The sequence below is a fragment of the Vulpes vulpes genome, chromosome 5 (assembly GCF_048418805.1).
Source record: "Vulpes vulpes isolate BD-2025 chromosome 5, VulVul3, whole genome shotgun sequence".
In the NCBI taxonomy this organism is placed as follows: Eukaryota; Metazoa; Chordata; class Mammalia; order Carnivora; family Canidae; genus Vulpes; species Vulpes vulpes.
This window is the reverse complement of record NC_132784.1, coordinates 62,814,125-62,924,046: the sequence shown is the minus strand read 5'-3', so window position 1 is coordinate 62,924,046 and position 109,922 is coordinate 62,814,125. Positions and strand designations below refer to the sequence as shown.

General features: G+C 39.3%; 2 protein-coding genes and 4 pseudogenes across 2 annotated transcripts; 3 read left to right on the top strand and 3 right to left on the bottom strand.

Annotated features, from left to right (window-relative positions):
* Positions 1 to 35,501: 35,501 nt before the first annotated feature.
* SLC22A10 (solute carrier family 22 member 10) lies at positions 35,502 to 67,035 on the bottom strand. Its single transcript, XM_026004626.2, has 10 exons — positions 66,331 to 67,035; positions 64,811 to 64,914; positions 46,981 to 47,135; positions 46,713 to 46,881; positions 45,211 to 45,334; positions 43,816 to 43,931; positions 40,038 to 40,252; positions 38,395 to 38,503; positions 37,480 to 37,683; positions 35,502 to 36,016 (listed from the first exon to the last, which is right to left on the bottom strand). The coding sequence occupies exons 1-10, from the start codon at positions 66,730 to 66,732 to the stop codon at positions 35,956 to 35,958; spliced, it is 1,659 nt and encodes a 552-aa protein (XP_025860411.1). The 5' UTR covers positions 66,733 to 67,035; the 3' UTR covers positions 35,502 to 35,955.
* Positions 41,499 to 42,482, bottom strand: LOC112924342 (zinc finger CCHC domain-containing protein 17 pseudogene; annotated as a pseudogene).
* LOC140599027 (MICOS complex subunit MIC26 pseudogene) lies at positions 48,598 to 51,617 on the bottom strand (annotated as a pseudogene).
* A 9,406-nt stretch (positions 67,036 to 76,441) lies between the features above and the next one.
* Positions 76,442 to 81,950, top strand: LOC112924041 (steroid transmembrane transporter SLC22A24-like). The gene is made up of 3 exons (XM_026003962.2): positions 76,442 to 76,469; positions 80,580 to 80,986; positions 81,843 to 81,950. The coding sequence occupies exons 1-3, from the start codon at positions 76,442 to 76,444 to the stop codon at positions 81,948 to 81,950; spliced, it is 543 nt and encodes a 180-aa protein (XP_025859747.1).
* Positions 81,951 to 86,177: 4,227 nt separating this feature from the next.
* LOC112923977 (protein lin-28 homolog A pseudogene) lies at positions 86,178 to 86,793 on the top strand (annotated as a pseudogene).
* A 13,839-nt stretch (positions 86,794 to 100,632) lies between these two features.
* Positions 100,633 to 105,578, top strand: LOC112924042 (vasodilator-stimulated phosphoprotein pseudogene; annotated as a pseudogene).
* The last annotated feature ends 4,344 nt before the right edge of the window (positions 105,579 to 109,922 follow it).

Sequence of the window (109,922 nt, the reverse complement as noted above, 5' to 3'; positions counted from 1 at the left end):
CACCTGCACCCCAATGTTTATAGCAGCAATGTCCACAATAGCCAGACTTGGTGCACTTTAAATTGAACAAAGCTATCCCATTGCTCTGTGGTACTGATAGCTTCTGTGTGGTAGACTGTGAATTTGAACCAGGGGATCTGGTTGTCATGAACCCACTGCCATGCCTTTTTTTCACACTACATGTCTTCTTTGGCTCAATGAAGTGTCATAACACTTCATAAGTTAATGTTGGTGAGTCAAGTGTTTCTCTGTGTCTTTAAACAGTTATTCTAGCTGAGTCATAAAGGCAAGAAAGAAAAAAAAAAGGCAAGAAAGAGAAATATTTAGCCAGAGTATGGGTTGATTCCAGTCAAGATGAATCACTGCCCTTTGATCTTGAAAGAGATCTAATGGGGATCCCTGGGTGGCTCAGTGGTTTAGAGCCTGTCTTCAGCCCAGAGCATGATTCTGGAGTCCTGGGATCAAGTCCTGCATCAGGCTCCTTGTATGGAGCCTGCTTCTCCCTCTGCCTGTGTCTCTGCCTCTTGCTCTCTCTGTGTCTCAAATAAATAAAATCTTTTTTAAAAATGGAAGACATCTAATATGACCAATTTGGTATCCATATTCTAATTGGTCTTCTTGAGAAATGGCATCATGTTGTTGATTCAGCATTGACAAGTCATTGACTCAGCATTTGGACACTTGGCAGTGGCAGTAGCTAATTTGGACTTAGTCAGCGGGAGCCTATGTTGTTGGGTTCATGCATAGCTTCTATCCTTACTGTTCTTTGTACTCAGTATTGGTACAGATTTTGGTACTGTAATATGGAGTTCTACTTCTGGGTAACAAATACCTAAAAGTATAGAAGTAAGTGGCCTTAAAAGTTGGTAATGGGTAGAGGCTAGAAGGGTTTTGAGGTGCACACTAGAAAATGCCTAGATTGCCTAGAAGAGACTGTTGGTAGAAATATATGTGTTAAACACAATTCTTTTGAGAGCTAAGGCAGAAAGAAAACTTTAGAAAAAGTTTTTATGATCTTTAAGAAGGCATACACCATCATGAATAGAGAATTGGTAGACACGTGTCCATTAAAGATGCTTCTGGTGAGGTTTCAGATGGACAGAACATGTTAATAGAAATTGGAGGAGAAAAAAAACTTATTATAAAATAGTAATGAATTTGATTGCATTGTGTTCTTATGTTTTGTGAAAAGTAGAACTAGTAAGTGATGAACTTGAATTATTTAACTGAGGAGGTTTCTAAGCAAAGTGTTAAAGGTATGACCTGGATTCTCCTTGCTTCTTACAGTAAGATGGAAGAGGACAGTGATACATAGAAGAAGCAGTAAGTAAACAGTAACCAGAACTTGAATATTTGGAAAACTCTTAGCATAAGCATATTGCACAAAATGAGAATGTTTTCTTTTTTAACATTTGTTTTTATTTAAGTTCAGTTTGCCAACATATAGTATAACACCCAGTGCTCATCCGAGAAAGGATGTTCTGGAGAGAACATCAGGAGTGTGACTGGGCTGTCACTTGCTAAAGTGATTTCAGATGTGACTCCTAAAATCAATCACCATCATTGCAGATGTCAGGGGAAAGATGTGGTTAACAAGGAAAGATATGGGTAGGACAGGTTGTCTAATGGCTTGGACTCCTGTAAATTGCTTGGGAAGCCAACACATTTTTGCAGAATTTTATGCTAGCAGAAACACTGCCAGCCTGGTTTGAAGATGCAATAAAGATGGAGGAAAGAAAGAATGCTGCTAGACTTCTGGGATTCTACAGGATTGGTCAATGAAACTGGCTGTGAATGTGCATTATCCTTAAAGAGAAGGGAGGAATACCCTGAACTCTGTTCAGAGATTGTTGGTGGATGTGTCTTCTGCTTGCTAATGCCTACAGAGTGAAATCCCCAGTAGGGAATAGACTTTGAGTATATTTCACAACTCCAAGCACAGCCAACTCTTAGGTAAGTTAACCATGATCTTCTCAAGGTCCTGTTGCATTAGATCATGGCTGGGCCATGTGAGTAGCAACCCAAGTCCAAGTTTGGGTTGCAGTATAAAGGTGCCAGGCAGTGTTATTAGAAAGAGGAAAGGAAGACCTCTCTTCTCTGACTGCATGTGTTGGTGGGCTGCACCAGGACTCCAAGTCCTGACCAGTACAGTAGGATCACCCTGGCTAGGGAAGGCATGGCTCCTCACAAAGGAAGTGCAGCCTGGTCTGCAGTTCCTGTTGCTGTATACCTTCCTGCTGTCACACCTTAGTCCCCATCCCAGCCCTTTGGGATATTGTGGGTCCCACCCCCCAGGGCATTGTGGTACAAGATCTAATGGTCCAAACCACGAATGGCTTGAACACCTGGTGCTGATACCTAAAACACTCAAGGAAGTTGGTATGCTCCCCACTAAATGTAAACCACCCACCTCACTGCAAAGGCTCAAAACCAACGGAAGACACTAGATGAGGCCCAACTCTTTCTCCATAAGATTGGTATGGTCCAATGGGTTTCTCATTTTTTTTGAACACAGCAACCCAGATGATCTGGATTTTATATCTAATGCTGAAAAGTCCCCAAATCGACCCCAAATCCAGAAAGTTCTTCTTATAGGGACCTGCCCCTGCCCACAATTACAAATCTAGACTCCTTTACTTCTCCTATACTATTCAGGAGTCCTGGAGGGAATATACATGGTGATCTGCCATGAAGGAGATACTCACCCAGACTCCCAGATTTTACAGTGCCTCAGCAGCCCACAACCCCAATGCCAACCCTTGGGTTCCAGGCCTTGAAACACTCCTTGTAGAATACTGTTCCCACTTCCTGGTCCCAGAGCCCCATGCTAATGCCATTGGAGACAAAACTTATGATTCTAAACAGCAGAACACCTTATACTGGCAGCTCCGACAATTGGGGTTTCTAAAGACCTTATATCTAGATGGTTCTGGTGCAAATTCCACCCCCTAAAACAGCAATTATCTCACTATAGAGCCCAATTTCAATGGCCTAAGGTCTCAAGGTCCCCTCTGCCTCAAATAACTTCTCCCACTGCAGCTTAGCAATCCTCAGAGCATTATCCTACAGGCTCCCCAGAGCTTGTCCCACCTCCTAGGGACAAACATCCACTTACAACTCTGGTGGTCCTATTAGACATAGGAGCTCAAGTCATGATAATTCCAGATAACTCTCCTCTATTCCCCAAGGGAACCTCACACAGTCTACAAAACATGGCAGGTAAAACTGCAAAGGGAATAAATATTAATCTGGATGTGTCTACTGGCACCATATTTCTAAAACAGTTGTCAGTGGTGGTTCCTCCAGCTCTCTTTTTTCTGTGAGAGGTACAAAGGCCCTTACTCAGTGACATGTCTGGGAACAAACCGAAATTCCTGGCTTTTCTCTTAGAGGAAGTTGACAAATGAGAACCCGCTCAGTTGTCTCCTCTAGTAAAAATGCTAAATACACCAAAATACTGGCTGAAGCAAAGTACAGAAAGCCTTTGACCCTTCATTAGAGGTATGCTTGACCTTGGGGTCATTAGGCCTACCATCTCACCCTTTAAGAGCCCTGGATACTGTTAAACCCCACCACTAATGAATGGAGACTGACATTTAATTATCTAAACTTAAATGCATAGGCTCCTGCCATTAAGGCCCCATTCCCAGTATCATAAAGATAATAGATGGTATGGAAAGGCTCAGAGCCTCTCTCTGCTGCCCTAGCTATAGCCACTGTGCTTTATTGGGTCCCAATTACCAAAGACTCAAAATCTTAATTTGCTTTTGAGGCCACCCAATATATCTTTCCTCAGCTGCCCATGGGCGTCTGAATAGCTCCCCATTGCCCATAGCCCCTGCAGACAAGATCCAAATCCACATAAACTAACCCACTGCCACCTTCTACATTATATAGATGGCATTCTACCACAGGGGCACTCTGAGAAAGCGGTGCAGGAAGACTGACATTTGGTAACACAACATTTATTTACAGCAGAGAGGATGTGCCATTGCCCTACGTAAACTCCGAGGACTGGCCACCTCTGTCAGGTTTCTGGGCCTAGTGTGGTCAGCTGAGGGCCATGGAGTCACTCTCTCTGGAAAACATCAACCCCTCACCATCAAAGTCACTGCTACACTTCAGCAGGCACAACACATGTGAGGTCTCTTCACCTTTGGGGGGCAACACATTTACCCATATCCATTCTACTTAGGCCTATTTATGCTGTTGCAAGCAAATAAGCCTCTTTCCACTGGGGAGAACCTTAATCAGCTGCCATACAGCAGGCCCCACCATTAGTCCCTCTGGGTTTAGACACTGGAGTTGAATTACTGGCAACACCTGATGATGCCTTGTGGAGTCGCTGGTCTAACTGTGGCTCTACCTGGTTGCCCGTGGGTTCTGCCTGGTAAGCACCACTTGAGCAGCAAATCTTGGCAGCCTGCTGGGCCCTTTTAAAGAAGCATTACTGTGCTCAGTGCTTCACACACAAGTCCTAGCCTGCTTTGGGTCAGAGATTCAGCCAGCGGAGGCTTGGCACAAACACTAAGGCCCCCACTGGTAAAAAGGAAATGGTATCTTCAGGAAAGGGCTAAACCTTATGTCAAGGGCCTTTCCAAATTACAGGAGGATGTGGCTTCCCCCCATGTCGAGCCCCTTGCCCATTGACACTGAGGTAGAGCTAGCACCATCCCCACTGCCCACCCCTCTAGCAGGCTGGGGATCCCACTGGAACCAACTGTCTGAAGTGGAAAGGGAATTGGTGTTTTTTGCTGGTAGCAACAACATCCTTATATGCAAGGCAGCCCATTGGAAGACTGCAGCATACCCTCCTGCTAGGGGCATACATCCAGTCAGGAAGGCTCTCCTGACTTAGTCCACCTAGCAGAGTCAGTAGCAGTATGCTTGGCTCTACATAGACCACAAAAATGAGATTCCCAAGAACCCTCATTTTTACTGACTTTTGGGCAGTAGCCAATGGTCTCATAGTCTGGCCTAGACAGTGGCAAAAGGATAATTTCATGATTTGGGGAAAGCCTATCTGGGGTGCCTCCATTTGGAGAGAAATAGCCAACTCACCCATGCAGATTATGGTCATTGGTGTCTGCACATACACACACCAACAGACAGCTGAAACATATTATAACTACATTGCAGATCCTTACCCAAAAGACATGCCTGTTTCAGAACCTCACATGAACGACCTCCAGAGTACCAGACATGGCCCCAGACACAACTATTCCTACAGAGATAGCATACCCATTAGTGGAGTGAACCCATATCATATCAGGCCACTGGGGAGTGACAGCCTTCACTGACTGGGTATAAAGTATGGCCTGTATGGAGCCCTCACCAGGTCCAGCCAAAGTGTAGATAATTACCTCCTCTGCTCCCAAACAAAATCCTGAGAGTCGTCCAGGTGGAAACTTGGACCCCAGGCTGACAGACTCTGCTAGGAATGGCAAATTTGTTTTATTGGGCCACTGCTGTCCTCTGCTGGAGCTCTTAGGTATGTACTCACCATCACTGATACCTTAGCTGGACTCCTGCCTGGCAGCTCTCTCCAGACACGCAGCCTCCCATCATGTAATCTCCTTCTTAACCAGATATATGTTCATCCTCTTTGACCCACCAGACATTATAGATTCATATCTATTCATATTCCTAGGTGCCCATTTTACCTCCCAACTGTTCAATCATGGGCTCTAGAACATGGGACCTCCTGCCTAGTTTATGGGCCCAACCACGGCCAGACAGAGAGACACAATGGCCTACTCAAAGACATACTCTTCAAGCTTTTATTTATTTAAAAAAAGATTTTTATTTATTTATTTATTTGAGAGAGAAAGAGTGCATGAGCAGAGGGAGGGCAGAGGGAGAGGAAGAAGCAGACTCCCCGCCAAGCAGGGAGCCTGACATGGAGCTCCATCCCAGGACCTTGGGATCATGACCTGAGCTGAAGGCAGATGCTTAATGGACTGAGCCACCCAAGAACCCCTACGATATTTTTCAAATAGGTTTTTATAAAAGAAAAGTATATAAGTCTAATAACTGAAGGTGACTTTTCAAATTGAAGAAGAAATCTTAGAAATTATGGCAAATTCTCCATCCTAATTGCCAAATTAGAGCTTTTTCCTACACAGGATTATGCAAAACCCCTTGAAAGGAAGCCATGTCAACAATCTACTGAGCAAAGTGGCTACAAATTTTTAATATTCATGACATTTAAAGCATGACTCTATTAATTATATGAAAAGAATTTCCTAGAATCTAGTCACAGGTTCCTAGAACAAAGTGATACATAAAAGAAGTATCACTAATTCATAAGCCAAAAGGTAATTTATAGCATGGCATGAAAGAGGCGCTCAGTAGTATGATCTCAGCAAGAGAGAGGAAGAGAAATTTTTCAAGACAATAGCCAGAGTCTTTGTAAACCCTAATCCAAGAATTGATGTCCCATCACTCCTGTCTTGTTCTATTTACTAGAAGCAAGTTAAGTCCAGAGAGCACATCCTGAGAGGGAGGGGATTTCACAAAGATGTGAACACCAAGAGGTGGAGATCATGGAAATCATTACTGGGGCCACCTACTAAAATATCCAAGTGGAGGTGTTGATTAGGGAGTCAGACAGACAAATCTGGATTCCAGTGTGTTAATTCAGCTTGAAAATGTAGGTTTATCATCAATCACTGAAGACACATATTTAATATGTGGATGAGAGCCCCTGGGAAATGACTGTAAATAGAGAAGAGATCCAAGTACTCAGCTAGCACAGAGATAAGAGGATGATGAATTTGTAGGAAGGAAGAGAAACAAAAAACCCAGAACCCTAATGAACAATTAAAGAAGAAGAAAACGTTTGTACAAAAAAGAACTAAATCAAGTAAGAGAAAAACTTTTGTTTCTGGGATACCTGGGTGGTTCATCGGTTGAGCACCTGCCTTTGGCTCAGGGCCTGATCCCGGGGTCCTGGGACCGAGTCCTGCATCAGGCTCCCTGCAGCGAGCCTGCTTCTCCCTTTGCCTGTGTCTCTGCCTTTCTCTCAGTGTACCTCGCATGAATAAATAAATAAAATATTTTTTAAAACTTTTGTTTCCTAGGAGTATTTTGGGGGGGTCAGCAGAGGAGTCTTAACAAGCTTTTTATATTTTCAGATGCTTAGTGATTCTTGAATAGAACTTATCTTTTACATCAGATTCTTGTTTCCATGCCTTGGATTGTCTTGTTTCCTGGAGAGAAAGGCATATATTCCAGAATGGAGAGGGAAGGCATATATTCCAGAATGAGAGCAGAGACAATTTCTATCCACTTTGCCAGGAAGGTTTGCCAGAAGCCTTGGTTTTCAGGGCAGCCTTTTTCCTTAAAGGAAGTTTCTCAACAGTTCACTGCACTGATTCTTTGTCCCCTCAGTGAACCTGTGTTTGAATACTGGCTTCATCTCCCACAATATTGGAGGATTTTGGAGGGAACCAAGAAATGGATGGGACAGGCAAAAGTCCTATTGTGGAACCCTAATCCAAGGAATCAAAACAGGTAGTTTTGATTGTTACACAACAAGGAGACTGCAGAGCATATCAGCATAGCATAATCAGAGCCAGCACCCCCAGAACCCAGATGTACAAAAGGCAGTGGAAACTGGCAGGAGATCATTCATGGTGAGAAAACAGGCATCTCCCACAGCTTCCATCCTGGGAATGAGACAGATAATCCTCATGGCACCTTCACAGCACTCTTCTCATACCCTCTTGACGCCATCATTACTTCGTTGAGTGGCTCTTGCTATAAGCTGAACGTTTGTCTTCCCCCTAAATTCTTATGTTGAAAACTAATCTCCAATATGATAGCATTTGAAAGTGGAGCCTTTGGGAGGTGACTAGCTTGCTAATGAGGACAGAGCCCTCATGTATAGGATTAGAGCTCACATAAAAGAAACCCCAGAAAGGTCCATGGCCTCTTTCCCACCTTGGGGGACACAGCAACAAGAGAACCATCTACAAACCAGGAAGCCGGCACTCAGCAGACACTGAAACTGCTAGTGCCTTGGTCTTGGACTTAAACTTCCAGAATTGTGGGTAGTAAATTTCCATTACTAGAAGCCATCCGGTCTGTGCTACTTTGTTATTACTGCAGCCCCAGTCAACTAAAATAGCTGTTTGTAAACCTGTACGTTTTCCTTCTATTCCCTTGTCTACCCTCTACCATATGCCTCATCTTCCACTGTGTGCAGAACTTTGAAATTTCTCCCAAAGTCCAAAATCTGTTTTTACCAAAAGAGCCTTTTTCTCTTCTTGTCCATTTTATTTACTTATTTTTGGTCTATGAAAATTTATTGTCATGTTTTTACCATCAGAGCTTAGGAGCTGGGTCTTTCCTTCTTGCTTTTGTCTACTGTTAAAAGAGAGCCATTGGCAACTTTGACAACTTTAAAGCAAACCCCGGATGTCACCAAAACATGACTTTTGAGGCCAAATGCAGCAACTAGAACCTCAGCATCAATAGAATTCAAACAACCACCATTGGGTGCAAAGCCTGTGATATTTATTTATTTATTTATTTATTTATTTATTTATTTATTTATGCCATTCTTGATCTACTGGACACTGATGCACTTCCTGGTGGCAGAATTGGCTCTTTGGCTTCAACTCCTACTTCTTCCAGCACAATTCCCTTTGCATGGGAAACACCTCCAATGGGCTTTCTTGCTAGTACTGTTCATGATGCCACTTCTGATCTCATCAGTGGGCTATGGAGCTTTCTGGCTGTACAAAGACTGCAACACTTGCCCATCCTGCTGGTGCCATGGGCTGCACCAAAGAGACTTGGCAGTTTCTTAAAATCTTCTCTTCTATAATCTCATGGATGTGCTAAAGTAAGTGTCCAGTAATGGCTTATCTGTTGTTCCAATATGTGCCCTGCTCCTTTACCATCATTATGTGTTATCCACCTTTCCAGAAACTCCCTTTCCCCACACTGTCACCCACCACTCCATTTTGTGAATCAGTCTTCACCATTCTGGTGCCCAGAGCACCTGCTCAGGAGAAAGTGATGTCACGAACACACACCTCTGTGTAACTTACTCAAAGCATTTGCTCCTCTCTTTCTCCCTTGTTGCTTCCTCGATTCTTCCATAGTACATTGGGCCTTTCTCTGTATATGTATCTTATAATATTGTCACATATCTGTCTTTTTCTCACTGATAATAAGACCTCCAAATGCCTTGTCTTCCACATTGCTGTATCCCTAGCACTAGCACAGAAAAGATTCTCAGTTGAAAATAGAGCTGCCCAAATATCAGGAAGGGAGACAGAACATAAAGACTTCTAACTCTGGGAAACGAACTAGGGGTGGGGGAAGGGGGGAGGAGGGCGGGTGTTGGAGGGGAATGGGTGACGGGCACTGAGGTGGACACTTGACGGGATGAGCACTGGGTGTTTTTCTGTATGTTGGTAAATTGAACACCAATAAAAATTAATTAAAAAACAAAAAGAAAGAAAATAGAGCTGCCCTACGACCCAGCAATTGCTCTACTGTGGATTTACCCCAAAGATACAGATGCAGTGAAAAACCGAGACACCTGCACCCCAATGTTTATAGCAGCAAGTCCACAATAGCCAAACTGGAAGGAGCCTTGGTGTCCATTGAAAGATGAATGAATAAAGAAGATGTGGTCTATATAGACAATGGGATATTATTCAGCCATCAGAAGAGACAAATACCCACCATTTGCTTCAATGGATGGAACTGGAGGGTATTATGCTGAGTGAAGTAAGTCAATCAGAGAAGGACAAACATATGGTTTCATTCATTCAGGGAATATAAAAAATAGTGAAAAGGAATAAAGGGGAAAGGAGAGAAAATGAGTGGGAAATATCAGTGAGGGTGACAGAACATGAGCGACTCCTAAAGTGTTCTTTTTTTTTTTTTAATTTTTATTTATTTATGATAGTCACACAGAGAGAGAGAGAGGCAGAGACACAGGCAGAGGGAGAAGCAGGCTCCATGCGCTGGGAGCCCGATGTGGGATTCGATCCCGGGTCTCCAGGATCGCGCCCTGGGCCAAAGGCAGGCGCCAAACCGCTGCGCCACCCAAGGATCCCCCATGAGCGACTCCTAACTCTGGGAAACGAACAAGGGATGGTGGAAAGGGAGGTGGGCGGGGGTGACTGGGTGATGAGGGGGGCACTTGACTGGATGAGCACTGGGTATTATACTATATGTTGGCAAGTTGAACTCCAATAAAAATATACAAAAAAATAAAAAAGAAAAGAAAAGATTCTCAAAAAAATGTTATATAAATGGGGGTACCTGGGTGGCTCAGTGGTTGAGCATCTGCCTTTGGCTCAGGTCATAATCCCAGGGTCCTGGGATCAAGTGCTGCACCAGGATCCCCGCAGGAAGCCTGCTTCTCCTTCTGCCTATGTTTCTGCCTCTCTCTCTCTCTCTGTCTCGAATAAATAAATAAAATCTAAAAAAAAAAAAGTTATACAAATGATCAGTACTCTGAGGAAAGAAAGTCCTATGTGAGTTTATAGCTTCTTTCCTCTTTGGCCATTCATCCCTGTCCCTCAATTCAAGGGACTGAGGTCATTGGAGGTTCTCTGTGTGATTAGGCCTAAGACAGAAGATAAGTTAGCAAAAATTAATGTTTACAGTGAAAAATCTACTTTTAAAAAATTTAGCCTAGGGCTGTTTTCATTAACTCTCTCTCTCTTCCCCCTCCTCTTGTTTTTTTTTGAGGATCAAAATCCAACTTCCTTTAATCACTTTATCACTTTTTTCAAGATGAAAAATTTTAGATTTATAGAAAAAAGTCCCCAGATAGTACAGGGTGTTTCCATAGACCGACTGCACACCCAATTTCCCTTATCATGAACACCCTACCCAAGTACAGCATATTCTCAAAATTAATAAACCAATATTGCTACATCGTAGTTAAAATCCAAATTTTAGTCCCCATTTCTTTTGCTTTCATTTTTTTCTGTTGCAAGATCCAATCCATAATACCACACTCTATTCAGTGGTTATGCCTCTTTAGGCTACTGTAGGCTGCAATGATTTTGCAGGCTTTTCTTGTTTTCTTGTTTTTGATGACCTTACCATTTTTTAGGAGTACTGATCAAGAATTTGTAGAATAGTGGAATTTATCTGGAACTCTTCTCATGATTGTACTCAAGCTATGATTTTTAAGTAGTAAAAAAACAGATAAAGCATTATTATCATTGCATTTCAGCAATGGTACAGACTACTAGTATGACCCTACATTTGCACATTCTCTTTCTCTGTCAGTCTAGCTAAATACGTGTCAATTGAATTATTCTTCTCAAAGAAACAGCCTTGGGTTTTGTTGATGCTCCCTGTTTTTCAGTTCTCTGTTTTATTTGACTCTACTCTAATATTTATTATTGCCTTAGCTAGCTTTGTGTTGTGTTTGGTTTTCTTCTTCTAGTTCTTCAAGGTGTAAATTTAGGTCTTTTTAAAAAATAACTTCTTGTTTTTTAATATAGACATTAATAGCAATTTCCTTCTGAGAATTGTCTTCACTGCACCTCATAAGTTTTGGTTATTTGTGTTTGGGTTTTTTTTTTTAATTCGTCTTTAAGTATTTCCTAATTTCCCTTGTGGTTTCTTTTTTGATTCCTTGGTTAACACTGTGTTGTTTAATTCTACACAAGTGTGATTCTTCCATTTTTCTTCTCTCTCTTTTTTAAAAAAGATTTTATTTATTTATTTGAGAGAGAGAAAGATAGCAAGACAGAGCATGAAGGGGTCAGGGGGAAAGAGCAGAGAGCCCAATGTGAGACTCAATTCCAGGACCCTGAGATCATGACCTGAGCTGAAGGTAGATGCTTTACCAAATGAGCCACATATGTGCCCCCGTTTTTCTTCTTTATTGATTTCTACAGCCTTCTTCCATGGTGGTCTCAGAAGACATTTTATATGATTTCAATATTTTAAAATTTATTGAGACTGTTTTATGGCCTAACATACGACCTATCTTAGAGAATATTCCAAGTGCACTTGAGAAACTGGAGTGTTCTGTGTATACCTGTTAGATCTAGTTGACACGTAGTGCTACTTAAGGTCTCCTATTGTCTTACAGACCTTCTGTCTAGAGATTCTATCTATTATTGAAAGACGGATATTAAGTTTCCAATTATTATTTAGAAATATTTATTTCTCCTTTCATTTCTGTTAATGTTGCTTCATATATTCTGGGTCTTCATTGTTTTGTGCCATATATGATTATAATTGCATCTTGTTACTGAATTGACAGTTTTATTAGTATGCAATGCTCTCCTCTGTCTCTTGTAACAGTTCTGATTTAAAGTCTATTTTGTCTGATATTAGTATTGTCATAAATATTTCCAGTATTTTTAAAATGAAAAAATTAGGGGATCCCTGGGTGGCTCGGTGGTTTGGCGCCTGCCTTTGGCCCAGGACGCGATCCTGGAGTCCCGGAATCGAGTCCTGCCTCGGGCTCCCTGCATGGAGCCTGCTTCTCCCTCTGCCTGTGTCTCTGCTTCTCTCTCTCTCTCTTTCTCTCTCTCTCTCTCTCATAAATAAATAAATAAATCTTAAAAAAAATAAAATGAAAAAATTATCCTCCATCTACTTGTACCCCTGATCCCTCCCAAAATAAGAAACAAATAAACTACCAAGTGACAGAGCAAATCTCAAGTGACAGAGCAAATCTCAAAAGCAGGAGTTTGACATAAAAACCCATGTACCTACCAATTGTTCTGTCAAAATAATAACAGTAAATTACATGTGTGCTTTTTGCCAACTTATTTTGGATTGTTGTTCATGCCCTACGGGAACAGCTGGAGTAATTAATTTAATGGCCAGTAGGGCCAGCACTGGCTCCCCTTTCCATAGACCAAATGATGTATTCTCCTCTTTTTCCCTGGATCATTTATGAAGTCTTTGAAATTTTTGAAATGAAGACATTAAAACTGATGCCAGTCAGAAAAGACACATAAGAGATTACTATGAACATTTATGTGCCAACAAACTGTATAAAAAGAAAAAATGGATAAATTCCTAGAAATACTATCAAGACTGATTTGAACAAACCAATAACAACCAAGGATACTAAATCAGTAATCAAAAGAATTCCAAAAAAGAAAAGCCCAAAATCAGGTTATTTCACTGATAAATTCTAGAAAACATTTCAAGAATAATTAATGCCAATTTTTCTTAAACTCTTTCAAAAAATTGAAGGGGAGGGAACAACCCCAAATTCATTTTATGAGGCTACCATTATCTTGATACCAAAGTTAAATAAGGATACTACAAGAAAAGAAAACTGCAGAGCAATATTCCTGATAAATATAAACGTAAAAATGCTCAGAAAAATACTAGTAAAGTGAACTCAAAAGCACATTAAAAGATCCTATATCATCATCACTGGGATTTATCACTGGGATTCAAAGATGATTAGATGTATGCAAATCAATAAATGTCATGCGTTATATCAAGAGAGTGAAAGCTAATCATATGATCATCTCAATAGATGCAGAAAAAACCCTTAACAAAATTCAACATCCTTTCATTATAGAAATGCTCAAAAGTAGATATAGAAAGAACATACCTTAACATAATAAAGGCCATATATAACAAACCAATAGCTAACATCATACTCAATGTGAAAGGTTGAAGTCTTTTTCTCTAAGTTACAACACAAGGTTGTTCATTCTTACCACTACCACTACCATTCAATATAGTACTGAATGTCCTAGCCAGGACAATCAGGCAAGAAGAGGTAATACAATACTTCAAAATCAGAAACAAAGAAATAAAAGTGTCCTTATTTGCAGATGACATGATCTTAAATATAGAAAATCCTAATAATTGAATAAAAAGCTGTTAAGAACTAATCAACAAATTCAGTAAAGTTCCTGGACACAAATTCAACACAGAGAAATCAGTTTCATTTCTATTCACTAACAAAATATCTGAAATAGATACAAAGAAAACTATTCCATTTATAATAGCATCAAAAAAAACCACAAAATACTTAGGAATAAAATTATCCAAGGAGGTGAGAAATCTGTACACTGAAAATTATAAGACTTGATAAATGAAAATGAAGAACATACAAACAAATGAAAAGATATACCATGTTTACAGATCAGAAAAATTAACATTAAAAAAATCATACTATTTGAAAGGATCTATAGATCAATGCAATCTTTATCAAAATTCCAAAGGCGTAGTTCACTGAGTTAGAAAAAACAACCCTAAAACTTATATGGAACCACAAAAGATCAGGAATAGTCAAAGCAATCCTGAGACAGAACAAAGACAGAAGAATCACTTCCTGATTGCAAATACTCTACAAACTATAGTAATTAAAACAGTATGGTATTGGCATAAAAATAGACACACAGACCAATAGAACAGAGTAGAGAGCCAGAAATAAGCCCCCATCTATACTGTCACAAAATATTGACAAGGGAGCCAAGAATACTTAATGGGGAAAGGACAACTTTCAATAAACAGTGTTGGGAAAACTGGAATTACCACACATAGAAGAATGAAATTGGACCCTAGCCCTACACTACTCAGAGAAATTAACTCAAAATGACATGAAGAAATGGAAAATCTGAATAGATGATGGCTAGTAAGGAGGTTGAAACAGTAATCAAAAACCTCCCAACAGGGATCCCTGGGTGGCGCAGCAGTTTAGCGCCTGCCTTTGGCCCAGGGCGCGATCCTGGAGACCTGGGATCGAATCCCACATCGGGCTCCTGGTGCATCGAGCCTGCTTCTGTCTCTCTCTCTCTCTCTCTCTCTCTCTCTCTCTGTGGTGACTATCATAAATAAATAAAAATTTAAAAAAAACCTCCCAACAAACAAAAGTGTCCTGGACCAGACAGCTTCACTGGCAAATTCTACCAGACATTCAAAGAAGATATAATACCTATCTATCTCAAAGTCTTCCAAAAATTGAAGAAAAAGGAAAACTTCTAAACATATTTTATGAGGCCAGCATTACTCTGATACCAAAACTAGACAAAGACAACACGCACAAAAATTACAGGCCTATATCCCTGATGAATATAAATGTAAAAATCCTCAATAGAATACTACCAAACAGATTCCAACAATACATCAAAAGAACCATACATCACCATCAACAGGGATTTATTCCAGGGTTCAACAATGTAAACCATCAATGTGATACAACAAATTAAGAAAATGAAAGATAAAAATCAAATGATCATCTCAATAGGTGTATAAAAAGCATTTGACAAAATTCCACATCAATTTATGATAAAAATTCTCAACAAAGTGGGTTTAGAGGGAATGTATCTCAATATAACAAAGGCCACACATGACAATCCTACAACTAATGTCATACTCAGTGGTGACATGGTACTATATATAGAAAATCCTAAAAATCTAGCAAAAAACTCTTAAAACCAATAAGCAAATTTCATGAAGTTGCAGGACACAAAATCAATATACAGAAATTTGTGGCATTTCTATATACTAATAACAAAGCACCAGAAAGAGAAATCAAGAAGACTCATTTATAATCTCATTTATAATTGCATCAAAAAGAATAAGGTATCTAGGAATAAATTTAAGCAAAGAAGTGAAAGACCTATATACTGAAAATTATAAGACACTGATGAAAGAAAATGAAGAAGCACAAATAAATGGAAAGATATTCCGTGCTTATGGATTGCAAGAATTAATATTATAATGTCCATACTACCTAAATGGAGCTACAAATTCAGTGTAACATTGTCAAAATTCCAATGGCATAATTCACAAAACTAGAAAAAAGTAATTCTAAAATTTTTATGGAACCACAAAAGATCCTGAATAGCCAAGCAACAAACGGTGTTGGGAAAACCTGGACAGCCATGTGCAAAAGAATGAAACCAGACCACCATCTTATCCCATACACAAAAATTAACTCAAAATTGATTGATGACTTGAATAGAATACCTGAGGCTATAAAATTCCTGGATGAAAACATAGGCAGTAAAAAGCCTCTTGATATCAGTCTTGGCAATGTCCTCATGGCTCTCACTCCAAAGGAAAGGGAAACAAAAGCAAAAATAAACAAATGGGACTAAGTCAAATTGAAAAATTTCTCCATAGCAAAGGAAATAATCAACAGAATGAAAAGGTATATATACTCTTTATCAGGGTGAAGAAGTTGCTTCTATTGCTTACTGAGCATTTTTATCCTGAAAGGATTTCAAATATTAAATTTTTTGTGTGTCTATTGACATGATTGTCTGGTTTTTAACATTCTTTCTATTAATATCCTATATTATATTACTTAAATGTATTGATTAAACCAATTTTGTACTTCTTGGATTAATAGCACTTAATTGTGATTTATAATCCTTCTGTATGCTGGTAGATTTAGTGTGCTAGTATTTTGCTGAAGATTTTTGCATCTACACTCCGAAAGGAAACTTCTCTGAAATAATCAACAAAATGAAAAGACAATCTATGGAACGGGAGAAAATATTAGCAAACCATACATCAGTCATGGAGTTAGTATCCAAAATATATAAAGAACTCAAACAACTCATAACAAAAAAAAAAAGGTGTCAATCCTATTTTAAAAAGAGCAGAGGAACTAGACAGACATTTTTCCAAAGAATTCATTCAAATGGCCAACAGATGCATGAAAATATGCTCAACGTCATTAATCATCAGGGAAATTTAAATCAAAACTACAATGAGATATCTCCTCATACTTGCAAGAATAGTTATCATCAAGAAAACAAAAGATAACAAGTGTTGGTGAGGATGAGGAGAAAAAGGAACACTTGTACACTATAGGTGGGAATAAAAATTGGTGCATTGACTATAGAAAACAGTATGAAGTTTCTTTCAAAAGTTAAAAATGGAATTACTATAGGATCCAGTAATCCAACTTCTGAGTTAGATATCTGAAGGAAATGGAAAATGTTGAAGAGATAAGTGCACCTCGATGTCTATTGCAGCATTATTCAAAATAGTCAAGATATGGAAAAACCTAAGTGTTCATCAGTGGATGAATGGGTATTGAAAATGTGGTGTGTGTGTGTGTGTGTGTGTGTGTGTGTGTGTGTGTGTGTGTGTAACAGACTAATAATGTTCAGGCATAAGAAAGAAAGAAATCCTGCCATTTGCAATAACATGCATGGACCTTGAGGACATTATGCTAAGTGAGATGAGAAAGAGAAAGACAAATACACTATGATATCACTTATATGTAGAATCTTAAAAAGCCAAACTCATAAAAACAGAGAGTAGAATGGTGATTGCCAAGGGCTGGGGTGGGAGTTGAGGGGATTAGATAAAAGTCATTTAAAGGCACAGACTTGCAATTAGTAGATAAGTCAGTTCTGAAGATCTAATGCAGAGCATAGTAATTAGTCAACTGGACCATAAATTTCAAAGTTGCTAAGAGACTAGATCTTAATTGTTTTCACCACAAAAAAGGAAGCATAATTATGTGACATAATAGAGGTGTTAGCTAACATTATACTGCAAATCACACTGCAATATACAATGTATCTAATCAACACATTGTACACCTTAAATTTACACAGTGTTATATGTCAATTTATACTTCAATTAAAGAAAAGAAAAAGAAATTGGTCTGTCTTAGTCCATTTGGGCTACTGTAACAGAATAACACATACTGGTATCATTTCCCAAAATCACCTCCCAAAGGTCCCAACTCCAAATATTGTCACATTGGAGATTAGGTTTCAACATGAATTTGAATGTTCAACAAACACTCAGTATATAGCATTCCACCCCTGACCCTTCAAAATTCATGTCTTTCTTCCATGTAAAATACATTCATTCCATCCAACAGCCCCAAAAGTCTTAACTCATTCCAACATCAATTTTAAAGTCCAAAGCCTCGGGATGCCTGAGTGGCTCAGCGGTTGGGCACCTACCTTTGGCTCAGGTTGTGATTCTGGGATCCAGGATTGAGTTCCGCATCAGGCTCCCTGCATGGAGCCTGCTTCTCCCTCTGCCTGTCTCTCTCTCTCTCTCTCTCTCTCTCTGTATCTCTCATGAATGAATAAATAAATCTTAAAAAAAAAAAAAGTCCAAAGCCTCAACTAAATATCATCTAAATCAGGTATGGGTGATACTCAAGATATGATTCATTCTGAGGCAAATTGCTCTCCAGAGGGACGCCTGGGTGGTTCAGCGGTTGAGCCTTTGGTTCAGGGCATGATCCCACAATCCCAGGATCAAGTCCCACATCGGGCTCCTTACAGGGAGCTTGCTTCTCCTGCTTGTGTCTCTGCCGCTCTCTCTCTGTGTCTCTCATGAATAAATAAATAAAATCTTAAAAAAAAATTGCTCTCCAGTTGTGGTCCTATGAAATCCACATGCATTGTGCTTCCAAAATATAATGATGGGACAAGCATAGGATAGACATTCCCAATGAAGAGAGAACTGGGAAAGAAGAAAGGAGTGATAGGCCCTGACTAAAGTTCAAAACCTAATAAGGCAAATTCCATTAGACTTTAAGATTCAAGAATAATTCTTGGGACACCTAGGTGGCTCAGCGGTTGAGCATCTGCCTTTGGCTCAGAAAGTGATCCTGGGATCTGGGATCAAGTCCCACATCGGGGTCCCTGTGAGGCGTCTGCATCTCCCTCTGCCTATGTCTCTGCTTCTCTCTTTCTCTCCCTCTCTCTCTCTCTCATGAATAAATTAATAAATCTTTTTTTTTTAAAGAATAATTCTTTGGCTCAATGCTTTGCCTTCTGGACCCACTGGGATAGTCCTACTCCTATAGTTTTGCTGGGCAGGGATTGGATCCCAAGCTGCAGGCAGCCCTTCCCTCATGGTTTTGGGCAATCCCTCCCCCACCGTAGCTCTGTTCTTGGGCCTCACCTCCATGGTAGTTCTCTGTGTGGGCTCTGCAGCTCTCCAGTTGTCTGGGGTTGAGTCATAAACCTATAGCTCTAACAGGAGGCTGCGACCTTTGAAATAAGGTGGAGACAGCCATACTCCTAGCCTAGGCCCCACCAGAGGCCATCAGAGCCATACCTGGCATGGCCAAGAAGCTCAGTGCTGGAATGCTAGGAGTTGAGTCCTCAATACCTGGTGGCATCAGGTACCAGCATATCCTGTATTAGGAGCAGCAGTTCTGATGATCTGGATCACCTTGAAGGTTGTCTTAGACAATAGCTTCTAGCGTCTGTTGAGATGGCTGACCCACATAACTCCTTATCAAACATTCACTTGGCCACACACCTATTCTCTTTCAATGGTGCACTCCCATTTTTAAAAAAAATACAGGCAGGCGAAGGATTTTCAGACCTTTAAGTTTTGCTTCTTTTCTGCTTAATGATCCTATATGTAAGTCTGTTCTCTTTTCCCACATTTTGCTATCAGCAGTCAGGAGAAGCCATGCCTCACCCTTACCCTCAATACTTTGCTTAGAAATAGCTTCAGCTCAATAGCCAACTTCATCACCCCCAAGTTCTACTTTCCAGAAAACACTACAACACAAACACCATTCAGCCAAGTTCTTTGAATGGCCTTTAAAGTAAGAATGGCCTTTCCTCCCATTTTTAATGACATGTTCTTCATATCCCCCTGAGGCCTCACCAGCATGCCCTGTACCATCCATACTTCTATCAACATTCTGTTCAGAATCACTTAGGTATTCTCTAAAATTGATATTTTCTCTAAGCTGTCCTCTTTTCTCATTAAAAATCTATTTGCAGCAATGTAGACTTCTGCTAGCTTGCCCCTCAAAACTCCTCCAGCCTCTCCCCATTACCCTGCTCCAAAGCCACATGCACATTTCTAGTATTTGTCACAGTGGCACCTCACTTCTCAGTAACAATTTCTGTTCTAATGCTGTAACAGAAGTACCATGGCTTATACACAGCAGAAATCTCTTTCTTACGGTTCTGGAGGCTGGGAAGTCTTCTAAATTGCCAGCTGATGCAGTGTCTGGTGAGACCCCATTCCTGGTTCATAGTCACTTTCTCTCTGTGTCTTCATGTAGAGAAAGGGGTGAGGGGGCTCTCTGGAGTCCCTTTTATAAGGGAACTAACCTTTTTCTTTAAAGATTTTATTTATTTATTTATTTATTCATTCATTCATTCATTCATTCAACACAGAGAGAGAGAGAACAAGCAGGGGGAGTGGCAGGCAGAGGCAGAAGGAGAGGGAGAAGCAGGCTTCTCAATAAGCAAGGAGCCCAAAGCAGAGCTCTATCTTAAGACCCTGAGATCAGCACCACAGCAGGAACCCAGAGTCAGTGGCTTAATGGACTGAGCCACTCAAGTGCCCCTGGGTTCATTTCTTTTTAAGTGTTTGGTGGAATTCCCCCCAGTCAAGCTCCATGGGCCTCAGCTTTTCTTTGTGAAAAGTTTTTAAATTACTATTTCAACACCTCTCCTTTTTTTTTTTTTTAAAGATTTTATTTATTTATTCATGAGAGACACACAGAGAGAGACAGAGACACAGGCAGAGAGAGAAGCAGGCTCCATGCAGGGAGCCCAATGCAGGACCCAATCCTGGGACCCTAGGATCTTGCCCTGGGCTGAAGGCAGATGTCCAACTGCTGCCCAGGAGTCCCAACGTCTTTCGTTTTCATAGGCTTATTGAAATTTTCTATTTCTTCTCTATGTCAGTTTTAGTAGATCTTCTCTTTTTAGGAATTTGCCCATTTCATCAGTGATCTTATTGCTTGGCATCCAGTTGTTCAGAGCATTTCCTCTCTCCTCACTTTTATTTATGATTTTAGATATTTGAGTCTTTTCTTGTTTTCCCTTCTATTTTATTCATCTTTTCAAAGACCTACTATGGTTTCATTGACTTTTCTCTATTGTTTTTCTATTTTGTCTTTTTTATTTTTGTATCAATATTTTTTATTTTGTTTTGTTTTTTATATGTATATTTTTTATTGGAGTTCAATTTGCCAACAAATATTTACGTATTCTGTCTAATATTTTCTGTGCACTTTCTGTAGGACATAAAACTATATAGAGATAATAAGTGAGGAGTTTATGACCTATGCCTTAAGCTGTTTAGAATCAAGTGTGAAGGGGTGCCTGGGAGGCTCAGCAGTTGAGCATCTGCCTTCAGCTCAGCATGTGATCCCAGTCCGGGATTGATTCCCTCATCGGGCTCCCTGCGAGGAGCTTGCTTCTCCCTGTGTCTGTGTCTCTTCCTCTCTCTGTGTGTCTGTCACGAATAAATGAATAAAATCTTGGGATTTTTTTGTTTTTTTGTATATTTTTTATTGGAGTTCGATTTGCCAACATACAGCATAACACCCAGTGCTCATCCCGTCAAGTGCCCCCCTCAGTGCCCGTCACCCAGTCACCCCATCCCCTTACCTACCTCCCCTTCCCCCACCCCTTGTTCGCTTCCCAGAGTTGGGAATCTCTCATGTTTTGTCACCCTCTCTGATTTTTCCCACTCATTTTCTTTCATGTACCCTGTAATGCCTTTCACTATTTTTATTATCTTCTTTCTGGTTGCTTTGGGTTGCACTTTCTCTTTGTTTTTTTAATTTCAAAGATTGAAGGTTAAGTTATTGATTTGCACTTTTTTTCAGCATAGTCATTCATTGCTATATATTTTCTCTGAGCACAGTTTTAGTGCATTTCATAAGTTTTAGTATGTTGTGCTCTCATTTTCATTAATTTCAAAGAATTTTCCAATTTCCTTGTTATTTCCCCTCTAGCTAATGGCTAAGCACATTTCTTAGCCTCCACGTATCTGTGAATCTCTCAAAATTTATTTTCTAATTTAATTCTGGTGGATTTCTAATTTAATTCTGTTGCAGTCAGAGAACATACTTTGTGTTATTTCAGTCCTTTACTATGTATAAAGGCTTCTTTAAATGGCTAATCTATAATCTATCCCAGAGAATGCTTCATGTGTTTTTGAGAATATTGTGATGTATCAGGGAAAGTGTTGTTATATTTGTTAGGTCTAGTGGGTTTATGGGATTAAGTTTTCTGTGCCCTTGCTGATATTTAGCCTAAGTGTCCTCTCTGTTACAGAAAGTGGGTTATGGAAGCTTCCAGCTATTATTGTTGCATTTTCTATTTCTCCCTTCCATGTTGTCAATTTTTCTTCGTGTGTTTTAGGGTTCTTCATGCCTTTTAGTCTCTGATTAATAATTATTATATCTTCCTAATGAATTGACCTGTTTATCATTCTAAAATGTCCCTCTTTTGCCTTATTTGTTGTCTTGAAGTCTATTTTTGTAATATTTGTACAGTCATATCACCTGTCTTGTAGCTGCTGTTTGAATGGTATGTCTTTTTTACATCTTGTTAATTCCCATCAATCTGTATCTTTCAATCAAAAGTATATTTTCTGTAAGACAGCATGTAGCTGGGTATTGTTTTTATCCATTTTGATTAAGTTATAAATGTTATTGATATGGTTGGAATCACATCAATTACTGTCCTTCTCTTTTCTTTTCTTTTCTTTTTTTTTATGTCTCCTGACTCTTCTGTTCCTCTGATTCCTCTTTCTAAATCACCTTTTGTTTTGAGCAAATATTTCTAGTGTATCAATAAATTAATTTAAGGAGTTTGAACCATTTTTTTTCCTCAGTGGTTTCTCAGAAGTAACTCTAGAGCTTACAGTACTTGTCATAACCTCTCAGAAATGATTTTATGTTTCTTACCATTGGGTTCCAATATGACATAGAAACTTCACTCTGCTGTAACTCTATTTCTTCCCTTAACCATATTTGTGCTATTGCTATTATTAGGCATACTCATATGGTTTTTTAATGATTTTATTTGTTTGTTTATTTGAAGGGGAGGGGCAATGAGAGGGAGAGAGAGAATCTCAAGCAGACTCCCCACTAAGCATGGATCCCAACCTGGAGCTCAATCTCACAACTCTGAGATCATGACCTGAGTTGAAATCAAGACTTGGATGCATAACCGACTGAGCCACCCAGATGCCCCGGGGCATACTAATATATTAATAGAATACACTTTTCACAGTCTAAAATTGTTACTCTGTGCCTTCTTTCCTATTTACAAGATACATTCAATTAAAGAGACTGGATGCAGTCCATCTCCCTCAGGATCAGAACCCTCTTCCTTTCTTAAGGAAAGCCCTGCACCAACACCCCAGCAAACTAGCAGTATCTGTAGGTGGTGTACCTATGAACGCCTTTTTAAAACTGTTTTCTCTCGGGATGCCTAGGTAGCTTAGAGGTTAAGCGCCTGGCTTTGGCCCAGGTGTGATCCTAGGATTGAGTTCCACATCAGGCTCCCTGCATGAAGTCTGCTACTCTCTCTGCCTATGTCTCTGCCTCTCTCTCTGTGTGTGTCTCATGAATAAGTAAATAAAATCTAAGAAAATAAAAAAAAACTATTTTCTGTCAATAAATAAGTTCCATAATTTAAAATGTTTAAATATAAAGAATGGAACAGGAGGGAGAATAAGAAGCAGAGTAACTCATTGAGTTTTGTAACAAAATAGAGAAAGGTGATGAAGGGGGAGAAATTAACAGGTACTCATGAGGGTCCAGTCTTTGAATAGACGTGAGGAAGTGACACCTTTTGTGAAAATGAAGGGGTTAGCTTTGGGCAGGAGAAGATCATGCTGTGCAATAGGAAAAATGACAGGGTTTGAGGATAAAGATAAAAGTAAGAAGTGAGGTTCTCCTCTGCTACTTTCCCCTCATTGACGTAAGTAACTGGGTTCCCAGCAGTGAGTACACACACAGAAGAGGCAGTGTTATAAGTTTGCGGAGAGAGGACTGGGTATGGAAACTGGTCCTCCTCTAAATTCAGAGTGTACATTTATCTGGAAGGATAGTAAGATTGCCAGTGATTTTCAAGGGTTCACTTGGTATTTCTAGTTTCACATCTACTGAGAAAATGAGCAACTACATTCACAGACTTGAGTCCAAAATACAAAATGAAGAAAAGTTACTTCAAACAGCATAGCCAAGTCCCCAGAGTTGTATTAGGTGGGACATGGCAGTTTCAAAAGGCATGGATGAGACAGGATTGGCATCCTGCTCAGTGTCCTCCCTGACCCCATGGAATTTCCAGTCTCACAGAGAAGAGCTTATACAAGTGAGGCCAGTCTACTCAGAATTTTTTTTCATTGTGGAGGGTGAGATTCAAGGAGCCTTTGAGTGATCCCCGGCCTTAGCTTTGGTATCCCTAGAGGGATACCTTGGTAGGTATGACAGCTTGATTCAAGGAGGGGTCTAATGAAGGCCTGAGGCAAGATGGATCAGGGCTAGGGGTACTCCACAAGCTGAAGTGAGAAGCCATTGGTAGGAATGGGCGCCTAGCCAGTTTGGCAGGATCTCCCTATGTGCTGGGGTTTGGGGATCCCAGCTTCAGCTTTATGGAGGTGGGTAAAATGGTAAAATGGAAGCTTTTCTAAGTCCCACAGCCCCAAAGCCCCTGCCATGGGAAACTACGTCTTTCCCGAAGGTCAAGGGCATTTGCAAATACATACAAATAATCCACCCCCCCCCCCCAGATAAAAAGTATAAAAGTGTACTTCATAAAAAAAAGTATAAAAGTGTACTTCATAAGAGCCCTCAGCAGTTGTAACACACGTAGATACTAATGTTATTTTGGTTAAATATCTAGACCTTTATTTTTCCCCATAAGAATAGTGTCCTATTAGTTTTGTCCTATTAGTGTCCATTTTAGTTTTGTCCTGCTTTCCTAACTTATGTTGTTTTCTCCCTCCTTTTCAATGCATACTGTCATTTTTATCCTTTCTATTGGTAGAAGTGGAAGCAGGCTGAGTGGATATAGCCTAACTTACTCAACCTAAAAACTAAGGTGGTTTCCAGTTTTTCTGAAACTTCTTTTTAATGGACAGCCTAATATATGCATCTTATTGCCTTTCATTATTTACTTCTTGAAGATCAAGTTCTTTCAGGTCAGTTTCTTTTTTAAAATTTATTTTGTGTGTGTGTGTATATATATATATATTTTTTATTGTAGTTTGATTTGCCAACAAATAGTACAACACCCAATGCTCATCTCATCATGTGCCCTCCTCAGTGCCCATCACTCAGTAACCCCATTCCCCCATCCACCTCCCCTTCTGCAGCCCTTTGTTTGTTTGTTTCCCAGAGTTAAAAGTCTCTCATGATTTGTCTTTCTTTCTAACTTTTCCCCACTCAGTTTCCCCACTCTTCCCTTATGGTACCTTTCTCTATTTCTTATATTCCACATATGAGTGAAACCATATAATTGTCTTTCTGTGATTGACTTATTTCACTCAGTGTACTACCCTCCAGTTCCATTCACATCGATGTAAATAGTAGGTATTCATCCTTTCTGATGGCTGAGTAATATTCCATTGTATAGATATATGTACAATATATACATATATATACATAATACATAATATATACAATATATACAAGGACATCATGGTTCCTTCTACAGTTTGGCTATTGTGGACATTGCTGCTATGAACATTGGGGTACAGATGTCCCATCATTTCACTAAATCTGTATCTTTGGGGTAAATACCCAGTGGTGTAGTTGCTGGGTCTTAGGATAGCTCTATTTTTAACTTCTTGAAGAACCTCTGCAATATTTTCCAGAGTGGATGCATCAGCTTGCATTCCCACCAACAGTGCAAGAGAGTTCCCCTTTCTCCATATTCCAGGTCAGTTCCTAAAGCAGAGATTATGACCTCTGAATTTGTTAAATTGTTTCATGAAGATTGTGCCTGTTGATGGCACAAGAAGCTCCAGAAAGATTGTTTTTCCACATCCTCTATAATACTACTACACTTTTGTTTACTGAACCTGTTAAGTTTTTTTTTTTTGAACCTGTTAAGTTTTAAGCGACAAAGTTTTTAAATTTTTAACTTTTTTTCTTTTTAATTTGAAAATATTTTCATATTTATTGGTGTCTTGTATTTTTCTCAGTAATTGTGCAGCCATGTTCCTTGTGCACTTTCTTTAATCCAGTGTGCTATTCTTGTTGCCTTGAAAGAGCTCATGATATTGGAACATTAGTAATAGTTTCTTACAAATGTTATAAGTAGCTTTCTCATTAATTTTTGGCTTTTAATTGTTAACACTCTTTTATTTCACAAAATATGTGTGCTTTAAAAAGTCACACAATTAAGAAAAATTGTTCAAGGAATGTTAAAAAAAAATACCCAAATATCCATGACACATAAATTAAAACTGGTATTTTTAAATAGTTTTATTTTAAGTTTTTATTTAAATTCCAGTGACTTAACATATAGCATAATAGTTTCAGGTGTACAGAGTAGTGATTCAACACTTCCACACAACATCCAGTTCTCATCACAAGTGTCTTTCACACTTTCCACCACCTGTTTCACCCATCCTCATACTTCCTTCCCTCTGGCAGCCATCACATTTTTCTCTGTAATCAAGAGTCTGTTTCTCAGTTTGCCTCTATCTCCTCTTTTTTGTCCCTTTGCTCATTTGTTTTGTTTCTTAAATTCCCCATATGAGTGAAATCATATGGTATTTGTCTGTTTATTCTTCCTAATTAATTTCTAAATAAGTATTTCCTCTTCAAAAATATTTAAATCTTAATGTGAGCAATTTATCTTTACATTGTTGATCACTTAAATTGCATTTATGATATGAAAACACTTCACATTCTAAAAATGATATTTATCTGTATTTTTATATAGTATTTTTATTACTTGCTCTTCTTTAAAATTTTAGCTCTTAATTAATTAGAATTTATTCTGATGTAATATAAAGCTGTACTTCCTCAAAAGACTTAAATATTTTTTCTAGAACTATACTTTCCTTCTTTCTAATTTCACCAATATCGTATTCATAAATTCTTCTATATATACCAGAGTTTTTTCTGAACAAAATTGTTCCATTAGATTTCTTAGAAACTATTTTGATTCTGAGATTTATAGAGACTCCACTGAGTATTCAGCAAAGGTCCCTCACAAGTACTCAGTTAAGTATTTGTGCATGTGAGAAAAATATCTAAGGATGGAGAGAGATCCACCCTAGATGATTAGAGGTAAAATTCCCTGGATTTCATACCAAGGTGGGAATAATGCCTGATCCCATCATCCAGAGTAAAAATACCTTATAGTTCACATGGGATTTTGGTAGCATTCTCAGGGTTTGATTCAGAAGTGGAAAAAATTAACCCTAAGCTAAATGCTTTTCTGGTGTCACCTAAAGATGTTTAAAAGCAAGACCCAACAAGATCAGTATTTTAAAGTAACTTAAGTATCTTTCATACAGTTCAATAATATTTTTAGGAATATAAAAATATCCAGCACCCAGCAAGATAAAGTCAGAGTGCTTGGCTTCCAATAAAGAATTACCAGGCAAGCAAAGAAATAAGAAAATAGGATCCATGGTAAGGGGGGAAAAAACACTCAAAAAGAAATAAATAAATTGAATAGCCCTATATCTAGTACAAGAAATAAGTTTATAGTTTAACATTGTCCTACAAATAAAACTACAGATATCTTCACTGAAATTTTCTACCAAATATTTAGTGAAATCTTACCATTTACATCGATGTGGATGGAACTGAAGGGTATTATGCTGAGCAAAATAAGTCAATTAAAGAAAGACATATGGTTTCACTCATTCGTGGAATTTAAGAAACAAAACAGAGGATCAAAGAGGAAGGGGGGGGAAAATAAAATAAGACTAAATTAAAGAGGGTGAAAAACCATAAGAGACTCTTAACTGTAGGAAACAAACTGAGGGTTACTGGAGGGGAAATGGGGTGGAGGTGGGGTAGCTGATTGATGGACATTAAAGAGGGCACATGATGTAATGAGCACTGCGTGTTATATGAAACTGATGAATTTTTGAACTTTACATCTGAAACTAATGATACACTATATGTTAACTAAACAAATTTAAATAAGTAAAAAAAGAAAGAAAGAAAGGAAGGAAGGAAGGAAGGAAGGAAGGAAGGAAGGAAGGAAGACGGCATAATTCTAATTGTAACCAAACTCCAGGGTAGAAGAGGAGAGAATATTCCCCAACATTCTATGTAGCCAGAATTATTCTGATATCCAAAGTTGGTGAAGATAGAAGAATAAAGCACAGACCAATAACTCTTTTTAACATGGTTGCAAACTTCTCACTAACATCTTAGCAAATCAAAGAAAATAGTACGTTTTTCTTTAAGTTTACTACATCCTGACCAAGTAGGTTTATCTTAGTGATTAGCTTAAAATTTAAAAATGTATCAGTGTAATTCACCACTTGAGACTAAGCAAGAAAATCCATATGTTCATCTCAATATCTTGTCTCAAAATCTACTTGGAAAGGTAAAGAATTATAAAACTGCAAAGTGAAGCTAGACAAAGGGTGCTTTTCTGGAGACCTAGGAATCTTTTTGAACAAATGAGTGAAAATTACTGACACCTTCTCTTTGTTCTCTGGCCTATAATTTTGGAGTTATATAGGGATGCTAGAATCTTGATACCTCAGATGGAGAGGTTTTGAAGTAACCTTCAAATCACTCTGGAATCCTGCCAACTTAAAGAGAGCTGAGCCTCCAAGTTAAAATCACACATACCTGTAGAACATCATAATATAACATCCCAATTGCATTTTGGACTCCCTGATATTTCTGGTTTTATGTTTTTTGTCTCACTGAATTTCTGTATCCACAGGAACAAGCCAAGTCCTTTGTAAGTTGTACATGCTCAACAAGCATTTGCTGAACTAAAAATTGAAATGCTGTTTTTAGCAGCTTTGTAGCATGTTTGTTTTTTTATTATAGCATGCTTTCACCTTTATGAATGCTCATTGCAGCATGCCCTCACTCGCAATGAGAATTATTAGCACTTTAAAATATGCTGTCATGAAAATGAAAGCTTGTACCAAAGTGTATTTGTCTTAAATTACTATTATATTTGGACAGCTATCCATATGAGCATTTACGTCATTTGGAATATAATTTTTTATTTTATAGTGATTTTATTAAATATATATTTTTTGAAATTTGCTTATCCTATTATTTACCCTTCAATTTTGATATTTTTATAATATCTAAACTGGCATATGGTAATTATTTAAGCTATGAAAAAGAAAAATTATAAAGAAAAAGTAATAATCACTTAAAATTCCACCATTGAAAGATCACCATGGTTTTCATTTTGATGATTGTTTTTCCAAAGGGCACAAAATCTTTCTATTTGCAGGGTTTTATGATGTCAAAAGTATCAAGACAAACACAAGTTGTCAACTCAACCCTAAATAATTTAAATGAGCTTATGTCAGAAGTAACACCAGTTTCTACTCCATAACAACAAGTATCAGGTATTAAATGCATATATATTGGTATCTGTTTCTGAATATCTTCTGATTTTTGGTTGTAGATACTACATTGTTCTAATTGTTGTAGATTTATTATGGAGTTTACCCTATGCTGCTCCATATACATTAGCCACCTACATCTTTTTTTAAATTCTTTTTTTATTAAATCTCCAAAGATACAATAGCTATAAGTAATTGAATCAACAAACTTTTTTCACCTATTTCACCCATCCTCCCAACTCGCTTCCCCTCCGGTAACCATTTGTTTGTCCTCTATAGTTAAGAGTCTGTTTCCTGGTTTTTCTCTCTTTTTTCTTTCTCTCATTTGTTTTGTTTCTTAAATTTCACATATGAGTGAAATCATATGGTATTTGTCTTTCTCTGTATGACTTAATTCACTTAGCATTATACTCTCCAGCTCCATCTATGTTGTTGCAAATGGCAAGATTCCATTCTTTTTAGGACTGAATAATATTCCATTGTGTATATATATTTCACATATATTCATATATATTCCATATATTTTTTCTAATATAAATAAATATTAGATAGATACAGAGATGATAGATAATAGATGATAGATAGATAGATAGATAGATAGATAGATAGATAGATAGACAGACATCACAGTTTTGTTATCCATTCATCTATCCATGGACACTTGGGCCGCTTCCCTAATTTGGCTATTACAAATAATGCTGCAATAAACATAAAGGAACACGTAACCCTTTGAATTAGTGTTTTTGAATTTGAGGGATAAATACCCAGTAGTGTGATTGCTGAATCATAGAACCACTGTTCTTTTTTTAGAAAGAGAAAGAAAGAGTGTATGGTGGGGGGGGGGGGGGAGAGAAAGAGAGAATCTTAAGCAGGCTACACACCCAGCATGGAGTGCAATGAGGGGCTTGATCTCACAACCCTGAGATCATGGCCTAAGCCAAAATCAAGAGTCAGATGCTTCTCATCATGCATTCCACATATGAGTGAAACCATATGATAATTGTCTTTCTCCAATTGCCTTATTTCACTCAGCATAATACCCTCCATGAGCACTGGGGGTTATACTGTATGTTCGCAAATTGAATTTAAATTAAAAATTTTTTAAAGAGTCAGATGCTTAACCAACTAAGCCACCCAGGGGCTCCTCTATTTTTAATTTTTTGAGGAACTTACATACTGTTTTCCAGAGTGGCTGCACCAGTTTGCATTCCCACCAAAAGTGCAAGAAGGTTCCCATTTCTCCACATCTGCACCAACACTTTTTTGTGTGTTTTTTATTTCAGCCATTCTGACATGTGTGAGGTGTTATCTCATTGTAGTTTTGATTTGTCTTTCCCTGATGATGAATGATGCTGAGCATCTTTTTATGTGTTTATTGGACATCTGGATGTCTTCTTTGGAGAATTGTCTATTCGTCCCTTCGAAAGCTCAGCTGGTAGAGCAGAGGACTGTAGCTGACTTCCTGGAGAATTGTCTATTCATGTCTTCTGCCCATTCTTTGATTAGATTATTTGGTTTTTTTGGGTGCTAACATATCACTTCTCTATGTATTTTGGACAGTAACCCTTTATAAAATATATCAGTTGTAAATATCCTCTCACATGTAGTAGTCTTTTAGTTTTGTCTATTGTTTTCTTTGCTGTGTAGAGGCTTTTTACTTTGATGTTATTTCAATAGGTTATTTTTGTTGTTATTTCCCCTGCCTCAGGAGACATATCTAGAAAAATATTGCTGCAACTGAGGCCAGAGAAATTACTGCCTCTTCAAGATATTTATAGCTTCAGGTCTCATATTTAGATCCTTAATCCATTTTCACTTTATTCTTATGTATGGTGAAAGAGAATGGTCCAGTTTCATTCTTTTACATGTAATTATCCAGTTTTCCCAACATCATTTTTGAAGAAAATATCTTTTTCCCATTGCATGTTCTTGCCTCCTTTGTCAAAGATTAATGACATAATGATTAATTATGGGTTTACTTCTGCGTTTTCTATTGTATTCCATGGATCTACGTGTCTAGTTTTAATGCCAGTACCACAATGTTTTAATACTACTGCTTTGTAGTATAACTTGATGTCTGGAATTGTGATGTCTCCAGCTTTGTTTTTCTTTTTCAAGATTACTTTGGCTAATCAGGGCCTTTTGTGCTCCCATACAAATTTTAGGATTGTTTGTTCTAGTTCTGTGAGGAATACTATTGGTATTTTGATAGACAGTTCATTATGTCTGTAGATTGCTTTGGGTATTATGGATATTTTAATATTTGTTCTTCCAACCAATGAACATGAAATATCTTTCCATTTCTTTATGTCATCTTGAATTTCTTTCATCAGTGTTTTACAGTTTTCAGAGTACAGGTCTTTCACCTCCTTAGTTAAGTTTATTCTTCAATATTTTATTTTTGTGGGTACAATTGTAAATGGGATGGTTTTCTTAATTTTACTTCATTATTAGTGTATGCAACATATGTATGTTGTACATATGTATGTACATTGATTTTGTATCCTGTGACTTTACTAAATTCATTTATCAGTTCTAGTAGTTTTTTAGTGGAGTTTTTGGGTTTTATATATAGAGAGTCATGTCATCCACAAATAGTGAGAATTTTACTCCTTCCTTGCTAATTTGGGTATCTTTTATTTCTTTTTGTTGTCTAATTGCTGTAGCGAGAATTTCCAGGACTATATTGAATAAAAGTGGTGAGAGTGGACATCCTTGTCTTGTTCAGACCCTAGGAGAAAAGCTCTCAATCCTTCACCACTGAAAAATTTTCACCATTGAGTATGATGTTGGCCATAGGTTTTTCACATAAGGCCTTTTTATGTTGAGGTATGTTCCCTTTAGACCTGCTTTGCAGAGGATTTTTATATAAATGGATGTTGTACTCTGTCAAATCCTTTTTCTGCATCTTTTGAAATGATCGTATGGTTTTCATTATTTTTCTTATTGATGTGGTGTATCATGTTGATTGTTTTGCAAATATTGAGCCACTTTTGCATTCTGGGAATAAATTCCACTTGATTGTGTTGTATAATTTTTAACATATTGTTGAAATTGATTTACTAATATTTTGTTCAGAATTTTTGCATCTATATTCATCAGATTAAATCTCTGGCTGTGATCTCTTCCTCTTCTTTCTTTTGGGGTGAATTCCTCCATCTTCTCATTTTGCCTAGGTCACTGAGTGTGTGTATATTAGGAAAGCCTATTATACTCCTGCTCCTAGAGTAATAGCTATATTAAGAGGTTCTGTATTGTCTTAAGCCTGGTGCTTCAGTATCCAAGGGATCCTCAGACCATGCTGTCCGCTCCCAGGCCTCCGCCCTCCTTCCCCACTGGAGCACCACTAAACCTGCCAGGCAGGATCATGGCAGTAATGTGGACTTCTAAAACTTCAGACTTTGAGCTCTGCTGCTTTTGAAGACTTCCAGTAGTCAGCTCCTTTCCTTTTTCCCATCAATGGCTTTGGGGAAGAATTTTTCTTGTACAATCCCCTGTGCATGCTCTCTCTCTTTCTCTCCCTCTCTCTCTCTCTCCTCTCATACTCCTCTCCATGATGAGGGCTCCTTCCCTCAGAGCACCCACAGTTCTTTTCTCCTTCAAATCAATTCTCCAGGGCTCCTACTTCCATGATTTGGCCCTTTTTCTCTTTCTAGCTGGGCAGTTGGTTCTCTCAGTCTTCAGATTGATCTCTTGGGACATTCAGAATGATTTGGTATTTATTTGGCTGTGTTTGAGGCATGAGGCAAGCACAAGATCCCCTTTCTACTCTGGCATCTTAACTTGAAACCCAAACCTATATTCATCAGAGATATTGGCTTGTATTCCAATCTCTCTCTCTCTCTCTCTCTCTCTCTCTCTCCCTCCCCGTCTCTCTCTCTGTCTCCCCGTTCCCCCACCCCCGTCTCCTTATCCATTTTTTGGTATCAAGTTGATACTGGCTTCACAGAATGAATTTTGAAGTTTCCCTCCCTCTTCTATTTTTTGAAATAGTTTGAGAATGGTATTAACTATTCTTTAAATGTTTGGTAGAATTCACCTGTGAAGCCATCTGGTCCTGGACTTTTGGTTTAGGGGGATTTTTTTAAAATTACTGCTTCAATTTTATTATTGGTCATCTCTGTTCACATTTTCTATTTCTTCCTGCTTTCATTTTGGTAGATTATTTGCTTCTAGGAATTTGTCTATTTCTTCTAAATTGTTGAATTTCTTGGCATATAGGTTTTCATAATATTCTGTTACAATTTTTTGTATTTTTGTGATGTTGGTTATTTCTCCTCTTTCATTAGTGATTTTGTTTATTTGGGTCCTCTCTCTCTCTCTTTTTTTTGATGAGTCTATGAGTCTGGCTAGAGGTTTATCAGTTTTGTTGATCTTTTCAAGCAACCAGCTCCTGGCTTCCTTGATTTGTTCTATTGGGTTTTTTTAGTTTCTGTATCATTTGTTTTTCCTCTGATCTTTATTATTTCTTCCTTTTTCTGGGTTTTGGTTTTGTTTGTCCTTTTTCTAACTCCTTTAGGTGTAAGGTTAGGCTGTTTATTTGAGATTTTTCTTGCTTCTTGAGATAGGCTTGTATTGCTATAAATCTCTCTCTTAGAATCACTTTTGCTGCATTCCAAAGATTTTGGACCATTCTGTTTTCATTTTAGTTCTCATGTAATTTTTTTATTTCTTCTTCAATTTCTTATTTGACCCATTCATTGTTTAGTAGAATGTTTTTTAACTTCCATATATTTGTAGTCTTTCCGGACTTTTTCTTGTGGTTGATTTCTAGTTTCATAGCATTGTGATCAGAAAAAATGCATGGTATGACTTCAATTTTTTTAATTTGTTAAAACTTGTTCCATGTGAGCTTGAAAAGAATGTGTATTCTGCTGTTTTAGGATGGAATGTTCTGAATATGTCTGTTAAATCCTTGTTTCCTTGTTGAGTTTCCTTGTTGAGTTTCCACTTAGATATCTGTACCCTAATGTAAGTGGGGTACTAAAGTCCCCTACTGTTATTGTATTTAGTATCAACTATCTCCTTTATGTTTGTCAATAGCTGTTTTATGTATTTGTCTGCTCCCATATTGGGTGCACATTTACAATTTTTCTATCCTCTTGTTGGATTGTTCCCTTTATTATTATATAGTCCCTTCTTTGTCTCTTATTACAGTCTTTGCTTTGAAGTCTATTTTGTCAATATAAGTATTGCTACCTTGGCATTCTTTTGATGTCCTTTGCATAATAAATGGTTCTCCATCCCCTCATTTCAGTCTTCAGGTGTCTTTCAGCCTGAAATGAGTCTCCTGTAGGCAGCATAAAGATGGGTCAGTTTTTTTATCCACTCTGTTGCTCATTGTCTTTTGACTGGAGTCTTTAGTCCATTTACGTTCAGAGTTAGTATTGATAGATGCATATTTATTGCCATTTGTGTTGTGTGGTTTTTTCTATAGATTTTCCCTGAACCCTTCTTCTCTTGCTCTTTTTCGTGGTTTGTTGGCTTTCCTTAGTGATATACTTGAATTCCTGTTTCTTTATTCTCTTCATATCTATTACTGGTTTTGGAATGGTGGTTACCATTAGGGTTGTATATAGTATCACCTGCACATAGCAGTCTATATTAAGTTGCTGGTCATTTAAATTTGAACTCATTCTTTACTCCCCCCTCCACTGACCCATGTTTTAAGTATATCATGTCATATTTTACAAACTTTTATTTTATAAATCTCTTGACTGATTTTTGCAGAAATACTTATTTTTACTGCTTTTGTGCTTTTTACTTTTCATAATCTCGCTTATGATCTTTCTTTTCCACTCAAAGAGTCCCCTTTAATACTTTTTGCAGGACTGGTTTAGTGGTCATGAACCCCCTTAGTTCTTGTTTGTCTGAGAAACACTTTATCTCTCCTTCTATTCTGATTGATAGCCTTGCTGGATAGAGTATTTTTGGCAGATTTTTCCCTTTCAGCACTTGGAATATATCATGCCACTTTCTTCTGGCCTGCAAAGTTTCTGCTGAAAAATCCACTGATAGCCTGATGGGGTTTCCCTTGCAGGTAGCTGTCTTCTTTTGTCTTGCTGCCTTATTTTTTTTTCTTTATCCCTACTTTTTGCCACTTTAATTACTATGTGTGTTGGTATGGACATCCTTGGGTTGAACTTGGGGGGAGGGAGGAGGATCTCTGTTTTGCCTAGATCTGGATATCTGTTTCCTTCAGATTTGAGAAGTTTTTAGCTATTATTTTTTCAAATAAATTTTCTGCCCCCTTTTCTTTTTTCTTCCATGCTTTTATTTAAATTCCAGTTAATTAACATACAATGTGATATTAATTTCAGATGTACAATATAGTGATTCAACACTTACATACAACAGCCAGTGCTCATCACAAGTTCCCTCCTTAATATCCACACTTACATAACCCCTTTTCTCTCTCCCAGCCAGCTACATATTAATTCCATGGTTTTACTTTGTTTCTGAATTATTTTGTGTATTAATAATTTACCCATAAATTTGAAACTTTCCCAAAAATATTAGATTGTTCATAGAATTATGTGTTCCCAAAAATTATTTCTTAAACTGCAAATTAATGCAATAAATGTAAATGAGATTAATTTTCCAGTAATATTTTCTTGCTAGTTTGTAGATATAAAAGGAAATTTCTGTATTTTGTTTTTCTCTCATAGTTTTCTTTTTCCTCACCAGTCAGTTCCTGAAAATATCTTAAAATTTTGTCATTTTTACAGAGGAATTTATTTCTTTTACTTTTCTTGAGAATTCTTTGCTGGAAAAACAAAACAGAAACAACCAATCAATCAACCAGTCAATCAAAAAAACAAATATTTTTTTAAAAACAGAAAAGATAACAAATAAGTTTGTGTGCTTTCTGTGCACAAATACAAATTGATTCTCCACCTATCAGCTTTTTATAATCCAATAGCATTCATGATGCATTGATATTAATGTTGGAAAAGTCCCTGCTGCCTGTGCAGATCCAAGAAATTCCTGCAATAAGACCCAAGAAAACAGTTTTAAAAGTTGCTACTCTCACTTGGTCTTTTCAGACCTCTGATCAGTGACATCTTTGGAAACTCAAGAGGAGGATTGACAATCCTAAGGGAACTCCCCATTTGTTTGAGTTGAATTGTGTTCCCTCCACCCAAATTCATATGTTGAAGTTTTAACTCTCAATATCTCAGAATGTGAAATTATCACATTTGGATACAGTTGTTGAAGATATAATTAATTAAGATAATGTCATACCGCAGTCAGATGGGCCTCAAATCAATATGACTGGTATCCTTACAAAAGGGAAAATTACAACACTTAGGCATGCCTGGAAGCATGCCATATGAAGATTGGAGTTATGTTGCCACAAGCCAAAGATATACCAGAAGATGGAAGAGAGGCCTGGAACAGACTCTTCCCTAAGGCCTTCAGAGGGAGTGTAGTCCTCCTGACACTTGAGCTCAGACTCCCAGCCTCTAGAACTGTGAGGAAATAAATTTCTGCTATTTAAGTCACTCAGTTTGTGGAACTTGATTATGGAATCCCTAGGAAACTAACATACTATTTTTCTCATTTTAAATATTTTGCTAGTTTCTTATTTGAGGGTAGCCTCAATCTTTTCATTACTTGTGGCAGTGAAATTGTCTGAGTACCAAGACACCTAAACAAGATTTTTTTCTTCTATTATTAAAAAAAAAATTTTTTTTAACTCTATGTGATCTTCCTAACATTATTCCTTTACTGGCCAGGGCATTTCTTTCCCCTTCATATCCAAGTTTCCTATGGATCTGAGAATCATGAAATACCATCATGAATGTGTGTCTCTTATGAGGACAGGTAGTATGTGCCATCATAATAGAGATAATTTTCATCTCTTCATCATTCAAATTATCAATGAGACGTGCACAGAGAGGATTTCTGCAATCTAGATTGGAACTCACAGGGGATAGAAGTGACCCTGTCACCAATAATGAAAGGCAGTTACTGGAGATGGAAGTATCTCAGGAAGTAACTGCAATAAATGCCAGTTAGCTGAGAGTGTCCTGTTTTATAAGCCCTGGAATAACATTCATAAATTCATACCTGAGGATTGTGGGGATGAGCTCAGACAAGTGGACAGAAAATCTAGTGGCTGAACTTCCTCAGTGATCTGAGGGACTCATGTGGTGTTGTGCCTTTCTCATCCACAGACCTAAGGCGCATGGTTCCTCTGAGGACTTGGCTAGAAGGTTTACTTACTTATTTTTTACATCGTGGATGGTGTCAAGCAGAGGCATTTCCCTGGTTTCAGGTTGGAGGAGGACAACAAGACCAGCAATGATGGGAAAGACTCCATAGATGATCCAGGGCAAAGCAGAAAGATATGCCGTTAAGGTCATCAGGAGGGGAGCCAGTACTGCCCCACACCTACTAGCCAGTGTGTCTAATCCTAAAGCTCTTGCCCTGAGGGGTAAACATAACAATCTGGTAAAAATCTGCACATGTAACTTGTGATACATTGTTTTGACTTGATAGAAGATGGAAGACACTAGAACACATTGTTAAATACATAGGTTTTGATGATGAGCATTCATACTTTAGATTTGCCCTATGATTTTCTAGCTATCTTTGTCAGATTCAAAGTGTATTAAGACTCATTTTTGTAATTTTACACAAAATGTTATACATTGCACCTACCCTGATGAGTCACCCAAAAAATTAATGAGATGATGCATTAAACTATTGTTCAGCACAGTGCATGGCATAAAGTCAGCTTTCAATAAACTTTGGCTAAAATGTTGTTAGCATATTATTTCTGTTGTAATTACAAATTTTGCTTTTATAATAAGTCTTTCTTTTTCAGAGAGAGAGAGAGCGAGTGAGAGCGTGTGTTTGTGTGTGTGTGCATGTGTGTGTGAAGGTGGGCAGAGGGAGGGAAAGAGCGAATCTTGAGCAGGCTCCATGCCAAGCCATAGCAGGCCTTATGTGGTGCTTGATCTCACAACCTTGAGATCATGACCTGAGACAAAATCAAGAGTCAGACACTCAACCAACTGGGCCCCCTGCACACCGCTATAATAAACAGGTCTTATTGTGTTTATTACTGCAATAAATGCCAGTTAGCTGAGAGTGTCCTGCTTTATAAACCCTGGAATAACATTCATAAACTCATACCTGAGGACTGTGGGGATGAGCTCAGACAAGTGGACAGAAAAACTAGTGGCAGAAGCAGCAGCAAAGCTGATTCCCGCACTTGCCAAAGCCACATGCAGGGTCTGCATTTCTGGAGACAGAAAAACCAGTGAGACTAAGAATTCTGGACTGAAGGAATCAGCATCCACCAAATTTAGTCAGAAAAAAAGACCTTGTAAGTATTGGTTTGTTTGAGATATACTGTAGAAAATTTTGTAGTGTCAGAGAGCACAGAGTGGTTGATAAGCTGAGAAATGTAGAATTGTCAACACAGGTGGTAATAAGCACATAAAATTATCTGGGTTAACTGCAGCAAATCTCTCAGCATATTTCAGGTTTTCTAAAGAAAGAGAAAAGAGGTATGTCTGGCAAAAATTTGCTTTTACTGATTCTGTCCCATATTATATCCCTATTATAGAAGGTGGGACAGCCATGTGGACAGTTACTGAGTCTAAGACTCAGCTCTAAAGTTGACAGCTTTACAGTTGTCTAAACATTACAATTAAAGTGCAGAATTTAAAGTGACCAGTCATCCTGGCTTTCCTGGGAATTAGGGGGGTTTAGCAATAGGGACTTTCACTGATAAAACCAGGAAAATCCCTGGTAAGCCTGGATGTGTCAGTCAACCTAGTATAGATATCGCATTGTCACGGGGCGGGTAAAGCATGATAGAGTAGTAAAGAACAGGACTACTCTGTTAGTGGACAGGCTGAAGAGAAGCCATATCTAGAAGAATGTTAGACATAAGAAAACAAGAATAGAAAATTCTTTTTGGGAAAAAATGTCAGAATTTGGGAACCAATAAGGAGAAGTTTCAGATAATCGATTTTCTGCCCAATATAAAAAGAAATCAAATTGTAGCTTTATATTGGTCAAGATTCTATTATAGGGAGTAAGCCTGCATCATTAATGATCTTCTGAGGAGTAGAGTCCACCAATCTGTAATGCTGTAAGGTACATTCCTGCATTGGGACATAGCTGAAGCATAGTGCCCACTAAGGTTCTCCTGGTCATTTCATATCCATTCTATTAACTTACAAAGTCATCTAACAGGGAATGGACTAGGTTTTTAATCTGCTCAATACCTTGTTCCTATTGTTCACTCCTTCACTACTTGAAGAAAGGGGAAATTTTTGTTTCTTGTAAGCCAGGAAGACTTCCCCAGCAAGGGCTGGTCATGGTAACTTAATATCACACTCACACGTGGCTACAGAGCAATCAGGAAGTAGACTAATCTTCAAAGCTGGTAATAAAGAGCCTAACCAGAGCAAGTGACCACATTGTGTCCTCATGTTGATATATAATTGCAGAGCCTAGGCCCTTCATGCATGTTACTAAAAATGTGAAAGGCCAAAGGACAAGTGATCAATTGCTATCTTAGAGAAACTGTCAGGAATAAACGGCACCAGTTTCTAGATACTTCCAGAATGTGATGAAGAGAAATATATGTCTGAGCTGCCCGTTGTGGACCTTTGGCTCTTTTCCTAACAGCTTCTTAGCAGGATTTGCTTTAAACCCTCGTTTGGGGGCATATGTGGCTCTTAAAATTGACGTAACTCCTAGCTTCAGACAAGTGTGATCAATACAATCCCTAAAGGATGGGGAAAAGATACCTCTTTTCTCACCTTGGGGCACAAATGTGTTGGCCAAAATAGAAAGTCCCACCAGGAACATGAAAACTGTCTGGGTTGTTCGACGGCCCATATGATTCTGTACTAAAAGAGGAAGACATCGGACTAACGCAGTGAGAGCTCCAAAGACTACCTGGAACAGGAAAATATTGCTCCCAAAGTGCTGTAGATTAATTGTGATGCCATAAAAGGGTATTACGATTGCAAATCTGAAATGAACAAAAGGAGAAAGATGCATTCCATAAGATTCAAAGCCTACATGCTGCAGTTGATGACTATATTAATCCAGACAGCTAGTGGTCAGTGTTAAAGAATAAAGGTCCAGTCTGATTTGTATAATACATATTTTAAAGTGATAATTTTAAAGTTACCATAAATAATTGCCTGGCAATTTATAAAACAATACTCCTTCTGTCATTCATTCATTCTTTTTTTTTTTTTTTTAAGATTTTATTTCTTTATTCATGAGAGGCACAGAAAGAGAGGCAGAGACATGGACAGAGGGAAAAGCAGGCTCCATTCAGGGAGCCCAATGCAGGACTTGATCCCAGGACCCCAAGATCATGCCCTGAACCAAAGGCAGAGGCTCAACCACTGAGACATCCAGGCATCCCTTTTGTCATTCTGTCATTTGAGTCCCTAAGCCGAGAGTTGATAATGACTGGGAGATATAACATGACCCCAATCACCAAACCGCATGATACATAGAACGATTAAAACCTGGGGGTAAGAGATGCCTGAGTAGCTCAGTGGTTTGGGCATCTGCCTTTGGGTCAGGCCATGATCCCTGAATGCCTGGATCAAGTCCCACATCAGGCTTCCTTCATGGAGCCTACTTCTCCCTCTGCCTATGTTTCTGCCTCTCTTTCTGTGTGTCTCTTAGAAAAAATAAATAAAATCTTTTTTTTTACATTTATGCCAGGAATTTAAGCAGAGACCTGAAGTGGAACCAATTGACTCACACAGTAGTAAATACAAAGTAAAGCAATGATCTTGGCTTGAGCTATGTGGTTCAGTGGTCTGGCCGAGTGTCCCACACAAGCTCAGGTGCTGCAAACAATTGTTTTCGGGCTGTCCTTGTAGCCTGGTAGAATCACGCTGGGGGAATGGAGAAAGTGAGCACCGCTTCTTACGTTCTCCCGTTCTCCCTCCGCCTGCCGGTCTCCCTCGGCGGGGCCCCTGGGTCGGACGCCGCAGGGATCACTCACCAATCAGCCCAAGGCAGACCCGACAGGGGGCCCCGTCACTGTTCTCTCAACTACAGCCAGACTCGCCTCCACAGCAGTACCTGTGGCTGCAGCCTGGACTCCCGTGCAGGAGTCCTGTGAATCTGGCTCTGGCAGTGGCCGCTGGAGAGGGTAATAGGACCTCCTGCTGAATGAAGAAAGGTGAGTGAATGAATGGGTGAGCTGCAGGGGTCACTTGCAAAGGGACCAGGAATGATAAGTTAACTCATTCAGGCAGATGCTTTGACATCTAACTCCCAAACCTGCCTGCTGCATAAGGGCAAGCCATCTCCCACAGGTGAAGTCAGTGGGGTGGGAGGCCACATTCACACTACTGAGTCTTTCCGGGAGCCAGGGCTTCAAGGCACAAGGCTCCTGGTTCCTCCCCTTCTCACCACTCCCTCTACTCTTTCCACTCTCACTCCCTGTGCTTCTTCTTCTTCATTGCTGCCTTGCTGTCTTTTGATGTGTGCCTTGCCCTCTTGCCTGTGTCACTCTCAGAGTCTGAGCTGTCAGACTCAGACGACTTCCTGTCTCCATGGGTTTTTTTCTTCTTTTCCTTCTTTCTTTTTCTAGAAGAATACCTTGTGGAGTCAGGCTTCTCAAACTCTGCTGACTTTGCCTCTTCCTTCTCCTCTTCCTCATCAGGTATCAGGGAATACTTGGTCCCTTCTGGTTGCATAAAAAAAATCCTTTGCAAAGTGGCCTTTGTAGCCACACTTCTTGCAGGTGGTGTTCAGGACAGCCTCGAGGGTGATCTTCTGCCCAGTGTAATCCTGGAAGGACTGCCACCGCCTCTCTTCTTGCTCAATGATAACGTTGTTGGGGTCAAGGTCTTTCCCAGTTCCTTGGTTGATGACTTTCATGGATACGGATACTTTTATCCTATCATTTTTCATCTCCCGGCCAATAAGCTTCACCCATACTTTGCCTCCATCATCCACTATCTCAGAAGGCTTATCCACACGACAGGATGACATGTGAGTTCGATGGACCAGACCTTGCTTCTGACAGCCAGGGATTTTGATGAAGGCTCCATAGTCTGTAACCATAGCAACCTCTCCTTGGAAAATAATGTAGAGAGCAGGCAAGTTCTCCATGGTCTCGGGTCTTCCTGAATTCATCCTTAATGTTCTATGGCTCCTCCATTTCTCTTCTGCCAGTTAATTCAAGTGTCTCTGGGTCAGCTCCGGGTCTCCCGGCTGCAGCATTGCACAAAATGTCAAAATAAATAAGTAAAATATTAAAAAAAAAAACCACCTGGGGGGAAGAATTTCTTTTTTGAACGTTGTCAGTATGCTGTGAGTCCTCTTCTCCTTCAACCCCAATACTGTGAAGAACTTTCCTTTCGCTCAACTAGCGTTTAAGCTTTCAAGAGACTACCTGAGTCCCCTTTATCTTCAGGCACCATATTCTGGAGTCTGACACAGTTCTAGGGAATTTAAAGCTCAGATATGATTTCCTAGGGCTAAAAGAAAAATGTCAGAATTCAAGCAAACATGCACCAGCTGTACCAGAGGAAATACAATCAGTTACCTTCTTAAGTTGGCATTTGGCATACTTGCTATATATGCTATATATGCTATAGCATATATGCTATATGTCCTATATGCTTTTTTAAATATCTTCAAAATTTCAGAATTAAATTTAAAATCCCCCTCAGCCCTACCAAAGTAAGCACTTATATCCCTCAAGAGATAAAGTACAACACCTTTAGGGAAGTCCTAGTGCTAACACCCCAAATTGGAAACAAGTACAAGTCCAGTGATATTGAAGTACATCAAGAAATGGTAGAGTGTTCATCTCATGGAATACTGAAACATTAGGGAAGATAACCACCTACTGCTACCTATGACAAAATGGATGAATTTTACATAAATTAGCTTGAGGAAAGGGGGCTGTCACGAAACCATTTTATTATTTATATTATGTGAAAGTCAAGACTAGGCAACACTCTTCTGGGGTGATAGGGAGCAGGACAGCTGGTAAGAATTATGCAGTGTGCAAGCAAACAGTGAGGAGGGGATGAGAGTTGAGCCACTATAATAATGGTGGTTCTCACTGTAGAGGAACTATGCGAGAACCTTCCGGGGAATTAGGATTTTCTAACTTGATCTAGGTGCTGCTTACATTTTTACACATTGAAGTGTTTTTCAAGCTGTATATATTCACTATCTTTTCACATTACTGTTAGTAAGATTTTATTGCACTGTCTGATGTTAACTAACTAGAATTTAAATAAAAATTTGAAAAAAATTGGAAGAAAAAAATAAAGGAAACTAAATGCCAAAATCTGTACTGTGGTGGAACCCCAACATCAATCTCCAGGAGTGAGATTATGAAGCGATATAACACAATTAAGTCCTCTTCATATGGTGCATCTTTTTATAATACTTTGCCCATCTCCCAGCACAGCAACACTCAGTATGTTTTCCTCATTTTCTATCTCCAAATCAGCACCCCCACGCCCATAACACTGTTATAACCTTTGAAATAAATAGATGTCTCCACCTTTTTAACATTGTCATGCACTGTGTGAAGCCCACCTTACAAATAGCAGGAGACAGATTCTCTTACGCAGGTCAGGGGTGCAGAACAAGTCACACACAGTAGTTTTGGTCTGTGCTGCCTCCAGCTCATCCTGCATGCTGGATCTTAAACCCTTAAACAACATACATGTATCATTTGTCAACACAGTGCCAGGCATTGTGGCAAGCACCTGCACCCGATAGGACAAAATAAATGTGCTCCCTTTCTTTCCTGCATAATTTATTATACAGGTGTGTATAATAAATCACAGGTGTGAAAAGGATATGAAGCTGTAAAGACTTAAAGGAGACTCCAGGGTATTAAAAAGCAAAAATTATATTTTTATTAGTTTCATAGGTAGAATTTATGATTTGTTAGTTGCATATTACATCCAGTGTTCATTACATCAAGTGCCCTCTTTAATGTCCATCATCTAATTATCCCATCCCCTCACCCACCTCCCTTCCAGCAACTCTCAGTTTGTTTCCTAGAGTTCAGCATCTCTTATGGTTTGCCTCTTTGTCAATTTTCACCTTATTTTTTTCTTTCTCTTTCCCCTATGTTTGTATGTTTTGTTTCTTAAATTTCACATGTGAATAAAATCATATGTTATTTCTCTTTCTCTGACTGACTTATTTCATTTAGCATAATACCTTCTAGTACCATCCATGTCATTACAAATGGCAAGATTTCAATAAAAACAGACGTAGATCAATGGAACAGAATACAGAACCCAGAAATGGCCCCTCATCTCTATGGTGAACTAATCTTTGACAATACAGGAAATAATACCCAATGGAAAAAAAGACAGTCTCTTCAACAAATGGTGTTGAGAAAATTGGACAGTCACATGCAAAAGAATGAAATTGGACCATTTTCTTACACCATACACAAAAACAAGCTCAAAATGGATGAAACACCTAAATATGAGACAAGAATCCATCAAAATCCTGAAGGAGAATGAAGGCAGAAAAACCTCTTTGATCTTAACAGCACAAGTGATATTAAGGAGGGCACTTGTGTTGAGCATTGGGTGTCATATGTAAGTGATGGGTCACTAAAGTGTACTCCTGAAACCAGTATTACACTATATGTTAACTAAGTCGAATTTAAATAAAAATTTGAAAAAAAGCAAAAGAAAAAATAGAAAATGAGATCATGGAGAGGTGCAGGTCATCCACAAGAGTTATAGGTTATAGATTCAGATCAGGAAGTGAACTAAAGGAAGAGGTAGTTGCACAGTGCTCAAAGCTCCTTCGGTGTGAGGTGGCCATGAAAGACTAGAGAATTGAGCTTACCTTCTCTGCGCCCTTTTTAGGAAAACAGTTTGTCTATCTCAATAAGGAGAATGTGGAGTCAGCTTATGTCTTTCCTCCAAGTCCCTAAGTAACCATCTTCCATTTCCTGCTCACCTCCATGGTCAGGATGTCTCCAGCATTCTTCATTCCATTTATATGTGCAACTTTTCTAAGTGCCTTTAAGCCCTCCTCTGGTTTATTGTTGATAATCAGCCACCGAGCAGGTTCCACCAGCCACCTGATGGAAGAACAGCATACAAGTACAGTCAACTCTCTCTTATTTATTTGTCATATGATTATTGACTACAGACACTTTTTGCCTTCCATCTAATATCCACCACTTACTGGGTTAGGAACAGAAACTCAAGGTTTATTTGAGAAATACTAGGAAAATATGAGAAAGACCAAATTCATTGAAGTGCATCTTCATGGTCAGGAACACACAGACTTCGGAGTTAACTTCCTCTCTGCCTACTCAGCAACTTTTCAAAGAAGCTTGTGAAGCTTAAGCTTGAGAGTTCCTTATGCATAATTAAGAAGTCTTTTTAAAAAAAGAAGTCCCCAAATTATGTAAGCTTAAAGCCCGAAAAATATTAGAAGTACTCCTGCCACTACCAGCTATGTTGGTAACTTACTACATAAGTCAGTCACTTATTTACATCTGCCTCAGTTTTCTCTTCAATAAGATGGGAACTGTAGTACCATTTTCCTTGTAGGATTATTATAAGGATATAACGACATAATGGATGAGTCTGGCATAAATTATACTCTCCTCTCTCTGAACTCATCTCATTGTATTAAATCTATAGTTGTGTCTCTATGATGAGCTAAATTTGACTCTCCTTTAGATGGTTTTAAGTACAGGGATGAAGCTATCCATAAATGCTTGTTAAAAATATTTAAGGGAGGGATCCCTGGGTGGCGCAGCGGTTTGGCGCCTGCCTTTGGCCCAGGGCGCGATCCTGGAGATCCGGGATCGAATCCCACATCGGGCTCCCGGTGCATGGAGCCTGCTTCTCCCTCTGCCTGTGTCTCTGCCTCTCTCTCTCTCACTGTGTTCCTATCATAAATAAAAATTAAAAAAATAATAATAATAAATATTTAAGGGAAAGGGAGTGCTGAATACATGATATCAATCATCCAATCTGCATACCAATTTTTAGTATTGAATAAATCATGCTGCTCTTTTATGAATAAATTTACTGACTCTTCCTTTTATCCTACTTCACCTACAAAAATGAAAATCTGAAAATTTTTACCAAACCTGATTCATTCCAAAGCCAAAAAAGAATTAAAAGTATTTCTTTTTGAGATATTTGTGTCTATATTTTGTATAAAAGAAAATAGTATTTGAATAACTTTGACTGCTCTGCTGGTTAAGAATTAAAACAAAACAATACAAAAAAAAAAAAAACAAAACCCAGAACTTCCAGAAAGGTCATTACTAATTCCTGTTCTGCTTATCAAACTGCACAGACTGAATAGATGAGAAACGTGGGTTTTAGATTCAGACAATAAGAAAGGGTCCAGGAAATAAGAAAATCAATATATTCCAATTCAATCTTCATTTTCACCCCAGGTTCCCATAAAGGCAAGAGGAGAAAGAAGGCTCATACCTTGAGGAGAAAAAGAAGACAAGGAAAGGTACAGAGACCACCAGCTGCAGAGTGCGCCACCCTCGAAAGAGAAATGCCAGTCCTCCCAGGATCATCTGTCCCAAACTTAAGGCACAGCTTATCAGGGTGATTGCCATGACTTTAGACGAGGGCCTTATCCACTCTATAACTGAAAGAAAACCCAACTGGGATATTAATGTCAGACAAAGGTGAAATTTCAAGGTCAAATTCAAGCTTGGAAAATGGAGAAGATCAAAATCTGACTTACTGAGCAGAGAGCCATTCATCAGGATGATTATGGAAGCACAACCTGATAAGAAGCGTAGTAAGCAGTATATGAGGAAGGTGGGAGCAAAAGCTGCGCTGGTCCCAAAGATGGTAAGCTGTAGTAAACACCACCTGAGAATCAACTTTCTCCCAAACCTAAAAAACAGAGTCAGATTAGATTATGGAAGTAATAAGAATTTGGAGGGGGGGGGGGGACAAAAACTTAAGAAAACCAAAAGCATACTCCGAAATTTAAAGAATATTTTAACAAGTGATTCTTAGTACCTAAAAGTTTGACAAATCAATAACTAAAAACAACAGAAATCTCGAAAGCAATATCTGTATCTATAATGTAGACAAACAGTAACAAAACTTTATCATCCAATCACCAGTAGGCCTCTGACACCAAGTGATACCATATAAAAGAGAACAAAATATTGGAAATTGTAATATACTATGAGCATCCATTGTACTACCATATATAGTAGAGAGGCTGTAGAGTGTCTAGAATGCAGGAGAGCTATGTCCTTGGGTCTCTAGGACCTTACAGGCTAAGGTTAGACTGATGCAGGACTGATTGTTACATCAGTAAAACAATCAAAGTTGCTTAAGGGTTGTGTAATAATGTCTCTCTGTTGAATGTGGGTTTATAGGCTTCATGCAATGTGCTTTATGTAGAACAGAATGTAAGAGTGCCACAACCCAAAAAGAGAAAATTATGGAAATTTCTCAGAGAAAATAATTACATAAGATTAAGAACGAAGGGAGAAAGAAGGTGAAAAACAAATAAGGAAAAGGAAATTCTATGGACTATTGGACTTTAAGAATGTTTAGAGAAATATTCAAATAATTCCCCCCAAAAGATAAAAGGTGTGAAACATAGAAACAAAAGCAACAAATGATCCCAAGTCATGATCATTATCATCACCCAAGAAACAAGATAGAAAACAAAAAAATAAAATGGGAGACTAAAACAAAACCAGAGCAATAATTATAGTTAATCAAAATAATTTCTAATGGTCCAAACACTCTACCAAATAATAGAGATAACCAGAATACATTAAAAAAAGGAACTATAGGGACACCTGGGTAGCTCAGTGGTTGAGCGTCTGCATTCAGCTCAGGGTGTGATCCCGGAGTTCTGGGATCAAGACCTACATTTGGATCCCTGCAGGCAGCCTGCTTCTCCCTCTGCCTATGTCTCTGCCTCTCTCTTTCTGTCTGTCATGAATAAATAAATGAATGAATAAATAAATAAATAATTTTTTTTAAAAAAGGAACTATATACTGTCAAGAATCATACTTAAAATAGTATAAATTGAGAGTAAAGTGACGGAAAAAAATACACAATTCATATCGTAATAAGAACAGGGCAGCCCGGGTGGCTCAGTGGTTTAGCGCCGCCTTCAGCCCAGGGTGTGATCCTGGAGACCTGGGATCGAGTCCCACGTCAGGTTCCCTGCGTGGAGCCTGCTTCTCCCTCTGCCTGTGTCTCTGCCTCTGTGTGTGTGTGTGTGTCTGTCTCTCATGAATAAATAAATAAAATCTTTTTTTTTTTTTAAGAACAACACTGGAGTTTTTTTTTTTTTAAGATTTATTTATTTGGTGAGGGGGGGTGGGTGGTGCAGCAGACTAGATGGGGGAGGGGCAAAAGGAGAGAGAATCTCAAGTGGACTGACTCCCTGCTGAACACAGAGCCCCTTGCGGGGCTCCACACCGCGACCCTGAGATCATGGCCTAAGCTGAAATCAAGAGTCAGATGCTTAATTGACTGAGCCACCCAGGAACCCCAGCAATTATCTTTTTGTGTCATTTCATTTAGCATAGTGTCCTCAATGTCCATATCATAGCATGTGTCAGAATCTCCTTCCTTTGTAAGACTAAATAATATTCCATTGTATGTACACACCACATTTTGCCTCTCCATTCATCCGCTGCTGGACACTTGGGTTGTTTCCATCTTTTGACTATTGTGAACAATGCTGCTGTGAACATGGATCTACAAAGAGCTCTTCAAGACCCTGCTTTCAATTATTTTGGATACATGCTGGGCACCATTTTTAAGAGTCATATTGACAGCTGGGCCATGCTCAGAAGAAGATTGGCATTTTGGACCTTTCAGCCCAGCAATTGGAGGACTTGGGAGCATCTAGTTGGAGAAGCGTGGACAGGAGGCATAGCAGCTATCTGCAGTACTGGAAAGTCTGACGCGGGTAGGAGCCACTTGAAATGCTGCAAGCGGCAGACAAGGCTCAGTGGGTAGAGGTTACCAGGAAGTTGATTTTGACTCAGCAGGAAGACAAGCTTTGTTTTCATAAGAGCTATTTCTTAATGTCATAGGCTGCCTTGGGGATCATGAGTCCCTGCCAATGAAGGTAATCAAACAGAGCCTGCTGGGACCACGGGACAGGGGAAGGAGACAGGGAGATTCCTCATCCTGGGTGGGAGGCTGAACCAGGTGATTTCCTAGGAGCCTCATCTCTATGAGGCCATGTCAGGATTAATGAGTAGGATGGCGATTCAGGTCTACACTACAAAGAGAATCTAGGAGTCAAAGAAAAAAAAAAGAATCTAGGAGTCAGTTTTCGACAAATGTGATGTTGATGGCGCTGATTGAGGATTAGCAGAGCCTGGTGTGCGGGAGTGAGAATGGCATGGACCCATCTGCTTTCTGAACTGACTTCTCCAGTATCAATCACACACATATTTACCAAATGGTTATGGCAAATCAGTCAAGCCTAAATGTCACAGAGTTGATCATCATGCCCCTGCCTCCTTATTATCCTGTCCCTTGCTATTCTGATGAGTTCAGAGGACCAGAAGTGTTGGCATCACTGGGGAGCTTGATAGAAATTTGGATTCTCAGCTTGCCCCAGACCTTGTGAATCAGAATCTGCAATTTCACAGGGTTCCCAGGCAATTCATATACACGATAAGGTTTAATTTATATCTAATAGAGAAACAGTCTGAGGTTAGGCAGAAGCTATCACATATTCTTTCCAGGAATGGTTGCAATACTGTATCACTGAGGAGAAGTGTTGGTTAGTTAAATCTACATTTTGGTTGTCCCATTACCAGCTCAGTGTCATAATGGGAATTCTTCACAGTTATTTATCCAAGTATATGTATATATACTGGCATATACTTTTTTAAAAAAGATTTAATTACGTATTTGAAAGAGAAAGTAAGCACAAGCTGGGGGAAGGAGGGGGTGAGGGAGAAGCAGACTCCCCACAGACTGGGGAGCCCAACGTGGGGCTCAATCGCAGGACCCCTGGATCTTGACCTGGGCCCAAGGCAGACTGACTAAGCCTCCTGGGCACCTCTATACTGGCATATTCTTAAAAAAAATCAGGAGGTTTTTAGGTAAAATATGTATGTAAATAAATATTGCAACCAAGGAAAATAGAACTAAAAGAAGAAGACCAAGATGAGGGAGGAAAAATAATAAATGGAGACAAGCAGGTTGAGCATAACTACTTCAATTGAGTTGAGAATTGGATGCTGACCTCACTGACAGCCAAGCTGACCAAGAAAACACAGTCAGCTACAAGATTAACTTTACTCCTGCAGAGCCTACAAGCTAGTCCCCCAGGTAAAGCAAAGCTTTTCCCAGTGTTTTGTTATGAAAAATATCCACATATGCGTGGGTATATTGTTACACATATTTGGAGGCCTGGGGCCTTATATATATGAAATGCTGAAAAATACAACTATTTTCTTTTTTTTAATTCAGAATTTTAATTACGTACATAAATAGCAACATGAGAACCAGGAGTTCTAATGCTGGACATTATCTCTAGGTGAAAGGATTTCCGATTAGTTCACTGGTAGTATGGCATCACCCAAGATAACAAAGAAGCCTGGTATAGTTTTTCCTGAAAAAGAAAGCCAATTTACTACATTCAGTACTGACTTCTCTGCCATTTTTCTGTAGATAATGCGTGGAGTTTCCAATGTTTACTATAACTGATTAAAATGGACAGAGCATGGAACATTCTACTTACTTCCAGGTGAATTCTTCACATTTCCTGGCTTTTGAAAGTTATCCTTCCACAAATCTTCTAAGACTATGTATCTTCGTAAACCCCAGTCATATAATTTCTCCCCACTGACCTGGACAAATACGATGGCTTGTTGTGGATAATAAAGAGAGGCAGCTAGTCCCATGAACCCAGGTGGATACACCAGCTTCTTTATTTTTGACCCTCTAGCCAAAAGAAGTCCAACAATGCCAGCAAAACCAATAACACCAAGTCTTGGAAAAAACCCAGGAGGTGCATTTTGGAGATATTCATAGCAGTCTAACCCCCATTGAACCAAGCTCTGCATCTTGGGCTTTGTTTGTGAGTACATTTCCTGACACCAACTTGTATATGGCTCGCAATAATGTCGGAGATGTGAGATGCTTTCTTCAAGCTGGGTCCTTGGCTCCTCCACATATTTAGATTGACCCTCAGGAACCCAGTAGAGTGAAAGTTCATTAACCTTCACAGAAGTTTTGTGAGGTGAGTCCCTTTTAGGTGATGCATAGACATTAAAGGTGAGCAGACTCAGGCTGGCTGGCCCCACAGACCTCCGAATTACCTTGAACATGTTGCTGACAGAGGTGGCTCCAGCGGGGTCACCCCGGCCCCAGCCCCTCCCACTACCTACAACTATTTTCTGAGAACGGTATATGCTGGAAATTGAGGGCATGACACCAAAGCGCTGCTCAGGGAAAGCAGGAAGGGTGACAGAACAGAGAGACTCCCAACTCTGGGAAATGAACAAGGGGTAGTGGAAGGGAAGGTGGGTGGGGGGTTGGGGTGACTGGGTGACGGGCACTGAGGGGGGCACTTGACGGGATGAGCACTGGGTGATATGCTATATGTTGGCAAATCGAACTCCAATGAAAAATATACCAAAAAAAAAAAAAAAAAAAAAAAAGGAAGATTAGTTAGCTCAGAAAAGCTGTGCTAAAAAGGCCCATCTTGGGTTGATCGTTGGACAGGGCAATTTGTGTGTTTTTCGAATATGAACGGTTAAATTGTTAAGAATTCATCCGTAATCATTTCTTACACATGAGAATGCACTCAGTGACTTGATAAATAGTTGCTAAGCAGTTATTTTTTTAAAAAGCAAGACCAAAGCCACTGTACTAGTTAGGAATCACGTTTGTTTGGGTTTTTGTTTGTTTGTTTGTTTGTTTTCTTTTTTTAGGAATCATGTTTGGATTAAGCAAACTTTCAGAAAGATGTATTCTTTCTGAATACAGGAAAGATCCCCACCCCCACCCCACTCTGCTTTCCCTGGAGTCTTTATAGTAATATCAAGTAGAATAAATTTCAAAATAGAATACTTTTCCAGAAATAATGCTTAAAATGTCAAATGTATATAAACTCAACAAAATTACAAAACACATGAAACAAAATTGACAAAATTAGATATATAATTCACAATAATAGTTGGAGACAGTTTTGAATATATTTACTGTGATAAGATATATATACTATACTACAAAATTTGCTATTTTAATCACTTGTAAATGTACAATTCATCTTAGTTAATTACATCATATTTCACGATCATCACTATTATTTCCAAAACATTTTAATCTACCCCAGACAAAAACTCTGTAACTCTGTAAGCAATAACTCCTCATTCTACCCTTCACTCTTATCCTTCTAATAATCTATAATCTACCTTCTGTCTCCATTTATTTGCCAGATCTAGATATTTCATAGAAGGCAATGCATACATTGGTCCTTCTGTACCTGTCTTATTTCATTTAGCATAATTGTTTTGAGGTTTATTCGTGTTGTACCATTTGCCATTCTTTCCTCTGGATGAATAATATTCCATTGGGTATATATATATCCATATTTTGTTTATCCATTAATCTGTTGATGGATACTTGGATTGTTTCACCTTTGGCTATTATAAATAATGCTTTCATGAACACCAATGTACAACTACCTGTTGAAGTCCCTGTTTTCCATTTTTTAAAGTATAAACTTAGGACTGGGATTGTTGGTTCATATGGCAATTCTGTTTAGATCTTTGGGAATCTGCCAAACTGTTTTCCATAGTGGCTGCATCACTTTCTATTCTCACCATCAATGCACAAGTGTTTCAATTTCTCCACATATCTATTCAAGTCCTTTGCTGATTTTTGATGGTTTATCATCTTGTTGTTGAGTTGTAGGAGTTCTTTATATGTTCTAGATATTAAGCCCTTGTCAGATATATGATTTTCAAATATTTTCACCCATTTATAGGTTTTCTTTCAACGTTCTTGATACTGATAATGTTAATTGTTATGAAATCTGATCTACCTATTTTTCTTTTGTTGTTTGTGGTTTTGGGGTCCAAGAATCATTGCCAAATACAAGATCATGAAAATTTACTTCTATGCTTTCTTTTAAGAGTTTTATAAATTATGATTCATTTTGAGTTAACTTTTGTGTAGAATATCAGGTAGGGGTAAACCTCATTCTATTTTGTGTGAAAATTTAGTTGTTCAACACCATTTGCTAAAAAGCCTGTTCTTTCCTACACTGAATGGTTTTTGACACTCTTGTTCAAAAGTCAGTTGGCTATAAATGAATGAGTTTACTTCTGGCCTCTCAGTTCTACTACATAGGTTTGTATTTCTTTCCATAAGCTGATACCATAGTAATTAGTCACTGTAGCTTGGTAGTAATTCTGAAACCAGAGCATAAGTCCTCTGAATTTATACTTCTTTTTCAACATTGTTTGACTGTTTGGAGCCCTTCACAATTTCACATGAATCTGATTCAGCTTTTCCATTTCTGAAAAAAAAAATGTTGGAATTTGATAGGGATTTCACTGAAATTATAGATTGCATTAAGTACTACTGAGTTATTGCTAATATTACATCTTCCTACTTCATTAATATGGGATACCTTTCCATTTATTTAGGTCTTCCCTAATTCCACCCCCCCCCCTTTTTTTTCTTTTCTCTTTAGAGAGGGAGTGGGGGAGAGAGAGAGAGAGAGAGAGAGAGAGAGAGAGAGAGAGAATCTTAAGCAGTCTCCGTGCCCAGCATGGACCATGACATGGGGCTCAGCCTCACAACCCTAAGATCATGACCTGAGCTGAAATCAAGAGACAGACACTTTAACTGACTGAGCTACTCAGGTGCCCCAACCTATCCTCATTTTTAAAAAATTATTTTGCCCTTTGGCTGTTCAGCTTGAGTCCTTTCCATTATTCTGTCTTCCAGATCACTGATATATTCTGACCCACTAATCTACTACTGGTTCCCTCTAAGTGTTTTTTATTTCAATTATTGTATTCTTCAGCTCTGGCTGCTTCTTTTTTTTTTTATTTTTTCTATCTCTTTATTGAAAGTATTACTGAGTTCTTCCACTCTTCTCTCCAATCTGTATCTTTACTATCATTACTTTAAATTATTTATCAAGCATATTACTTATTTCCATTTAATTTTGTTCCTTTTCTGAGGTTTGTTTCTTGTTTTTTCTTTTAGAGCATATATTTCCGTCTCCCTATTTTTCCTTGACTTGTTGTGTTTGTCTTTATAGATTTGGCAGAAGAGCTACTTCTCCTAAACTTGAAGGAATAACCTTGTGTATGGTTGTCCCCAGTGTAGATTGTCACCAGATGCCTGGTGACTTTTGCTGGCTACCTGGACCTGTGGCTGGTGTGGGCTGAGGGTCCTGGGATTTTCCACATAGCAAGCACCCTTTCAAAACAGCTAAAGCTGAAGTAGATGCAACATGGGGTTCTATGTGTTGAGGGCACCCTAGCAGGACAGCTGAAGCTGAAATGGGTACAAACCAGGGTGTCTCGAGCATGCTGTGCAGGGAGTGTCTTGACAGGGTGGCTGGAGTTGATGTGGTATATGGGCCAGGTTATCCCATGGCTCTTCACACAGAGGGCAACCTGGCAGGAGAGCTGAAGCTTAATTGGGTGCAAGCCAGGGAGTCTGAAGGTGCTCAGTGCAGGGAATGCCTGGCCAGGTGACTGGAGCTGAGAACAGTGTGGGTGGGAGTGTTCTGGGGCACTCCATACAAGAGGCACCCTGGCAGGATGGCTGAAACTGATGCAAGCATGGGCGTGGGATTCCCTGGGCACTGCATGCAGGGGCCACCCCAGCAGGGCAGCTGAATCTGAAGCATACATCAGTTGACAGATTCTAGAGTGCTCTGCACCAGGGATATCCTAGCAAGCCAACTGAAGCCAAGGTGGTATGGGCCTGGAGTGTTCTGGGGCACTTTGCTCCTGTGTTCCCTTGGCACAAAGGCTGGGGTTATAGCGAGCATAACTAGGAGCGTCCCACTGTGCACTGCCCTGTGGCCACCTTGGAGGGATTCTTGGGGCTGATGTGGGCTACGGACCCAGGTCTCACTGAGATGGCATGTCAGTTAGTGTGCCCAGACTGTACTCTCTGCTAAGGTGGAGGGGAAGTGTGGACAGTGGCGACCATTCTAGCAGCTCCCCTCCACTGTGTTTGGCAAAGTTCTAGGGCTGGCTCTTTGATATGCTAGTTGCTTTCTTAAACCATGGCTTTTCAAAGAGAAAAGAAGGAAAAAATAAATGAAAGAAAGAAATAAAGGAGGGAGGGAGGGTGAAAAGAATAAAAGGAGAAAGAAAACAAAAAATCTGCAGCTCATTTTCTGTACCCTAGCTCCATCAGCTCTTTTTCTGTACCCCAACTCTACCCCAGCATGGGACTGTGGACCCAGGGCTTTCTGAGGCAGCAAGCCAGCAAGTCAGCGATGGCATCCAGACCCTGCACTGGTCTGGGCTTTTCAGGTGGATGGGGAGCACTAAACCATGTCACTCTCCAGTCCCTCTGACCTGGAAAGTGTTCCTGGAGCTCCTCCTCCATTTAGCTGGTGAAAGTCTACTGCTGTCTCTCTTTTTTTTTTATGCTAGCTGCTCTTTTACTTTTTTAATTATTTTTTCAAGTTTTTCTTTAAATTCCAGTTGGTTACCATACAGCGTAATATTAGTTGCCTTTTTTTTCCTTCTGTGCTGGAGGATAGAGAAAGCTCTTCCCTGTCCTTCAGCACTATTCTTTCTGTCAGTGTGGGGCTGGAGGTTCCCTTTGTTACCATGTATCTATCTCTCTTGTTCTCTGCTGCTTTCTCTGTCTTCTTCAGTGGCCTTCAGTTCTTCAGGAGAAATTGTTCTGTATATAGGTGCACTTTGGTGTGTTCCAAGGGGGTGAATTCAAGGTCTTCCTACGTCACCTTCATGGACCAGAATCCCCCCTCAACCCTTTTATAAACTTTAGACTGTTGTTTAATGCCCTTTTGTTTCAACTTGAAGAAATCCCTTCTTGTTAGGCAGTTCTAGTGGTGATGACGAATTCCCTCAGTTTTTGTCTACAAAAGTCTTTATTTCTCTCTCATTCTTTTTTTCCCAGGTTTTATTTGTTTTATCTCCATTCATTCATTCATTTATTCATTTTTAACTTTTTAAATTCCACTATACTTGTGTCAGTTATAGAGTGTTATGTTAGCTTCAGGTGTACAATAGAGTCACTCACCAATTCTATACATTAGTCAGTGCTCATCATAACAAGTGCAGTCCTTCATCCCCATCACCTATTTCATCCATCCTGCACCCATCCCCCATTCTGCTAACCATCAGTTTGTTCTCTACCAATAAGAGTGTGGTTTTTCGTTTATCTCTTTTTTTTCCCCTTTGTTCATTTGTTTTGTTTCCTAAATTCCACATTTGAGTGAAATCATATATTGTAAAGAGAAAATTTTGCCAGAGAAACTGTTCTTGGTTGGCAGGTTTTTCTTTCAATATTTTGAATACATCATCCCACTCTTTTCTGGACTGTGGGGTTTCCGAGAAACCTACTAAAAGTGTTCTGGGAGCTCCTTTGTATTTGACAAACGACTTTCTTCTTGCTGTTTTACAAATTCTCTCTTTAAGTTTTGATTATTTGATTATTTGGTTCTACAGGACTTGGCATAGACCCTTTTGGGTTCTACCTATTTGGGAACTGTATGGCTTCACAAATCGAGATGTCCATTTCTCGACCAAGATTTGGAGAGTTCTCAGATATTTCTTTAAATAAGCTTTCTGCTCTTTTCTTTCTCTTTCTTTCTCTTTCTTTCTTTTTCTTTCTTTTTCTTTCTTCTTCTTCTTCTTCTTCTTCTTCTTCTTCTTCTTCTTCTTCTTCTTCTTCTTCTTCTTTCTTCTTCTTCTTCTTTTAGGACACCCATAATACATACATTATCTCACTGGATTTTGTCCCATAAGTCTCATATGCTTTCTGAACTTTTTCAATTTTGTTTTCTTTCTGTTCCTCTAACTGGATAATTTCACAATACCTCTCCTGGAGTTCACTTAATTTTTGTTCTGTGTGATCAAGTCTGATGTTGAAGCTCTCTATTGAATTTTCAGTTCAGTCACTATATTCTTCAGTTCCAGGATTTCTATTTGGTTCTTTTTTCATGTTTTTTGTTTCTTTATTACACTTCTCCTTTTGTCCATGTACTGTTTTTCCTGGTTTCATTTAGTTGTCCATCTGTGCTTTTTTGTATTTCACTGAGCTTCTTTAAGATAATTATTTTGAATTCTTTCTCAAGAAGTTGATGGATCTCCATTTCTTTAGGGGCAGTTACTGGGGGTTATTAGTTTCCTTTGGCAGTGTCATGTTTGCCTGATTCTTCATGATCTTATAGCCTTGCATTGGTGTCTCTGCATTTGAAGGAGCAGACACTTCTTGACTCTATAGACTGGTTTTGGCAGGAAAAGACCTTCTCCTCCTGAGTCTCCAGACTGATGGGACTGCCTCTGGGATCATGGTTGGGTGAGGCTGGAGCTGGGCCATGTAGCCACTGTGGGGTCCAAGGTCAGGCCCAGTTAGTGGACCTTCTACTGGTGGTATGGGTTGGTGTGGCTCCTGCAAGGTCTCTGGACTGGCAATATCCCTGAACCTTGGTGTACAGGGTCACAGGGCTGCTTCAAGGTTTACAGTAAGGCCTGGATCAGTGGATCTATAATCAAGGTCACCAATGAGAATGGCACTTCCTGGATCCTTTGATGAATGGGGCTTGTGGCAGGGTAACAGAAAAGTTGGGTTGGAACTGGATCTGTAGGAGGCAGGCTCCTTTCAGGTCCACAGCCAAGACTACGATCAGTGGGCCTGCTACTAGAATGTAGGTCTGCTTTCTTAAGGCTGCCTTTCTCAAATCTGGCCTCCACCAAGCTTTTGAAACCTCTGATCTAAATCCCCAGATTCCCACAGAGGCATTTTTGTCTGTGGATGACTGCTAAATCATTGTTTCTATATGGGGATAAGGCTGCGGATCTCCTATTCTGTCCTCATGCTGACATCTTTACCCATATTTTTCTCTTTAATGTAGGTATTTATAGCTATAAGTTTCCCACTGAGCATTGTCTTTACTATATCCCATATGTTTTGGCATGTTGAATTTTTTAAATTAAATTTATCTCTGAGTGTTTTCTAATTCCCTTTGTGATTTCTTTGATCCATTGGTTGTCTGTAAGTGTGCTGTTTAATTTCCATGCATTTGTAAATTTTCCAGTTTTGCTTCTCCTATTGATTTCTAGTTTCACTCTATTGTAATCAGAGAAAATATTTTGTATAATTTTGATCTTTTGAACTCCATTGATTCCTTGTTTTGAGCCTTAATAATGCAGTCGGGTCTAAATAACTGCCATGTACACCTGAAAAATGTGTGTCTTCTGCTGTTGTCAGGTAAAGAGTTCTGCACATGTCTGTTAACCCTGCTAGTTTATGTTCAAGTCCTCTATCTCCTTACTGTTCTTCTGCTTAGATGTTTACTCCATTATCAAAACCGAGAAACTGGAGGGTATTATGCTGAGTGAAATAAGTCAATCGGAGAAGGACAATCATCATATGGTTTCACTCATACGTGGAATATAAGAAATAGTGAAAGGGACTATGAGGGAAAGGAGGGGAACTGAGCGGGAAAACTTAGAGAGGAAGACAAACCATAAGAAACTCCTAACTCCAAGAAACAAAGAGTTGCAGAAGGGGATGTGGGTGGGGTGTTGTGGTAACTGGGTGATGGGCGTTGAGGAGGGGCACTTGATGGGATGAGCACTGGGTGTTATACTATATATATTGGCGAATTGAATTTAAATTTTAAAAATTTTTAATAAAATAAAAATATAGGTACACAAATATAGGGCATGGAAAGTAAAATCCTTTGGTATTTCTCTCTTTCTATGACAACTGGTATTAAAGTTCTAATGCAGGGGATCCCTGGGTGGCGCAGCGGTTTGGCGCTTGCCTTTGGCCCAGGGCACGATCCTGGAGACCCGGGATCGAATCCCACGTCGGGCTCCCAGTGCATGGAGCCTGCTTCTCCCTCTGCTTGTGTCTCTGCCTCTCTCTCTCTCTCTCTCTCTGTGACTATCATAAATAAAAAAAAAAAAAAAAAAATTAAAAAAAAAAAAATAAAGTTCTAATGCAGTTCTTGTTTTTTGTCTATGCATTTTTTAGTACATGTTATGTAGTAATTATTCTTTTTAAAAAGATGTCACAGCATACATAATATTCAATCTGCTTTGTTTAATTAAAATTAGTATACACACAAAAAAATAAAACTGAGGCATTGAAGTTTTCAACTACTACTAGAGAATTAATTTGCCCTCCAATTATGCCAATGATCATTACATATATGGGGGGGGTTTCTTTGATGCATACATGGTTATAATTGTTATAGCTTGATGAACTGACCCTTGTATCAATATATAATGTCCTTGTCTCTTGCAACAACTTTTGATTAGTCTATCTTGTCTATTATTATAGCCAACCAAGTTCTCTTCTGATTACTATTTTTTGAGGAATATCTCTTTGCATCCTTTCACTCTGAATCTATATGTGTAGATCTAAAATGAGTCTCTTGTACAAAGCATACGGTTGCACCATGTTTTATTGTGTCTGGATCATGTTTTGTTTTTCCATTGTGCTAATCTGCCTTTTGTTAGGATTTTATCTATTCATATTTAAATTAGTTTTTTATAAGGAACTACTTCCACCATTTTTCTGGGGTTTTTGTATGTCTTACACCCTTTCCATCATTCATTTCTTCCATTGCTGCCTTCATTTACATTTGGCTGATTTTTTTGTTATGAACCACTTTGAGGCTCTTCTTGTTTCCTTTTGTGTATATTGTGAGATATGCTCTTTGTGGTTACCATGGTAATGACATTTAATATTCCAAATTTAAAACAATATGGTTTGAATTGATGCCAACATCAATAGCATTCTAGATGATTTTTTGAAATGTGTAAAATATATAAGACTAAAGAAACTACACATAAGCCCTATAATCTAGTTGATAAAGTTGTTTCCCAAGGAGGATACAGGTTAACAATTTTGATGCTGATGCACATGCATACTAAAATTGAGCAAATGACTATGTGGATGGTGGTTGGTGGAACACAGGTTTTTCACTTTTGGAGAAGGAATTCACAGATAAGCAAGGGAAGGAGGCTAGAATGGACATTATAGTAATGAATTAGAATTGGAAACATCAGATCAACTCGTGTATATTAATATACACACAGATGATTCCATGTAGAAATACTTATACACATGTTTATATACATGGGATAGAATACACACATGCATTTCCTTGTTCTGTCAGCTAAGAGGACTTAGAAACAATGGCACTCCAGATCAAAGAGCAGACTTAGTGCCTATATATTATTTAATTTTTTGCTTTTCTGTTATAGCATACAAAATCTGTACATAATTAATGTTTACAACTAGAATTTGGAAATAAGTATAGGGATCCCTGGGTGGCGCAGCGGTTTGGCGCCTGCCTTTGGCCCAGGACGTGATCCTGGAGACCCGGGATCAAATCCCATGTCGGGCTCCCGGCATGGAGCCTGCTTCTCCCTCTGCCTATGTCTCTGCCTCTCTCTCTCTCTCTCTCTCTCTCTCTCTCTCTCTCTCTGTGTGTGTGTGTGTGTGACTATCATAAATAAATTTTAAAAAAATAAACCTAAAAAAAAAGGAAATAAGTATATACCTGTTAAATCATCACTACAACCTATGCCATATAGATTAACTGCCAAAGATTTCTTTCATCATCTTATATATTACTTTTTATAAGAACACAACAATTGGGGCAGCCCGGGTAGCTCAGCAGTTTAGCACTGCCTTCGGCCCAGGGCGTGATCCTGGAGACCCAGGATCAAGTCCCACATCCAGCTCCCTGCATGGAGCCTGCTTCTCCCTCTGCCTGTGTTTCTGCCTCTCTCTCTCTGTGTCTCTCATGAATAAATAAATAAAATATATTTTTTAAAAAAGAACTCAACAACAAAAACATAGATGAGAGGAAGTAAAAGGTAGAGTTTTTGTATGTGAATGAACTTAAGTTGTTATAAGTATAAAATAAACTGTTATATCTATATTTTTGTAAGCCCCAAAGTAGCCACAAACCAAAAGCTACATTAGATTCACAAAGGATAGAGAAGGGAATCAAAGTATACCACTAAGGAATATGATCAATTCACAAAGGAAGACAGCAAAAGAGGAAGAAAGGAATAAGGAATAACAAAACAGCCAGAAAATAATTAGTAAGATGGAATTAGTAAGCTTTACCCATCAATAATTACTCTAAATACAAATGGATTGAATTCTCGAATTAAAAAAACAAGAGACAGGGGCACCTGATTGGTTCAGTCACTTAAGTGTCTGCCTTCAGCTCAGGTCATGATCCCAGGGTTCTGGGATCAAGCCCCTCATATGGCTCTCTGCTCATGGGGATTCTACTCCCTCTTCCTCTGCCTACTGCCCACCCCCACTTGTGCTCTCTCTTTCTGTTAAATAAATAAATAAAATCTTTTTAAAAAAAAAGAAGATACACAGAATGTTATTATATTAATTATAAAGGGCTCATCGCCAACAAGAAATACCAATCATAAATAAACATGTACCTAACATAAGAGCACCTAAATATATTAAGCAAATACTAACATATCTGAAGGGAGAAACAGACAAAAACACAAAACTAGTAACCTCATTTTCAACAATTAAAAAATCGAGACTGTAGTCAATAAGGGAACACTGGACTTGAACTGTACTTTAGGAAAAAATGACTACAAAAAATGACTACAATAAATACACATAGAACATTCATCCAACAACAGAATACACATTTTCCTCAAGTGCACATGGAATACTCTCAAGACAGTTAGGTCAAGAAAATACCTTAGCAAATTTAAGAAGATTGAAATTATATCAAGTGTCTTTTGTAACCACAATGGAATAAAACTAGAAATAATTACCAAAAAAAAAGAGGGAAATTCACAAATTTATGGAAATTAAACAACGGGAAAGCCAATGAGTCAAAGAAGAAATCAAGAGAAAAATAAACAAAATCTAGAAACAAATAAAAATGGTAACACAACATACCAAAACCTATTAAATAAATAAAAGCTATATATGGCAACTCCATAGTTAACATTATACTCAATAGCAAAAGGCTGAAAGATTCTCTTTTAAGTTCAGGACGAGGGTACCCACTTGCAACACTCCTATTCAACATAGCACTGGAAGTCCCAGCCTGAGCAATTAGGCAAGAAAAAAATCAATAAAAGATATAAAATTGGAAATGAAGAATTAAATTGTCTGTTTGCAGATGATATGATCTTATAGAGTGAAAATCCTTAATACTCCACAAAAAAAATTGTTAAAACAAATCTAAAAATTCAGTAATATGGTCAACTAATATTTGATAAAGGAGGCAGTAATACAAAATGGGATAATATAATCTCTTCAATAGTGATACTGGGTAAATTGGATAATTACATGCACAAGAAAGAAATTCAACCCCTATCTATACCACTTACAAAAATTAACTCAAAATGGATTAAAGACCTAAGCATTAGACTTGAAATCATAAAACTCTTAGGGGGGAAAAAGCTCTTGACATTGACTGGTCTTGGCAACAAATTTTTGGATATAATAACCATTCAAACGGTTATAAGTTTTTTATTTCCATTTCCCTGATGGTCAGCAATATTAAGCACCTTTTCATTAGGCACCTGTTGCCTATTTCCATGTCTTCTTTGGAGAAATAGCTGTTGAGTTCCTTTGCCCATTTTTTAAATCAAGTTATTTGTTTTGTTTTTTGTTTTTGCTCTTGATTGTAGTGGTTTCCTAGATATTCTGGATATTAACCCTTTATTAAATATATGGATTGCAGATATTTTTCCCATTCTGTAGATTTTCTTTTTACTTAACTGATTGCTTCCATTGTTATTCAGAAGCTTTTTAGTTTGGTGTAGTCTCAAAAGTCTATTTTTGCTTTCATTGCCTGTGCTTTTGATGCCAATACCATTGTTCAGAAGCTTTTTATCTATGTTTAGCTGTAAGGCTCAGTCCTCTGTCAAATTTTGTACTCTCTTATCGTGTCAAGCACTTCCCCTCCACACACACACACACACACACACACACACACACACATCTACTACCCTATGCGCATATAAACTCATCAACCAGCATTTTATGATGAATCATCAAAAAGGACTCAGTCAAAAGTTTGGTCAATATCAACTTTATTTTTTAAAGTTTTTATTTATTTATTCATGAGAGACACAGAGAGAGAGGCAGAGACAAAGGCAGAGGCAGAAGGAGGCTCCCTGCAAGGAGCCTGATGCAGGACTCGATTCCAGAATCCTGGGATCAGGCCCTGAGCCAAAGGCAGATGCTCAACCACAGAGCCATCCAGGTGTCCCCAATATCAACACTTTGACCTTGTAATATTTTATGAATTACATTTAGAGCTCTCAATATCCAGCTGAAATATTAGATGAAGTTAGGCTAATAAATAATAAGGGATACTCTAAGTCTCCCATTTCCTCCATGGGAGACCTAAGTGTGTGCCTGCCATGGTTGTCTGCCTACTTCAGGATGGGCATTGTCAGGCACAGGATACCCCAACCTTCTCACAATACAAATTATGACACCTGAGGTCTTTACATTACTTTATATGCTTGCAAAAATTTACCTCTAAAAAACCTCACTACCCACCTCCGCCTTTTTTTTTTTACACAAACAGCTAGATTTAGCCACAATTATTTCTTCATATAACTTCAATACCACCTCATTATGTACCCAGGTTTTACACAAATGTCTACTAATTACAGTGGGGAAACCACAGTATGATGATCAGTCTGAAAACTAACAAGCACTTAACTCTCTGGGTCCATAGGGACTTAACACAGAAGCCCTGGTGAAGGCTTTCAGTGTTATTATCTGTATTTGTGTCTTTAAACAAGCTGAACCCCCTGTCCTGGAGTATCTTTCTCTCCCTGCCCATAGGTAACTCCTTATCTCTCTAAATGAAGTATTATGGTACCTCCTGATAAATACTGTTCTGAAATGTCCACAGGTCTTATGGAGATGTCATTTCTGTGTCCTGTACAGAGATATGTGTGGCACTAAGGTGGCATTTTAATCATACAGACTAATTTTCCACTTCCATCTCTAGCTCCATGGGAACCAAGGAAACCCACAACAGTATAAATTGCATATTAGGAACTCAATAAAGACTTCTTCATGGGGGATCCCTGGGTGGCTTAGTGGTTTAACGCCTGCCTTCAGCCCGGGGCATGGTCCTGGAGTCCTGGGATCAAGTCCCACATCGGGCTTCCTGCATGGAGCTTGCTTCTTCCTCTGCCTGTGTCTCTGCCTCTCTCTCTGTCTCTCATGAATAAACAAAATCTTAAAAAAAAAAAAAACTTCTTCATGAAAGACTTAATCATAAGCTATGAAAACACCATAGAATAAGGGCAGCAGTGATCTGGTCTGCTGTCTCTGTCTGAGCACTCACCTGTCTGAGAGATGACCACCTATGAGTCCTCCCACCAGCATTCCAGTCATGAATAGGAATTGAACAACTGATTTCTGTGACTGATAACTACATACTAGGTCCCACTGGAAGAGAAGAAAACCAGCACAGAGGAACTTTACAGCAGCTTAAAATCCTTCAGTGTCACATACTGTAAAAGTCATCAGTGGACAGACTCCCCTTTCCTACATTTACTTACCTTTATCACTCAAGTCTCAATTTAAGCATGACTTTCTTTAGAAACCCTCAACTAAATCTTCTAGGTTATATTAGCGCCAATCTTATATTCACTTAGCACTTCATACTTCAGCGGTTCTCAATCTTTGCCACACACTAAAAACACTGAAGAGATTTTCTAAAATACTGATGCCTGCATTTCTTACCTGGATCAAAACACCTGATTTTCTTCTCTGAGAAGTAGTCAGGGCATGGAGATTTTTCTTTTTAATTAATACAGGCATTTCCAATTTGCAACTAGATTGAGAACAAGTGACCAAAAAATAACTTTGCACACATTATATCAAGTACTTACTTGTCTACATCAGCATTCACATTATATTTAGTGGAATTCATGTCTAGTTAGTTGATTTCACTAGCCTCCAATTCAATGTAAGTGCTTAGACGTTATGAAGGCAAATACCATATGATCTCACTTATATATGTAATTTAAGAAACAAAACAGATGAACATACGGAAAAGGGAGAAAGAAAAAAGAGAGATAGGGAAACGAGCCATAAGCGACAACTATAGAAAACAAACTGAGGGTTGATAGAGAGAGGTGGATGGGGGATGGGCTAGAAGGATGATGAGGGTTAAGGAGGGCACTTGTAATGAGCACTGGGTACTGTATGTAAATGATAAATCACTGAATTCTACTCCAGAAACCAATATTACACTATATGTTAACTAAAATTTAAATTAAAAAAAAGATAAAGCAATCACTATTTGCTGAAAGAATGAAAGAGAGCTAACTACAGAATCTACACAATAACTGAAGACTTGAGACACCTGGGTGGCTCAGCAGTTGAGCGTCTGACTTTGGTTCAGGGCATGATCTCGGATCCAGGGATCAAGTCCCACATCGGGCTCCCTATGGGGCGCCGGCTTCCCCAGCTGTCTATGTCTCTGCCTCTCTCTGTGTCTCTCATGAATAAATAAATAAAATCTAAAAAACAAAAAACAAAAAAACGAAGACTTGAACTATGTTTATCCTGTTATTCTACACACCCGAGCGCCTGCGTGGCTCAGTTGGTTAGGCATCTGCCTTCAGCTCAGGTCATGATCTCCGGGTTCTGGGATCAAGCCCCATGTCAGGCTCCCTGCTCAATAGGGAGCCTGTTTCTCCTTCTTCCCCTGTTGTTCCCCCTGCTTTTGATCGCCCACTTGCTCTGCTCTCTCTGTCAAATAAATAAATAAAATATTTTAAAAGAAAAGAAAATAAATTCCATATATAAATAAACACCCAGACCTAGTACTCACAAGAGGTAAATGAGGCCTCTTACCTCAGTAATGATGGTGGAGGGGAAGGAACTTTGGTCATACACCCAGCCATCCAGACAGGTCTCTTTGTCTGGCTCAGTCATGTTGGTGAAGGTTCCATTCACATGAAGAAGCTGCCACTGGGGATGGATAAAGCGGTGACATTTATCCGGCCTCAAGTCTGAGTCCATTGGGATGGAGATTCTCAGGAGGGCATCAGGACTGAGGATCTCAGTATCATTGTCAGAAACTGTGTCATTGTCAAGGATGTTCACCCAGCAGCGATGACCAGGAATGGCTGCAGTGAAGTTCTCCAAAAATATTTGACATAATAGCACCATCAAAGAGGGAAAAATTAAAACCATCTGAAGGATCTGGTATTTCCCCAGGCCACCAACTTGATCTAGGAGCTCCTGAAAGGCCATTGAGTACAAACAGGTGATCCTCAAGAGGAGACTTTATGGAGATAAGTTCAAAGGGAGAAAATTGTTTCCTTCTATTAATTCACAATAAGTCAAGTGTGACCTCATGCCAGTTTCTTATCAATCATTCCTGCAACAGAGCAGTGGAAGCAGTATTCCCAGTCCTACTGGAATCAGGAGGTGTTAATTTTTTAGTAAAGTCAGAGAGAAAATTATTTACCAGAAATACTTCTGTTGACAAAGAAATCTGTTTAAAATTTTAATCTCCAAATATGCTTGTCCTAAGTGATCTTCTGAAAGAGCATTGGACTTTGGCATGTACATAACTCTCCAAATAAACTAAAATAAACTTGCCATGCAGTCAGTCTTCAATCATTTCCAGGATATGGACTTTGAGAGACAAAAAGTGAATGGCTGTGTGATTTTTCTGTGGAAAGAACAAAAAGCAAGTGTTTATCTTGTTTGGTGCTGAATTTAGATTAAAATAATTAAGAAATACAACCCTTTATTTTTAATTAGAACAAAGTGGAATGTGGTGCAGTTACTACCTTTTGGTGACTGATATTGCACTTCTGTTTAGATCACACCAGGAACTTGTGATGACTTTAGATTTCCTTGCAATGTGAATTGGATGTGGTAAGAGGAAGGATGTAGTAAGCCCATGCAAGAGTTTATTTTCTCAGGTTTATTTATTCACTTACCTAATATATTTGAGGATCTTTTCTGTGCTCATGTTTAGAGTCCTTAATTGGTGATATCATCATTATGAACAAGGCCTCTTGTTCTGTCTCTGATAGTGTTCCTTGCCAAACATGTCTTTCTCATGCTGATATAGCAATTCCAAGTTTCTTGTACCTACAATTTTTGTAGTATAAACTTCTAATCATTTAGGTATTTTTTAACTGAAGTGTTTATTGAGGGGTGTCTGGGTGGCTCAGTTGTTTAAGCGTCTGCCTTCAGCTCAGGTCATGATCTCAGGGTCCTGGGATCAAGCAGGAAGCCTGCTTCTCCCCTTCCCTTTGCCGTTTCCCTTGCGTGTGCTCTCTGGCTTTTTCTTTCTCTGTAAAATAAATACATAAAATATTTTTTAAAAAGAACTATTTATTGAGATTATTGTAGAGTCACATGCAGTTTTAAGAAATAAGGAGGATCCCTATGCAATTCTCCTCATTCCCCCCAATAGTAATAGCATGCAAAACTATAGCACAATATCATAATTGGGATATTGATACTTATAAAATCTACTGGTCTGGGATGCCTGGGTGGCTCAGTGGTTGGGCATCTACCTTTGGCTCAGGGCATGATCCCAGGGTCCTGGGATCAAGTCTTGCATCAGGCTCCCTGAGAAGGGCCTGCTTCTCCCTCTGCCTACATATCTGCCTCTCTCTGTGTGTCTCTCATGAATAAATAAATAAAAATAAATCCACTGATCTTATTAGGTTTCCTCAGTCATACCTGTACTTGTGTGTGTGTCTCTCTCTCTATTTAGTACTATATGGTTTTTATCATATGTGCAGCTTAGTGTCCCCACCACCTCAGTCAAAATACCAAACAGTTCTATCTCCACTGGCGTCCCTCATGTACTATTATAAGTATACTCACCTCCCTCCTGCTCCTGTCATTTTCTTTTCTACCCTTGACAACTTCTGAACTACTTTTTTTCAACTTCTGCTAATTAAAAACTGTTGTATACAAAGAATAACATGGGGAAGTGATATCATCAAGATGGTAATGTAGGTTGTTCCTACCTTCAGTTCACCTCAAAAGAAGACCAGCTCTAACAACTGTCCATAGAAAGACAACATTGTGAAAATCCCAGAACCAGAGGTGAGGCTGAAGCATGGGGACTGACAGGATCACATTAGAAGAGCAAGAGGAGTGGCTACACTCTGGTCATATTGCCCCTCCTCCATGCAAGCACAACACCACACTGAGAAGCCTCCATCCTGAGCCTACAGTGTCTCCAGTGAGAAAAAAAAGCGAACTCAAGGTAGACATCAGTTCCCTCAGCAATGGGAGTTGCTTCCCAGAAGGCCCAGTCAGATCTCACCTAATGGAGATTACTGGGGAAAACTGCAGGGTTCAACCACTGGGAATCAGATGGAGATGATGAAGGGGCAGCACTTACATTAACCAGTGCTTAGATCTTTTTTTTTTTTTTTCTAAATTTTTATTTAAATTCTAGTTAGTAGTGATCCCTGGGTGGCTCACTGGTTTAACGCCTGCCTTCGGCCTGGGGCATGATCCTGGAGTCCCGGGATCAAGTCCCATGTCGGGCTTCCTGCATGAAGTCTGCTTCTCCTTCTGCCTGTGTCTCTGCCTCTCTATGTGTGTGTGTCTATCATGAATAAATAAATAAAATCTTTTAAAATTCTAGTTAGCTAACATATGTAGTATTGGTTTCAGGAGTACAATTTAATAACATCCGATGTTCATTACATCAAATGCCCTCCTTAACACCCAACACCCATTTAACCCCTGCCCACCTCCCTCCATTAACCCTCAGTTTGCTCTCTATAGTTAAGAATCTCTTATGGTTTGCTTGTCTCTCTCTCTCTCTCCCTTCCATACATTCATCTTTTTTGTTTCTTAAATTCCACATGTGAGTGAGATCGTATGAGATTTGTCTTACTCTAGCTGGCTTATTTTGCTTAGCATAATACATTCCAGCTCCATCCACATCATTGCAAATAGCAAGATTTCATTCTACTTTATTGCTGAGTAATATTCTATATACATATATATATGTATATATATATCACATCTTTTTCTTTTTCTTTTAAGATTTTTTTTTATTTATTTACTAGAGAGAGGTGGGAGTGAGAGCAGAGGAAGAGGAAGAAGCAGACTCCCTACTGAACTGGAAGCCCAATGCAGGACTCAATCCCAGGACCCTAAGATCATGACTTGATCCAAAGGCAACCATTTGACCAACTAAACCATCCAGGCACCCCATACCACATCTTCTTTATCCATTCATCAGTCAATGGACATTTGGGCTCTTTCCATAGTTTGGCATTATTGATAATGCTGCTATAAACATTGGAGTTCATGTGCCCCTTTGAATCTGTATCTTTGTATCCTTTGAGTAAATACTTAACGGTGCATATATCTTGACAGAACACATTCCTACTTGCATACTTGCAGCAGCACCAAGAAGAGAACCCACCCAGGGGCTTTACCCATCTGCAGAGCTGAGCTGGTGGTTCCATCTTGACAGGGAGATCATTTGGCAGTTCTGCCTGATTTGGGTTCCAGCTAACAAACTGTACCAGCTATGGAGCTGATTATGTGGCCCTTCCCAGGCAGGGAAGCAAATTCACAGTTCTTCCCAACTGCTGGGTGTAGCCTCCATTCCCATCAACCAGGAAGCCTTGCAAGGGAACCCAGATAGCCATGGACCCCATCCATTTGAACAGGGATAAAAGACCAAGTTTTTCTCAACTGCTAAGAATAGCCTCTGGCCTGAGGTAACCAGAGACTCTAGGCAACTTCAAAGCCCTGACTATGGTACCACAGGGCACAGACAAACACTCCATACAACAGCAGAGCCAGCCTATGGCTTTGCCTCATGTAGGCCTTATCTAGTGACCCCACCCAATTGTGGAGCATAGCCCTTAGCCTCACTCAACAAGGAGGCCCAGACTTCAAACCTGTCCAACCATGGCACACAGCCTCTAATCCCATCCAACTACGGGATACACCTGGCGACCCTTCCCCAACCAGAGACTCAGCCAGCAACCTTGCCTAGCAGTAGACCAAACAAAGTCAGTGGCCTATTTGATCATAAAGTCTAGCCTCCAAACCCAATCAACTTTGGGCACAGCCTACAGCAGTGCTTAATCACAGAGCACAGCCTGAGGCCTCATCCAACTGTGAAGCTCTGCCTGTGGTCCACTTGAATAAAGTCCACCCAACAACACCATCCGGTTGCAGAGGACAGCCTAAGATCCCAACAATCAGGAGCAATTGTGCAACTCATCTTGGAGCCCTGATCAAACATAAAGTCTAATGAATGGCACCATCCTGCCAAAGAACAGTCTGTGACCTCAGTCAACCAGAGATGATTGCAGAACCCAGCTAGTGACCTCACCTGATCACAGTAAATCCAGCTACCTCACCAAATAGGGAGGCCATACAGCATCCCCACTTATAGGTAGAGTCCAACAAGCAGGCCAACCCAACTGTGGAACCCAACCAGAAGAAGCCCTGTCCCAACCTCAGAGAATAGTCAGTGGTCTTGTCAACTAGAGATCCCAATAACAGGCCCCACCTGCCCACGTGTGCTATCAACTGACCCATCCAGTACCACAAGCTGAGCTGATTGGCAGAGTAAACTTGCCAAAGTAAGCCTATAAATCTGGAAAAGAAGAAATGCAATGAAGAAATAGGAACCACCAAAGAAACCAAACAGAAATCCTAGAGACAAAAAATATAATGAGTAAACTACAGAATTAAATAGAAAATTTCAGTAGAAGGCTCAACCATGCAGAAGAATCAATGAACTAGAACGTGAGTCCAGTCAAAAAAAGAAAAAAGAGTGGAAAAGGGTAAAGAAAGCCTATGAGACTTACAGTAAACAATCAAGGAAGTAATATATATGTTATGGGAAACCAAGAAGGGGAAGAGAAAAGGGAAAAAGTTAATTTAAAGAAATAATTATGAAAATGTCCCAAACCTGAGGAGAGAAATGGATGTCAGATTCATGAGATCCAGAAGACCCCAGATAGGTTAAACCTAAAAAAAAGCTTCATTGAGACACATTATAATGAAACTGTTGAAAGTAAACAAACAAAGGGTTGCAGAAAGGGGGGGCGGATGGGTGACTGGGTGACAGGCACTAAGGAGGGCACTTGATAGGATGAGCACGGGGTGTTATACTATATGTTGGCAAACTGAATTTAAATAAATAATAAGTAAATAAAATTAAAAATTAAAAACCAAGAAGAAATTGTTGAGAGTCAAACACAGAGAATTTTGAAAGCAAGAGAAAAGTGACTAATCACATACAATGGAGCTGTCATAGCACTATGACCAGAAACCTAAACTGAAACCCTGCAGGCCAGAGAGTAAGATGATATACTCAAAATAATGAAAGAAAAGTATTAACCAGGACACCTGAGTGGCTCAGTAGGTTAAGCATCTGCCTTCAGGTCAGGTCATGATCTCAAGGTTATGGGATGGAGCCCTGCACCTGGCTTCCTGCTCAGCCGAGAGTCTGCTTCTCCCTCTGCTCCTCTCCTTGCTTGTGCTCTTTCTCCATATCTTTCTCTGTCTCTCAAATAAATAAAATCTTTTAAATAAATAAAAAATAAGAAAAATATTTACCAAGAACACTGTACTCAGAAAAACTGTCCTTCAGAAATTAAAGAGATAAAGACTTTCCAAAAATAACAAAAGCTGAGAGATTTCAACATCACTAAACCTGCCTTACAAGAAATGCTATGTATATCAGCACTGGCTTCTTTTTAATGCTAAATACATAGAATGTATATACAAAATTTGGTTTAACCATTTACCTGGTGAAGGTCATCTGGATTGTTTCTAGTTTTTATTTATTTATTTGTCTTTTACTGATATGTAATTGACATATAATACTGTATAAGTTTAAGATGTAGATCATGTTGATTTGATACATTTATATATTGCAAAATGATTAACATCTCATTCATGTCATAAAATTATGATTACTTATTCATGTTGGGAACATTTAAAATCCAGCTTCTTCTGTCTACCAACAGATGAATGGATAAAGAAGATATTTTATATATATATATGGAATATCACTCAGCCATCAGAAAGGATGAATATTTACTATTTACATTGACATGGATGGAACTGGAGGATATTATACTGAGCAAAATAAGTCAATCAGAGAAAGATAATTATCATATGATTTCACTCATATGTGGAATATAAGAAACAGCATAGAGGATCATAGGGCAAGGGAGGGAAAACTGAATGGGAAGTCATGAGAGAGGGAGACAAACCTCCAGGAAACAGAGGGTTGCTGGAGGGGAGACGGCTGGGGGGATGGGATAACTGAGTGATGGCCATTAAAGAGACCACATGATGTGAGGAGCACTGGGTGTTACATGCAACTGATAAATTACTGCACTCTATTTTTGAAACTAATAATGTTTGGCTAACTGAATTTAAATATTGGCTAATTGAATTTAAATTTTAAAAATTTATAATACAGTATTTGCTATAATCACTTGAATGTACATTAGAGCTCCAGAACTTATCTACTACTTGTAAGTTTGTACCCTTAAACAACATCTCTCCAATTCCTCCATCACCCAACCCCTGATAATCACCATTTAAGTCTCAGTTTCTAAGAGTTTGGCTGTTTTAGATGGGTACAAGTTATACACAACAGCTACCATTCTCTGAAATATCACTTAGCATAATGTCCTCAAAATTCATCCATATTGTCAAATGGTAGAATTTTCTTCTTTCTCATATTCCATTGATATATATACCACATCTGTTTATTCATTCATCCATTGATGAATAATTAGGTTTTTCTATATCTTGGCTGTTTGAATCATGCTGCAATAAACATAGGAGTGCAGACATCTTTTCAATATCCTGATCTCATTTCTTCTGGATATACGCCCAGAAGTGGGATTGCTGGATATGGTAGTTTTATTTTTAACTTTCTGAGGAACTTCCATATTGTTTTCCATTGTAGCCGCACCAATTTACATTGCTACCAACAGTGTACAAGGGTTCCCTTTTCTCTCCCACCTCACCAGCGTTTATAGCTTGTCGTCTTGATCATTGCCATTCTAGCAAGTGTGAGATGATATCCCATAGTAGTTTCAATTTGCATTTCTCTGATGATTAGTGATGTAGAACATCTTTTCAGTACTTGTTGGGCATTTAAGTATCTTTTTAAAATGTCTGCTTTGGGCAGCCCGGGTGGCTCAGCGGTTTAGCGCCACCTTCCACCCAGGGTGTGATCCTGGAGACCCGGGATTGAGTCCCACATCGGGCCCCCTGCATGGCGCCTGCTTTTCCCTCTGCTTGTGTCTCTGCCTTTCTCTCTCTCTCTCTCATGAATAAATAAATAAAATCTTTTTAAAAAATAAAAATGTCTGCTTAGTTCTTGTGCCTATTTTCAATTTTTTTTTTTGTTATTGAGCTATAGGAGTTCCTTACATATTTTGGATATTAATGTTTTATCCAATATATTTTCTCCTATTCCATATGTTGCCTTTTCATCTTGTTTAATGTTTCTTTTGCTATGAAGAAAATTGTTAGTTTGAGTAGTCCTACTTGTTTATTTTTGCTTATGTGTTTGTACTTTTGTTGTCATATCCGAATAATCATTGCCAAAGATCTTTGTCAAGGAGATTCCTCTCTATGATCTCTTCTAAAAGTATTAAATTATCAGGTCTTATATTTAAGTCTCTGCCCCATTTTAAGTTAATTTTTGTGAGTGGCATATGGGTCCATTCATTTTTCTGCACTTGGTTATTTAGCACCATTTGTTGAAGAGACTATCTTCCACCATTGAGTATTCTTGGTTTCCTTGTCAAGTATTAGTTGACTGTGTGTGTAAGAGAGCTTGTTTCTGGGGACTCTGTTCTATTCCATGGTCACTATGTGTCCATTTTTGTGCCAGTACCATACTAACTTAATTACCCTCTCTTTGTAGTATAGTTTGATATTAGGAAGTGTGATGCCTCCAGCTTTGTTCTTCCTCAGAATTTCTTTGGCTATTTAGGGTCCTTTTGGTTCCATATGAATTATAAGATTGTATTTTCTATTTCTGTGGAAAATGCCATTGGAATTTAATTGGGATTGCATTAAGTTTTATTATTTAGTTGCTCTGATGTTGGGTGCATATATATTTACAATTATTATATTTTCTTGATGAGCTTGACCCCTATATCATCATATATATTTGTCTCTTTTTGGTTCAAAGTCTGTTTTGCCTGATATAACTATAGCTATATTTCTTTCTTTTGGTTTCCATTTGCATGGAATATCTTTTTTCCATTTCTTCATTTTGAACTGAAGTAAGTGTCTGGTAAGCAAAATATAGTTAGGTCTTGGTTTTTATCCATGCCTTTTGATTAATGAATCCATTCCACTTATATTTAGTGTAATTGCTGGTATTAGGACTTACTAATTCAAATTTATTAATTATTTTCTGGCTATTTTGTATTTCCACAGTTGGTTTTTTTTAACCTCTCTTTCTTCCTTCTTTCCTATCATTTTCCATGGTAGTAATCTCTGATTCCCCTCTCTTTATCTTTTGTGATTATACTATAGTTTTTGCTTTGTGGCTACCATGAGGCTTACATAAAATATCTTATGGATAAAGCAGTCCATTTTAAATGGATAACAACTTTGTATGTTTCCATGTTGCTAAAAGCATCTTCTCATTTCTGCTTGAAAAATTCCTTTCAGTATTTCTTTGAAGGTAGGTCTAGTGATGATAGACTGCCTCAGCCTTTGTTTCTCTGTATAAGTCTCTATTTCTTTTTCACATCTGAAGGTCAACTTTGCCAGATAGAACATCCTTATTTGGCTTTTTTCCTTTCAACACTTTGAATATATCATTCTACTTTATCCTGTCCTGTAAGGTTTATGCTGAAAAAATCTGTTGATAGCCTAAAGAGGGTTTCTTTGTAAGTTAAAATCTTCTTTTTTCTCTCTTAATACTTTTAGAACTCACTTTTATCTTTGATTGTTGACAGCTTCATTATAACACGTCTTGAGAAGGTAGTTTGAATTGAAATGTTTGAGTGATCTATTAGCTTTGTGAACCTGGATGTCCAAGTCTCTCCTAAGATTTAGAAAGTTCTCAGCTACCAATTATTTAAATAGGCTTCTGCCTCCTTTTCTCCCTCTACTCTTTCTGGAACTCCAATTATTCTAGTATTTGTACATTTGATGGTGCCCTATAGATCATATAGTCTTCCTGTATGAAAGACTTTTTCATTCTTCTATTGTTCTCCTCTGCCTGGGTTTTCAAAGTTCCTATCTTTTGTCTCACTAATTCTGTCTTCTGTTTGATCTATTCTGCTGCAGTTGCTCTCTATTGCAGTTTTCATTTTATCCATTGAATATTTCAGCTTCAGAATTTCTGTATTGTTCTTTTTAAATCATTCCTGTCTCTTTGTTACATTTCTCATTTTGTTCATGTATTGTTTTACTGATTTTGTTGAATTGTCTTTCTGTGTTTGCTTTCAGCTCATTGAATTTCCTCAAAACAGGTACTTTGAGTTCTTCATAAGGAAACTTGCAAAATTTTGCCTTTGAATTCTAGTACTGGAGAATTATTCTGATCTTCTGGTGATAACATGTTTCTTGACTCTTCAAGTTCATTGAAGTTTTGCACTGCTATTTTCAAATTTCAGTTAGTAGACACCTCAAAGCTTTATTTATTATCTCTTGGTGGGAGATATTTCCAATGGTCCTGCTTATATCTCCCACCTTATATGGATACATCTGTGACACATTTCTTGCTTCTTTCTGTGGCAGAATTCTTAAGCTCATTATGTCTTCTCTGGTTTTTCAAACATACCAGGTTGGCTGCTGGAAACCTCTATTTTGTTTTCCTGAAAGTGACACTACAGCTGAATTTTATGGATTCTCTCTTGCTTGTTGCCCTGGCCTATTTTCTGAGGGCACTCCCATTTACCAGAGCTTACTCTTCTGCCACACAAGCAGTTGGCATCATAATTGAGGAGATATGGATTTAGCACTTGGGGCACTGGGAGGTACCCAAGGCCAAGAGGGAGATCCTTGGGTGATGTTCTCCCAGTGCCTTATGGGGCAGGATTCCCCTGGAGCTGAAAGCAGCTAGTAGGAACTGTATCCTTTTAATGCCCTTTGATATTCTTATCTACCTCTTCCTGATCTCCCTCACCCTCTTCATGAAATTCATGCCTCAATATTCTGGATGCTGTGTGAGAGAAGCTTCATTAGCAGAGTTCTGCACAGTTCCTCTTACATTCTCCACTGCATCCAAACTCATATATTTTGTTTTGTTTTGTTTGCATTAGAATTTCCCTTTGGGAAGACTGGACTTCTACAAAGGCTCTCTCATCTATGGATATCTGCCCAAATCAGCACTTTCCTGGTTTTCCTCAACCAGATCTAAGAGGGACTGTTGCCAGTTCACAAGTTCCTACAGATCTCACACTTTATACTAAGGCATATCTGTCTGCCTATTATCTGATGCACAGGTGGACAAGATTCCTCCAGATACCTTGTCAGATGGTGCTGGATTGCACAACTTCCACAGACGTACTTCTGTTCATTGGATGGGTGCAGAATTAGTTGCTTAAAAGGGGAGACAAAAAGAGGTACATCTTTCGTCACCATGATGCTAACTCCTGTTTCTAATTTTTGACTGATAAATAAAGCTGCTATTAACAGGCATGTGTAGGTTTCGGGGTGGAAATAATTTTTCATTTCTCTGGAGCAAATTCCTCAAAGTGCTATTGCTAAGTCACATACTAAGTGTATATTATTTCTTTTTTTTATTGAAGTTCAATTTGCCAACATATAGTATAACACCCAGTGCTCCCATCAAATGCCCTCCTCAGTGCCCGTCACCCAGTTACCCCATTCCCCACCTGCCTCCCCTTCCACTACCCTTTGTTCATATCCCAGAGTTAGGAGTCTCTCATGTTTTGTTGCCCTCTCTAGTTTTTCCTACTCATTTCCCCTCCTTTCCCTTATAATCTCTTTCACTATTTCTTATATTCGCCATATGAGTGAAGCCATATGATGATTGTCCTTCTCCGATTGACTTACGTGACAGATAAAGAAGATGTGATATATATATATATATATGTATATATATATATATATATATATATATATATATATATATATGAATATTACTCAGCCATTAGAAAAGGCAAATACCCACCATTTGCTTTGACATGGATGGAACTGGAGGGTGTATATTATTTCTTAAAGTGAAATTATTGGGGAATAGTAACCACATGTTTAGTTTTATAAGAAACTACCAAACTGCTCTCCAGCATGTCTGTCCAATTTTACACTCCTACAAGCAGTATATGAATGTTCCAGTTTTTCTGCATCCTTAATACCATTTGATGTTCTCATTATGTTTTATTTTAGTTCTTCTGATAGATATGTAGTGATATCTCTATCCCACTTCCCCTCTGGCAAATAACACATGGTTCTGTATATTCAAGAGTACTTGTTTGTTTCTTTTTTCCTTAATCCCCATCATTCAATTACCCATCCACCCCCCAGCCACCTCCTCTCCAGCAACCCTCAGTTTGTTTTTTAGAGTTAAGAGTCTCTCATGGTTTGTCTCCCTCTTTCATGACTTCCCATTCAGTTTTCCCTCTCTTGCCCTAGGATCCTCTGTGCTCTTTCTTATAGTCCACATATGAGTGAAACCATATGATAATTGTCTTTAATTGTCTTTCTCTTGATTGACTTATTTCACTCAGACTATTACCCTCCAGTTCCATCCATATCGATGTAAATGGTAAATATTCATCCTTCCTGATTGCTGAGTAATTTAAACGGTAGTAGAGTTACTGGATCATATGGTAGTCCTATTTTAATTTTTTGAGGAATCTCTACACTGTTTTCTAGGGCAGCTGCACCAGTTTGCATTCCCACTAACAGTGCAAGAGCGTTCCTTTTTCTCCACATCCTCATCAATACTTGTTACTTCTTGTGTTTTATTTTAACCATTCTAGCAAGTGTTGAAATGATATCTTATTGTGGTTTTGATTTGCATTTCCCTGGTGATTAGTGATGTTGTGCAACTTTTCATACACCTGCTATCTACTTCTATGCCTTCTTTGAAGAAATGTTTATTCGGGTTTTTTGCTCATTTTTAAATTGGGTTATTTGCGGGGGGTTGCTATTGAGTTGTCTAAGTTCCTCATATATTTTGATTATTAGCCCATTATCAGATACATGATTTGCAAGTATTTTCCCATCCACACTATATAATACTATTCAGCAAAAATAGAAATAAAATACTGATACAAACAAAAATATACATGACTCTCACATATACTATTTTCAGCAACAAACAAACAAAATTAATTCCTAACAAAATTTATAGTGGAGAAGTGAAGGCTAGGGGATACCTCAACTGAAGAATGAAAACAAAACAATTCTGAGGTGATGGAACTGTTGGTAGGATTGTGGCTTCACACTAGTATGTGAATTTATCCAAATATATTGAATTTCAAACTTGACCTCAGAGTCATGAGTTCAAGCTCCACGCCCAGCATGGAACCTACTTAAATAAATAAATAAATAAATAAATAAATAAATAAATAAATAAACAAACAAACAAACAAACCTACCTTCTCCCATTATTACACTGTATTTCTTTAGCTTCTAACTTTTAAATATCTTGTAAGGGCACAAATATTACTTACTTCCTGCTATAATTGTGAGCTTATTATTCCCTTGGTTAGAAACTTTTTTCCAAACATTTACCCACTGCTTTATTGTCTCAAGAATCTTCCTTCAAGAGTAGTTAAAAGTTCACTTCCATAAAGATCATTTCCTTGGCCCATGGAACCTCCCTGGGAATCATTAAACATTGTTTTTTAACTCTTCCAAAGCACATTGTGTGTGTTCCTTATAATTATCTTATGACATTGCAGTGTACTTATGTACCTGTCTCTTATTAACTGGACTATGAGACCTTGAAACATTGACCTCATGTTTCATTTATAAGCATAAATAAATATATAATATACATATAAACACATGACATTGTTTTATTTATTTAAGGAAAGTTGGTCCCAAATGGTATATGTTGTGGTTTTTTTTTCCAAAAAAAAAGATTTTATTTATTTATTCATAAGAGACACATAGAGAGGCAGAGACATAGGCACACAGAGAAGCAGGTTCCAGGTGGGGAGCTTGATGCAGAACTCAATCCCAGGACCCTAGATCACAACCTGAGCTGAAGGCAGATGCTCAACCACTGAGTCACCCAATGTCCCCCAAATGGTATTTGGATGACTCAATAAATCTAGTAAAATAAACTGTTACAGAAAAATATTATTTCCTTCCTCTATTTTGAAATTTTCTTATTTTGAAAATCTTAAGATCACTGTTATGGTATGATCTTAGCTAAAGCAGAACTTCAGTTACCAAAAGTTAGCATTTATTCACAACATTCCAGTTTGCTTTACTTTAACTAAGGTTGGTTCTAAATTAACCTTTAACCAAAATTCAGTATTTTTTTAAGAATTTATTTATCTATTCATGAGAGACACACAGAAAGAGCCAGAAACACAGGCAGGAGAAGAAGCAGGTTCCATGCAGGAAGCCCAATGTGGGACTCGATCCCAGGACTCCAGGACCACTCCCTAAGCCAAAGGCAGACGCTCAACCACTGAGCCACCCAGGCATCCCTAAAATTCAGTCTTAATGAAGAAAAATCCTTTCTCTGTACTCTTTGCACAGAAACATCACAAAGCAGTTCACCTTTGAATCTCCATACATTCCTTCCTTTTCTGAAAATAGTAGCAGCTTATTGAACTGGTGTATTTCCACCTAAAGTCTACTGACTTCTCAGGAGCCTATGAGGTCATGGGCATTCACTGAGTAATATTTTAAGCAAATTTGTAGTCAAAGTGTTTTGCCCAATAATTATATTTGTGACTTTATTGAATCTAGCTGCCTCAAAAGATTTGAGGACAAGTCCTCCTGCTGCTTTTCTGTATTGGTCAGTCAGGACCCACTAAGGAGAAAGTGGGGTCAGGATCAGGATGCACTTAGTGTGATGTAATGAAAGGAAATATTTTCTCCCTTTGGACTTATTTCAGTAAAGTCATTGTGCCTTCTCTTGGGGATCAACTCTTCAGCCTCAGTGGCCTTTCAGGACACCCTGGATCAAGTTGGAGGCCTGGGAAGATTCCAGATCCTTCTGATGGTTTTCCTTTGTATCTCCAACCTCATTGTGTACCCTCATGTTCTATTAGAGAACTTCACTGCAGCTAGCTCTGGCCACTGCTGCTGGGTCTACATCCTTGACAATGACACTGTCACTGCTAATAGCACTGGGATCCATAGCCAAGATGCCCTCTTGAGAATCTCCATCCCACTGGACTCAAACTTGAGGCCAGAGAAATGTAGTCACTTCATCCGTCCCCAGTGGCAGCTCCTTCTCCTGAATGGGACCTTCTCCAACATAAGTGAACCAGACACACAGCCCTGTGTGGACAGTTGGGTATACAACCAAAGCTCCTTCTCCTTCACCATCATGATTGGGGTAAGAGGTCCTGTTTACATTTTCCACTTATATGATAGAAGTGTTCAAGTCAACACAAAAGGTAGACTTGCCTTATGTATTTAGTTCCCACATAGACCCTGCAGTGCACCTTTTCTTCATTCCTTCAGCAGACAGTAATTGCTTATCTATACTATGACATCCAAGAGTATGGGTATCAAGGTTAACAAGTAAAAAACAAAACAAAACAACAACAACAACAACAACAACAATAACCCAACTATAACCTGCTATTACATCATTCAAGATAGTGAAAGAGACCTATAATTTAAAAAGCAACACTACACCAGGTCAGTGGTTCTCAATACTCATTGAAAACTGGTTTCCAGAGTAAAGTAAATCAGAATTTCTGGGTGAAGGGTCCAGGCATCAGTATTTTTGAAGCTTTTCAAGTGATTTGATGTGTGGCCAAAGTTAAGAGTTACTGTAGTAGTTGAATACGGACTGCTAAGTTAAGTCAAAGGCAGAGCCTCTGTATTACCTATAGAAGGAGGGTAGGTTTCCTGAAAAAATAGTTTGAGGCAGTACTGGAAGAATGCATGTAAGTTAATGCAACAAAGGGAATTGGTGGTCTAAAAGGAAAATGAATAAAGATATACAGACATATGGATGCAGATCATTCTGAGGATACGAGGCACAAGAGAATGAACCAGCCTCCTTGAAGTATTAAAGTAAGCTCAGTATTTTAGCTGTGAGACACCAGGGAAGAATGGTTGGAGAGGAAGGCAGGACCATATGGGAAAGGATCACATTCATTACATGTAGGAGTTTGGAGTTGAGGTCAACTAAAAAGTTTAAGCTCTTCTATAACTGCTGTGCTGCTTTCCTTCTCTTCCAGTGGGACCTGGCATGTGAATCTCAGTTACTAAAATCAGTGACTCAATTCCTATTTATGGAGAGGGTGCTGCTGGGAAGTCTGATATATGGCCATTTTTCAGACAGGTGAGTGTTACCTAAGTTTTTTTCTCATCAGCTGTTATATTCACTCTTTTATTTTAGAAATGTTTACTGAGCCCTAACTATAGGTTCTGCATTGTGCTATGTGCTAACCTCTGTCTCTGACTCTAGGGAGCCACAACATAATAAGGGTGCTTGATAAATTATAGTATGGTGTGACAAATGTGTTCATTATATTGTACTAAAAGAAACAGAAAAAGACATCTAAATCGGATTCAAAGAAGTTTCAAGGAGGTTCAAAGAAACTTTCAAAGAAGTTTCTTTCCTTTTTTTGAGTATTTTTTTATTGGAGTTTGATTTGCAAACATATAGTATTTGCCAACATATAGTGCTCATCCCGTCAAGTTCCCCCCCTCATCACCCAGTCACCCCATCCCCCTGCCCACCTCCCTTTCCACTACCCCTTGTTCATTTCCCAGAGTTAGGAGTCTCTCATGTTCTGTCACCCTCACTGATATTTCCCATTTTCTCTCCTTTTCCCTTTAATCCCTTTCACTATTTTTTATATTCCCCGAATGAATGAAATTACATAATGTTTTTCCTTCTCCAACTGACTTATTTCACTCACCATGATACCCTCCAGTTCCATCCACGTCAAAGCAAATGGTGGGTATTTGTCATTTCTAATGGCTGAGTAATATTCCATTGTATACATAGACCACATCTTCTTGATCCATTCATCTGTCGATGGACACCGAGGCTCCTTCCACAGTTTGGCTATTGTGGACATCGTTGCTATAAACATTGGGGTGCAGGTGTCTTGGCATTTCCCTGCATCTGAATCTTTGGGGTAAATCCCCAACAGTGCAATTGCTGGGTCGTAGGGCAGATCTATTTTTAACTCTTTGAGGAACCTCCACACAGTTTTCCAGAGTGGCAGTACCAGGTCACGTTCCCACCAACAGTGCAAGAGAGTCCCCCTTTCTCCACATCCTCTCCAACATTTGTTGTTTCCTGTCTTGTTAATTTTCCCCATTCTCACTGGTGTGAGGTGGGATCTCATGGTGGTTTTGATTTGTATTTCCCTGATGGCAAGTGATGCAGAGCATTTTCTCATGTGCTTGTTGGCCATGTCTATGTCTTCCTCTGTGAGATTTCTGTTCATGTCTTTTGCCCATTTCATGATTGGATTGTTTGTTTCTTTGCTGTTAAGTTGAATAGGTTCTTTATAGATCTTAGATACCAGCCCTTTCTCTGATATGTCATTTGCAAATATCTTCTTCAGGGAGGGATTTTCAAAGCTAATGCCAGGATACAAGGTTTATGACTAGGAGTTAGTTCAATGGAGGGAGAGGATGGGATTTTGAGGCAGAAAGTACCTACAATGTTATGAACTACCTAGACCAATAAGATCAATGGTTGTGGATACTTCCAGACTGGTCATCACTGCCTACCTGCAAAGCGGGCACACATGTACAATAAGCAATCATCATTACACAATCTGTGGGTCCTGCAGCAATGTGGCACAGATGGTATGGTAAGATATTGTACCTGTCACCTCACTGCTGATCTTTGTGAAATGGCTTTAATAGATAAAATTTGTAACCATAAAAGCAAATAATATTAAGAACCTAAAAATGGCTTGAGAGAATGAGAAGTTTGAGACTTCCTGAGTCTTCCTGCCTCTGAAAGAGGTAGATAAACATTGCTGTCACACATGAGAGCACTAGGGGACTTTACTGGTCCTTCAGCCCAATGCCATCTGGTAGTCTTAGCTGAAAATTATGACCTCTGAGTTGATCACAATTCAATATTATCTATGTAGATCTTTGGATCAGAGTCTAGCCTCTAAGCCAGTCTATACCACTTTCCTCAGGATTCAGACTCCTGCTAAATAAACTTCAATGAAATGCTTAATAAGGGATATAATATAATGGAGATGTGATAGCTGGATTGGAAGGATAATTGAGTAGGAGACAATAGTGACAGTCCTAACACCATCCCTATCTCTAATAGGGATATCTATTAGATAATATCTCTTGATGCATGTCCCTTTACCATGAGAACTTTTTTTACTAATAGACTTTAATTTTTAGAACAATTTTAGGTTCACAGAAATATTAAGTCAAAAATACAGAGTTCTCATTCCCCTCCCGTTCATACTTGCCCATATTATTATTAATGTCTTACATTAGTATGGTATATCTGTTACAATTCACAGACCAACACTGATACCTTATTGAATAAGTTGACAGTTTAATAGGCACAGTCTTTGTGTTGTACAGTCTTAGGGGCAAATGTATAATGTTATGTACCTTCTATCACAGTATCTCTCTAAAAATACACACACCTAATTATCCTTCCCTCTGATCCATGAGAGTTTATTTAGGATATATAGACTCTTGTTATAGTTACTGTAGTTTTATTTCTCAGTTTTCCAATGATTGCCTTTCCATTATGTCCCCAATCATAGCCCTTTTGGAAAAGCAAATTCTAGAGGCATCTGAGTGGCAAAATCAGTTAAGCATCCAACTCTTGGTTTTGGCTGGGGTCCAGATATTGGGGTCATGAGATCAAGTCCTGTGTCATGCTCCACACTTAGCAAAGAGTCTTCCTGGGACTCTCTCTCCCTCTGCCCCTCCCCGCCTAAAATAAATCGATAAATATATTTTAAAGTTCTTAAAATAAAAAAATAAACATAAAAAGACAATTCTATTCTATCCCAAGTTTTTTTTTAAGATTTTATTTATTTAGTTATGAGAGACACACAGAGAGAGGCAGAGACGTAGGCAGAGGGAGAAGCAGGCTCCCTACAGGGACCCCGGTGTGGGACTCAATCCCAGGACTCCAGGATCACACCCTGGGAGAAGGCAGGTGCTCAACCACTGAGCCACCTTGCTGCCCCTATCCCAAACAAACACACTAATATAATATATATTGTAAAAATACTCAAAAAGTAACACATTTTACAAGACTTACAATGACTTAAATATACTACTAAACCAATGAATGTTTCAGAGCAAATATCCAAAACTAAGGTTGGTCCATATGTTAATATTACCAGGAATTTTGTATCAGTTCATGTGATTTTTGTCCAAGCTAACTCCAGAATGCATCCTTTTCCTGCCACTCCTTGACAATATAGAATTTTCTTCTTTTTATTTATCTTCCCTTTTTTCCCTTATTCTTTGTCTCTCCACTGTGAATTTTCCATCAGTTCCTGCACTGAAAGGAATGCTTTTGGGATTATCTTCTGTTTAAGCTGAAACATATTCCTCAAAACCTTTAAACCCAGACATAGCTGAGGGGCTCTTATGCAATCTATCTGCAACTTGGATTTATTGTAACCCCACATTCCTTTCAAATAAGTTTAGTCTTTATCTTGGTAACACAGACCTAGGTACAAATTTCTTTCTCTTAGGCCTTTTTTTATTGAAGTATAGTTGACATATAATATTATATTAGTTTCAGGTGTACAATATAGTGACTTGACAGTTCTATACACTATGAGATGCTCACCAGAATAAAAGTAGTTATCAAGTGAGGGGAAGGGATATTTGAGGTGATGGCATCAAGGACAGCACTTGATGTAATAAGCACTGAATGTTATATGCAACTGATGAATCACTAAATTCTACTTCTGAAACTAATAAAAAATAAAATAAATAAATGTAACTACCATCTGTCACCACACAAAATTATTACAACGTTATTGACTATATTCCCTATGCTGTATTTTTCATCCTCATGGCTTATTTATTCTAAACTGGAAATTTACACCTCTTAATCCCTTTCACCTATTTCACCAATCCTTTACCTTCCTCTCCTCTGGCATCTACCAGTTTATTCTCCGGTATTTCTGATTTCTATTTTTTTTTATTTGTTCATTGTTTTGTCTTTAGATTTCACATATAAGTAAAACCATATAGTATTTGTCTTTTCCTGTCTGACTTATTTAATTTAGCTTTAGCTTTAACTTAATATTTAACTTAGCTTTATACCATCTAGATCCATCCATGTTGTCATAAATGGCAAGATCTCATTCTTTTTTATGGCTAATATTCCACTTTTGTGCCTAATTAGGCATATAAAATTGCCTGATAATATGCCTATAATTGCCTAATATATGCCTCTAATATTGATCCAGCAATATTTTTCTGGATCTGTCCCTTCAGGCAAGGGAAATAAAGGCAAAAATGGCTGTTGAGGCCTCCACTCAGCTGGAGCCAGCAGCCACCCGACCAGGGGCCCGAGGCCGCGGGCTCAGTCGACCCCCATGGGCTCTGTGTCAAACCAGCAGTTTGCAGGTGGCTGCGCCAAGGCGCAGGAGGAGGCGCGGGAGGACGCCGCCCCGGTGGCAGAGGAGCCGCAGCTGCTGCACCATGCGGGTGCCCGGCATCTGCAGGTGGTTCAACGTGCGCATGGGGTTCGCTGGGGCCGCGCTTGACCCCCTCCCACCCCCCACCCTCCACCCCGTGGATGTCTTTGTGCACCAGAGCTGGAGGGCTTCCGGAGCCTGAAGGAGGGAGAGGGTGGAGTTCACCTTTAAGAAGTCTGCTAAAGGCTTAGACTCTATCCGGGTGACCCGGCCTGGTGGGGTATTTTGTATTGGGAGTGAGAGGCGGCCCAAAGGGAACAACATGCAGACGCACAGATCAAAGGGAGACAGGTGCTACAACTGTGGAGGTCTAGACCACCATGCCGAGGAACGCAAGCTGCCACCCCAGCCCAAGAAGTGCCACTTCTGCGAGAGCATCAGCCGTATGGTGGCCTCGTGTCCACTGAAGGCCCAGCAGGCCCCCAGCTCACAGGGAGAGGAGAGCCAGCCTACTTTCAGGGAGGAAGAAGAAGAGATCCATAGCCCTGCCCTACTCCCAGAGGCCCAGAATTGAGCTGCAGTGGGTGGGGGCAATTCTTTTGTGATCAGGAAGTTTGGAGGAGGAGGCATCAATCAGCAGAGTGGAGAAAAGTGGGGACAAGGTGGGTGGGGAGCAGCTGGCTCTGCCATATATCTCAGGCCAGGGTCCCACAACATCACCCCCTCTTCCCTCTTGGCAGGGTAGGGGTCAAGGGATAAGGCAAATGAACTACAACTGTGCTCTAACCAAATATTTGTGAGGGTTCTAGAGAAAATCCCTCCCCATGTGCTTTACCTGAGTCTCCACCCTCAGATCTCCAGCTTTTGAAAGTGGCCTGGATAGGGAAGTTGTTTTCCTTTCAAAAAAGGACATGTAATAATAATTTTTCCCATGTCAGAGTGTAGAGATGAAACATGAAACCAGATTGATGGGCCCAACCCACGAACCACTATATCCTGTGGAGAGGGAATCTCTAAGGGGTAAGGCAGGGTTTTTCCACATCTTGTCTCATAACCCACTCTTGGGATAGGGTGCTGAGGACTGTCCCAAGCAATGGGTTGTGACAGTAGCCACAGGGATTGTTGGGGGTAATAGCTACAGATCTCCTGCTCCTAAACTTAATCCCACCCCATTCTGGGCCAATAGGATTTTATTTATTTGCCCCATTGGACAACTGCACCTTGGGCCCCACTTTCTCCAGGATGCCGACTGCACTAGCTGTGTGCGAATAACGTATCTTGTGTATTTTAACTTTTTTTTCATAATATAAATATTCTGCGTTTTGTATTTTTGTGTATTTTAATCTTAAGGCCCTCGTTCTGCACTGTGTTCTCCCTGAGCACTGAGCAATCTCAGGGATAAGTCAGCAGCAGCTCCAGGTCTGCACAGCAGGAATACTTTTTTGTTTTATCACCAGGGAGAACAACTATTTGGAGTGCATAGCTATTGAACTGCCTCATTTTTGCCAATTAGAGCTGGCTTTTCTGCCATAGTGTTCTCTTGAAACCCTTCTATCTTCAGTGTTCCATGGGAGATGAGGTTTTAACTCAGTTGCCCCATGACTTGATCTCCTTCTACTGGAATATTGGAAATTGGTCTGAACAGGAAAAGCTAGTACAGGAAGTAACGTTAGGAGAGGCCGCACCAGCTGAAACGTGCAGAGGGGAAGCCAGGATTAGTCGAGGGTTGTCTATATGTGTAATAAGGGATTCCTGTTCTAGACTTCTAATCCCAGGGCATGGTACTCACTTTACATACTAGATCTGTCCTTCTCTGGATTGGGCTTGGCCTACCATGCACAACAGGGTGTGTGTGTGTGTGTGTGTGCGCGCGCGCATGTTTTTTAAAGATGAGTTAGTAAGGATAGGTTTAAGAATAGTAACTCTGGAACCCATCTTGAGCTGCCCAGGGATGGGGTGTAGAAGCAAAGGCTAACTTTCTTAACCTTTATAAATTCTGGGCTTTTCTTGTTGGCTTCCAGAGAGACCATAAGCCATGGCTTCTTTGCAGTGTGCCCAGAGCAAGTGTCCTGCCCTGCTGCAGCAGTGATTAGTATCGTGGTAGCTAAAGGATAAAAGGTTTTTTTTTTATAAATAAATCTTTTTTTTTTTTTTTTTTATTTCAATATTTTTTTTTTTATTTATTTATGATAGGCACACAGTGAGAGAGAGAGAGGCAGAGACATAGGCAGAGGGAGAAGCAGGCTCCATGCACCGGGAGCCTGACGTGGGATTCGATCCCGAGTCTCCAGGATCGCGCCCTGGGCCAAAGGCAGGCGCCAAACCGCTGCGCCACCCAGGGATCCCAGGATAAAAGGTTTTATTTAATATGCTGGGAGATCACCACAAACCTACCTCACTGTATTGAAATGGGGAAGATGCAATAAACACATTGGGTGATGTGTGTCTGATCCTGGGTTCTTGTCTCCCCTGCTTGCTGCCCCCGCTAGTGATTGTATTTGTCTGGGTTTTCTAGGTCTTCATAAATAGCTGATTGGGTGATTGCCAGGTGGCCTGGTTTGTGTAAATATGTATTGGTCTTAAAAAAAAAAAAAAGCTATTGAGGCTACATCAAACTAAAAACCTTTTGTACAGTGAAGGAAACATCAACAAAATTAAAATTAGCCTTTATGGAATATTAGCCATAAAATATTAGCCTTGCCCAGAAGTAGAATTACTGGGTCATATGGTAATTTCATTTTTAATTTTTTCTGTTTTTTTTAAGTCTTTAACTCCAATTAGTTAACATACACCCTTATATTAGTTTCAGGTGTATAATATAGTAACTTTTTAAGTTAAAAATAACTCAGTAGTGTTTTACATAGTGGCAGCTCCAGTTTACATTCTCACCAACAGTGCATGAGGGTTCCCTTTTCTCCGTATCTTCACCAACACTTGTTATTTCTCGTCTTTCTGATACTAGCTATTCTGACTAGTGTGAGGAGATATCCTTGTGGTTTAATTTCCACTTCCCTGATAATTAATGATGTTGAGCATCTTTTAATGTGTCTCTTAGCCATCTGTATGCCCTCTGGAAAAACGTCGTTTCAGGTCCTATGCCCATTTTAAGTGGATTGTTTATGGAGTCCTTTGGTGTTGAGTTTTATGAGTTCTTTATATATTTTGGATATTAATTCCTAATTGGATATATCATTTGCAAATATCTTCTCCCATTCAGTAGGTTGTCTTTTCATTTTGTTGATGGTTTCCTTCACTGTACGGAAGGCTTTTAAGGGCAGCCTGGGTGGCTCAGCGTTTTAGCGCCACCTTCGGCCCGGGATGTGATCCTGGAGACCCAGGATCGAGTCCCATGTTGGGCTCCTTGCAGAGAGCCTGCTTCTCCCTCTGCCTGTGTCTCTGCTTTTCTCTCTCTGTGTGTCTTCCATGAATAAGTAAATAAAATCTTAAAAAAAAAAAAACACCAACAACAAAAGGTTTTTAGTTTGATGTAGCCTCAATAGCTTATTTTTGCCTTTGTTTCCCTTGCCTGAAGGGACAGATCCAGAAAAATATTGCTGAGACCAAAGTCCGAGAGATTACTGTCTGTTTTCTTTTTTCATTATTTTATTCAAGTTTAAGTAAGTCAACATAGAGTGTATTATTAGTTTCAGGGGTGGAGGGGTGATTCATAGAACACTCAGTGCTCATTACATCAAGTGCCCTCCTTAATGCCCATCACCCAATTACCGCATCCCCTCACCCACTACATGCTCCAACAACTCCATATCTTCTCTATAGTTAAGAGTCTCTTATGGTTTGCCTCTATTTTTAGCTTATTTTATTTTTCCTTCTTTTACCCTATATTCATCAGTTTTATTTCTTAGATGTGAGATATATATATATATGAATATTATATATATAATGGAATATTACTCAACCATCAAAAAGAATGAAATCTTGCCATTTGCAACACTGTGAATGGAACTACAGTGTATTATGTGAAGCGAAATAGAGAAGGACAAATATCATACAATTTCACTCATATGTAGAATTTAAGAAACAAAACCACCTATGGTTTCTTTAAGCAATTTTATGCTGCCAGGTCTTAAATTTAAGTCTTTAATTCATTTTGAGTTTATTTTTGTGAATGGTATAAGAAAGTGGTTCAGTTTTATTCTTTTGGAGTCTTTTTTGGGGTCTTTTTCATTTTAATATAATTGATTTTATCAATATTTTTCTTTTTTTCTTCTTTTAAATTCAATTTGCCAACATAATAGTGTAACACCTAGTGCTCATCACATCATGTGCCCTCCTTAATGCCCATCATTCTTCTGTATGTAGCTGTCCAGTTTTTCCAACACTATTTCTTGAAGAGACTTTCTCTTTACAATTGTACATTCTTGCCTTTTTTGTCATAGATCAGTTGACCATATAAGCTTTACTGTTGAGCTCTCTATTCTGTTCCATTGGTTCATGTATCTATTTTTGTTCCAATACCATACATTTTTTTTATTACTAAATCTTGGTAGTACATCAAACTATCCCAAAGATTCCTTAATTTTGTTAATGCAGTGGATTTGATTGATTTGTGAATATTAAAACATCCTTGCATCCCTGGAATAATTACCACTTAATTGTGATGAATAATCCTTTTAGTACACCGTTGAATTAATACACTGTTGAACACACTGTTGTATTTTGTTAAGAATTTTTGCATCTGGGCACCTGGGTGGCTCAGTGGTTGAGCATCTTCCTGGGTGGCTCAGTGGTTGAGCTCAGGGCATGATCCTGGGATCTAGGATGGAGTCCCACATTGAGCTCCCTGTGAGGAGCCTGCCTCTCCCTCTCTCTCTCTCTCTCTCTCTCTCTCTCATGTGTGTCTCTCATGAACAAATAAATGTTTAAAAAAATAAGAAGAATTTGGAGTAGAAATGTATAGCTATGGTGAAAAATTCACTAGAGGGTCTCAAGAGCAGATATGAGCAGGCACAAAATAAACAGTGAATTTAAAGAGATCAATTGAAATTATCCTGTTCAAGGAATTAAAAAAAAAAAAAAGAATGAAGAAAAGTGAACAGAGCCTCAGATACTGGTGGGACCCATCAAATGTATCAATATACACATAATGGGAGTCCCAGAAGGAGAGAGCACAGCAAAGTATAGAAACTATATTTGAATAAATATAGCTGAGTAGATGTCAATAAGATGGCAGAAGAGAAGCCTCAATCCTCAACAAGTAGACACAGGACAAGTAATGCAAACTTCATGCAGGAAGTTTCCAATATACATGATAGAAACGTAAGTCCAAAGTTTGTAGGGCAGAAACTTACCATAATTTGGAGGCCCTCCTATAAGAAAGAAATGATACAAATTATGAATACAATTTCCTAAGACTCCTCTTATGTCCTTGAAAGGGACCTATAAAAATAAGAGACCCTCAAAATCCACCATTATGTGATTTATTTTTATTTTTTTTATTCATGAGAGACACACAGAGAGAAACAGAGACTAGGCAGAGGGAGAAGCAGCTTCCTGCAGGGAGCCTGATGCAGGACTCAACCACAGGACTCCAGGATCATGACCTGAGCCAAAGGCAGATGCTCAACCAGTGAGCCACTCAGATGCCCTGTGTGCTTTTTGATAACTCTTATCTGGAGATAAGTGGTGGTGTTGATCCGACTGACTCCACGGTTGGCAATCCTAATCATACTTAATTATCCCCTATACTGCCTGAGGATGTCTCCAATATTTTCCTGCTGTCAATTTGTTTTTCCTAACGAGAACATAAGTTTCTATCCAAGACTAAAGCCTGGGCATTGGTCTGTAGTAGATGGAAGGAGAAAGGAACCTAAAGTTAAAGGCTATGTGAAAGATAATTGTTTATTTCCCTCGTGTCATCTTCTTTCTTCAAGAGGCTGGTGCTAGAGACACCTAACTCTGGGAAATGAACAGTGGAAGGGGAAGGTGGGCGGGGGGTTGGGGTGACTGGGGGATGGGCACTGAGGGGGACACTTGGCAGGATGAACACTGGGTGTTATGCTGTATGTTGGCAAATTGAACTCTAATAAAAAAAAAATTCTTGAAGTAAAAAAAAAAAAAAAAGAGGCTGGTGCATTCTGCAAGGTGGCTGATTATTACCAATCAGCTAGATGAAAGCTAAGGAACCTAGAAGAGTTGCACACATAAATGGAAAACAAAACATTAAGGAGCCCCTGACCATTGAGGTGATCTAGAAAGGGGGTTATTGAGATGAGATGAAGACATGACCTGACAATCACATTAGTCTGGTTTTCTATGGTGACGATCGGGTCAGAACCAGAATACTGTGATGGGGTCTCACATCTTTGTCCTAGTTCCCTATGGAGAAGCATTGAAAACAAATGTATCTTACCTTTGTCATGAATTTGGACCTAGATATTGCAATTCACTGGCAGCAGAAGTGACCATAATTATTTAAATAAACAGGTCCTATTCGTGTAATTATAAATTATATATATATAAATATAAACATATATATAAATCATAAATAAACAGATCCTATTCATATATTCAAAACACAACTCATTTCTCACTACTTCACTAATTCATGGTCCTATTAAGGGGAAATTTAAAAATCAATAAAAGGAAGGGCAATTTGGGGCACCTGGCTGGCTCAGTCGCTGGAGCGTGTAAGTTTAAGTGCCATGTTGGGTGTAGAGATTACTTAAAATCTTTAAAAAATTCACAACACAGAAGATAGCATGGTGAATTCAAGAACATGGTTTTAGCCTTCATGTATTTAATATTCAGTAATTTAATAAATACTTATTGAGGACCAAATATAAGCCAAATGCTGTTCTATGAAACATAGATATGGCACATCTAAATACATAAGATGGAACAAATACATAAAAGTCATTTTTGTCACTTACAGTCTCCTTATCAGAAAGTACTAAGATTGTGCCTGAATAGAAAGTCCCTAAGAAGTCTTTTTTTTTTTTTTTTTTTTTTTTTAAGTTCTCTCCTCATGCCTGGAAGCCAGATCATGGCTTATTCAACCACTCTCTCAGTCATTAATTTAAAACCACTAACATACCTACAGTGTACCAGCATGGTACTAAATATTAAGTTTATTCCTAAGCATTTCATTATTTTTGAAAGCTATTACAACCCAGAGAGGGCCACAACTGAGAGCCATCAGCCAGCAACATCCCCAGAAGTGGGAAACTTTGAACGCCTCAGTCCTAAGTGGGAAGTCTGAGCAGCATACAACAGCATCCATGAAATCGGGGCTTAAAAAATTATGACCTGGGGGCCAAATCCAAACTAACACTTGTTTTTGTGAGTAAAATTTTATCAGAACATAGCTACATCCATGTATATTGTTCATGTACTGTCCATGGCTGCTATTGTGCTACAATATCATAATTAAGCTATTGTGACAGAAACTATTGCCTGCCCACCTAAAATATTTCCTTTCTGGAGCTGTACAGGAAGTGTGTGACATCCCCTGCACTGAATCACTGTAGGTTTGGTATTAGAAATAATATTATTTTGAGAAAAAAAATAGGTACTTACCCCCTCTGCTGGGTATATTTCAGATTTATATGTGTGACTTCAGGTAATCCTTAGATACCCACTGTGAGAAAGGTACTCATCTCATTTTTTTTTAATGATAAGGAAACTGAGGCTCGGGGGTATAAAGTGACCTATCAAGTGGTAGGGATGAAATAAATGCCAAGCCAGATTTGTTCAACTCTAAAACCAAATCCTGTCCAACCAATATACTTCACTTTTCATAGCATCTGGATAGGCACAAATCATATCCAACAACCTACCTCTGATTTTCCCTCTGCCTTCTACCCTGTATACTCCAATCATGAACGGAAACAGATCACCTGGCATACCTAGAAGATTGCTCTGAATGAAATCAAGTGGACCAGTTTTCAGGAAAGTCATTGACTTAGGAAGACAAACTCCCCATTCCAACAAGGGAAGAACAAATTCTTTCATGCCCTCTGGGTAGGAAAGAAACCTTGGACCCTTAAACAAATACCTTGCCATTGGTTCCAATTTATAGTGTAAATCATCTTGACAATGCTTTTTAACCTTTCACTAGCTCAGTATTTAAACTGGCCTTGTTCCTGTTCATTCCTCTGAGTTCCCAGTTCTCCCTAGGCTTTTTGTAACTCTCCTTACAGACGATAGTTTAATGATGTTTCCCACTAGATGGAAATTGACTTGAGGATAGGGAATGACGTGTTCATCTCTTTCTCTAACACTTAACCACCGTACCTGTTACTTTACTGGCATCTCATAAAGCCTTATTGTTATTTTTGTTGCTGCAGTTTATGGAATCTACCATGCAGGAGGTGTTGGATGCAGTCCAGATCAAAGTATTGCCTTTTGATTTATTCCGTACACCCAAACTGTAAAAAAAAAAAAGTGCTGTCTTTTGTGACATAAGCTTCATTTGGTGATGATTAACTTTCTTAAAATTTTAATTCCAGTGCTGCTAGCATATAGTGTAATATCAATTTCAGGAGTACAATATAGTGATTCCAAAATTCCATATATTAATCAAGATGAGTTTCTTCTTAATCCTCTTCACCTATATCACTCATTCCCCCACTGACTTCCCTCACCTGTGGTGATCCTCTTATCTCTATAGTTAAAAGTCCATTTTTGGTTTATCTTTTTTTCCCCCTTTGTTCATTTGTTTTGTTTCTTAAATTCCACAGATAAGTCAAATTATATAGTATTTGTCTCTCTCTGACTGGCTTGTTTTGCTTACAACTATACCCTCTAGATTCATCCACATTGTTGCAAATGGCAAGATTTTGTTCTCTTTTATGGCTGAATAATATGTTATGTATATATACCACATCTTCTCTATCCATTCATCCATCAGTGGACACCTTGGACTGCTTCCATAGTTTGGCTATTTTAAATAATACTTCAATAAAGACAGGGATGCATATATCCTTTCAAATTAGTGTTTTAATATTCTTTGGGTAAATACTCACCAGTGTGATTACTGAATCATAGGGTAGTTCTATTTTTTAATTTTTGAGGAACCTCTATACTGTTTTCCATAGTATCTACACCAATTTGGATTCCCCCACCAAAAGTACATGAGGGTTTCTTCTTCTCCACATCCTCACCAACACTTGTTGTTTCTTCTGTTTTTTGTTTTAGCCATTCTGACAGGTGTGAGATGATATACCATCATGGTTTTGATTTGTATTTCCCTGATGATAAGTGATGCTGAGCACCTTTTTATGTGTCTGATTATCTAGATGTCTTCTTTGGGAAAAAATGTCTGCTTATATCTTTTGCCTATTTTTTAATTAGATTTTTTGTTTTTTGGGTGTTGAGTTACATCAGTTCTTTATATATTTTGCATACTAACCCCTTATGGGACATGTCATTTACAGATATCTTCTCTGATTCAGTAGGTCGTCTATCAGTTCTGTTGACAATTTCCTTTGCTATGCAGAAGCGTTTTATTTTGATGTAGTCCCAATGATTATTTGTGTTTTTGTTTCTCTTGCTTCAGGAGAGGTAGCTAGAAAAATGTTACAGCTGATGTCAGAGAAATCATTGCCTGTGCCCTCTTCTAGGATTTTTATGGTTTCAGTATCACATTTAGGTCCTTAATCCATTTTGAGTTTATTTTTACGTATGGTATAAGAAAGTGGTCCAGTTTCATTCTTTTGCATGTTGCTGTCCAATTTTCCCAACACTGTGTGTTGAAGAAACTGTCTTTTTCCCATTTCATATTCTTACCTCCTTTGTCAAAGATTAACTGACCAGATAATTGTGGGTTTATTTCTGGGGTGTCTGTTCTGTGCTATTGATCTATGTGTCTGGTTTTTTATTTATTTATTTTTTAATAAATTTATTTTTTATTGGTGTTCAATTTACCAACATACAGAATAATACCCAGTGCTCATCCTGTCAAGTGCCCCCCCCAGTGCCCGTCACCCATTCACCCCCATCCCCTGCCCTCCTCCCCTTCCACCACCCCTAGTTCACCTCCCAGAGTTTCCCACACATTTCTTCTCCCTTCCCTTATATTCCCTTTCACTATTATTTATATTCCCCAAATGAATGAGAACATACACTGTTTGTCCTTCTCCGATTGACTTACTTCACTCAGCATAATACCCTCCAGTTCCATCCACGTTGAAGCAAATGGTGGGTATTTGTCGTTTCTAATGGCTGAGGAATATTCTATTGTATACATAAACCACATCTTCTTGATCATTCATCTTTTGATGGACACCAAGGCTCCCTCCACAGTTTGGCTATTGTGGACATTGCTGCTAGAAACATCGGGGTGCAGGTGTCCTGGCGTTTCATTGCATCTGAATCTTTGGGGTAAATCCCCAACAGTGCAATTGCTGGGTGGTAGGGCAGGTCTATTTTTAACTCTTTGAGGAACCTCCACACAGTTTTCCAGAGTGGCTGCACCATTTGTGTCTGTCTTTGTGCCAGTACCATACTGTTTTGATTACTATAGCTTTGTAGTGTAACTTGAAATCTGGAATTGTGATACCACAAGCTTTGTTTTTCTTTTTCAAGATTGCTTTAGCAATTCAGAGTCTTTCATGGTTCCATACAAATTTTAAGATTGTTTTTTCTAGTTCTGTGAAAAATGCCGTTGGTAATCTGATGGGGATTGCATTAAATCTATAGATTGCTTTGGGTAGTGTGGACTTTTTAACAATATTTGTTCTTCCAATCCATGAGCATGGAATATCTTTCCATTTGTTTGTGTCATCTTCAATTTCTTTCATCAGTGTTTTTTGTTTCTTTTTAAGATTTTATTCATTTATTCATGAGAGACAGAGAGAGAGAGAGAGAGAGAGAGAGGCAGAGACACAGGCAGAGGAAGAAGCAGGCTCCATGCAGGGAGCCTGCCTTGGGACTCGATCTTGGGTCTCCAGGATTAGGCCCTAGACTGAAGGCAGCGCTAAACCGCTGAGCCACCTGGGCTGCCCCTCATCAGTGTTTTATAGTTATCAGAGTACAGGTCTTTCACCTCCTTGGTTAAGTTTGTTCCAAGGTATTTTATTATCTTCGGTGTAATTATAAATGGGATTGTTTTCTTAATTTCTCTTTCTGCTTCTTCATTATTGGTGTATAGAAATGCAACAGAGTTCTGTACAACAGAGTTCTGTACAAAAACCTGCCCTACCACCTGTGACCTTACTGAATTCATTTATCAGTTCTAGTAGTTTTTTAGTGGAGTCTTTAGGGTTTTCTATAAATATTATCATGCGATCTGCAAATAGTGAAAGTTTTACTTCTTCCTTACCAATTTGGATGCTTTTTATTCCTTTTTCTTGTATTATTGCTGTGGCTAAGAGTTCCAGTCTATGTTGAGTAAAAGAGGCCAGAGTGGACATCCTTGTCTTATTCCTGACCTTAGGGGAAAAGCTCTTAGTTTTCACCATTGAATACAATGCCCTATATGGCATTTATTATGTTGAGGCAGGTTTCCTCTAAAACTAGCATATCATTTTTTTAATTACTCCTAAACCTTCAATTATACCTTTCCTTTCTACATGGATATTTATGCATAAGTAATATGCAGTATTCGTTCATATTTATTAAAAATGTTTGTGTAAATTCTATCATAGTCTATGTATTTTTCTAAAACATGTTCTTTTTACTTAAATTTTTCAGTGACAGTTATCACAATAATTCATATTAAATAATCAAATATAGATAGTCATATTAAAAAAGCATAATCCTCACCTCATACCTCCTAACCCTTCATCTTAAACTTGCTGTTTATTTACCTATCTCTGGATGAAACCTCTGACAAGCTATATACAGTAATAAAAATCCCCCATCCTTGTGCTCACAAGAATAGCCTCATTTTAGTAACTAATATATTTCAGCCAAGAATAAAAATTAAACCCAAGGCCTTTGTTCGGAGTTTTGGCTTCCCTATCTTTCTAGCTTGGGCCTGCCTTGGGAACCTTGGAGTTTAATAAGGCAATGGGGAAAAATACTGTTGATTATTTCTACATTTAGTTGTGCTGTGCTGCCTCTTCACCCCTCTAATTTATGGGCTATGGTTCTGAATTCCACATACTCAGCATTTGGGAAAGAAGAGTTGATGGGAAGGACAGGTGTGAGTATGGGTAAATGTCAGAAGCTGGACATGACGAACAGTCAAAGCAGATTCCTTTCCTTGGGGTACTTTTATGTAGGCTCTCTAGAGCTTTCCATTGGGACCATTTGGCATTTTATCCCATCTCCTACCTTGTAAAAAATGCATTTTCCTCTGCATTTTTTGCATACATCTTCCTTCTAAACCCTACAAATTTGTCTATGTAGTGCCCTATTATTGGTCACCTTGCCCACTCCAACTCCCTTTCCCCTTCCCTCTTCCCACACAGAAATTAAAATGACTCCAGAGGAAGCTCTCCCCTCCATAGGAAGCCTAAACTAACCTAATAGCAAATCCATGCATCCTTGCCTATGTCACTGGAAATATAGTTAGATGCCAGTTCAATCTAAGAGCCAATTGCTTCTAGCTCTTATTACTCAGAAATGTAATGCCAGTGTACTCTTAAAGCCAGGAAACAAATATCAAGCTCTCCCCTACAGTATCCTTGACGTTTCACTCACTCAAATTAAGGTTAAGAAGGCCTCCATACTGGGAAGCAAAAGAAAAAGAATCACACAATGCTGAACCTCTGTAAAGATATTCCTAACTTTCAATATCTAGCCCTATCATTTTCAGCACTTTATACCATCCAGTTGAGTGATGAGCTCAGATCTCATATTACTTTTTTCTGCATGGGTGGCATTATAACTTCACTAGAATATGTATGTATTTACCATCTCTTTTCTCACAGCCTCAGTAGAAATTATAACCATAAAGATCATATTTTAACATGATATTCCATACTAATTTTATGCTAATTTAAAATTGTTGCATTAAAAATAAAAGTTCAGTGAAACTTAATAAAGGGAACTCTCACTAAAGTGGACTCAGGCTGCTAGAAGGGAAGGCTGGAAGGGGGACCTGTACCACTCAGTGTCAATTACAGATCCCCTAACAGAAGAATCTCAACAGGAAAGAATCACCGGTTACAGGCCCCAACAGGGAAAGATGTACATGGCATCTTCTATAAGAAATTGACCACCTCTGCAACTCAGCCAATGAGAAACTATCATCACCCTGAATTCTTGCTTCTCTTCAATGGACTTCGTTCTAAACAGCCTCTCTCAACTTCCTCTTCTTTCTCCAGAAAATAACATTCTTCTCCTTTATTTGTTGGATTTCCCTATAGTTTTGCCAGAGCTTGCTTATCCCAGATTGCAATCCTCTGCTATTCTTGAGCAAACCCATTCTTGCTGGTAAAATAACTGCCGGTTTTATTTTTAAGTTTTATAAAACAGGATGAACGTCTTTCTTGAATACTGACCATAAACCACTTGGGCCGGTGTTGTCATCAACTCTAAGACTTGTCTTAGAAATCCTACAGCATTTGGGAGCAATATTTTTCTGCTCCAATTTCTCTTTGGAGTTTTTGCCCTCACATCTTGATATGCTGCTCTTTTGACAACAAATAATATGGGTCATCAAATAAGCCAGATATTGTTCATGTACCCATCCCTGGTTCCCAGGATGACATTATTTCCAAACAGAATTCCTAATGCTGGTTCCTTTAATACTGAATTATTACTCTAGAGCTTGTTTCTCTTTACACTGTACACTCCCAAAAAGTCCAGTCCTTTTACCACCATATGATACCTGTCCCTAGTCAAAAATTGCTCCTACACACTTGATTCTTTTTTTTTTTTTTAAGATTTTATCCATTAAGCGGGGGCAGGGCAAGCTGGCAGAAGAGTAGGGTCCTCAACTCACCTGGTCCCACCAACTTACCTAGATAACTTCCAAATCATCCTGAACACCTACGAATTCGACCTGAGATTTAAAGAGAGAACAGCTGGAACGCTACAGAGAGAAGGGTTTTGGCTTCTTGCAAGGTAGGAAGGCGGAAAAGAATCAAATAAAAAAGAAACAGCTGGGGGAGGGGCACCGCGAGGAGCCAGGCTAAAGCCGAGAGCCTCCGGGACAGGAAAGCCCAGCCCCAGAGAAGCGGGAACTTTATTTTTTTTTTCTTTTAATTTTATTTATTTATTCATGATAGTCACAGAGAGAGAGAGAGAGAGAGAGGCAGAGACACAGGCAGAGGGAGAAGCAGGCTCCACGCACCGGGAGCCCGACGCGGGACTCGATCCCGGGTCCCCAGGATCGCGCCCCGGGCCAAAGGCAGGCGCCAAACCGCTGCGCCACTCAGGGATCCCCGAGAAGCGGGAACTTTAAAACTCTGCATCGGACCTTCCTGGACAGGAAAGTGCTTAGCAGGGAATCGGGCAGAACGGCAGGAGGGGCAGGGGAGCCTCCAGTCTCCCCGAGTCACTAATGGAGGAGGTGCCCCGGGGTGAGCGCACCGCAAGCCGTGGGCCGAGCGCGGTAAAGGGCTGGAGCGGGCCCAGCGAGGCCTCTGGGAGCAGCTCAGGGCGGAGGGGGCTGCGCCCTGCTGCCTTCGGGAGCCTTGCGCCCGGGAGCGTGATTCCAGCAGCGCAGGCCCCGGATCCCAGGGCTCGAGCAGACACAGCCCAGGATCCTGTGCTCACCCCCGGGGCAGGTGGAGGCCGGGACAACACAGGGCAGCGAGGACCCCCGAGCCGTGCAGATCAGCACCCCGCCCCCGGAGCACCCAGGCCAGTGCGGAATTGGGAGACTGCGGCAGTCACTGCGGAAGCTGACTCCGGAGCTGGAAGGCCGGCTGCCGCCAGTGTGCTTGTTCCTCCTGGTGTCACCCTGTGCCTGGGATGGAGCGGGGCCGCCAGGGAACAGGGGCCTCACGGGGTAAGCAGCTCCCACTGAGCCCGGCACCGGGCAGAGGGGCGGGGGCGCAGGGCAGCTCCCCCAGGTGCACACACCTGAGAACCAGCACAGCAGGCCCCTCCCCCAGAAGACCAGCTGGAAGGACAGGGGAAGAGCAAGTTCTTGAGCAAGCAACACTGGAAAGCTCCAGGGGAAGTCGAGGGATTTATAGTATATAGAACTAGAAGGTACCTCTCCCCCCCCCCTTTTTTTTTTCCTTTTTTTCAGTACAGCTTGTTTTATATTAGACTAAAAATTTCCAATATTTTTTCTTTTTTCCCACCTCAACTACAATATTTTGTTACCTCTTCATTTTTAAATTTCTTCATCTTTGACTTTCATATTTCTACAATTACATGTCTTAGATATATTTCCCACTTCTGGATTCCCTTCAACATACTCAATTTAATTTTGGGAGATATATGAGATTTTTTGTTTTGTTTTGTATTTTTTGTTTTCTCTGCCTCATTTTGTTTTTACAAGGGTGGAAGTTAATATTTCTAAAACATGACGAGCATGCACCCAGAACCAAGTGGTATACTGTGCTGGTTCATTCCGTGAGATTATATTCTCTTTTCATTCCCATTCTGCCCCCCTCTTTTATCTCATTTATGTTTTGGTGATCAATGTTGGGGCTTTCTACAAGTATTGCTGGTTTACATAAATTTGGGACTGAGCACCTTCTAACATACAGAACTTAATACATTCAGAGCCAAGAGGATCACCCTGTAGGACCCATCAGAATCATCTAGGGTGAAATTTACTTAGGTCGTGGTTGATATTCTTGATTTAGCCTGCTCATACAGCCACTCTGCACTGAGAAAAATGACTAGAAGGAAGAACTCACCACAAAAGAGAATCAGAAACAGTACTCTCTGCCACAGAGTTACAGAATATGGATTACAATTCGATGTCAGAAAGCCAATTCAGAAGCACAATCATAAAGCTACTGGTGGCTCTGGAAAAAAAGCATAAAGGATTCAAGAGACTTCATGACTGCAGAATTTAGATCTAATCAGGCCAAAATTAAAAATTAACTTCACAAAAAAAATTAACATCATAAGATGCAATTGAAACTGGAGGTCCTAACGATGAGGATTAATAAGTTGGAAGAAAGAGTGAGAAACATAGAAGACAAGTTGATGGCAAGGAAGGAAGCTGAGGAAAAAAGAGAAAAACAATTAAAAGACCATAAGGAAAGGTTAAGGGAAATAAATGATAGCCTCAGAAGGAAGAATCTACGTATAATTGGGGTTCCAGAAAACGCCGAGAGGAACAGAGGGCCAGGAAGCATATTTGAACAAATCATAGCTAAGAATTTCCCTAATTTGGGGAGGGAAACAAGCATTCAGATCCAGGAGATAGAGTGGTCCCTCCAAAAAATCAATAAAACCCGTTCAACACCTTGACATTTAATAGTGAAACTTGCAAATTCCAAAGATAAAGAGAAAATCCTTAAAGCAGTGAGAGACAAAAGATTCTTAACTTATATGGGGAGAAATATTAGACTAACAGCAAACCTCTCCAAGAGACCTGGCAGGCCAGAAAGGGCTGGCAGGATATATTCAGAATCCTAAATGAGAAGAACATGCAGCCAAGAATACTTTATCAAGCAAGGCTCTCATTCAGAATAGAAGGAGAGATAAAGAGCTTCCAAGATAGGCAGACACTGAAAGAATATGTGACCACCAAACCAGCTCTGCAAGAAATATTAAGGGGGACCCTGTAAAAGAAAGACAAAGCCCAAAGAAATAGTCCACAAAAACAGGGACTGAATATGTATTACAATAACACTAAATTAATATATTTCAATAGTTACTCTGAACATGAATGGGCAGGGATTCGGACTGGTTAAAAAAGCAAGATCCATCTATTTGCTGTCTACAAGAGACTCATTTTAGACCTAAGGACACCTCCAGCCTGAAAATGAAAGAGTGGAGAACCATTTACCATTCAAATCGTCCTCAAAAGAAAGCTGGGGTAGCCATCCTCATATCAGAAAAATTAAAGTTTATCCCAAAGACTGTAGTAAGAGATGAAGAGGGACACTATATCATACTTAAGGGTCTATCCAACAAGAAGACCTAACAATCATGAATATTTATGCCACTAATGTGGGAGCTGTCAAGTATATCAATCAATAACCAATATATCAATTAATAACCAAAGTAAAGATATACTTAGAGGACAGCCTGGGTGGCTCAGTGGTTTAGTGCTGCCTTCACCCCTGGGGCCTGATCCTGGAGACCCAGGATCGAGTCTCACATCAGGCTCCCTGCATGGAGCCTGCTTCTCCCTCTACCTGTGTCTCTGCCTCTCTCTCTCTCTCTCTCTCTCTCTAATAAATAAATAAAGAATCTTTTTTTAAAAAGATATACTTAGATAATAATACACTAATAGTAGGAGACTTCAACATGGCACTTTCTGCAAATGACAGATATTCTAAGCACATCACCAAAGAAACAAGGGTCTTTAATGATACACTGGACCAGATAGATTGCACAGATATATACAGAACTTTCCATCTGAACGCAACTGAATACACATTCTTCTCAAGTGCACATGGAACTTTCTCCAGAATAGACCACATACTGGGTCACAAATCAGGTCTCAATTGATACCAGAAGATTGGGATTGTCCCCTGCATATTTTCAGACCACAATGCTTTGAAACTAGAACTCAATCACAAGAAGGAATTTGGAAGAAACTCAAACATGTGAAGGTTAAAGAGTATCCTGCTAAAAGATGAATGGGTCAACCAGGAAATTGGAGAAGAATTAAAAAAGATTCATGGAAACTAATGAAAATGAAGATACAACCATTCAAAATCTTTGGGATACAGCAAAAGCAGTCCTAAGAGGGAAATACATCACAGGACAGGCATCCCTCAAAAAATTGGAAAAAAACTCAAATACACAAGCTAACCTTGTACCTAAAGGAACTGGAGAAAGAACAGCAAATAAAACCTACAACAAGCAGAAGACGAGAAATAATAAAGATTTGAGCAGAACTCAATGAAATAGAGACCAGAAGAACTGTAGAACAGATCAACAAAACCAGGAGTTGGTTTTTTGAAAGCATTAATAAGATAGATAAACCATTAGCCAGCCTTATTAAAAAGAAAAAAGACTCAAATTAATAAAATCATTAATGAAAGAGGAGAGACCACAACCAATACCAAGGAAATACAAACGATTTTAAAAACGTATTATGGGGGGGTAGCATTTAAGGGAGGAAATTTGAGAGAATCTATGCTTAACCAGAGGATCCTCTTCACACCCCCCTCCCCAATTGAGCAGAATGTGAAGAAATGGAGAAGTTGTTGGTAAGGTGAGAGTAGTCTGCTCCAGTTGGGCCACTGTGATGCTTTAGGATGACAGCAACAAGTGATGGCTGCTGGCAGGAACGGGCCCCCCAGGGTTTCAGTGCATCCAGATATACCACAACACCACAGCCAATTCTTTCCAGGTTGTGGGCAGGAAGGTGCAGCCAGACCAGCAGGTGGTCATCAACTGTGCCATTGTCTGGGGTATCAAGTACAACCAGGCCACCCCCACCTTCCATAGGTGGTGCAACACCCGCCAGGTCTGGGGCCTCAACTTTGGGAGCAAGGAGGATGCTGCACAGTCCGCAGCAGCCATAACCAGTGCCCTTAAGACTTTGGAAGAAGGGGGGCCTCCACCACCCCCGCCACCTGTGGCACCTTCCACCTGGTCTGTCCAGAACGGTCTTGCCTCAGAGGAGATGGAGCAGCAGAAAAGGCAGCAGCCAGCCCGCCAGAGCACCTGGAGCGCCAAGTCTCCAATGCAGGAGGGTCTCCTGCTCACCCAGCTGGGGGATCACGCCCCCCTCCAGGACCTCCTGCTCCTCCGGGTCCACCCCCACCCCTTGGTATGTCCCTCTCAGGAGGCTCCGTGGCAGGGCACAGAGCAGGGGCAGGCCCACCGCCTGCGTCCCCTCTCCCCACAGCACAAGGCCCCAGGGGTGGGGGAACAGGGGCCCCCCGGCCTTGCAGCAGCCATTGCGGAAGCCAAACTCAGGAAAGTCAGCAAGCAAGAGGAGGCCTCAGGGGGGCCCTCAGCCCCTAAAGCAGAGAGCGCTCGAAGCCCGGGCGGGGGGCCAATGGAAGAGATGAACGCCATGCTGGCCTGGAGAAGAAAAGCCACACAAGTTGGGAAGAAACCCCCGAGGATGAATTTGCCAGTGAGGAGCCAGAGGCCAGAGGCCAGAGTCCCAGTCCCAGCCCAGAGTAAATCTGTGCGGAGACGCTGGGAGAAGAACAGCACAACCTTGCCAAGGATGAAGTCCTCTTCTTCCTGACCACTTCTGAGGCCCACCCCTCCACTCCCAGCTCCAGTGACGAGTGGAGAGAGTGAAACAGGAGCTTCTGGAAGAAGTGAGGAAGGAACTGAAAAAAGTAAAAAAAAGAGATCATTGAAGCGTTTGTCCAGGAGCTGAGGAAGCCGGGTTCCCCTTGACCACAGGGCCTCAAAAGATCCTGTCTCCTTTCTGCACACCCCACTGTCACCCCCTTTCTCTGCCTCAACTCGACTTGGAATTGGCTAAATACCACACAGGAATGCATCTCCCCCACTCACCATCCTACTTGGAAAATCAAGGGGGTGTGGCTTCCTTGGTTTCCCCCCAGGGTCACACCTATACTGGCTGCTGATTGGCTGGGGAGAACCCCATCCTTTGCTCCCTTTGGTCCTTCCCCTTTGCCATCCCCTTGGGGCTGGTTCCTCTGTTGGTGATGTACCAAGTGACCCCACAGTAAGGGGGAGGGAAGGAGGGAATTTCACATTCCCTTGTTCTAGATTCACTTTAATGTTTAATGCCTTCAATTTTTTTTTAAGGAAAAAATGTATATATTTAGTTTGGGGGGAGAAGGGAAATTTTGCTTCTCTTTCGTTTTGATAAAATTGGGGTATGGAAAGTTTTTATTTATTTATTTTTCTCAGACATAGACTTTATTTTTATTTTTTTATAATAAATTTATTTTTTATTGGTGTTCACTTTGCCAACATACAGAATAACACCCAGTGCTCATCCCATCAAGTGCCCCCCTCAGTGCCCGTCACCCAATCACCCCCACCCCCGCCCTCCTCCCCTTCCACCACCCCTAGTTCGTTTCCCAGAGTTTGGAGTCTTTATGTTCTGTCTCCCTTTCTGATATTTCCCACACACTTCTTCTCCCTTCCCTTATATTCCCTTTCACTATTATTTATATTCCCCAAATGAATGAGACCATATAATGTGAAGTAAGTCAATCGGAGAAGGACAAACAGTATGGGAAGTTTTTAAATGCTGCACCCAGGGCTTGTCCCCTTTGGGGCAGCTATGTAAGGGGATATCCCACCAGGCTGGGGGCATCTCCCCCACCCCACCCCCATCCCAGGGAGCTCCCTTCTCTTTGGCTCCTTCCCCTTTTCTATGAGGAATTAAGATGCTATAACTTTTAGGTACCTCAGTTTTTTGGTTTTTAATTTGGGTAGGTTTTGGAGTCCACCTGGGGAAAATAAGATGAGGGAGAAAGGAAAGAGGGCGGAAACCTCCCCTCTCCCATCTTCACCTTTAGCTTCTTGAAAATGGGCCCCTATGGAATAAATATGCCAGTTTTTTATTTAAAAAAAAAATATTATAAGCAGCTATACGCCAATACATTAAGCAATCTAGAAGAAATGGACACACTTCTGGAAAACTACAAATTACCAAGACTGGAACAGGAAGAAATAGAAAACCTTAACAGGCTTATAACCAGCAAGAAAATTGAAGCAGTCATCAAAAACCTCCCAAGACACAAAAGTCCAGGGCCAGATGCCTTCCCAGGGGAATTCTATCAAACATTTAAACAACCTATTCTACTAAAGCTGTTCCAAAGGATGGAAAGGGACGAAATACTTCCAAACTCATTTTATGAGGCCAGCATCACCTTAATTCCAAAACCAGACAAAGACTCCACCAAAAAGGAGAATTATAGACCAATATCACTGATGAACACAGATGCAAAAATTATCAAGAAGATACTAGCCAATAGGATACAACAGTACATTAAGAAGATTATTCACCATGACCAAGTAGGATTTATCCCTGGGATGTAAGGGTGGTTCAACACTGGTAAAATAATCAATGTGATAGATCACATCAACAAGAGAAAAAACAAGAACCATATGATCCTCTCAATAGATGAAGAGAAAGCATTTGACAAAATACATGCATCCATTCCTGATCAAAACTCTTCAGAGTGTAGGAATAGAGGGAACATTCCTCAGCATCATAAAAGCCATCTATGAAAAGCCCACAGCAAATATTATTCTTAAAGGGGAAAAACTGAGAGCCTTTCCCCTAAAGGCATTCAAATTGGCAAAGAAGAAGTCAAACTCTCCCTCTTCACAGATGACATGATACCGTACATAGAAAACCCAAGACTCCACCCCCAGGTTGTTGGAACTCATCCAGCAATTTGGCGGTGTGGCAGGATACAAAATCTATGCCCAGAAATCAGCAGCATTTCTATACACTAACAATGAGACTGAAGAAAGAGAAATTAAGGAGTCAGTCCCATTACAATTACACCCAAAAGCATAAGATACCCAGGAATAAACCAAAGAGGTAAAGGATATATATCCTGAAAACTACAGAACACTTTTTTTTTTAACAGAACACTTCTGAAGGAAATTGAGGAAGACATAAAGAGATGGAAAAATACTCCATGCTCATGGATTGGAACAATTAATATTGTGAAAATGTCAATGGTACCCAGGCAATTTACACATTCAGTGCAATCCCTATCAAAATACCATGGACTTTCTTCAGAGAGTTGGAACAAGTCATCTTAAGATTTATGTGGAATCAGAAAAGACCCCAAATAGCCAGAGGAATATTGAAAAAGAAAACCAGAGCCGGGGGCATCACAATGCCAGATTTCAAGTTGTACTACAAAGCTATGATCATAAAGACAGTGTGGTACTGGCACAAAAACAGACACATAGATCAATGCAACAGAAGAGAGAACCCAGAAATGGCCCCTCAACTCTATGGTCAACTAATATTTGACAAAGCAGGAAAGACTATCCACTGGAAAAAAGGACTGTCCCTTCAATAAATGGTGCTGGGAAAATTGGACAGCCATGTGCAGAAGAATGAAACTGGAGCATACACAAAGATACACTCAAAATGGATGAAAGATCTAAATGTGAGACAAGAATCCGTCAAAATCCTAGAGGAGAATACAGGCAACAACCTTTTTTAACTTGGCCACAACAACTGCTTGCAACATCTATGAAGGCAAAGGAAACAAAAGCAAATTGAACTATTGGGACTTAATCAATATAAAAGCTTCTGCACAGCAAAATAAACAGTCAACAAAACTAAAAGACAACCTACAGAATGGGAGAAGATATTTGCAAATGACATAAACAGAAATTTCACCAAAGAAGACATACACATGGCCAACAAGCACATGAGAAAATGCTCCGCATCACTTGCCATCAGGGAAGTACAAATCAAAACCACAATGAGATCCCACCTCACACCAGTGAGAATGGGGAAAATTAACAAGACAGGAAACAACAAATGTTGTAGAGGATGTGGAGAAAGGGGAACCCTCTTGCACTGTTGGTGGGAATGTGAACTGGTACAACCACTTTGGAAAACTGTGTGGAGGTTCCTCAAAGATTTAAAAATAGAGCTACCTTATGACCCAGCAATTGCACTACTGGAGACTTACCCCAAAGATAGAGATGCAGTAAAGTGCAAGGACACCTACACCCCAATGTTTATAGCAACAATGTACACAATAGCCAAACTGTGGAAAGAGTCTTGGTGTCCATAGAAAGATGAATGAATAAAGAGGATATGTATATATGTATACACACACACACACAATGGAATATTACCCATTAGAAATGACGAATATCCACCATTTGCTTTGATGTGGATGGAACTGGAGGGTATTATGTTGAGTGAAGTAACTCAATCAGAGTAGGACAAACATTTTATGGTTTCACTTATACAGAGAATGTAAAAAAATAGTGAAAGGGATTAAAGGGGAAAGGAGGGAAAATGAGTGAGAAAAGTCAGAGTGACAAAACATGAGACTCTTAACTCTGGGAAATGAGCAAAGGGTAGTGGAAGGGAAGGTGGGGGGGGGACAGGGTGACTGGGTGATGGGCACTGAATGGGGCGCATGACAGGATGAGCACTGGGTGTTATACTATATGTTGGCAAATCGAACTCCAATAAAAAATATACAAAAAAAAAAAAAAAAAAAAACAAAGATTTTATCCATTTACTCATGAGAGACACACAGAGAGAGGCAGAGACACAGACACAGGGAGAAGCAGGCTCCTCTCAGGGAGCCTGATGTAGGAATCGATCCCTGGACTGGGATCACACGCTGAGCTGAAGGCAGATGCTCAACCACTGAGCCACCCAGGCGCCTCTTCGCACTTGATTCTAAACAGCTTAAGGCGTAGATCATAATCTCTTCACTTATTATCACTTCACTTATTATAGTTTTATGTCCTACAGAAAGTATGCAAAAAGTATTAGACAGAATACGTATTTCCTGATACCCTCTACCCACTCTTTCACTGGCATTACTCAAATTCACAAAGAGATTGGTTTAGATCTTTTCATTCATTGTTGAAACCAAAAGTTATTTCTACAGCACTTTCCCAGCTTATTAGCCATTCCATAAGCTCTAGCATGTTGCAGTTTGTTTATTGTGTTTCACACTTGCAAACCTTTTCAATACGGTCTTTTCACAGTTATTTGGAGATTGACAAATTTGTTCAGCCAAAATGTTCTGGCCCTCTCTT

Coding starts and splice junctions, on each gene's coding strand:
- SLC22A10 (XM_026004626.2), bottom strand. CDS start 66,732: ATGGCCTTTCAGGAGCTCCTAGATCAAGTTGGTGGCCTGGGGAAATAC. Junction 47,136..64,810: donor GGTGGTCATCTCTCAGACAG/GTGAGTGCTCAG, acceptor TCTGTTTTTTAG/GTTTGGGAGAAAGTTGATTC. Junction 38,504..40,037: donor CAACACATTTGTGCCCCAAG/GTGAGAAAAGAG, acceptor TTCTGTCTCCAG/AAATGCAGACCCTGCATGTG.
- LOC112924041 (XM_026003962.2), top strand. CDS start 76,442: ATGGATTTAGCACTTGGGGCACTGGGAG. Junction 76,470..80,579: donor AGCACTTGGGGCACTGGGAG/GTACCCAAGGCC, acceptor TCAACTCTTCAG/CCTCAGTGGCCTTTCAGGAC. Junction 80,987..81,842: donor CCTTCACCATCATGATTGGG/GTAAGAGGTCCT, acceptor CTTCTCTTCCAG/TGGGACCTGGCATGTGAATC.